The sequence below is a fragment of the Alligator mississippiensis genome, chromosome 3 (genome assembly GCF_030867095.1).
Source record: "Alligator mississippiensis isolate rAllMis1 chromosome 3, rAllMis1, whole genome shotgun sequence".
Classification (NCBI taxonomy): domain Eukaryota; kingdom Metazoa; phylum Chordata; order Crocodylia; family Alligatoridae; genus Alligator; species Alligator mississippiensis.
Genome location: NC_081826.1, coordinates 267187485 through 267319858, shown reverse-complemented (window position 1 = coordinate 267319858; position 132374 = coordinate 267187485). Strand labels below are relative to the sequence as shown.

At 43.0% G+C, this 132374-nt stretch overlaps 2 protein-coding genes across 4 annotated transcripts; one reads left to right on the top strand and one right to left on the bottom strand.

Moving 5' to 3' along the window:
* Window positions 1–26671: 26671 nt before the first annotated feature.
* LOC109285302 (uncharacterized) lies at window positions 26672–42226 on the bottom strand. Of its 3 annotated transcripts, XM_019496031.2 has the most exons (4): window positions 41769–42226; window positions 41489–41661; window positions 39158–39241; window positions 33853–34619 (listed from the first exon to the last, which is right to left on the bottom strand). In XM_019496031.2, exons 1-4 carry the CDS (start codon window positions 42057–42059, stop codon window positions 34544–34546), a joined length of 624 nt encoding a protein of 207 aa, XP_019351576.1. In that variant the 5' UTR covers window positions 42060–42226; the 3' UTR covers window positions 33853–34543. The 3 variants fall into 3 exon arrangements, with proteins under 3 accessions (XP_059581141.1, XP_019351576.1, XP_059581142.1); XM_059725158.1 differs by lacking the exons at window positions 33853–34619; window positions 41489–41661 and adding an exon at window positions 26672–27273; XM_059725159.1 differs by lacking the exon at window positions 41489–41661.
* An 89-nt stretch (window positions 42227–42315) lies between these two features.
* GPBP1 (GC-rich promoter binding protein 1) lies at window positions 42316–98777 on the top strand. The gene is made up of 13 exons (XM_014594067.3): window positions 42316–42406; window positions 42810–43806; window positions 44616–44685; window positions 71004–71123; window positions 82393–82516; window positions 83726–83949; window positions 85021–85087; window positions 85787–85971; window positions 86451–86591; window positions 87175–87339; window positions 90129–90313; window positions 96698–96800; window positions 97766–98777. Exons 4-13 carry the CDS (start codon window positions 71061–71063, stop codon window positions 97919–97921), a joined length of 1413 nt encoding a protein of 470 aa, XP_014449553.1. The 5' UTR covers window positions 42316–42406; window positions 42810–43806; window positions 44616–44685; window positions 71004–71060; the 3' UTR covers window positions 97922–98777.
* Window positions 98778–132374: the final 33597 nt, after the last annotated feature.

The window sequence follows — 132374 nt, the reverse complement described above, 5'->3', positions numbered from 1 at the left end:
GCTTCTTTGCACAGTGGAATTTTCTGCTGCAGAAGAGAACCCCGGTGCAACGGAGAATTTCCCGCCAATTTGAAGCTTTCTTTGCATGGTGCATTTCTTTTGCATCTAAGAAATGCACGGTGCAAGGAGTTCCCGCCATTTGTATGAGAATTCGTGCCATATTATTGGCTGGTTCTAACATATGCACGCGTGGCGGCTAGCGATTGGCTTGCTAGCTGTATAAAGAGCTTGGGTGGTTTCCGCCCAAGTCGGAGTGAGAGAGAGAAAGAAAACCTTTGCCTCGTGTGAAGATCTCTAAGCGCTGCAGATCCTTACGGACCCAACGCATTTCATAAAAGGCAATAGAGGCCTGAACAGCCTCTCCCCATCGCCGATAGATTCCTAGACGTAACCCTTCCTGTACGAGAAACTACCGAACTCACGGAGCTTCAACAACTCTGGGGAAAAGAACGAATTTGTCGTAGTCCTCTAACGAGGGTTTAAGCAGAGCTGTACCTGGAAAACTGTCCAGCCTACACCACGACCATCTTTGGTGTAAGTAAACAATCTTTAAATCAACCACTACGCGTCCGTGACTAATTCTAGCTCGCCCCTGGTCTTCTCCGACCCTGCGTGCCCGGGCTGCTGGCCACGGCCCGCGTGCACAAAAGGGCCCGGATCGCTCCTGGCCCGCACATCATCTACCTATTTCTGGTCTTTCTCCTCCTATTTCACAACTATACAGACTTTTTAGCCCTGTCCTTTCTCTGTACATCAATAACACTGCGGGGAAAATCCCTTTTATTCTACCTTCCCAAAAGCAAGATATGCAAGTAGTATAATGGGAGCGGGTCTTGTCAAATGTTAAGCCCTGCCCCTTCCCCCCCCCAGCTGCCATCTTGGTCACCATCTTGGGACTGGAAGTCTTGCCTCATCACATGGTGTGTGACATCAGCAGTCCCACCCCTGCCTGCTATGTTGGCTGCCATGTTGGCCACCTTGATGGTCCCATAATCCTCTGTCCTCATCACATGCTCTGTGACATCACAAGTCCCACCCTCCTGGCCACCATGTTGGGCACCATAGATTCATAGATTCATAGATGCTAGGGTCGGAAGGGACCTCAATAGATCATCGAGTCCGACCCCCTGCACAAGCAGGAAAGAGTGCTGGGTCTAGATGACCCCAGCTAGATGTCTATCTAACCTCCTCTTGAAGACCCCCAGGGTAGGGGAGAGCACCACCTCCCTTGGGAGCCCGTTCCAGACCTTGGCCACTCAAACTGTGAAGAAGTTCTTCCTAATGTCCAGTCTAAATCTGCTCTCTGCTAGCTTGTGGCCGTTATTTCTTGTAACCCCCGGGGGCGCCTTGGTGAATAAATACTCACCAATTCCCTTCTGTGCCCCCGTGATGAACTTATAGGCAGCCACAAGGTTGCCCCTCAACCTTCTCTTGCGGAGGCTGAAAAGGTCCAGTTTCTCTAGTCTCTCCTCGTAGGGCTTGGTCTGCAGGCCCTTGACCATACGAGTTGCCCTTCTCTGGACCCTCTCCAGGTTATCCGCATCCTTCTTGAAGTGTGGCGCCCAGAATTGCACGCAGTACTCCAACTGCGGTCTGACCAGCGCCCTATAGAGGGGAAGTATCACCTCCTTGGACCTATTTGTCATGCATCTGCTGATGCACGATAAAGTGCCATTGGCTTTTCTGATGGCTTCGTCAAACTGCTGGTTCATGTTCATCTTGGAGTCCACTAGGACTCCAAGATCCCTTTCCGCTTCCATTCCACTAAGCAGTTCATTTCCTAGGCAGTAGGTATGCTGGACATTTTTCCCCCCTAGGTGCAGCACTTTGCATTTCTCCTTGTTGAACTGCATCCTGTTGTTTTCTGCCCACTTGTGCAACCTATCCAGGTCTGCCTGCAGCTGTTCCCTGCCCTCCGGCGTGTCCACTTCTCCCCATAGCTTTGTGTCATCTGCAAACTTGGACAGAGTACATTTGACTCCCTCGTCCAAGTCGCTGATGAAGACATTAAAGAGTATCGGTCCAAGGACCGAGCCCTGCGGGACCTCACTGCCCACACCCTTCCAGGTCAAGACCGACCCATCTACCACGACTCTTTGGGTGCGACCCTCTAGCCAATTCGCCACCCACCGTACTGTGTAGTCATCCACGCCACAGCCTCTTAACTTGTTCACCAGTATGGGGTGGGATACCGTATCGAAGGCCTTCCTGAAGTCTAAGTATACGACATCCACCCCTCCTCCTGTGTCCAGGCATTTCGTAACCTGGTCATAGAAAGAGACTAGGTTGGTCAGGCACGATCTGCCCGCCACAAACCCGTGCTGGTTTCCCCTCAGCATAATTTGCCCTGCCGGGCTCTCACAAATGTGAGCCTTGATAATTTTTTCAAAGACTTTACCAAGGATGGAGGTGAGACTGACTGGCCTATAGTTGCCTGGGTCCTCCTTCCTCCCCTTTTTGAAAATGGGGACCACATTAGCCCTTTTCCAGTCCTCTGGGACTTGGCCCGTGCGCCACGAGCGTTCAAATATTCCCGCCAGTGGCTCTGCAATGATGTCGGCCAGTGCCTTCAGCACCCTCGGATGGAGCCCATCCGGGCCTGCCGATTTAAAGGCATCCAGTTCTTCCAAATGATTCTGCACCACCTCAGGATCTACGTATGGAAGTCTGGCGCCTTGCTGCTGCCTCTCTACAACCCCAGTGAGAGACTTGTCATGCCCCTCACTTAGGAGCACGACAAGTCTCTCACTGGGGTTGCAGAGAGGCCAACTGGGTTCCATGTTGGTCCCAGAAACCCCTGCTGCCTCATTACATGCCCCTGTGACATTAGAAGGCCTGCCCCTTGACTGAGAAATGCCACCCCTCAAGCTGCATGGCTCACCCCAGGACCCCCGAAGTTTAGTCCCCCTTGGCGACAAGGCACAGGTATGGCCCTCTAACAACTTGCTCCGTCACCCTCAACCAATCAGTAGGTAGGGATTCAGGGGCATCAGACCTCCCCCAAGAATGATGCTGAACCAATTGGAGCAAGTATAAGGTTGGGACCTAGGCTGGAAGTCCCTGGCCTATCTCTTCTCCAAATCCTGTTGGGGAAACCCTCGAAACCAGGCCGCATGTTTTCTGGGACCATGCTAATGCAGACAGAAGCAAATATGGATTCTTACACTACTTTAGTAAGGCCCTTTGTTTCTGCTTTACCACCAAGGCTTGCCAGATCCCTGCCAAGAAAACACTACTGTAGTAATGGTTCTGAGGAGAGGGAGATTACGAAGAGTAGCCCAAGTGCTGGTTGAGATGCCTCATGCCCAGAACGGATCCTGAGGATTCTGGAGAGTTGGGGTCAGTGCTGGATTATGACATGCTGAGGCCCTAAACTATGTCCAGTTTAAGTGGCCCCATACAATACATACATTAGATAATTTTTATATTTTTCTCATAGAAGAAAATATTCATATTTAGAGAGTCATTTTCCTATATCTCCTTTATCTCCTTTATTTACCAACTGATGATTATTATAAAAATTGATATTGAGTCAGGTTTTTTTTTTCTGATTTAGAGGCCCCTTAGATTGTGAGACCCTAAACTGTAGTTTAAGTAGCTTAAACCTAGATCTGGCTGGCATTGGGAGGGGTGACTCATGCTGGACACCGAGGGAGAAGATATCTCTGAAGGAGCAGAGGCACTGGTGAGTGACTTGAACTGTGGGTGTAGGGGACCCTTAGGGGAGTTGCTGGTGGGGGAGGGGGATGGGACCCTGGAAGAGCAGCAATTAGCTATAAATTACTTAAACAGAGGCTAACTAGAGGTTTTTTTTCCCTTTGAAATCCCTCTGCAGCTTGATAACACCTTTCTAATGAGACCTGTAACCCTTGTATTGGAAAAGAGAAACTGTTTCTGTGACAAACAGAGTCTTTCAAGAGCAGGTAATGATTCTTTGGCTTTTAGAAGACAATTGGGGCCTGTTCATTCAATCCCTATCTCACGACAGGAACGTACAAGCCTCATGAAATCTCTTATCCGTGTTTGTTGTTATGGGTTACTGAAATATTGCTTGAGAGCCCATGCAATCTTCAAAGTCTCTGTTTCCTAGCTGCGCCAGGACAAGGAAGTCACAAGTGTGTGAACTGGATAGATGAGGATATAAACCGGACAATTCGGGAACTTTGTACTGTGCTGTGTATGGAAAGTGTTCTAAATTCTGTTATTGCATTAAGTTACTCTGTAGATTGCCTGCACCTCACTGAGAAACATTTAGCTCAGGACGTAGCAATTATAAACCATATTCATTTTGCTGAAGACCCAAATTCTACTTCACATGGTGTGATCCATGAAGAGGATGAGCCTCTGATACCATACATTGAACACTTAATTGGAACAAGAACTTATTAATTCCTGCTCCTGAGAAGTTCAGCCAGGATATAGTATAAAACTAGCAAAAACAGTAAATTTTGTACAGATTTTGATGGAAATAGATGTTATTAAAAGGCATTTTCACTGATGTCATCCTTCAATCTTTTGGGTAAGGGGTGTGAGGATGCTTTGAATCAAACCTTGGATAGGTATGGGGGATCTGTTGACTTAAACATAACAGAAGGTTAGTGGGGGACTTGCACTATCACCTCTTCTGTTTAATATATTTATACATTATAAAGGGAGGTCCCTCCAAGGGACATATTGGAATATGTCAGAAGAAAAATCTGTGGAGAAATTGAGAACAATCAGCAGCAAGTAACCAGACCTATTGACTACAACAGGGTGGTCTGTTTACACCTATGGACATAATAAAGAGACCAGGGTGTGGTGACCACCTCTCAACAAGACATCTTGAGACATGACTGAGGAAAAAGCTAGAAAAACAAAAAATTGTGATGGTAACTACCCTCAGTTATCCAGGGCTGATGGCTACAACAGGATGGTTTGTTTATACCTAAGAATATTCCAAAGAACCTGGCAGGGTGTTACCACCCAAATAATTTTCATGGTGGATGGGTCGGTTTTTGTGGTGGATGGGTCAGTTTCGACCTGGAAGGGTGTGGGCAGTGGGGTCCCACAGGGCTCGGTCCTTGGACCAATACTCTTTAATGTCTTCATCAGCGACTTGGACGAGGGAGTGAAGTATACTCTGTCCAAGTTTGCAGATGACACAAAACTGTGGGGAGAAGTGGACATGCGCAGGGAACAGCTGCAAGCAGACCTGGACAGGTTGGACAAGTGGGCAGAAAACAACAGAATGCAGTTCAACAAGGAGAAATGCAAAGTGCTGCACCTAGGGAGGAAAAATGTCCAGCACACCTACAGCCTAGGGAATGACCTGCTGGGTGGCACAGAAGTGGAAAGGGATCTTGGAGTCCTAGTGGACTCCAAGATGAATATGAGTCGGCAGTGTGATGAAGCCATCAGAAAACCTAATGGCACTTTATTGTGCATCAGCAGATGCATGACGAATAGATCCAAAGAGGTGATACTTCTCTATCGAGCACTGGTCAGACCGCAGTTGGAGTACTGCGTGCAGTTCTGGGCACTGCACTTCAAGAAGGATGTGGATAACCTGGAGAGGGTCCAGAGAAGGGCCACTCATATGGTTAAGGGCTTGCAGGCCAAGTCCTACGAGGAGAGACTAGAGAACCTAGACCTTTTCAGCCTCCGCAAGAGAAGGTTGAGAGGCGACCTTGTGGCTGCCTATAAGTTCATCATGGGGGCACAGAAGGGAATTGGTGAGGTTTTACTCACCAAGGCGCCCCTGGGGGTTACAAGAAATAATGGCCATAAGCTAGCAGAGAGCAGATTTAGACTAGACATTAGGAAGAACTTCTTCACAGTTCGAGTGGCCAAAGTCTGGAATGGGCTCCCAAGGGAGGTGGTGCTCTCCCCTACCCTGGGGGTCTTCAAGAGGAGGTTGGATATGCATCTAGCTGGGGTCATCTGTCACAACCCAATGATTTTAGTGCCTCAGCATGGTGGAATTTTCCCGCCACATGAGAGTCTGTGCACAGCAAAAGTTTTCTGTTGCAACAGAAAACTCCAGTGCAAGAGAGTTCCTACCATTCGTATGCAAATTTGTGTCCCACTATTGGCCAGTTCTAAATTATTCCTACGTGGTGGCTAGCGATTGGCTTGTTAGCCGTCTAAAATTCTGTGCGACTTCCCCCCAAGTCGGAGAACTTTGAGCACGCTGCAGAGTGACTTTGAAGATTCCTGACTTGTGGCTGAGCTGATCGATTGCCTGATCAACTATTGATTTGTCTCCCCGTCGCCAAGCACCATCCCTCGACGTACCCTTTCCCTGCCGGCCTGGTTCGTGTACGGATTCGCTGGCCTGAGCCTTGCCAGCTGGAGGAACTCGCGTAGTTGTTTAAGCGACTGGACCACCTGCGTCGCGGCTACTAGCTGCGTAAGTAAAGCTTTTTTGCAGCCAATACGCTTTGTCTGCCTCTCCATTCACCAGCCCGCCCAACAACTGAGTAATTTCTAGATCACCTCAAGTCGGCCCCGGCCGTCTGAGACATCATCTAGACCCAGCACTCTTTCCTGCCTATGCAGGAGGTCGGACTCGATGATCTATTGAGGTCCCTTCCAACCCTAACATCTATGAATCTATGAATATGAAAAAACATTGAATAGATTTGGTTCCATCACAGTTTCTCTACAGGGACAAATCAAAGACCAGTATGCAAAAAACAGTACCATCCTTGATGACGTGCCCCATCACTGTAGCAACTGGAGAGAGACCTCATAAATATTAAAATCAGAATCCATCAGGGTATAAACCCTAAAGTTTGGGTCAGAAATAACCCCTTTTTCTGGATGTTAATCTGCTTAAAGACAGGGTCCTGGTATGTATCCATTATTTTTACTCTATATGCATATAGACACCTTTTCTCTTTGATTAATGATTACACTATCTGTTACTTACTGCTTCTTTTGGTTCTTATTGTAGAGGGAACTGCTTATTAGGAAAATAGCAAATACCTCTAATTTCTCTCATGGGGAGAAAAAATACCTTCCTCCTGGTGGTCAATCTGCTTCACAACAGAGCCAGGTATATGTTAATTATTTCTTCTCTAATGTATATGCATACACTTATTTTGTCTAAGCACACTATCTTAATGTATTTTTGGTCTCTGTTATGGAGGACTTATCAAGTGAGAAAGCAACAGATGCACTGAGGAAACTTACCTCAGAAAGGTAAAAATTAATTGAACATGTTGATTATCTGTGTTTTAATATAAGCAGATTTGGTCATAACACTAACTGTAAGTGTTTGTTCCCAAACAGAAACAGCTACTCCAAAAGGAAAATCAGAACACACATGTACCTCTGTCTTTACCCTGTAGTGAAAGGTACATTTTTTGAAATCGGGCCTTTGAAACATGTGTGTGTTTTGGGGTGGTTGGGCCTCGATTCCCGGATGGTCCTTGGGAAACGGCCGCAGTTGCGTTTCAAGTGGAGCACCGGGTGGTGACACCAACCCAGACACGCTCGGGGATGCCAAGAGCGAGGTGGAGATAAACACCACAGACAATGAGGTGTGAAATAAAGTTTGATATTTACTTACAAGACTGACGAATAGTAGGTTGAAACAACTTGGTGATAACGAACCATATACAACAGTGAGGGAATATATACAAGCGACGGGTAGCGATGGGTGACGGGTGGAGACTGCAGTATACAAGTACAGTGTCTGGTTAGGACAAGGTACTATGCGAGGCAGTAAACTTGTGATGCTCGGAGCGACCGGAGCAGCTTCTGCTAAAGACCTAGGGGTCTGACCAGGCCCCAAGACGGATGATTAGTCTGTCCTGAGATTCGGAGCCTGGGGACCCCGCGCCAGGGCGTGCGGTTCCTTATATAACTTTTTTGGCCAATCAAAAAGCTCCCTTGATGGTACATTCTGGAACCCATGGACATGCTGGCCATCCAGCCATGCCCATTAAGTGGTCTCTGGTTGGCTAGACCACAGGTGATCATGCCCTGATCACGAGCTGCTTGCATGATGGGTCAAGTTACTGATACACTCCACCACCGCATCACTATTTACAACTGGTTGCGTCACTTAACACTCCGATACAATAATCTGGCGGGGTCATTTTGCTTGTTGACATGCCCCCTTGACCTCTGCCAGATTATTGCATGAAATACATACAAGATTATAGAGTACTGTCCATTGAAGCATACTCGGGCTCTTCCTCATCGATATCGGAGGTGGACGGTTGGGTGTAAACCAAAGTAGATAACGTAGCTACTCTCTTTTTGATGGTATCTATAATACAACACCTTATGCAAACGCAACATAGAACTCCCAATAGGGGCATACACAAAATAATTAATGGGGTGAATAAATGCATTAGCCATGCAGAGGGTCTCCATCCCAACGAGCTAAAAATGCTTGCAAGCCATCCCGTTCCCTCATCATTGATCCTGTTAGTTTGCTCGGCCACTTTTTGGAGGTCCCTACTTTGTTGATTTAGGGGTATTGATACGTTTGGGATGGATATGCAACAGTGCTCATGCGATAAGTTGAGATATCCACAGATACCTCCTTCGTTAAGGAGCATAAGATCCAATACTAGACGATTTTGTAATGTCATTCGGGACGTGGCTTGGAGCTGTTGATCTACCAGAGCAAACCCCCTTGCAGTTTTGTTGGCGGCGGTTTCTACTTGATCTGCCAACACAGCAATAAGTGTTCGGGCTTGCGCTATACTGAATCATGGTTCTGCCCACCAATAGGCCCCACCAGTCATCCAGCCCCAGAACTTGTGCTCCTTTTCGTCTTGCGAGAGTGAACTCCACGTTGCACCCCGCTTTTGTCTAATCAATATGGGGCTGGTTGGTTTTGCGCTATTAATGGATAGTGGAGGACATAGCAGTACGTTTGCAATGAAACAACTTACACTCGATAGCATAGCCGGGAGGTTAGTATAGAGGTGGCCATCGGAGCACGCCCACAACATTCCCAGGGGAGCCGGAGTTTTAAGCTCTCCGCAGTTTCTATTTTTCCATCTGCTTTTGGCTAACTCCCCGGGTAGGGCAATGTCGCTTGGCGGTAATTTGTACCCATGGCACCACTGACTGATCATAGCAACTTTACGTATTGGATAGAAATAAGATGCCCATTCGTTTGGGTTAGATACATTAACAGCGTTGTTGATATTCCACGTGGTTAAGACCACACGGTGGTGTAATGTGGTACGAACCACAGGAGTTTGGTTGGTTCATTGAAATCGGCCAGGGGGAAGCTTTATGAACCATGTAGGTTCAGTTTCCTCTGGGTCCCAAGTAAGGGAATCGTCGTCTCTTACCCCATGGATCCCGTGTGGGTGAATGCCCCACGGGATTTCAGAACATCTAATCGGAACTGGCTTACCAGGTACTGGTATTCCCAAGAGACTCTTAACACATTTGGCGCATCTGCTTGCTTTCATGCTAGCTACCGATAAATTGCTTTCCCAGGTATATTGATGTTCTACAATAGATTGATCTCTTACCCTCATGTCGATGCTCACATTACAGGGGTCATCATGGTTTCTGGCTTGGAACCATGCCCCGAGGTCGAAAGCATGTACATATGGGATGATTACTGAGTCATCAACCGACAAAGGTACTCGCAAACATGCAGTGAGTCCGCTCTTATCCGGGTCCCTGATGATGTTGGCCCAGAGTGTTAGTAAACTAAGTATGGAGTTTTCTTGGTACCCGGTCGTGGTGTTGTTGAAACTCTCCTCTGCTTGGGTTGTCACCAGGATGGCAATTACACACGTTACGATGATATGTGAGATCTTCATCTTTGTTGTTTTCTTATTGACACAGCGTCGTGTCTTTGCTGGTGGATGAAGCTGGGGTGATAGCGCGATAGCCTGGCAGCTCCAAAACGCTCGTTTTTCGCCTCAGCAAGCCAAGGGTTGTAAGAGCTGGTTAGCAGGCTTGGGGTGTCTGCAAAAGAAAACTTAACACCTATTAATATAACTTATTTACAACACTATATCTAATTACTAACTAGTCGGTCCTTCAGCTTCTCCTGCTCAGCCAATTATGGTGAGCCAGGATGATGCGTGGCAGTATGGCTGCTTCTAAGGAAACAAAATAGGTGTTGGGATAGTTCCCTGTTTTTACAATTGTACCTGGAACTGGAGCTGGGCGTGTCGACGTGGCTATAGGTACGGTTAACCACACCCTCTCCGGTGCTTTGTAACAAGGCCTCCAGGTTGGTGGTGTTATTGCTGGCCTCTTTTCCCATAAGTCTTTTGTCTTATTCATTGATATTAATACTTCATCATTAAATTGTGTCCAATTTTTGTAAGTTCCATTATTTTTGAGGCGTAGGTGCTCTTTATATAGGCCTACGTGTCTTTCAATTACGCCGTTTGATTGAGGATGGTATTGTATATGATGGTGCCAATTGATATTATGTTTAGTGGCAAACTGCTTGATAATTTTCGAGGTGAAGGGCGGCCCTCCATCTGAATGGATCTCACTAGGCACTTGCCAACGGGCAAATGCATGTAATAAACTTTCTTGAACCTTTATAGCTGTTGTTTTTCTTATCGGAATAACAAGGAGTTGCCTGGTTCCTAGATCCACTATAGCCAACACTTTATTTGGCATTTTGGCTTCCGGGAGTGGGCCTAACAGGTCGACCTGCCAGGTCTTTCCGGGTGCAAAGTGTTCGGCGTTAAAGGCACCGTGCTGGTGTCTGTGATGCTTCGGATTCTCCCTGGCACAAGCAGGACATGCCTGTACTATTTCCTGCCATTGTTTTAGGCTAGGCCCCTCTTTCGCGTCTAACCTCCACCGAGCTCGGGCTTTGTCGGCACTAGGGTGTCCCCAAAACTCGTGGAGCCAGGTTAGAAATACTTGATTACCCGTCGCATCGTGATTATTTGGGGTCTTCGTTTGATTGAATTGTATTAATTCTACGTTGTCCGATAATGTCTTTTGTTCTGGAGCTGATCTATGATTTGATGTACCAGATCAGTGTCCTCGTGATGAGAGGGTGTGTCTTATTAAAGGTAATGTTGTGAGTTGCATTAATGTTCCTCTAATATCCTCCCAAATTTGTTGATGTTCGGTGGCTTTAGCAGCCTCAGTTACAACCCGGTATATGTATTCAGAATCGATGGTGATTATAGGTACCGGTAGGGTGTCATTATGGTAGTCTTTAACATGCATCAGAGCTAAGTGGAACCCTTGTAACTCTGATGCTTGCACTGATTCGTTATCACATGCATCGCGAATTTCAGTACATTCGCACGGCTTACAGTGGAACCCATACGCTCCGTTTCCCCTGGAGGTACCATCAGATGCCAACCAGCCCGGTTTTATGGTTCTGTATAATTTGGGTATATGTGGTTCTTCTCTTTCCTCTGGTGGCAGGTCTCCCTCCAGCGTCCTCCACCCTGACCAGTAGTACTGGAATCTCAGTACTATGGTACACCAGGTTCTCGCGGTTCCCTGATATTCCGGGTGGCTTCTGCCGGGGTTCAATAATGTTAGGAGTGAACCTCCAGGTGCAACTAAGGTTCCGGTATATGGGGCCAGGTGTTCCACTAACTGGGTGGCTAACATAGTTTTGGCTAGGCACCCATATCTGTGCTGGTGTTCTTGTAAGGTGCGGTGGCCCATATATACTGGGTGCTCCGCCTCGATGTTTCTTGCGACAGCCCAAATGTGCTCTTGCGTGAATCCCACATAGATGTGTAGTGGGGTGTTTCCCGATGGCGCAGTTAAGTGAGTATTGCTTACTTCAGACAATACTGACTCTAAGGCCCTTTGGTCCCGGTTTGTTCAGGGCTTACGATTCCTTGGCCTTTTGCGAAGTTGTTGCTGGATACGTTGGACTATTTTTAAATGTGGGGGCGCCACATAGTGACGAAGCCAATTTAATTGTCCTAATAGGGCTTGAAAGTCAGTTTTCGTCTTTGGTTGTTGTATAGATGTAGGTGTGATACCCGACCGGCACTGACCTGTGAATTGAGTTCCGAGGAAAATGAAGCTGTTGGCTGGTTCCTTCATTGATTTGTTGTCGTTTATTCTCCAACCCTCCTTTTGTAGATGGTCTCTCAAACTCATAGCTGCTTGGTGCACAGTCTCCTGATGGTGTCCCATTATCACTATGTCGTCCACGTAGGACCAGATGCTCACTTCCTTGTTTCCTACATAGATACCCTTAAAGCTCTTAATACTGTCATTTATTTCAGTGGTGGCAAGGGCTGGGGAGTTCTGATATCCCTGAGGACACACATTCCATTTATACATTTTGGCATTCACGCACATGGTTAGTATCCCCTTGTCATCTTCTAGTGGCACTGAATAGAACATATCTTTTAAGTCCAGTGTTACCGTCCACCATTCACCTCCTGCCTGGATTTTTGTTATGCTGTGTATAATTTCCATTATTGTGTGGGTCGCCGGCATTTGTAGTAAAGCGCACCGGCGATTGGCCTGTCGGTAATCGACTACCAGCCGGGCTTCCGATGGGTTCCCCGGCTTTGGGATGCCCCACCCCGGTGAAAGATAAATAGAGGATTTTACCTCACTTATACAGCCTCGATGTTGTAGGTTCTGTAGCAGCTTTTTGACTGATTCTTGTAGACCTTCCTTTGTCGTGATCAGTCTATAACGCCACGGCGTTGGGTTCTTTATGGTCGGTCGGTGTTTTCTCACATGTGGGACACATAATGGCAAGGCTGAAACGATATACTGTTGTAAGTGAAGTAATTTGATCCCTGGTACCCCTAGGATGTTTACACTCCCTAGGGTTCCGGATAAAACTTTGTTGTTGATTTTAAATTTAATTACCGGGGTACTCTTGATGGAGTTAAGCCCCTGTACAAATACTATACTTGATGTTTTCTTGTGTGGGACATTAGGTTTTAAAACATTTACTTGTGCCCCTGTGTCTAACAGGAAACACACGGGCATTTCCTGGTCATAATTTGGCGTCTGTACATTTAGTGTTAAATACGGGTGTTTGTCACCATCGGGTCGGCCGTCGGTGTCCGTTGCAGCAGCTGCTATTCGTTTTTTTGTTGCTCTAGCCTTTTATACTTAAATCCCAATCGGGCTGCTAACTCCTTTTGACCTCTATCTCCCACTTCTTGTAATTCTATTGGCGTGAGCCCGCTGTTTTTTAGTAGGAAGCCAAACCATGCCTTCTCTTCTGGCGTCCTCTCTCTCCAATAATTGTTGGGAGACCTTTTAGGGGATAATTTAGGAGATGATTTCTTTTCTCCCTTTTGTTTTGCTACTTGCACTCTTGGAACAGCAGATGCGTTCTCTACCTTAAAAACTTTCCTAATCTCCGGCAACTCATGAAGAATATTTCCGATGGGGGTTCCTATTAGTGTAAATAATGACATTTTGAGAAGTGTCGCTTGATCGCCCCCATAAAGCTCTACACACGCTCGTATTGCTTCTTGAGACACAGGGACCCTACCTGGTTCCCGGCACCAGCGATGAGGCCAATAATCATGCCGTTGCTCTTCAGTTAGTGTCAATGGATAGGCGTCAGCATCCCAGATAAGATAACTCATGCCGGCTATAGCATATAAGAGCTGTTCCGATGTCGGGTTACTGGGTGGATTTTTGTGCCACTTATAGATTTGATTTGTTAGAGTGGGGACCACTGCTGCACTTACTGGGATTGGCCAGACTTGGTTATAGGCAATATGAGTCTGGTCGGTACATGTCCCCCCACTCCATATCGGGTGGCGCATTAATGTAGCACTCTCATCCATATCCAACAACTCGCCCCCATTTAAAAAAATTAGGCGGCCTACCCACATTACCAGGGTTTCTTCAGAATTAATTTTCGTTTCTTTTATCAATTCTTGCATTTCTCCCCTTGTTCGTGTTCGGTATACCGCGACAGTACGAGTCAGCTCACCTTCTACTGTAGTTTTCACTGTGGTTATGGGGTTCGCGTGGAGAGTTGGGGCGCTCGCGGCTTTGGTCTCTTCCATGAGGCTAGGGTATGTTAGTGGTACACTGTACGGCGGTGGTGAGCTAGATGACACTAAAGAGTTAATTTTTTCACTTCCTACCAACGTGGCTGGGGGCGCTAGAGAGTCTCCTGCTGTGCCCTCTGCTGAAGCATTAGGGGGTGCTAGAGGGTTCTTGTTCTCCTCCCCCGCTAAGGTTATATTACTCGCCCCTCCCATCTTGTGGCCCGCGTCTTCTTTACTCACTGTGCCTGCTAGGATTTTTGGCGCCCTTTTCTCAACGGTCGCGCTCTTTCCCTCAGCATCGGCGCCATCTTGGGATCTCAGTGTGGCCAGCACTGCATTCTTTTCAGTGGCTTCCTGGGCCATGGTCTCAATATCGCCAGCTTGATTTACTGCATGCCTTAAAAGCTCAGTTATTGTGCGAAACATGACATTAATTACTTCTCCTTTGCTCCATCTCTTTCCCCCGCATTTCCACCTGGAGGCTTCCCGTCCACCTATCTCCAATCATTCCCTGAAATCTGACAGGATGTGGCTCTCTCTGCTCCCCTCCTGGAGAGCTGGGCAAAGGAATCGATCGGGTGGTGTGTCACGGCCACTGCTCTCTTTTATATACTTAATGCACCAACTATACTCTCTTTGTGAGTCTTTATTTTTACCATCAGTGACTTGCTTTGAGGATATAAAAGGCATCACTTCTTGGGCCTTATCATATGGTCGGTACAGTACCGCAGGGCTTGATAGCAGACAGCCGAATGCGGCCGGAGTGAGGCCTTTGACAGCCCACTCCTTCCCCTCTTGGTTCCTTTCAGCAGTGCAGACGGAGAGGTATCCGCTCAGCTTCCCCACTTCGGCCCGGTGATAGAGGGCATGGGCCCGTAGATCGGCCATATTTTCTACCGGAGGCCACTGACAGTCCCTCCAAGGGCAATTTAAAGTGACATAATCGACTTCGCCCCCCTTATTTCCCTAGGCCCCTGATTTCTGGGTGCTATTCTCCTCTCTCCACTTTGGCGATCCCATCCTCGTCACCATGTGGGCCTCGATTCCCGGATGGTCCTTGGGAAACGGCCGCAGTTGTGTGTCAAGTGGGGCACCGGGTGGTGACACCAACCCAGATACGCTCAGGGATGCCAAGAGCGAGGTGGAGATAAACACCACAGACAATGAGGTGTGAAATAAAGTTTGATATTTACTTACAAGACTGATGAATAGTAGGTTGAAACAACTTGGTGATAACGAACCATATACAACAGCGAGGGAATATATACAAGCGACGGGTAGCGATGGGTGACGGGTGGAGACTGCAGTATACAAGTACAGTGTCTGGTTAGGACAAGGTACTATGCGAGGCAGTAAGCTTGTGATGCTCGGAGCGACCGGAGCAGCTTCTGCTAAAGACCTAGGGGTCTGACCAGGCCCCAAGACGGGTGATCAGTCCGTCCTGAGATTCGGAGCCTGGGGACCCTGCGCCAGGGTGTGCGGTTCCTTATATAACTTTTTTGGCCAATCAAAAAGCTCCCTTGATGGTACATTCTGGAACCCATGGACATGCTGGCCATCCAGCCATGCCCATTAAGTGGTCTCTGGTTGGCTAGACCGCAGGTGATCACGCCCTGATCACGAGCTGCTTGCATGATGGGTCAAGTTACTGATACACTCCGCCACCGCATCACTATTTACAACTGGTTGCGTCACTTAACACTCCGATACAATAATCTGACGGGGTCATTTTGCTTGTTGACACATACACTTATTTTGTCTAAGCACACTATCTTAATGTATTTTTGGTCTCTGTTATGGAGGACTTATCAAGTGAGAAAGCAACAGATGCACTGAGGAAACTTACCTCAGAAAGGTAAAAATTAATTGAACATGTTGATTATCTGTGTTTTAATATAAGCAGATTTGGTCATAGCACTAACTGTATGTGTTTGTTCCCAAACAGAAACAGCTACTCCAAAAGGAAAATCAGAACACACATGTACCTCTATGTCTTTACCCTGTAGTGAAAGGTACGTTTTCTGAAATCGGGCCTTTGAAACATGTGTGTGTTTTGGGGTGGTTGCTTTTAATTTTTGCAGAGGGGTTTTTAAAGGCTGGGGGCTTCTTTTCAGAGTAGTGATATGTATATGATATAAAGTTTTTGCATGTCTGTTAACATCTAGTTTATGCTGGTGGGGTGGCTTTTAATTTTGGTAAGGGCATCTTTCAGACATGTGGTATGTATGCTGTTAAGCACAGGCATTTTATTTTCTGAAAAATAGATTTGTGGGTTTCTTTTGCGGGGGGTTGCTTTTAATTTTGCAGAGGCGTTTCTAAAGGTTGGGAACTCCTTCAGAGTTGTGACTATGTATATAATGTTAGGTTTAGGATTCCATTTGTGGAAAATGAATTCTTGATACCAAGATGTAAATTTTATATTTCCTAAGCAATACCAGCAAAGGAGGTGATGTTCCAGAGAATCGGCTTCCAGAAACACTGAAGAGCCAGGAATCAGACTGAAAGCCTCTTACAACATTAACGCAAAATCATAGAAATGATCAGCCTGAGGATCAGCATAGCAAAAAGACAGAGCAGAAGGACAGTGTTTTTTTGGGTTTTTTTCATTTTTTTAAAAAGACTGCACAGTACCTCAGAGGAAAACACCACCAAACCCTGACAGAACTATGTGTAAAAACACAAGAATTCACATTTCCAAAGCTGGTGCTTTGGGACCTACGAATAAGAAACTCATGACTGATTATACACACATTAGAGAAGTCTCAGAATGAGCTTTGCTATCTGATTTTGAAAGATATTAATGATTGTGCCCATCTTGCTTTGAAAGATCATGGATATTGTTGGAGCAAAAACACAAATTTTGTTAAGAGAGGGGGTGGTAAACTCGGGGTAAGTGGCATGAGGCAAAAAGTCACAGCCTTCTTAAACATGAGTCCAAAAGGCTAAGCAGCTGCTGAGAAAAAATAAGCAACCCTTTAGTGAGGGTGATCCTGGGGATCCCACAAGTGCTCCTTCTCTTCATAAGCCTATGGAGCCAGAGAGTGGGGGTGATGGTGGTGACCCCAGGGACCCCACAAATGCTCCCCCTCCACCCAATCCTGCGGAGCCAGAGAGTTGGAGTGATGGTAGCGATCCTAGGGACACACTACAGGACTCCACAAATGCTCCCCCACTACCTGAGCGTGAGGAAGATGACTGGCATATGGAATGGGTGAGAAGGTAGGAGTGGCCTACAGCAAGGTTTAGAGCAGAGAGATATGTAGAGGAGCTTCATTTTGTGAATTTGGAGTTGGTGCCATTACATGTGGCATATGCAGCCATAAGGAGAAGGTTAGAGCAAATTGTAGCACATCTCAGATAGTTATACTTACCTAGTGACTATGTCTAGTTCCATATGGAGATGAATAACCATTCATATTCTCGAGGTTTTTAATTTAAATGATCTGAACATTGACACCTTTCTAGAGTGGGTCAGTAAACTCTTACAAAGTTGAAGAGAACTGCTATTTTTTTTGACATTCTAGCTGCATGTGCTTCTTGTAAGAGCTGTTCGTGGAGGTGCCCATAGTTCTATCCCTATTCCCAGCTCATCAGTAAAAAGAGGCAGTATTTAATTGACCTAACTACCTTTGATACCAACCTGGGTTTTGTAAGCAGTCTGCTGGCTCTCACAACATTAAGAGGTGGCACAAATGCCAAGCTGTTACATGGCACAAATCAGCTTTGCAGAAAGTTGGGGTGGTCATCCTGTGGAAAAGGTTTTTGTCAGTGAAGTGTTATTGTTCAAAGATCTTGTGCAGGTTAACATCTATATAGTAATGCATAAGGAAAAAATGGGGTGGGGTGTATTTAAGAGGTGATATGCTTAAGTACCCCAATAGCTGTTTCCTTCTGTTACATAGTAAACATTATTATGGTGTTCTGGATGTGAAAAAGGGGTTTGGTGTGAGAAGTTATTGCAAACTTTGTCAGACTTTGTACAGCCATAGTCACACGTGTAGATTCTGGTGCCATCTCTGTCAGAGCTTGGACTGTGCAGACAACGTGGGTGAGGCACAGTGATGCCATAGCTGTAAACTTCGCTGTCAATCTAAGAAGTGTTTAGAGAGGCAAAGAGCTCTGGCCTCCAAAAAGCAGATCAAATGTTGTGTTCTGTCACTGTTATGGACAAAGGGCATGAGTGTAAAGGAAGGGAATGCAAACATGGACAGATCCAAGATGTAAACAAGTATCAGTGCTTTATGTCCAGGATTAAAAACCCTGAAGTAGGAGAGGGTTATATATTTTTTTTATAACTTTGAATGCATGCAAGAGACAGGGATGTACATCTCCAATTACATTTTTCATGATGGAGTTAGCACTAGAAACACTTTGGGAGGCTAAGACCCAAAAGACAGAAAAGACTTGGGAATTTAAGGGTACAGAGTGTCTGTCTAATTTCATTTCCATTTCTTCATTAAGGTGTTTATGGATACAAAGTTCCATGAATACACCTTCATTGCTCACAGTGCCAAAAGCCATGATGGCTACTACATTGTTAGCCAGTTACTGAAGGAAAAAATGGGCATGAATCTCATTATACAGGGCAGTAAGCTTGTGCATAGAAGTGGTTAGCCTAGGTATCTGCTTCATAGTTTTCTTAAACTTCTTGCCAATGAAGCTTAGCAAGTTTCCACAGGTGATTTGATGGGTGCAAAGGCTATTTCCCACACCTTTTTAACAGCAGAAAATCAGAGTTATGTGGGGCCTCTCCCAAATATGGAGTACTATAGCACTGAATGTATGATGGCCGGTGAGAGAGAACAGTTTTTACAATGGTATCAGGATAATCTTGATAAGGTCTTTGACTTGCAAAAGGAACTAGCCTATTATTGCAAATAGGATGTAAAAAATGTGAAGAAGGCCTGTCATCTCTACAGGAATGAAATTATGAAAATGATGTTGTGGGTAGACATAGTGGAGAAGGAGGATAAACTTGTACTGGTACATTGCTGTATAGACCCATTCCAGTACATCACACTAGCCTCTGTCTGTATGGCCATATATAGGCTTACGTTTCTGAAAGACCAGACAATAGCACTTCTCCCACCAGACAACTATCACAGGAAGAAAAAGAGAATTTCATCCAATCTAGTCAGTGGTTAATATATATCGCGGAGAGAGAAAATATTCAAATTTGGCATGCCTTGCAGATGGGGAATTTCAGGTGGGGACCTATTTTTTAAAATGGCTATGCCATCATTGATGGGGAAACCCACTGCCTTTGCATTTACTGGGTGGATTTTTTTTCTTTTCAGGGGTGTGTCACATGCTACAAAGAAAAAGAGTGGAACCCCTTGATGGGGACAACCTATGGATTTTTTAAGTACCAAGCACGGTACATGGCCGATTATCTGAATAGAGCAGGGTTTACTGTCTGGACCATTTGGGAGCATGAGAGGAGGATGCTGTTAGAATAAGAAAGGGAGCTCATAGAGTTCTTAAGCAGAGCCCAGTTGCCTTCTCTGCTGCCTAGGGACGTTCTTTGTGGAAAGGACTAACACCATCTGTCTGTATTACAAAATTAACCCTGGTGAACAAATACACTATTATGATTTTACTAGCCTCTACCCTTTTGGAAACAAAACAAAGGAATACCCTGTTGGACACCCTGAGATCATCCATGACAATTTTGGTCCCCTGTTGAGCTATTTTGGATTGGCAAGGGTAAAATTTCGCCCTCCGAGGGGCCTTTTTTTTTTTTTCCTTGGGCTGCCCATCACAGTGAATGGGAAACTTATGTTTCCACTATGTCACATCTGCACAGAAACGACAGCAAAATTGCACACACACTGATGAGGAGAGGTCCCTCTTGGGCACTTGGTGGTCATTTTGTACTAAATCATCAGAATACAATTTTATAAAGTGTTCAAATGATACCCCCTTGTTACAGTGGTGCAGGAAAAATACACAGTGATATCCACAGGCAACAGTGCTGGGGTATTATAATTGTTTCTATTATAATTGTTTCATCTGAAAAGCATTGCCGGTAGCATTCTGATTTAAAAAGAACATACTACTTTGAGGAAACAGAGCACTGTTTTGCGGGTGACCGGACCACTAGGCTCAGGGGCCTTCAGGACAGCTGAGCTTTAGGGACCCAGTGACAGAGGAACACATCTAAGAAAGTCTCTTTGGTGTAAGGGTCTGTGGATAAAACCCAGGACAGATGTTCTCTGTCCATCTTCACATGTAGTCAAGCAGGACGTTTCTCCATTGGTTTATCTCTATAATGTTGTCAAAGACCCCATACATGATCATGTTGACAGTGGTGGGCAAAACATATTTCTGTTCTCAGGTTCCTGGTTTTAATCAGGGAATAATGGTCTGCATGTTTTCCAGTCAGAAGACAGGTCAAAGGCAAACAAGGTTTACCCTGGGCAAACTCTTCACAGTTGATCAATGGGGAATGGCCTTTCATATGTTTACTGGCCTTCTGCACCAGATGCATATATTCTCTCATGCAGTTACCATTCTCAAAATCTGGTTGTAGTGGTTTTGCTGGGATTTGTTCTCCATCAATGTACAGGGCAACAAAATTAATCTCGTAATGTTTAAAGTTGAAGGGGTTCTTAGCATAGTTCCTGCTAAAGGCATTGTTATCCACAAACCTGATGACGACAAGCTTGGGCAGCTGTCCCAAAAACAGATTCTCCCGATTACTGACCTGGCTGCTAGCTGGGATGCTAAACACTTTCATATCCATGTGGTCTATGGGATATTTAGCATTGGCCATAAGCAAGGCCTTTCATGGCCCACTCATACGTAATTTGTAGTTTACACCATCTAGCTGCAGAGTGATATCCAACTGGCTGAAAATAGAGGTCAGAAGGTAATTCATCAGTTCCCCTGTGGCTCCATCATCAAGATTGGTTCCATCACCTTTTATCATCTTGCAACAGAGGTACAGCAGCATGTTCATAGATTCATAGATGTTAGGGTCGGAAGGGACCTCAATAGATCATCGAGTCCGACCCCCTGCATAAGCAGGAAAGAGTGCTGGGTCTAGATGACTCCAGCTAGATGCTCATCTAACCTCCTCTTGAAGACCCTCAGGGTAGGGGAGAGCACCACCTCCCTTGGGAGCCCGTTCCAGACCTTGGCCACTCGAACTGTGAAGAAGTTCTTCCTAATGTCCAATCTAAATCTGCTCTCTGCTAGCTTGTGGCCATTGTTTCTTGTAACCCCCGGGGGCGCCTTGGTGAATAAATACTCACCAATTCCCTTCTGTGCCCCCGTGATGAACTTATAGGCAGCCACAAGGTCGCCTCTCAACCTTCTCTTGCGGAGGCTGAAAAGGTCCAGTTTCTCTAGTCTCTCCTCGTAGGGCTTGGTCTGCAGGCCCTTGATCATACGAGTTGCCCTTCTCTGGACACTCTCCAGGTTATCCACATCCCTCTTGAAGTGCGGTGCCCAGAACTGCATGCAGTACTCCAACTGCGGTCTGACCAGCGCCCGATAGAGGGGAAGTATCACCTCCTTGGGCCTATTTGTCATGCATCTGCTGATGCACGATAAAGTGCCATTGGCTTTTCTGATGGCTTCGTCACACTGCCGGCTCATGTTCATCTTGGAGTCCACTAGGACTCCAAGATCCCTTTCCACCTCTGTGCCACCCAGCAGGTCATTCCCTAGGCTGTAGGTGTGCTGGACATTTTTCCTCCCTAGGTGCAGCACTTTGCATTTCTCCTTGTTGAACTGCATCCTGTTGTTTTCTGCCCACTTGTGCAACCTATCCAGGTCTGCCTGCAGCTGTTCCCTGCCCTCCAGCGTGTCCACTTCTCCCCATAGCTTTGTGTCATCTGCAAACTTGGACAGAGTACATTTCACTCCCTCGTCCAAGTCACTGATGAAGACATTAAAGAGTATTGGTCCAAGGACTGAGCCCTGAGGGACCCCACTGCCCACACCCTTCCAGGTTGAGACCGACCCATCCACCACGACTCTCTGGGTGCAGCCCTCTAGCCAATTCGCCACCCACTGGACTGTGTAGTCATCCACGCCACAGCCTCTTAACTTGTTCACCAGTATGGGGTGGGATACCGTATCGAAGGCCTTCCTGAAGTCTAAGTATACGACATCCACCCCTCCTCCTGTGTCCAGGCGTTTCGTAACCTGGTCATAGAAAGAGACTAGATTGGCCAGGCATGATCTGCCCGCCACAAACTCGTGCTGGTTTCCCCTCAGCATAATTTGCCCTGCTGGGCTCTCACAAATGTGAGCCTTGATAATTTTTTCAAAGACTTTACCAAGGATGGAGGTGAGACTGACTGGCCTATAGTTGCCCGGGTCCTCCTTCCTCCCCTTTTTGAAAATGGGGACCACGTTAGCCCTTTTCCAGTCCTCTGGGACTTGGCCCGTGCGCCACGCGCGTTCGAATATTCCCGCCAGTGGCTCTGCAATGATGTCGGCCAGTGCCTTCAGCACCCTTGGATGGAGCTCATCTGGGCCTGCCAACTTAAAGGCATCCAGTTCTTCCAAGTGACTCTGCACCATCTCAGGATCTACGTATGGAAGTCTGGTGCCTTGCTGCTGCCTCTATACAACCCCAGTGAGAGACTTGTCGTGCCCCTCACTTAGAAACACTGAGGCAAAGAACTCGTTGAGGAGTTCAGCCTTGTCCCCCCTGTCTGTCACCAATTGTTTCTGCCCATTTAGCAGGGGTCCTATTCCTCCCTGGGCCTTCCTTTTACTCCCTATATATCTAAAAAACAATTTCTTGTTGTCTTTTACTTGGGTTGCCATCCTCAGCTCCATGGTAGCTTTGGCCTGTCTAACTGCCTCCCTACAAGCACGAGCAGAGGAGGTATATTCATCTTTAGTGATCTCACCTTGTTTCCACTTTTTATGTGCCCCCCTTTTGGCCCTTAGGCTGCCCTGGATTTCTCTGGTCAGCCATGGAAGCCTCCTGGCCCCTTTCCCTCTTTTGCCTCGCTCGGGGATCGTCTTGCTTTGTGCCCGAAGGATTGTTTCCTTAAGGCACAGCCACCCTTCTTGGGCTCCCATCCCTTCAAAACTCCTACTCTGCAGTGCTTCTTTGACTAATCGCCTGAGTGCATTGAGATCAGCTTTCCTAAAGTCTAGCACTTTCACCCTACTAGTTACCTTACCCACTCGACGTCTTATGTTGAATTCTATTATTAGGTGATCACTGTCTCCCAAATGGCTACCGATCTGGAGGTCCCCTACCATGTCATCCCCTGTTGCCAATACCAGATCCAGTATGGCATTCCCCCTAGTGGGACCGTGTACCTCCTGTGTCAGGTGGAGGTCCTGTACACAGGTTAGAAACCTGCGTGAGCGGTGGGACTTTGCTGTCTGCGTCTCCCAGCAGATGTCCGGGTAGTTTAGGTCCCCCATGACTACCGCCTCTTTAGCTTTTATGGTCTCCAAGAGTTGCCTCAGGAGCCCCGCATCTATTTCTTCCCCTTGGTGTGGGGGTCTGTAGCAGACCCCTACCACCAAATCCCTTTCTCCTTGCCCCCCATGTAGCCTAACCCACAATCCTTCTACTTCCTCAACCTTGGATTCTGTCTTGATGAGGGTTGATGTATATTGCGCACTGACATAAAGTGCAACCCCCCTCCCACTTTCTTCCCCGACCTGTCCTTTCTGTACAATCTATAGCCCTCAATATGTACTGCCCAGTCGTGGGATGAATCCCACCAGGTTTCTGTTAGCCCCACTAAGTCATAGGTGTTTAGTGCAAGCAGGAGCGCTAGTTCATCCTGCTTGTTCCCCATGCTCCTAGCATTAGTATATAGGCACTTGAGCCCTGCGACTGGTGCCTTTGCTGCCCCCCCGCTCTGAGTCCCAAGGGGCCCATTGTTTCTTATCTTCTTGTTTCTTACCTGTGCTGTAGTGCTGGTCTCCCCATGGCTTTCAGGTTTCCAATGCTCTCTTTCTTCAGGCTGGTCTGTCCTTGTGGGTGCCACATGGTTTGGTGGTCCACAGCTTCCCCTGCCCTCGTACTCCCCTCCCCCCGACGAGCCTAGTTTAAAGTCCGCCGGAGGAGATCCGCCAACCTAGAAGAAAACACACGCTTACCTTTGGGGGACAGGTGAAGCCCATCCCAGCTGAGCATGTCACTCGTCATGATGTGTGGGTCATTGTCCAGGAAGCCGAAGCCTGCCTCGAGACACCACTGCCGAAGCCGCCAGTTGGTTTCTTGGATGCAGTTCTCATGCCGTCTTCCTTGTCCGCTCACTGGTAGGATGGAAGAGAATACCACCTGTGCACCGAACTCCTTCAGCAGGCCGCCCAGAGCACTGTAGTCCGCCATCAGGTGATCGGGGGTTCTCCTGGCCGCATCATTAGTACCCACATGGACTAGGACCATGGGGTAGTAATCGGTCGGCTTGATCCTGGCCTGGATTACCTCCGTCACATCCTGAATCTTTGCTCCAGGGAGGCAGTATACCTCTTGTGCTGAGGGGTCCTGGCGACAGATGGGTCCTTCCGTACCTCTCAGGTTGGAGTCGCCTATGACGAGCACTCGTCGCCTTCTCCTCTGGGTCCTCGTGGATCTCTTGACCTGTTCGGAGTGTGAAGAACGTGGTGTTTCTTCTTGCCCATGTTGTTCAGATCCATATAATCTTCACCATTCCCGCCAATGAAAAAGTCAAGGGGGACAGATTCCATAATAGCTGATAGCGGGGGGATCTCAATGCTGGTCTGTGTAGGGGCCATTTGAAACAAATCCAGTTCAGATTTGGTACACTCTTCAGACCCACAGTGAACAAAAGCCATGTTGGTTAAAATATATTTATTTTTCTTCCAGGAGAGCACCCCTTCTTTCTGCCAAGCAGCTGCTTCTTGGTCTTGCCTGACCTGCTGATTTACTCTCTTTCTTTTAGGGGGTTAGGGCAGGTCTGTATGTCAAGGGTGTGATGGATCTCTCTTTCTTTTAAGGCTCTTTTAATATACATAAGGCCAGACCCCTCCTGCTGTGCTGACTTGCCCACCTTATCCAGAACAATTTGGGAAACATGGCCAATCACATCTTTGGCTATGTTTTGAGCATGTTATTTAACATGGGGCTTAATAATCTCCAGACCTCTTTTCAAAAGCAGGATGGCTTTTCTAAAGAGGTTGTGGAATATGCCCTCTACACCTACCCTGTACATCATGGGCACCCCCTTTTAACCAGGGAGACCATACCCTCCCTGGGCTTTGTAATAATTTCTGTACAAGGTAGGTTCCCCATAATTTTTTACCATCACTATTGTGCTTTTTCTTATTTTAAAACCCCATTTAGGGGGGTGCAGGTGAAGCTTAATGATCATCTTGCCAAAGCAAAATGAGATGTCTATTCTGATCTGTCTTTATTTCAATGCTGATTGTGTCGATGTAGTCCTGACATCAGTGGGGGGACATAATGTGGCTTGTTATATGTGATAGTGACAATCTCATTTTTCTTCCATGGATAGGTACTCAATGTAGGAGGGAACTGAAAAGTCCCTGACAAGCTGATGTACTACAATTTCTGTGTAGAGATGCAATGAATTGAATTCTCCAGTAATATCGGCCATAAAGGGTTTGCTTTTTTATTTTTTTAAACAGTGGACCTGGGTAGCAATCCCAAATTATAGGCTAGCTCACTACTGGTAGAAAAAGCATAGGAGCTATCACTGGCTTTGTCTCAATTTTCTGTTCTCTTGATCATAGATCATAACTAATTCAGGTGGAGTAGGGTGGCTAGGAATAATATTGTTTGTAAGATCCAGCAACTCTGTGATGGATGAATGAATAATACCTTTGATGCAGGACATATCCCCATTTCTTAGTCCCAGAAATTATTTTAAAAGGGGTGTCTTCGTTGATGCTATTCCAGCTGTGAGCGAATTGTATTTCTGCTAACCCTATCTCCCAGTTCCCCAGGAGATCCAGAGGCTTAAGTAGCTGTATGGCAAAGTTTGAGCTGGTGTTCTGCTGGAAAATCCTTACCCAAAGTGGTGTAAAAACTTACCTTGTCTGTCCAGCGGAGGTAAAGATTTTTCTTTTACTTTAAATAATAAAGACTTGGGAAGCTTCTACTGAGCTGTGGCAGGTAAGATTCTCTGGCTAGATGTGATGTGTCTTATTAGACCAACTAAATAGTTGGAAAAAGTCCTTTGCAAGCTTTTGGGCGCAAACACCCTTCCTCAGGCAATAGGAGACTCTGCTGCTGTTCTGAGATCTCCAAGGCAGAAAAGATGCTAGGGCAAACTTTTGCAGTTTGCAGCTAAGGTACACTTAAATAGTTTGCTTAAAGGCTTATTTAAAAAATCTTTCCCCTGGCCAGTCTGTAGTTTTTGAGGCACACGAGCCACTGAGAAAATGCTTTTAAAGGCTTTGAATATTTCCCCTGCTGACTTGTCTTTTAGTTCCAAAGCCCAGGCATGCTTGGATAATATGTCTATTGCTGTTAAGATTCATAGATTCATAGATGTTAGGGTCGGAAGGGACCTCAATAGATCATTGAGTCCAACGCCCTGCATAGGCAGGAAAAAGTGCTGGTTTCAGATGACCCCAGCCAGATGCCTATCTAACCTCCTCTTGAAGACCCACAGATGCACTTAAAGCCTCTGTTGTGTTTGAAAAATGGTTGCATATCCACCAAATATGCCTGCCATTGCACATCCACATCTGAAACAACAGTCCTGTTTCTTTTAAAATGTCTTCTGACCAACTTGTATAGGGTGTAAGCATCCTGATCTGAAAACCAGACAGTCACCTGGCTTTTGGTCAGATTCTAATTCTGATTTTTGGCCACTGCAAAAAGTGAATTAATCCTGCCAAAACTCCCTGCTGCCCCAGGAGTGTAATACATTTCCTTTAACAAAGTCTCCCATGTATACATGACTGATAACCATGGTACCCTCCTTGCTAACACGTGTATGGTGGATTCAAATGCCGGGAAACAAATTTAAACAGTAGTAAAAGAAGGGTTATTAATCAGGTAATGAAATGCAGCATGTACAGAAGTATTCAGCCATGTCCCGAACTCCTTTCTTTTAGACAGAGAGAAAAACCTTCTCTGAATAGGGGTGGTCCATGACCTCTATGGGTCCATATGCCTCTTCAGTGACCTCCGTAAGTTCATGCCCCTGCTCCATAACCTCCGTAAGTTTGTACCACTGCTCCATGGGCTTTGGTGGCTCAGATAAAACTGATACTACCATCTTCAGTCTCGTCTTGAATTACTCTCTTTTAGACACAAACAAAATCAGTTCACGCAAGAGACCTGTATTCTCACAGGTCTACCAATGTGCACGTTTTGAAATCTCTCTATAAAGGCATCATCTACCTGCAAAGAGATTATATAGTTAACACAGACCCACCCTGTTACCATAAAAAGCCACTCCCTCCAAAAAATCTAGATTAGTTACCTCAGCAGAGCCTTTGGGATTTAACTTGTCCATCATTGCCATGCTCTCTGCTGGTGGCTCTGATGTGGACTGTTGGGGGTCTGCCATGGTCCCTGAACCTGTTTTAGGACTTCAGGAATCTATTTCAAACACTGAGATCTCATCCAAAGTGCTTCTGACAGATGTCTGAACAGTGTCTGAGGCTTCCACAGTGTAAAAATCCATATTTGCTTCTGTCTGCATTAGTGTGCATTAGTGTGGTTTCAGAAAACATGCAGCCTGGTTTGGAGGGTTTCCTAACAGGATTTGGAAAAGAGAGGCAGGCCAGGGACTTCTAGCCTAGGTCCCATCCCTATACTTGCTCCAATTGGTTTGGTGCTGTTCCTAAAACACCCCCTACTGATTGGTTGAGGGTGGCAGGGCATGTTTTTAGACGGGTCACAACCCCTTGATACCCGATAGCCCATCAAGGGGCAGACCTGATGTCACAGGGGCATATGACAGGGCAGTAGGGGATTCTGGCACCAACATGGTGGCGAACATGGCAGCCTGGGGGTGGGACTTCTGATGTCACAGACCATGTGATGGGGCAGGACTTTTGGTTCCAGAATGGTGGCCAAGAGGGCAGGGTGTTTGTCAGGGTGTGGGGCTTAATGTTTGACAAGTAGTGTACCCGTTTATACTACTTTTGCATCTTATATAGAATCATAGAATAGCAGGACTGGAAGGGACCTGTAAGATGCTCAGGTCTGGTCCCCTGCCATGGGCAGGAGATAATTGGGCTCAAACAAGTTCAATGAGGTGCTTGTCCAGCCTCCTCTTGAACACTGCCAGGGATGGTGACTGCACCACCTCTGCTGGTAGTGTTTCAAATTTTAGTTACCCGGATGGAAAAGAAAATTTTCCTTGTGTCTAGACTAAACTTTTCCTCGACTAGCTTGTGACCATTGGACCTCATCCTCCCGAGGGGTGCCTTTCTGAAGAGTTGTTCCCCTAGATCCTGGTGTTCAGCTCTGACATACTGGTAGATGGCTATCAAGTCACCCCTCAGTCTTCTTTTATTCAGACTGAACAAACCCAGATCCCGAAGTCTCTTCTCATAGGGCCTATCCCCCAGGCCCTTTATCATGCAGGTGGCTTTTTTCTGCACCCTTTTGAGCTTATCCACATCCTTCTTGAAGTGCAGTATCCAGAACTGAACACAGTACTCCTGCTGTGGTCTTACCAACACTGAGTAGAGGGGGAGGAGCACCTCTCTGGATCTATTGGCAATGCATTGGCTGATGCATGCCAGAGTTCTTTCTATTTTCCCTATTGGTGACTTCATCACACTGACAGCTCATATTCATCCTCTGGTCAATTAGCACCCCCAGGTCTCTTTCGAATGCAGTGCCAGCCAGTGGACCACCACCCATTATATAGATATGGTGAAGGTTCTTCTTATCGAGATGAAGGACCCAGCACTTGTCCCTATTGAACCTCATCTGATTGCATTCAGCCCATAGGACCAGCATGTCAAGGTCATTCTAGATCCTTGCCTTGTCTTCAGATGTCCCCACAGCTTGGTGTCATCTGCAAACTTAATAATTGCACTTTCCACTCCCTCATTCAGGTCACTGATAAAGATATTAAAGAGCATGGGCCCAAGCAATGATCCCTGTGGGACACCACTGGAGACAGCCCTCCAGGATGAGGCCACCCCATCAATAACAACTTGCTGGGATCAGCTGCTGAGCCAGTTGCCAACCCACCTCACTGTAGTCTGGTCTAAGCCAGTAGCCTCCAACTTGGTTGAAAGAATTTAATGGGAAATGTACTATATGAAAAAATATGAGGACTTCATTAAAGTCCTCTCCTCCCCTTTTTAATCTGCAAATATCAGGAAATCTTGATGTATTAACAGCTCATTTGCTTTATCAATACAAGTTATTTTATTTGAAACCATATTGAAAAATGAAAAAAATCAGGTCATGAACGTGTCAACATGTCAATCACATTGTAAAACTGAAACTTCATGATATATAAGGATCTGTGGTGGGGGGGGACAGGGGATGGACATTTTTGGCAGAACCATGTGAAGATGACCTTTGCTACATGAACAGTGGACTGCTCCATTGTGCTTAACATGGAGCTATATCAAACATGCATTCAAAAACGAGCTGGGGCAAAATATAGCATTCTGCTTGTTAAGCAATATATTTATGCTCCATGGTCTGCCTGCATCAGCTTCTTGCTTTCTATGTGGTACATTAGATGCTAAGTGCTAAATTGCCTGTGAGCTCTGAGAAATTCTCTCTCTACATGCACTACTCCTACACTTCTGACTAACCTGAACCTCCCTCAGTTTAAAAGAAAGTGATTGTTTTTTTGATGTCCTTGGTTAACAGGTTGGAAGTCCTGTTTTTCTGTTCAGCGGTGGAAATACATGTCAGTCATTTGTCCTTGCAATTCTGTTGGCTGTTCCTAGATGTTGGGCAGTGCACAGCCAAGGCTCTGAGCCAGCCAGGGAGGGAGGGAGGTGGAGGATCCCAGTTGCCTCACCCTTCATGGCTGATTGGCCAGGAGGTAGCAGCCCTGCCTCTCACTGCTGATTGGCTAAGAGGCCTGATGGTCTTGCCCCTCACCAAGTGGATGCCCTGTATTCTGGGGATGCATTAGTGGCCACCCTATTTAACACAGTTGGTCAGAAATAGCCTTTATCTTGATCTTCAGAGGACACTGCAAAGCCCATCTTTTGTATTGTTTTAAAATACCCAACATGAGTATTTACTGTAAAATAGCCAACGTGAATAAGAACTGAAAGTGCCCTAACAGTAATAGAGGGCCCAATTCCTTGCATTTGCTTACCATTATATCTTGTGAGTAGTAATGATGACCTCAACAGGAGTTAGACCTATAGTATGTAAAGTTAAGCATGTACAGGCATCTTTTGCAAGACTGAAATCTATATTTGCAATCTACAGAGTACTACCCAAAGATTCCAGAGGAAAAATAAAAGCCTACTATTGCATGATCTTTTCCAGAGAAGCTCCTTAAGGCTAGAGATGGATGACAGTTCCTTGAAGTGACTCCACTCATAGCCTGCATGCATCTACCAGTAGGGTGCGTCTACCTGTGCAAATGCTCTAGGGTGAGTTTACCTTAGAGTAATTTAGAGTAAACCCACTCTGGGCAGGCATCTACATGTATGGAGAAGCAGAAGCAGATTTGCTGCTCATGGCAGCAGTTTGTTTCTACCCCCACTGGCCTTCATTAGCCAAGGGGAGCTCTAGGCTCCCCCTGAGTGCTAGCCCAGGGGCTAGCAGGGTGCCAGGAGACAGTTTTCTCCTGGTGGGAGATTGCTCCCAGCAGCTGCCTGCTGCCAGGGCAAGCTCCACCACCAGATCCTGGGTGGAGATAATATCTCCCTGCCCCGCAGCAGGGAGCTCCCAGCCCCTGCTTCGTGATCACCATTGTGGAATGGGGGCTGGGAAATGATTATTTCCAGCCCCAGTTCTGCAATCTCCAAGCGGGGGGCTGGGAGAGTCTTATCTTATAAAAATATCTCCCAGCCCCCACTCTGGAATTGCAGAGCTGGCACTCGGAGATAAGAATTTCCCAGCCTCCGTTTCATGATCACCGTTGTGGAGCGGGGCCTGGGAGCTCCCTGCTCCCAGGGCAAGGGGACATTGTTGCTGCCCAGCTCCAGTTGCAGAGCCTGCCCCAGCAGCAGGCAGCTCCCAGGGACAGGGAGCAATCTCCCACTCCCTGCTGCCCAGCTGACCGTGAAAACATTTGCTCCTAGTTAGCCATCTACATGTGCCATACTGTGCAGTAATTTCTCAAGTAAATTTGCTACTTGTTTTTACACGTAGTGAATTTACTTGCAATTAGAGCAAATTACTGCACAGTAAGCATCTGCACATGTAGATAGTGACACTTGCTGTGTAGTAATTTGCTTCAATTTCGAGTAAAGCGTCATGTGTAGGTGCGCCCGTAATGTAGTAGGGCATGGGATGTTTGATCAGATACAAGCATGATAATATAGAGATCCATGAGCTGAATGTCACAACCCAAAGTTGTGGTTTTTGTTTGTGCGCGCTTCGGCACCACTAAATTACGCTCCCGCCTAAATTGTAGCTTTCTTTGCACGATAGAGTTCTCCGCTGCGGGAGAGAACTGTGGTGCAATGGGGGATTTCCTGCCAAATTACAGCTTCTTTGCATGGTGCATTTCTTTTGCATCTTAGAGATGTATGGTGCAAAGGAGTTCCCGCCATTTGTATTTGGATTTGCGCCACACTATTGGCCAGTTCTAAATGTAGGCAGACGTGGCGGCTAGCTATTGGCTTGCTAGCTATATAAAAGGCTTGAGTGATTTCCGCCCAAGTTGGAGGACTCCACGAACACCAGGAGGAGGAGATTTCACCCAGTGTGAAGATCTCTAAGCGCTGCGGATCCTTACGGACCCAACGCTTTTCTTAAGCAGGCAATAGAGGCTTAACAATCAGACCCACAGAGCTTTAACTACTCCGGAGGGGAAACAAAAGAACGAACTGCCTCTAGCCTCTCCCCATCACCGAGCACAATCCAAGACGTATCCCTTTCCTGTAAACCCAATTTTCGAACCCACGGAGCCTAAATAACTCCGGGGGACCAGGGAACTGAACCGAACCCGCGGAGCCTAAACAACTCTGTGGGAAAGAATTGCTGGACCCGCGGAGCCTAAACAACTCCGTGGAAAAGAATTTGTCGTAGTCCTCTAGCGAGGATTTAAGTGGAGCTGCGCCTGGAAACCTGTCCAGCCTACACCACTACCATCTTTGGGTGTAAGTAAATAATCTTTTCAATCAACCACTACGCGTTTGTGACTAATTCTAGCTCGCCACTGGTTTTCTCCGACCCCGTGTGCCCGGGCTGCTGGCCACAGCCCGCGTGCGCAAAGACGGGCCGCGGATCGCCCCTCCTGACTCGCACTTGGCAGCGGGATCGGGGCCCGGCCTGCACACTGAGAAGAAGAAATAGAAGGCAGCTGAAACAGTGAAAATGCTAATGTCTGCATGCACTATGGACATTATGCATAATGGACTATTGACTTCCAAAAAGCCTTCAATCTGGTATCCCATGATGTTCTCGCAAGGAAATTGGAGGATTGTGGGCTTAACTGCAAGACAGTTAGGTGGGTACGAAGCTGGCTGCGGGGCAGGCCTCAGAGTCCTAATGAATGGATCTGTGTCATCCTGGCAAGAAGGGGCCAGTGGTGTCCCACAGGGGTCAATGCTTTGTCCAGTACTTTTCAACATCTTTATCAATGATTTGGATGTGGGGGTGAAGAGCTTACTGGCCAAGTTCACGGATGACACCAAGTTATGGGGAAGCGTGGTCACACTTGAAGATAGGCTACAGATACAGGTGGATCTAGACAGGCTGGCATGTTGGGCGAGTTGGAACCAGATGAAGTTCAACACTGAGAAATGTAAAGTGCTTCGCCTGGGGACGAACAACCCTCTACGCACCTACAGACTTGGTGTGGCACCAAACTGATCAGCACCACAAATGAAAGGGACCTGGGGTAATAGCAGACCACAGTATGAATATGAACTGGCAATGCGACACTCTTATCAGCAGGGCAAATACTACTCTCTGGCATGCATCAACTGATGCATCTCCAGCAAAACCAAGAAAGTGATTCTTCCGCTCTACTCAGCATTGGTGAGACCCCAACTAGAGTACTGTGTCCAGTTCTAGGTGCCGCACTTTAACAAGGACATGGTAAAACTTTAAAGAGTCCAGAGAAAGGCCACCCGTATGATTAGAGACTTGCATGGCAAGCCATGTGAGGAAAGGCTGATGGACCTGGGACTCTTCAGCCTGAAAAAGAGAAGGCTGAGAGGGGACTCGGCAACAGATTACTGCTACATCAAGGGCTCAGTGAACAACTGTTCAGCAGGGCAACCTTTGGGAAAACCAGGAATAATGGCCACAAACTCCTGGAAGACCATTTTAGGCTCAACATTAGGAAAAACTTTTTCACAGTTCAAATGTCCAGACCATCGGCAACGTGTAGGGGGTATACGGGGGAGGGGCACATACCACCCCTGAGATTGGCCACTGCTGAAGCTGCTGGCAGCTTCTGCAGGCAGTCGCTGCCTGCACACCCCCACCCCCCGCCAACATGACTGGCAGCATCTGCAGGCAGTCCCCGCTCATCACCTCCTTTCCTGCTGCCGAAGCCGTCAGTGGCAGCTGCGGGTAGTCCTTGCTTGCCTGCTTGCCACCCCCCCCCCCCTCCGTCACTGACACTGCTGGCGATGACTGCGGCCGGTCTTTGCTCACCGCTATGGTGCTGCTTCAGTCTCGGGAGGCACTAGTCATTTATGGTCCAGACTGTGGAATAAGCTCCCTCCAGAAGTGGTGCAGTCGTCTACACTGGAAATCTTCGAGAGGAGACTGGACAGTCACCTTACTGGGGCCACCTGACCCCACCTGTCTTTTCTGCCTGGTGCAGGGGGCTGGACCTGATGATCTTCCGAGGTCCCTTCCAGTCTTACAATCTATTAATCTATGAATCTATGATGTGGTACTCTCCAAGGAAAGAGGGGAGAAATGGTGCCAGCCTGACACATTAAACATTATCCTAGGAGGTACCGAAAAAATCTCATCAAGAATGGACAAGGGAAGTTTCATTCTTTTATTGGAAAGGCAAGATAAGTGTACATGAATTTTCTAATTAGGTCTGAACTCAGAGAATATGATGAAATGATAAAACAATGGGGATAAAAGGGATTCAAGAAAGATGGGTTATTTGGGAGCTGATTTGCTGTAGTCAGCCATCATGGGACAGGCAGAATCTCCCTTGCCAGCCCAACTGTTTAGTAATCTGATCAAATGCTAGTAATTGTAATTACAGTGTGGGTATTAACAAGTATTTTAACACTGCTATTTAATGTATAGCTAGTATGTTGTTACCGTATTTTTGTTTAAACTAGCCATACAAATAATATTGGACTTTAGATTTAATAAACACATTTTATCTGAAATGCTGACTGAGTCATTTGAATTCCAACACCACATCAGGCTTTCCAGACTCTACTTCCTCCCTTGACTGCAACTGAGAAGGGCAGTATTTGCCCTATAGCCTGCATATACTGAAATTCTCTGAGCACTTTTATGTTTAAAAAATTAATGAGACTGAAATTTTCACAAAAATCTTCTCCTAGGTCAGTGGCTCTCAACCTTTCAGACTCAAGGCTCCCCTCATTAGATTCAAGATATCTCTCAGCTTTTCACTTTCATTCATTTCTTGCCTATGGAAAAATAATAGAACAATTCTTCTGTTGCAAAGAACTCAGAAAAATCACAACAGGTGAATCCAGATGAGCGTGCAAGTGCGTTTCCCTACAAACAAAAAACAGTGGCACATATCTGTGCTGCTGCTAACTGTCTCCAGGGAATGCACCTGCCTGCGCGCTCTGCTGTGGGGCAGTTGCCCCAGGTGCAGTAGGGGAGGCTGGGGCCAGCGCCTGGGCTGGCCCCAACAGCCTTACCTGGGATCCTGAGGGCCTCCTGGGGCTGCAGCAGCAGCAGCGATCCAAGTACATGAAGCCTGGACGGCAGCCAGAGGATGGCTTTGGTCAACCAGACTCCTGTTTTGTGGGGTACTTACTGCTACCGCGGGTGCCATCCTGGTTTTTTCCACCATGTTTTTTTTATTCATACCAGGATTTCCTGGTATCTCATTTTGGCTCTCTGATGCAACTATGCAGCATGGAGAACCAAATCACATGCATAGGGTGTGTTTTGTGGTACCTCAAAAGCTTTTGAGGCAGCTGTAAAGCGCATGTTCACACTCATGCAGATACGCCCAACAAATCAAGATGTTTTTGACACTATGAATTCCTATTTTGAAATCTCTGGTTTATTTTGTGAATTGCATGTAGATGTTTGCACCCCTAACCATGCTAATATTGCACAGCATCCACAAAAGAATCTCACAGCACCCTGCTGTGTCACCGTGGCTGAGAATCACTGTCCTAAGCCAGGGGTATCCAACCTTTTTTAATGTGGGCCCGGATCATGAACTTTTTATCACCCAGTGGGCCAGCAGGAGCAGGCGCTTGCACGGACTGTCCAGTCTGGCCGCAGTCTGGGGGTGCAGGGGTCAAGGGGTGCCACCTGACCCCACCGTGTCCTCCCTGCCACCTGGGCGGCCTCGAGCATGCTCCCACACCTGCGCACCTGGGCTTGTAGCAGAAAGCCCCTTTTCCTCTTGCCTGCAGTTGCTCTCCCCTCCTTGGATATGGTTTTCCTCTTCTACCTTTTCTTCCTTCCTCTTTTTTTCACTTTAAGATAAGGAATTGTGTTTTGAAATGTGCATGTGTGCATTTTGTATCTCCCCTTGTATTTTGGTATTTTTATCTATTTGCGTGCCATGGCATTACTTTTGTAGATTATATTTTATACTCCTCACCTTTCAACTTTCAACTAAATGTGTTTAGTTTCATAAGTAAGTTATACATTGTAACAATGTTAACAAGGACAGGAATCAAACTGCCCTTCCCTGTATCAGGCTGGCCCCTGAAAGAGGGAGTGAATCAGTGATTGAATGTGTAACACGGTAGCAGGCAGCAATTAACACCTAAGGAAACTGCAGATCAACCAAGGGAAGAACTCAATAGAAGACAATGTAACAACTGGGAAATCTCTAAACATCACTGATCAAGGGCTAGAAGCCCTGGCCTGAGTTAATCAACGCCAGGGACCAACTTTTGGGCTGAATATCTCCAGATCAACCTCTCTCAGAGCCCTATTCAAAATTCATCAACAGACTCCCAAACCTGCACATACATGCGGACGACCCCTGGGGCTGACAGATGCCATCCAGTAGCCACCGAGGGGGGAAATCCCACAAGGGTCAACGACCCCTGGATTGGGCAACCCTGAAAACTGGGGAGTCACCAAAGTCTGCCAAGGACAGATCAAAAGCAGTGAAAAGTGACCCTCAGTGGCGCCCTCTTGAACTCCAACTCAACTAGACCTGTCCAGCCAGAAGGACCAGCCGGTGACCCCCTTCTGGAGGATAACACCACGCTGAAAGAAGCCTCGACTGGCCATCGACGGCAGACTCTAGCACTTGTAGGATAGGTATACCTGACTCTTGTAGCTTGCTACTGTGTGTGTGTATGTGTGTGTGTGTGTGTGTGTGGCAGAGTGGGGGGACCAGCCCCAAGGTTTATGATTTAACTTCATTACAGTGTTTCAATCCACCTAATAAACCAGAATTTTAAGGCTCCTGAGTTGGACATTTGTAGCCAACAGGCTTAGCAGCCAAGGGGACATATGGGGACTCTGCAGGGGGGCACGGGATATTCAGGGATACTCCCCTGCTCCCTCTCCCCCGGGGCAGCCTGAGCCCGAGCCCAAGCAGCAGGGGTCCCTCTCTCCCCGGGGCCAGTGACTCACCACCCCCAGTACGATGTCTGAGGGTGTGGGGGGATGCGGGGAGTTGGGAGCAACACTGGCTTCCCGCCCCAACAGCAACAGCGGCAGCAGCATCTCCCGCAGGCCCGGCCGCAGCATCTCTCCGAGCCAGCATCCATGCCCCCTGCGCCCGCTCACTGCACTGCGACCTGCTCCAGCCCATGCCGCCGATGGGGACCGGCGCAGGGCAGTACCGGCATGCAAATGAGGAAGGGAGGGGTGGGGCTAGGAACAGAAACCCTGCAATGTGGGAGAGGGGAGGAGCTGGCATGCAAATGAGGAAGGGAGGGGTGGGGTGATGAAGGGATGCCATGAAATGAGGGGGGAGGGGAGGAGCTGCACCGCGTTGGCAATGTGAAGCTGACGCAGTGCGTGTGGGAACATTGTCCCTTCCCCAGCCCTTCAGCAGCCGTTAGAAAGCTACTGAGGGGCTGGGGGAGGGACAAGGGGTGGGAACAAAAGTAAACAGTGTTTACTTTCGTTTCCTGTCGCAACACCATGGGCCACAGAAAATGGCTTGGTGGGCCGCATGGCGGCCTGTGGGCCGTTTGTTGGAAAAGCCTGTCCTACACTCTCTTTTTCCTTTTTAATCTGCTGGCAAACTGTGACTATGTCTACATTAGGACAGCTCCTCAGTATAGGAGTATAGTAGTGTAACTAGAATTGAACAAGCAGGGCACCTGTCCCAGGTGCCAAATTAGGAGGGGTGCCAGAATTACCCACCACCCCCATAGGCAGCATTGCAAGGGTGGGAACTCCAAAATACTTCCTGGCTGCTGTTGCTTTAAGAGCAATACAGCCAGGGCAGGCTCAGATGGGTCTGCTTAGAAGTTCCCGGATGGATAAAGCTGCTGCCCCAACCACCTAACCATTTTCCTTGCTCTCTGCTTCAGTCTCTCCAATTTGTCCACATCCTTTCTATAGTAGGGGGCCAAAAACTGGACATAGTACTGCTGTGGCCTCACCAATGCTGAAAAGAGGGGAATAATCACTTCCCTTGCTCTGCTGGCAATGCTTCTACTAATGCAGCCCAGCATGCTGTTAGCTGTCTTCACAAGGACATACTGTTGGCTCATGTTCAGCTACTAGTCCACTGTAAACCTCACATCCTTTTCTGCAGAGCTGCAGTTTAGTCAGTCAGTTCCCAGCCTGTACCAGTGCATGGGATTGTCCTGTCCCAAGTGCAGGACTTTCAACTTGTCCTTATTGAACCTCATGAGATTTATTTTTGTCCAATCCTCCAATTTGTGTAGATCTTTCTGAATGCTAGCCCTACCCTCCAGCATATTTACTACTCCCCCCAGCTTGGTATCATCTGCAAACTTGCTGAAGGTGCACTCCATCCCATCTTCCAGGTTGGTAATGAAAATATTGAACAAAACTGGTCCCAGGACCAACCCTTAGGGCAGTGGTTCCCAACCTTTTTAGACCACAAACCGGCAAACCATGGGCCAGAAGTGTCCACAGATTGGCAGATTGTGCACTGGCAAAGTGCAGTCTGAAAGTGACCGGCTTACTGCGGAGTGGCAGCCAACCCTTTTTTATTCTCAGTACAAAAAGGGGTTGACTGCTGCTCCGCAGTACGCTGATCACTTCTGGACTTCTGGTCTGGCAGCCAACCCTCCTGCAGATCAGTAGCCGGGCCACGGCCTGGGGGTTGGGAACCTCTGCCCTAGGGCACTCCACTTCACACCAGCTGCCAGCTAGACATTGAGGACAGTGCTGTCTAGTGCCTTAGACATATCCTTATTAGAAGGTGCTCTACCTGAGGCAGGGATTCACTGTGGTTAGCATTCTCTGTCCAGGGGGTCATAATTTGAAGTGGAAACAAATCCTGTGTGGGAGGGAGCTGTGTCCAGGGTATGAAAATTGCACAGTATGGTTCTAAACTTGCTTCTACTCTAAGGGCATTTGTTGGCACAATTATGTCAGTTTGGATCACACTGCATTCTGAAAACTGTAGCAGCAGAAGTCCATGCTGTAGGCCTGGCTTAGTTCACACAACTGCATTTCAGGACTCATGAAGCAGAAGGTCCTAGGTCAAGGGTTGATAGCCTATGACCTATGGGTTGAATCTGGCCAACAGAACCTTTTGATCCAGCCCACAGATATGGGGCTTCGGTGGCATTGGGCGGTAATAGGTTTTGACAGCAGTCACTTTCCCTGTGCTGGCACCCACCCTTCTACCTGCCAGCTCACCTTTGCCTGACCCAAACTGGATCAATCCAGCCTGCAGCCTTAAAAGGCTGTTGACTACTGAGCTAGAGGGTAATTATTATTTCTACTGTTGTTGTTTCAATGGTGCTTTTTCTTAACTTCCCTGTATAAGCCTGTGGCAGGGATGACACCACTGGGAAAGACTCACCTGAAGAAGGAGAGGAGCAGAGCTGGTGGGACACCGCAACAAGCCGGAAGCACGGTGGGAGCGGAGCCGTGGCAAGGAAAAATGCTGCAGCAAGAACAAAGAGGAAAAGGAGGAATGGGCTCAGGAGAAATGGGACTGGCTCCAGCCTTGGACACACTTTATGGCAGCATGCTGGACCCTCAGAGAGAGAATAAAAACCCCGCTGGACCAAAGACAGGGAGGACTGGAAGTGAGTCTTTTGGTAGGCCCAGAGTGGAGCATAGCCTCACTAAGGGAAAGTGATGGCAGCCCCAGGAGGGAGCTCTTGAAAATAAACTAAGCCCAGCAGGGCTAAGCTACTTAACAGATACTCCGCCATGGACCCCAGACATCTCTGCACAGGAGTGGACCAACCAGGGGGCTGAGGGAAGAAAGGGAGACGGACGCTTGGACGGCAATGGATACAAACCAGAGAGAGGGAAGAATATACCTGGAAATCAGGTAACTTGGGGTCAGGAGAGATTCTAAGCCAGTTATAATACAGCCTCAAATCTGGATGAGACGACATCCAGACAAAACCTTTTCTAACTTAAAAGATCAAGACAAAAAAACCTATACCATGACCAGCCCAAGAGAATTGGAAAATAACATCCTTGGTTGGTGTTAGGCGGGGTGTAGAGGAGGCGGAGCCCCAAAACGGGAAGACGGACAGGAAGTTGAAGGAAGGTGCCAGGAAAGGCGAGACGTACTATCTTCCTCCCAGTAAACGAATTTATTCCAGAAAAGACGTGGCAGGTAAGAACCTCTGGGGACCTTACAAGACATCTAACCTAGCAACAAGCTGTCCATTCCCCAAGTGACGGCAAAGGCCGAAAAACCCATAAGAATGAGGTGCACTAGTGAACAGCATGGGAGATTACAAAGGCAATTGAAAGTTTTATTCTATTTTTGAGCAAACTCTCAATAAAATGGATGCTATATAAATGCATACTATAGAAGATCTCTTCAGGTTGGCCTTAGCTAACTTTGTTTTTTTGTATGTGCAACTATTTGTACTGAAAAACTAGATTCTTTACATATATTTCCATTCATTGTGAAAAGTAGAATAAATTATTGTATGTATTTTTTTCTACTTTATAATTTTCCCTCTGTTTTTTTTTTTAAGCAGTCTTTTACCTAATAACAAGTAATATAACAAAGAACCCATTTTTGGCAACTTATACCTCCTCTTAATGGATTTTAAAAACTTGCAATTTGGCAGGATAGAAATCAGCAGTTTGAGAGTTTTAAAATCAGCTCTTCATTTAAGATCCTTTAAAAATGTCAAAGTCATAAAAGGAACTGCAAACAATAAAGAGCATAGTATAAAATTTAAACCATAAAAACACTTGTCAGCATCATTTTGGATGACATTTAAACATACTGTTGGTGTTTTATTTTATTGGATCATCATTTTTCTCTCCTTACATAAGATTTTCATGTCCAAGACTTACACTGAAATTTTACATGGAAATGTGTTTTCAAAGTGAAAAGAACTCCAGAAATTCACTATTTATGGCTCTAAAATAGAATACTTTTATGTAGCTCTAAATAAAACAATAACATATAATAATATGATATATATTATAAAATATATAATATAATCTAGAATATTGTATATAGCTATAAATAATTTAAAATACATTTAAAGTTTCCTATACATGTTATTTTGCTATTTTGTGCTACCTAATTCATTAAAATTTTAAAACTTAATGAAAAGACTTTTTTTTTTAGTTTACATTATAAAATTAAAATCCTACTTCCCGACACCAGGTTCAAATCCAGTCGATTCAGGAATCAAATCCCATTGCTTTTAATTGTCTGGTTTCTGCTCTTGCTATCTTTTATAGAGCTAGTATGGCTTAACAGCCACAGAGTTGCTTCCGTGGGATACACATATCAGTTTTCACCTATGGACTGATGTTTAGCTTGAAAACTCTTATCAGCTTCACGTTAATTACCCTGCAGGACTATTTATATGCATACAATTAATCATATGTACAAGCGTTGGCAGGATCAGGGCCCTACTTGCCTTTCGTTCTCTTATATTTAGGAGAAAACTAGGGTGTAGCTGGGCAAACAACATAGATTATTACCCTTGGGAAGTGTTTTAGGGATGAATCACACATAGACAGACCCCTGTTTCAAGATGTGACAAGCTTGTTTGTGTAGCTATATTTCACATCCGTATTTTTGCACTCAGTGAGCAGCTCTGGCACCACTGAGTTAAACAATGGGAACATCCCATTCTGACCACAAAATGGCTAATGCTGTTGGCATGCAGAATCTGCAGTGAATAAAAATGTCACTGACTTTGTATTCGACTGTGGCGGACTTCTGAGAAGGGTGAATAATTTTGTCTTAGGAGCATGGAAGATGTTAGGGTGCATCCTGAGGGAGTCCATACTGCACACAAAAGCTATCCGTACAAGCGTGGAAGGATGCTGTAGAGCTGTGATTTCCGACCTTTTTGAGATTCCAGGCACCTTTCGGAAAAAGCCAGCTCTTAGTTTACTCCTTTTTTGACAACAGAGAAAACAGATCTCTTGACCATAAGTTAAAGGATGCGTCTGTTGTGGCTCATCTGCTTTACCTGTGGCAGGCACGGTAGGTCTGTATTGCCTGTGCGGCACCACGAAGAACCCGAACGCAAGGCTGCTACGGCTGCACCGGGCCTAGGTGAGCGAGCCCGGCCTCGCCCGCTGCCCCACGCACGCAGGTCCCTGCCGCCTGGAGCCCGGCGGTGCTCGGGAAGCTCGGGACGCGGCGCCGCGCTGAGTAGCAGGCGCCGAGGCAGCGCGCACCTGCGGGGCTCCCGGCCTTCCCTGCCGGCATCCCCCGCGCCGCGATCCCCGGCGTCACTGCGCGGCCCCGGGGAGTCCATTAATTACGGTAATGAGCTCTCCCCCCACCCCTACGGGGGACTCCCGGCTCCGACGCGCTGGGGATTCCCCTTGCGCAGCGCTCGGAACGTTCGGGATTGTTCCCAGTGACATCACGGCAGAGGGGCTCCCCGCTGGCTCAGGCTGCGCCAGGCCCCGCCCCTTTATCGTTGTGTCGGGCGGGAGGGGGTCCCGAGGCGCCGGGCTCGGTGGCTCTCGCGAGGTTTGGGTGCAGAGCATTGCGGCTCGGAGCGGCGCCATTTTGGGAGCGAGGCGAGTTGTACGTCGGGGCTCGGCGCGCGGGGAGCGGCGCGTTCCCACCCAGCAGCCTCCGCGCTCCGCCCGCCAGGTACCGCCCGGCCCGGCCCGGCCAGCCTCGGCTCGGCCTGGCCTGGCCGCGGGGCACGGGCGGGACGGACCACTCTGGTGTGGGGCTCCGCTCCGTGCTTGGCGGGGCAGGCCCGGCGGGGGAGGCTGCGCGGGTGTCTCCGCGGTGGGGCGCGCTCTCGGGGCAGCGAGGGCCGCGCACCGGGGCGGGTGGAGCAGGCAGGCCGGGGCTTCCGCGGCCGCGTAACGGCCCCCCTTCCGCTCCCCGCGGTGTGCGCCCGGGGGCTTCCCTTTCCGCGGGGGGCGGCGCGGAGCTGCTCTCGTGCTCCCGGGCCGCTCCCCGCGCACGGCGCTCCCCGCCCCCCTCGCTCAACTTTGAGGAAGGAGACTGAGGGCGGCCTCTTTCTGTTCCGCTTCCCCTGCAGGCCGCTCGGTCCCGAGGAGACTCGGCCCCTTCGCTGCGTTGTGGGGCTGTGGCCGGCCATCTGCGTCTGCTGGTGCTTCGCAGGGATCCGCGGCGGCGTCCGGGGCTCCGGGGCCGGGACTCGTTGCTGAGAAGGCGCCGGAGACCGAAAGAAGGAACCGCGCGGCTCTGAAGTCTTGAGCTTTCTTCCTCCTCCTCCTCCTCCTCCCCCCTGCCTGGCTTTGTTGGCACGGAGTAAACACGGGCTGGAAGTTTCGCGCTCTGCCTCCTTCTGCTGGGAACCTGCGCCGCTCTTTCCTTCCCTTCTGTTGCTTTTAGTTCATCTTTACCCCAGGCAACGGGTTTGATTCCTTTGCGCAGCTGGGGGTTTTGGCTCCAGCCCTGCTGAGGAGTTTTATGGCAGATATTTTTACCTTTATTTTTATTTTTAAGTGTTTTGACATAACCAGTTTTGTTCTGCAATGAAACGTCTCCTATAAATGAAGAGCGTAATAGGACTTTATTTTCCCTTTTTTCTTTTGTATCTTATTTGAATCCTTAAAAAATTTTTTTTGAAAGATGTTGCTGCCTGTAAGCAGTATGGTGGTATCCAGATAGCTGTTGTTTGCAGATGCCTTTAGAACCCGAAGCTGAGAAATGCCCTTCAGTTCAGATGTGAAATTTGGATTTTCAGTTTTACTCTTGGTCTCATAAGAGGTTTATTTATTTCATCCTGAGCTGATGCTTGTTATAGCGAGATGTATGTGGAATAGATGAAAAAAGAGGCTGTAAAAGAGAAAAAACAGCTTCTTAAATCAACAGACTTGGCCAATTTTGGAAATAGCTTTGTAGGGTCTATAAAAAAAGAAGGATGGGTAGCTGATTTCTAAGAGGTCAACTCTATGTCAAATAGCCACGGATGTAGAATCCTCAAGGACTCAGGATAGTATTTCAAGGAAAACAAACTGGAAAATATAAATCAGACAGAGCGAACACCTTGTGCAGTCCTTTTGGATTTGGTAAGTATGCTGCATGAATTGATATGTACTTTATTAAGCATCCTGTTGGTAAAATGGCGCAAATAGCAGCCGGCATACAGCAAATATTATGCTGTTTTTCAAAGTCTCTATATTATCTCACAGAATCTAGTTTTTTCTTGTAATATCTAATAACTAGTAATAGCTGTGAATGTTGGAAGAAGGAACAGGGGTAAATGAAAGAAATGTCATAATTTTGACAATGCCCTTCTAAAATACCTGCTGTTGCTTGTGAATTATGAGGTAGACTTTGTTTACATTGTAATCTGAGCGTCAGGATGGATCCTACCTTTGACCTAGTTTGAACAGTATACAAATGAAAGGGCTGCAGTACTCTGTACAAACGAGAGTTTGTGTTTCTCTTCTCCATCAAGGATGTTTCTTCTTAGGTAGCTTGACATATGAAAATTTTCTATTTTTCATAATTCTCTGACTGAGTAACTACATTTTCTTCCTGTGGTAAAGACTAAGAGGAATTAAGAATGTAAATCTGTGCGCCCAACCTGGGATTTTGGTAAAATATTGGTGTAAGTCTGTTTACTACAAACGTCTTTTAGAATGTAGTATATTATACCTTTAACTCAACTTGTTTGAAAGCTTTACAGTATAGTTTTTAAAAAAAATCTGTATTTAATATTCCTTAGATACCATCAGACTGCTTTAATAATTCACCATTTCCACATTGTCTTACTGTTTACGTTCCTCCTAGTCACAAGGCAGCCTTATTAAATGAACATTTTGTTTAATTTTATATAATATCAATAAATGTATTTACAATAATTTCTCTGCAGGTTTGCTATCAACAGAATCCAGTACTGCCTCAAAGAAAAATTAAGATGGACAAAACAACTTAGTTCAAAAGTCAGTGGTAACTTTATTCAGCTTAATTTTTTTCTTACATTTCGTTCATTAAGGTTGGCTTGACTTTACTTTCAGTAGTGCTTTGATTATTTAAAGCAAAGTTGGCACGGTTAAGGTTGTGGCTCTATTTTTATAGTAATTTTTTCTTAACTGTTATTTAACTAATACTGAATTTGGGTTCGGGAAGGGGAAGGAGAGGGGTTGCCAGGCAGAGGCATAGAAGGGACAGTGTCTGATAGTAGAGCTTTGAATACACAAAAAATGAGATGATTGTTTATGATGGGTTTTTCTGTAGTCTGATATTTTGGTCAGGTGCAAAAGGACTTACTTCAAATAGAACTAACTTCTTAGTGTCTGCTCAGGGTCCATATTATCATACCTCTTCTGTCCCATGAGAGGCGTATGAGATTTCAGCTTCTGTCTTGGATGTGGGAGGCAGTTCTGTTGCTGAACTGACCAGCTGTTTTATTTCATTTGAATTAAATTCTAATTATATCAATCATGAAAGGGATATCACAAACTTTAAATTGATTAGTTTCTAAAAATGAGGTAGTCGAGTGTGTTGTCATCTTCCAAACCTTCCTGTTCGTTTCTTTAAAAAATGGTAAGGTTTATTTAAAGAACTGCTTTGAAGAAAAAATTCTCAGAAAGTGAGGTCCCTACTTTTCTATAGTTCAATGAATTGAGGCCTGATTTTGCTAGAAGCTATGCATGTGATAGATTACCTGTGAGGAGTTGCTTTGAAGATCATAGAGCTCTGTGTTTGGGTCTTTTAAAGCTTCCCTTCTGACCTCAGATCTACTGCTGGTAGAGTAATTCCCACTCGCTCTTGCTTGGGCACATAGATGAATGGCAGTTAACCAGAGTAGATGTCTGGGAAGCAGTCCTAAGTGCCTCTTTATGCTATCCTCAGGCTCTTGTGGGACAGCCCAGCACACATCTACCTATAGGGCATTTACTTAGGCCTGTTCCGAGTAGTCTTCTGTACCTTGTCCCGGGTCATCTAAGAGGGAATGAGCAGAGGTACTTACTTTGTCAGTGCTGGACCTAGAATGAAGGGGGGAGGAGAAGGAGGCTGCCTAGACCTATTCAAAGTAGCTTAGGCCTGCTTCATGAAGTCCCTGAGAGAGAAACTGGAGGCTGATTATTTATTTACATTTGTACTGCTATTCATCAACATGGTGTAGGTGTGTCTTCCACCAAAAGTTCTATCAAGAGTATACAAGTTATATCAAGACTGCTACTCAGACTACTGATTCTTTACTTGTACCAGAAGCTTGTTCTTGATCAGGTTTGTTTGGTGAACTCAAAGCTTTTCTTAGAACATGTCACATTTTATTGAATGATTTCCCTTTCTTTGGATTGTTGAAGAAGACCTTTCACTCCTGGTAAATGAACTTCATTCTTTATACTTTCCTAGTTACTAACAGCCCAAGATACTTTTCCTCCTTCTTCAGTGGTATCCCAAGGATGATAGATGCTTCTGCTTTGTATCCATATGCATTGGGCATAATATGAAGTGCTGCTTCATAGAAGATGTATCTGTTTGTGCAAGCTTTGTACTTTGAGTAAAATTGACATTGCTAGGCATGGCTTGTTTAAAGAGAAAATTGCTGCTGTACTAGTCCATGTTATTATCTGTTTTTATTTGTATAGTTTTGACAGTCTCTTGAATACTTTGTAGAAGGTACGAAGATATGATCCTTCTCTTGAAGAAATTATCTTCAGTAAACCTAGTTATCTTGGTATGTCACAGCCATAGGTCTCTTTACTGGTGGGGCTGGTAGGCACAGTTGTGATGAGAATGCATTTATGACTCGAAAGATGTTCTGTACTGGCATAGTTAAGGTGACCATGCATCCTGGTTTGGCTGGGACAGCCTCAGATTTTGTAGGCTGTTCTGTCCAGTTGATGAAAATGGAAACAAGTCCTGGAATTGGCCGTCTAAGGTGATCCCTTGTTTTTCTACTGACTGTAGTGTACGTGAGTGTGCGGCAGCAGAGCCAGCCTTAGGGAAAATGGCAGCCTGGACAAACTTGTATTTTTGTGCCCCCTCCCTCCTCAAGTCAGCTGTGCTGCTGCAGACAAAGGTAGGCAGACAGGGGTGCAGTCCAGCTGGGAGGCAGAGCAGCATTGTGTGCTGGGAAGGTAGGCACCACTGCCACTGTGTGGGAACAAGGCAGGTGGACTGGAGTAAGCTTTATCAGTAGAAACTTTCATATATAGGCAAGGTTTAGATGGGTTGTAATCTATTGTGTTGTGGTAGAGTTGAGCTGCTTGTGTAGCTTTGCAGTTTGGTTGGGTTTTTATATCTATTTTAGGCTACCTTCTACTGCTGTCCATCCGATAGTAAGTTTCTTCTGTGTGAAGCAGATAATAAAACAGGGTGTCAGCAAAGTCTTAAGACATGAGTCTGCATGTCCTTGATAATCTGGTTTTGCTTGCTTTTTTTAACTTAAAAGAATTACATTTCTTTTGTAGGAAACTAATAGTTCTGTGCTTCTCAAAAAAACCTCTGGGGTTATATAAATAAAACAAAAATTGTCTTCTTCTGTAACTGGCCAAAATGCTACAATTTGTAGTACCACTTTGTCATTAGTGTTATCTCTGATGTCATCACCACAGTAGTTTTGGACTCCTAAGCAGTGAAGTGTTGGGAGTGGATTGGTATAGTATGTTAAAGACTTTCCTTCTTTTAAAATATATTCAGGCACCTCCAGAATAATCTGATTTCTCACTTTGGGAAAGCATAATCTGTCTGATTGCTGCATTCATGACATTTGTATGCACTGTACCTATACGTGCTTTCAGTTGCTCTTTTCAAATGTACATAAGTACCCGTAATGATTCCCATTTGTTTGTCTAGCAGCAGTCTGAATCTCAAACTAGATAATCAGAAGCTAAAGCATTTAGTGCTGTAAATACACACTTTGAACCCCTTGCGGAGGGAAACAGGACTTATTCAGTCTATACCTACAGTTCCCTGCAGGGAGAGAACAAGAAGTGGCCAGCCTCCTCTGTTTCTCTGGTATCTAGTAAAGAAACATTTGATTTTGCTGCAGATGAGGTTTAAAAGACTGAAAGACGAGAAAGAAAAGTGTTAAAATTCCAACGAGGAAAAACACAAAGTTTTGTGGGGTTGTGAAGAATTGCACAGAGTATAGAAAAGGTAGTGAAGTGTGCTGGGAATAGTTTCAGAAGGCTGATTAATGTCTTCCAGCTACCTGACACATTCTAAATCCTTGCATAGAGATGCAGCTCTTCTGTTGAGTTAGCCTGATGCCAGTTACTTAAATTCTAGGTAGAAATGCAGAGGTATTTTTTTGCTAAGTCACTGTGAAGTTAAGATAAACTATATCTAGTCTGTTATAGACACAGACTATAGGCACCACAAAATAGCCCTTCACCCTCCCTCTGTGCCACTCCAGTCCTCTTCCTCTGCCTTTTGCTTTCTGTCCTTCCTTGGTCTGCTGCTTGCCAAGGACAGTGATTAGGGGTCTACTTAATTGGTGGTTTTGCCATTTATGCAGAAAATGGTCTTGTCCATGATCTCCAAGAAATATTGTATTGACTGTGATTTCCCATGAAATCAACCTAAAAAAACCCAAGCATATTATTTGTATAATACACTGTTTTACAATGTCCCAGTACTTACTGCAATACAAAGACAAGTCAACAATTACTGCAGCCATAGATCACATGATTGAGTTACTGTCTGCTAGTAACAGGCTAAATGAAGGTGCCATTCAGCAAAGTGAAAATGCTTCTGTTAAGGTTAGCCTTAATTAGTATTTTTATACTGTTTGTGGAATGCTACATATAATAATAAAGTATGAAAAGTTATAATTTGCATTGTATATAAACTCGTATTTATAATATATTTAAATGAAGATTTAAATGTAATGTTTATATTGATTATAATATGATAAATTATACGACATGATTTACTTTCTGTGGAATTTGCTGTTAAATTATAGTATATTATACAGTATATGCCCCTCCATCAATCGGTGGCAAAGGGTGGGGCTGCGAAATCGTCTCTTCATGCTGTGACCAAGTTCCAGAAATTGCTTTGTCTTGCTGCATGTTAAGTAGACTCTTAGCAATGAGAGCTTTTTAATGTGGAAGAGGGGTGCATCCACAGCTGTGTTTAGGACTCAAAGGACCCAAGGGTTTGGGACCCCAGTTCAAGTCCCTGCTCCAAAGCAGTTTTTAACCTGCATATTGCTAAATGAGGTAGAAGCAGAGCTTTGAATGTGTGGTTTCCCAGCCCATTCCAGGGCAGTCTCAATTCTTCTGATGAAAGTGATACTTCTTTACACAGCTTTTTGGTTTGACCAAAATACACAATTTTGTGAAATGGTGTTTTGTCGGTCTCTAGTAGCACTTTATATTTAAGCTTGTTTTCTAGAATGATTTGAATGTTCTTGTGTGCATTTTCCTGTTGTTTTAGTTTGCTAGAGTGACAGTCTAGGTGAGGGTGGTTCAGTATGCTCCATTTTGAAATACTGATTATGGGGTTACTTTTGGCAGTTGTCATTGTGTTCTGGTATTTGCTTTACAGTTAATGATTAAACTTCTTGTGTTACACTGACACCCAGTGAAGTTAAACAGTCAACTTTACTGGCATTTTACATGGTCATGTAATAGGGTAGACTTTTTACATGATGCTTATGAGCTTCTGTATAATTGCTAATGTAGAAAATCTCCATCAAGCTTTCCAGGTGCACCAAGCCAGAGGCTTGCTTTTTATTCACTTGTCTTCACTGAACATCCAGCCTCCACTGATGGCAGAAAAGGAAGTTTAATAATAAAAAAATCCCCTCCTACCATAATATACCAGACATTCACAAAAGATAGTGACAGATGAGGAAAAGGTATGGGGGAGAATAGACTGAGGGAACAAAGTTAAGGTGTATGAATGGTCTGTGGCATACAGCATTTTTGGTAATGGTAAGATATGAACCCGTAGATGAATGAGGCGTAACTTCTTGCATCACTGTTTTCTGTATGTAGTAAACAAGAATTGCTTCACACTGAAGACTGCTTCTTGTGTTGCCTTCCTATATGGAATTTTATTATGTATACTTACGAACATTTAGTATGCGGGGGGAAGGGACAGCTCTATTTTCATCAGCTGCTCAGCAGCAACTTCTGTTTGTGTGCACACGCTTGGCTTCAGCTTGCTGTGGGGTGTGTGTGTGCATACAAGGAGTTGCTGCTGAACAGCCAGTGCACAGTAAAGCCTGTCCCTTTTGCCCTAATGTGTAACCTGTTTGTGCATCTCCCTACCATTCTTAACCTGTCTACAGGGAAAATACTGCTTCAAATAGAGATTATTGACTCAGCTTTATTTTAAGTTATGAAATTATCTGAAGCAGCCGTATTATTTTTATGGTGGTACAGTTGCATCTTCTATTAATATTCTCTGATATGGGAAGCCTCAGAGATGGTGAAACTTTAAAAGGAAATTAAGTCTCTGTCTGCAAACTAATTTCCTTAGGCTGTGAAGAGGGTATATAAACTTTAAAACATTTTTTTACAGTTTGTAGCCAGCCTGTGATTGGTTTCAGTTTCACTTGCAAGAAAATCATTTTTGTTTCTAGTTGGTTTTCCTTCAAATGGCATTTTGCTTTTCTTTTTGGAATTGAAACTCCTAAAATCTGATATTGGGTATGTGTATGTGGCAGAAACATTTGGTCCCACTGTTACCATTCTCACAGGTCTCTCTCCCTCGTTGTGATGCTGCAAGCTTTCACAAAGCTGCTCGCTCCTGGTGGCATTATTTAAACTACATGCTTTGCTTTTATAAACAATAAGTGTAGTCTTTTTTTTTTTTCTTTAAGGTACATGTACCTGCATGATGGCTTTTTAAATGGTAGTTTTTAGTACCAACACTCGAGTAGTGTTTAATCTGTCCACACCTCTGTGACTTAAGAAAGTATACCTGTTTTTTAGATAAACGGCAGCTTTGCTTACCCAAATTCACAATGGCAGTCTCTGGGAGAGTGGAGATACAGCACAGATTTGAATATCCACCAGGAGTGTTATTCCTGTCTCCAGTTAGGAACTAGTTTAGCAAGCTAAACAGGGCATCTTTAAAATTGGGTGGGGATGGCATATCTGGTCTCATGTCCTTATGATCTTAAATAAGCCTATTATGGTTTCCTACGCAGTTTTCTCTCTTGGACAATGAGCGTTTCCCTCTGTCCTTCACAAAACACTGAATACTTACGTGACAGACAAGCTGCTTAGGGAGCAGTCATGTTCGGAGGAGTTGCATCAGAAAAACAAAACTAACTCCTTTGCTGAATTCTGGGTGACTGGTCTGACAGGTTTAAACTAAATTTAATTAACTGTTTGTTATGCTGCCTGGGTGTTACTCTAGTTTTTGGGTTTTTTTGCGGTTAAGAGATGGAGCGCGGGGTGCTTATAATTAGGATGCAGTTTCTTTGAGGTTTGCCGAGGGGGGGGGCAAGCTGCTTGAGGGTGTGAATAGTACTATCTGCCATTTAAAGTAAAGAACACTGTACTAAGCTGCACACAGAAATGAAACTGTTTTATATTGTTGCAAGAGTGCAAAAAAACAAAGCTACACTTCTGCTCACATTCATTTTCACTAAGGAAAGTTTCATTGTATTTGGCATCCTACTAATAGTTACCATGCCAGTTTAGAATGCTAACTGCTTTTAAGCAATCATTCTGTTCAGGCCTGAAAAAAAATTATTTGCAGAACCAAATTGCCTGAATTCTTGGATGCCGGAACATTTTTCTATTACTAAAACTAATGCATAACTCTTATTATACAGGCTTAGGTATTCTGAAGAAATGTGGCCTATGCCCAGATTCTTAGAATTCGAGCATCTGAGCTGTAGTCTTGAATAAGAAAGAGGCATTTGACTTTCATGACTATTTATTAAACTAGTCTTTCAGGGCAGGATTTTGGTCTTCAAACAGAACAATGCTGCTGTTACTTACATCTCGTTTTTGAGATGGCTACTGAAATATTTTTCAAGTGTTTGTTTCTTTTTTAAACATTTAAAAAAATAAAGGTTGCTTCCATACTAGAGTGGGTTCAGGGAGTAACTGCAACAATAGTTCAGACTTTTGGAAAACCAACGTTCTGTGGGAAATGGCTAAGTGATTGTTCCGTTTAGCTTACAGAAGAGAATGCTATGAAGCAGTTGATCAATCAGTATTTGCCAGTCCTGGGATACAGATCTGGTACTAGATCTGTAAATCTAGATCTGATCTGGTACTAGATCTGCAAACAAAGGCAGCTAGAAGAATTCGGAAAGTGCCAGCTAAAAATACCAGACATAATTCCAGTGGTATGATGCTCATTAACAGTATCATCTAAATAAAGAGTTTACCAAAGTACCAAGTTTTTGGCTGCTTTTTAAAAACGCCAAGTAAATCTGTATTCTAGGTCAGACTCATTATTTGAATTGCTGACTGAAATTTTATGATCTGTTTTATGGTGGAGGTCCAATTAAATTATAATAGGCTCATCTCGTTTTAAATTTTGAATCGGGTTATTTGGTAGTTTATTTTACTATAAGGGTATTTTATTCAGTGGTTTAGGGCTCTTGTGATCAGTGTTATGTACTTATACATGCAGAGGCAGCTAGCATAGAGGAAACTATACTGGGAGAACTGAATTATATTGCCATAACTTATTTTGCTTGGGTAACAAGTTACCTTGTTGGTATAAAGTACAGTTTTTTTTTCTAGGTTTATCTGGATTTATACTAGGAGCATTTTGCTGATATAGAGCATCTGTATTTTTACATTGGCAAAATATTCCTAGTATAGTTGCTACCTAATATTCAGTGGTGTTGTGCGGTTACACTTTGAAGTAAGCATAAAGCTGTCACTGCTAGAAAAACTAGGCTTGAAAAACCTTTCTTGCTTAGAGCAAGTAGTAAGCTTTTTCTCATCAGCTGAGGGCAGGGTGGATTCATTTAAATCAAGGTGATTTAAATTATTGATTAAATGAACAAGAGAAAACCCTGATTTAAATCAGGTTTCCCACTGATACTACTTCATATATTTCTTAAACAATGGTGAAAATCTGATCACTGAAACATGTTAATTTACAACTCAATACAACATTTTACAACATCTGTCCTTAATTTTTTTTTAATGTTCAGATGTTATTAACTCGAACAGACAAGTCATCACAACACTAAATGTACACTGTCCTTAAAACTTGTGCAACAACAGAAATACAAATTTTCCTGCTTTTTTCAACTCCCAGTCGATTTCTTAGCTTTGAGTGAATAATACCAAAGGATGAAAATATTCTGTCTGTGCCTGCAGAGGAAACGACTGCTGTGAAAAGTTGGCGTAGCAACTGAAGAGGAACTCTTTTTCATGGTGCCTGGCTAATGATTTCCACCAATTCAGGGGACTGACTTTGTTCAAAACATCATCAGTAAACATGTTCTGTTTAAATAGTTCCCGTCCAGCCCTGAAATTTATTATGACTGGCATAACTGAGGAGTGAGTTTGAGATGCCCACGCCATTGCAGCAGCAGCATCAGCATCTTCAGAGGTTAGGCATCTACCTTTATTATATGGGTTTGAGAGTGTTCGCAAGAAAATGAGGTGAAGTTCAGTGCTTGATCTATTCGCTTCTTTATTGCCTGCAGTTTAACTTTCTGGTTAGGTATTTCTTTCTTCAATGTCTCTTGAAGTGCCTTCCAAATTCGACAGCATCAGCAATGCAGCAACAATCTCTCTGATGTTTGTTTAAGGCTATGGATATATAAGCTTCAGTATACTGAGCATATCCTCTACGTTCCTCTTTAATCCAATGTTAGATATTTTGGGTGAGATGCTTCCATCTATTTTATCCTGGCTTTCTTCACAAATTGTTGTGAGAATAGGCCTGTTCTTAATCAGTTGTTCAAAAGAATCAACCACAGAATTCCATCTAACATCTTGAGGGAGAATTAGTTTGGATCCTCCTGTTCTCTTCAGTGAATCTGAAACAAAATGGTTGTTATGGAAGTATTTTGTGACTTCAGCAACATTTTCTTTTATTCCTGGAGAAGTACTTAAGTCTTTGGCTAAAAGATGCATTAAATGGGCACTGCAGGCATATGTTATTAAGGAGCATCTTTCCGTTTCTTCTTTTAAGTATCTTCTCATCTTTGCCATGCTTGCAGCATTGTCTATGACAAAACTGCACATGTGATGGTTGAAATTTTGCTCACAGTTTATTACAACTTTCACTGTCACTTTTAAATATTCTGCTGTATGGGCATTTTCCGATGTATCTATTGTTTCTGACAGATCGGCAACCCCATCTTCTGTTGTCACGCAGGCACATATTACTGGATCATTGTGTACATTGCTCCACCCATCAAGGCTTAAACTGGCAAATTTCCCCTCAGTATTTCTTGCACACTGTTCAAGTTCCTTCTCATACACTATCTAGCAACCTTCCACCAATGTCTGCCCTACCAGGTGGCGTGTAGCCTGGTAGTAAGGTCTCAGCCATGTCAATGAAGTGTTTATTGTTAACAATGTGAAAAGGAGAATTTGGGGCATAAATGAACCGAGCAATCTTTTCATCTGTGGTGTCTTGTTGGTATTTGCTGGTCCTTACTACAAACTCATCCATGATGGTGGTGGATGATTGGAATCTTTTGCTTGCTACTGATACTTTTTTGTCTGAAACGCATTTAGTTGCAGCACTGCTGCTAAAAGTACCAGTGGATGACTCTGAAGTTGTTGCAGGTAGACAGTCAAAGTCCCTCATGCTTAAATGGGATCCTGAAACAAAAATGATTTTTGTAGTCATTCTTCTCACTCTGTTATTCAGTTAATCATTTACATTCTTTTCAGCAAGGATGCAGATCTGATTCCAAATTACCAAAAAAAGCTAAGCCTGACTGCACTTAGAGTGCGCTTAATTTTGGACTAAGCCCCATTGAACTTAGTGGCACTTGAGAAAACAAGTATAGGATGGCGTTCCCTTGGGAAAGCTGAGTTATGCTGAAGTAAAATAGGGAATAGACTGATGGCATCACCATTATGGTCTGGGGCCATGATGTTCCAAAATAAGGGGCATGTATTATGTAATATAAAATAAGAAAATGGCAATTGGCAACTCTAGATTTCTCTTACTGCAGTGTTTTGTACCGTAGACTTGGGTGATAGATTCTAAACCTAGTTAACTAACTAAGCTGTAACGATTACCTAAGCTAGACTTTTTTTTCTAGTAACATCCAACATAGCAAATAGCTTGGGAATTTACTTGTTAAATCATTTGTACTAAAAGGCATAGTGAGTCTTGAAAAATAATGCATTGCAAAGTGAATTATTTAATTTACTAACCAGTTGATCCACATCATTCTTCAGACATATCCACGTCTTCATCCACATCATTGTCTCCCAATAAGCAGTTTTCATTATGATGTTTCATTCTTGCGACTAGGCGCTGCATCTCCTTCTTGCACTGCTTACAGTTGACATGTTTTCCTTTTCTCCCAGGAAAGAAGTGTCTTCAAAATATTCCTAGATAGTGTTTCTCTTACGCCCAGAACCCATGGCAGTTTTTCGGGGGGGGTGGCAGTTTTTCGGAGGGTATGTGTGTGTGCGTGCGTGCTACTGAATAATGTCTTCCTTTTTTTCTTTCCAATCCACTCCACTGTTCCTTTCTACTCTGCTTCCGTCCTTTCCTACATTGTGTCTCTGTCTTTTAAGACAGCATCTTAACTAATTCCTCTGCCTTGCTTGGCCCAGCTCTACCACCACCTAAGCACAGAACAGCAACAATCCTATCTGGCCTGTGTCTTTGCACATGTGACGTTAGTCTGCTGAGAAACAAACTGAAAGCCCAGTACTTTCAAGAAGTAAGAGTGGTAGTTAGGCTGGACAGACAGATTAGAGCCACTTTCATGAGATGAAAAACTGAAATGAATGCTGGGGCCCATATTTGATTCGTAGGTAACTCAGAGTGTGTGTGTGTGTGACAGAGCCATTAATTCATTTTTATGAGACTAAGTGTAGGCTTAGCATGTTTGTGATGAGATTTAGTTGTAACTTATTTTTAAATGAGACAGAAATGTAATATTTTATTGATGATTTTTTTAATTAAAAAAAATCTGTTTTTGTTTGTTTGTTTTTAAATCATTGATTATCCTCCCTGCCTGAAGGTTGGTTAAATGTGTAGCCCCTTCTGCTGGAGGGGAAAAAGGGAAGTGTTACATCAACTCAAATGCTGCTGCCGCCATTAGGAGGGAGACAAGGAATTGAACAGTCTTGGAAACAAGGTCTTTTATTAGAGTAGGAAGATGTAGTTGTGCAGGGCCTGCTCTGCTCTGTTTTTCAGTTTGCAAGGGTAAGACAGCAGAGTAATAGGGCTATTTTTCCCTATCTTCCTAGTGTTTGAAAATCTCTCAATTCTGGTTTGTTTAGGGAAGTGTTCATTCAGGCTTGTGTAGGAAGCAGTGAGAAATGGAGTAGCAGCTATGGAGAGACTTGCAAAGGGGGTGGTGACAGAACTGATTTGTAGATTAAGGGATTAGAGCAAGTGAAGATGTGTGTTTAAAAATAATTTTTGGAAAATGGTTGTGCAGGTGTTGCTCACCCTGTTTAGTAGACTTTGTCGTTGGGAAAGGAAATTCTCTCTCAGAATCTTCTGAAATTTGTTTGCAAGCTTTTGTCATAGCTATGTAGACTTACTTTAACTTTTTTCTTGCATCCAGTTGTGCAAAGCATACTTTTTTCCTAGCAATGCTTGCACATTTTGCTTGCACATTTAATTATTTTCAGTAAGATATTAAATTTGTTTACATTAAATTTTTTATTTATACTTCTATTTTAATTGCCTTGGGGTAAATTGCTAAATGACTGAACTCGCTGTCTTAATTCTTAATATCCTGCGGTGTGAAGGCACTTGTAAGGATTCTTAGTGACAGTCTGGTACTTCATGATGAATTTTTTGTCAAAGCATCTGTATATTGTCAACCATGACAGCTCTCCTGACAGTAAGCTTTTCTAGGCAAAAAAGTTACATCAGCAGGTCATAAGTATGAAACATCCTTTGCAAAAGGTGGGGAGGCTTCTAACCAGCTGAGGGAGTCTGAAAATGAAGATAGAGAACAAGTGAAAACCTTTTAGCTGTCATTTGAGCTTTGACAGGATTATATAATCATGTTCACTTTGACTTAGCCAAGTTGCTTATTTTCTGATGAATTGTAAGTGCTATACTAGGACAGGACTAACTTTTCAGCACCCCTGAGCCACACCAATAGGGACTACATTGATGCTAGCCATTGGGCATGCTGCTGCCATTGCTATAGCTGTCTGTGTCCCATCTGTCTCCTTCTGCCCTGGCACTACTGTAGTGAATGCCCGGGGGGGGGGCAGTCATTACTTCTGCACCCTTCTCTTGCACCATTGCTCATTGTTCTCTTGCTCATTGTTCATAGGATAAGTTTTTTGCTATTAAGTGATGCTGATTCTCTGTAGATTGAATAAAATCAGTGGTGCGTAACGTTCTGGCCCTGCAGGTTGGATGATGGCATGGAGCTAATCTGTGGGCCAGATCCCACACACAGGGTTGGTGCTTGGGTCTGGTCCTGTGCTCCAGCTCTGCTGTGGACCAATGAATTAGCACACGGGGCTACCCTACCTGGTCTGTGGTGCTCCCCACGGATCTGGAAATTTAGCATCAGAGGAGTGGTAGTTGATGCTGCCACTATTCCCCCCCACCCCCCAAATTTCTGGACCCAATGATGAGTTCTGTGGGCCAGATGACATGGCTCCACTGGCTGGAATTTGAGCAACGCTGATCTAAGTCACTGCATGGAAATCTTTATTTAAATAGTTGTTCTCAATTTTTGTTTTAATTCATACTTTTCCCAAGGATGAGTGCATTTTCATCAATTGGTTTAATCATGATTAAAATGCGTAAAATTACATTAGACCAGGTACAACTTTTTGCTGCTTAGGAAGATGTACTATATTCCATTATTTAGGCAATGATATGGTTTAATGTTTTCATATTTTGATTTAGTTTTACATTTTCTGACACGTTAGAAAATGGTGAATGATATTTCTTGCTAGATATTAAGTTTTTGTTTGCAGTTTGTATCAAGCAGCTGTATTAGTAGGGTAACAGGAGCTTAATTAGACATACAAATCAGCATATACAGTCTTAAACATTTTTCTAAACTTGAATACCAAATATTTTAATCTTAAAATTAATCCTTCTGTCCAGTACATCCTTCACCTTTTACTCAGTGAATTAAGCTGATTATTTCAAGGTAGCCTGAAACTGTTCAAATGGATCAAAAGTGAAAATGATTGGAACTTAAATGTGCTCTCCTAAGTCCTGAAAACAAAACCTTTTAAATTACTTAAACTGTCATTCAGCTTATTACAACTAGTAGATCTCATCTTCTTCCTTGTTATTCATAGACTGGAAGAGGGGAAAAAAATATGTTTATGTTTAACTTGTAGTTGATTAGTCCAAATGAAAATATTCCTTTGCTGCCTGAAGAAGATGCCCGTGTTGTCAAATCTGCTTTAGCAGCTGCCAGAAATTAATTAAATAGAATTTTCATCAAAGAGCAACAAAGCAGTGCGATGATAGTCTAATCAAATTCTTATGCAAAAACTTTTCTGGACTACTTTCCCAGATCTGAAACTCTTCTACTCACTGTCATTTATAAAGTCTGGTACTTGCTAGTTCAGTAGTGTGACTTTAAAATGAGATCAGCAAACATGCAGCTTGGATGGTTCATCTTCAGTCCTGCAATTAGTTATGGTCAGCATGATTGCTGTCATAGCGGGGTCTTCAGAAGTTGAGCCTCTCCCCTAGTAATTAGGGTTGAGAACAGCACTTACTCCACCTCTTTATTTTCACTGGTGGAGTCATTTGTTGCATTACCATCCCTAGGTGAACTCTGAGGATTTTTCTTAGTGGCTCATGAAGTTCTTTTCAAATTTCTGTTCTACTGCCAGTGCAGTACCAGTCTTCTTGCAATATAATGTATTGAAACATCTCCAAAAAATTCAGTCATTAGTAGTACAGTATTATCTCTTTTGGCTATGATTTATTCTTTCTATTTTCTTTTTGAATCATTTAGATTAGTTCACTACTTACTAGCGCCAGATAGTCCAGCATCAAATTCAGTCGCATGTGTTTTGGTGGAGAATTCGTTTTGATCTTCTTGCTCTCTTCAGTGAAGTAGGAGCAGAGGGCTGGTTGGGAAGAACTGTGCAGTTTCTGCATCTTGTTTTCTTCCTGAAGTTCTTAAGGGTCTGGCTAAAGAATCCAGCATATTAGCACTTCTTTATAGGTTTCCGGTTCCTTTCTGCATGGGTGATATATTTGCAATTTTGTCTGTAACAAAGCCATGTGTTTAACACTTGCATTTGTTGTAGCTGCTACTCCTTCTGCCTTTTAGTATTTTGTTGTGTGGACATCTATCAGTTGTTCTTGTAAGATAGCATGTTTCCCAAATATGTTACTGGATCTTTGTGTTTCTCCTCGCTTCAAGACTTAAGGAGTTTTTGCCACTTTTTTTAGCACCATTCAATTTCTGTTTCATACTGCATATAGCAACCGTCCAGCAGTGTGTGTGGTGGCGGCACATGGTGGGTGACCTCATAATGATTGAGACCTGTTGAAATGTTTGTGAAGAAGGCAAAAGGGCAAACTTCTTGCTTAAATGAGTTAAATAGCATTTTTGTCTGTGTGGTGTCTAGGAGATTCCAGCGAGTCCTGATTTACAAATTTATCCTTTAGTAAAATCATGGCATGGATGAAAGTCGTGTAATGCAGCTAACTTCTGGCTGACACCTCTTTAGTTGTAGTTTTGCCCCTTGGTACCAGCAGATGATTTTGAAGATGTGTTGCAGGTTTGTGGACATTCATAAACAATCGTGCACCATGAAACAAAATTAGTCCCTCCAGCTTGCTATGTATTTTGTGCCTTGCTGTGGGAAAAAAAAAGAAACTAAATTAAAAATTCCTCCTCTGCATTTTTTTTTTTGTAGTTGTATTACTGTTTGAATGATTTAGTCTAAATGAGATTTTTGTGGATTGTTAATAAATAATATTCTATATCTAGTTTTATAGGGGAGAATAATTTAATCATGAGATTTATTTCAATTTGTTTAAAACCTTTCTCCTGATATTTTTTTCAAGTTGTTTGGGATGTTGTTAAACACTAATAAATTCTCAGCTTTTATTTTTTTTAAGTTGAAATCTTCACCTAGGACATTTATTAACCAGTTGATCCAGATTGTTCATGCACATCCATAAAATCTTCAGTCATTACTTTGAGGAGCATTTTTCATTATGTTTTTGGAATTAAGCCAGGGCACATGTCCTTGTTGTGTTGTTGATGTATTCTTTTTTATCCAGAGATTCAGAAATTTCTGTATAATATTTTCCAGGTAGGATCTACTTTTTAATATCTCCATGTCTTTGCAGTCCTGGAATTTTTTTTTCTCCAGTTCCTAGATGATGAAATTGCTGCTAGAGGCTGTCTTCTGCAGAACAGCTCTCCTTCCCACAGTCTTGCCTGGATGCCAATATTGTTATTCTGCATGTAGGTTTACTGGCCACCTTCTCCCTTATTACCTAACCCCCACAACTTTCCTTTCCAGGAAAACAAGAACTACAGCAATCTAAGATTTCTGCTTCTGTAACTTGCATGCCACTTGCACTGCAATATTTTATTAAGCAGTGAAATTAATGAGTTTTTGTTTGCATCTGTGTACATGAGCAAGAAGATGGACAGTTTCTTTGAAGTATACAGAACTTCCCAGAAGTGAGGGTAGTAGTTGCTGGGCAGATCAGTCTTCTTTATTCTTTCATGAGCTGGAGAGAGCAAGCTATTAAAATGTTTTGAGTGTGTGTGATGCATCTAGACCCTACTGCATGAAGTATTCTACTCAGATCTCACCTTACCATTTTAAAAAGGAATGTAAAATAGTAATCCTCATTTACTTTTTAAAATCCTGTTTTTATCAAGTTGGATTTATAGAGAGCTTTTGTAGCCCCTCGCTTAGCCTTTATTTTGCAAGGTTAAATACATTCCGTTATTTTAGTATCTTTTTATAAAAGAGGTTTGTTCTTCTTTCTTTCTTCCCCCCCCACCCAGGCCCACCTGGCATCTGTTACCTGTAACAACTTGCGTGTTGTGTTCTTCCTTGAATGCAGGTTACCAGAACATTACATGGCACACCTGATGAGGTCTTACCAGTGCCCTTATACAGTGGCAGTACAATCAAAGATATCACCTCTACCAAGAGTTCTGACTGCTTTTGCCTGTAGACCAACATGGCTACGTGCATCCCATATACAGTGCCAGTTCTCTTTGTGTAATTGACTTAGTATCATAGTAAAAAGAAACCCCTCTGGTACTGTGTTCCTTTACAGAACTGCTGCTTCAGATTCATGTTTTCTCTAAAACAGGCTGTACAAGCAGAAGGTGAAAAGATTCTGCAACAAAGGAAGAAGTAACTTTATGGCTAATGCTCAGTTTTAGAAGTCAGATCTAGGATCTAATCCTTGCTCTTCCAAAAATCTCTTGACCCAACTGTTCCTCTCTTTCCTCATGTCTCTTTTTTTGATTGTTTGCTTTGTTCTTAAGCATATTTTAAATTAAGTGTAAAGTATTTTTGACAGATGTGGGTGGTGCTTTAGAGTTAGTAATTACTTGCTAATCTTCACTAAAAAGCATTAAGAGGTGAAAAATGTTTTATATTACAAAATTTCTTCAAGTGAAGCTGATCACAATGGGTGCACCTTTTTCAAAGAGCCATTTCTTCATCATAACTGCTGCTGGTACTTTCATGGGGTTTTATTAGTAAATAGGTCTTGATGCAGAAACTCTTTTATACTGTACATTATAAGAAATAACAGCTGTTCATCTGTCTGGGTTTTCCTTGGCATATCACCAAAGATACTAGTGCCTAAAAATGTTAATAATTTGTGTGGTCTTCAATCTCAGAATCAGTTAACATGCTTTACAGAGATGTCATGACTGAACTTCTTTCAGACATACTACAATATATTTCATTTATTAAAATGTATGTCCAAATTCTCTGTTGCTGTAAAATGCTTTGGTATCCAAGAACACTTTGATATAAAGAAAAGTTCAGAAGAATGTATGGGTTATATGTGCACAAGAATTTATAATATTATTGTTCTTAAACTCATTAAAGAGTTCAATATATTAATACTAGTGGTGCAGAGAAGAAGAAAAATCAACCAACAGGCTTTGCCTAGGTCATGACTTATATTTAAGCAGTTTTAAATGCAATTTAACTCTTTGTTCATGACTTTTGCTTTTGTTGATTCTTTTTATTTATTCAAAGACCTGTATGGAGAAATTATTGTGCAGTTATAACATTTGCTGCAGTGCATTGGATTAATTTAAACCTAGCCATATTTTCATTAGGCTTGATGTCAGCAAGCTCAGCTTTGTCATTTATATTTCAGTGACTGATGGACATATCTTATGTAATTATTTGACTCTTGCTAGTGAATGGCTTTTACTCATGAACAATTAAGTTGCCTTGTGAGAGGGGCTTACAACAATAACAAAGTTTTGTATGACATGAAAAAAGAACTAAGTTCTTATAAAAATGTGTATATGTTTGTTAGTTTTGGTAAGCAGTAGTTGACCCATTATGTGATTGATGTGTGCATAAGATGCACAGAAATGTACTTGGCTACCTAACTTTGTTCCTTGTAGGCCTTATGATTCTTTGAAGTACATTCCTGTAAGCTTGAAGTTATGAGGGCATCTTTACCTTCTTTCATTGCTCTTCAGTGTTTGGCTGCCTTGTAAGATTATTACCATGAGTGATGACATTGGAAAATACTATTGCATCTCACTTTGAAAAATAATTTGAGTGAGGACAAGTGCTTTTTATATGACTCTCACACTCAAGAAAATAAAGACAGGATGCCAGATCTAATTCTGCCTATCTGGTGCCTAACTGTGACTTTGTGCCAACCTGCTCAAGTCCATAAAAAAGATCCTTTACATGGCACTTTGGTAATATAGTTTTAGGGCTAAGATGATACTAAGCAGTGGATGAGGATTATCTACCTGTGTCCTCTATTAGTTTTCAGAGATTTGTACTTGGAATATGGTTCTATGTGCCAAGTCAACTTAAGTGCCTAATGTCTATTATAGGTCTAACATTTGATGTCTTCTTTGACTCGGCAAGAACATGAATGTTCTATTAAGGTTATATTTCCATTGGAAGCATCTTGCAGAAAAAATTGTTGGCAAACCCAGACAAGTAGAAACTGTAAGACTGCTGGTATCCAGTAATATCTTGACATGAGAGGAAGTAGTAGTTTGTTTTAGTCTGAAGTTGGGCAGAAGGTAGGGTATGGTGGCACCTCTATAATTCATTCAGAGAGGCATGAGCTTCCATGCTGTGAGTGGAGTTGCAGTGATAAATACGAAGGATAGGAAGAGAGGAGGCACCGCTGAAAGGTGAAGGTAGGTTGAAGAGATCCAAAGGGATAAACAAAGATTCTTATCCCATTACCTGGACTAGTTTTTATAACCTGTATGTCCCTCAGTGAGTTAACTGCTTTGTTTATCCTTCAGCAGTGCCCCCCTCCTTTACTTTCCCTTTCCCTGTCCTTTGTGTCTAAATGAGTTTTATTCCTTTCTATTTAGTACCATCCCTTCCTGCAAGTCTGTTCATAGCATCTGATCCTCAACTTGGTCTACAATAATGGTACTCAACATCTTTGGCCCTTAGGCCAAATGAGCATTGCCCAGCCTGGATCAAACTGGTCCCAATCTGGCATGGGGGGCTGTGGCACGCCCTCATTCAGTTGCATGGAGGGGGGGCAGGGGGCATTCTGGCTCCAACCCAGCCCTGTAGGGGTAGGGGGGCATGGCCCAGCCCTGTGGTGGAGGAAGCATGGCGCAGCCTCATCCAGTTGCAGGCATGGGGACAGGGGGTGTGACGTGGCCCTAACTTGCTGCATGGGTCTTTGGGTTTGAGAATTTGGCAGCAGGAGAGCATGGCCTTATTTATTGCCACCACTCTGCTGCCACCAGATTTCCCAATTTGTGGGGAGTCCTGCAGGCCGGATGCCTACGGCTCCACAGACCACATTTAGCCTGTAGGCTGGAGGTTGAGCACCCTTGGTATATAACCAAGCTTAAAGCCTTGCATTTTTATTTTGTAATAATTTCAACAGATAATATTGATCTTTATTTTTAAGCACTTATTTTGATTTTTTTTCAGTTTAAATTTTCAGGATTGCACAAAATTAAGTGTGGGGAGTAGACAGTTTAATTGTCTGCCACAACAAACAGCTCCTGAGGACTGCTGCAGCTGAGGGACAGAGCTGCCCTCAGTCCCAACTCTGCTCCCTCATAGTGTTCTCATTCAGTTTGTTGCTTTTTCCTTTGTTCCCAGTCCCCTGGGGTTTCTGGGAGTTGCCGTCCAAACTACAGTCAGCAGAGTTCTGTCGGACTGCTTCCCCTGTTGTCACATACTCCATCAGTCCCATTCTATACATTTTGACTGTTCAAGATAGAAATATTTTTTTTTGTCAGTCTGAGTGTGACGTGAAATCATTTATCAACTTGTACTGATAAAAATCAAATCCTGCTAAGCCTACCCTGCTTAAGCATACCATCCTGCCTTGTCTTGTTGACATGGGTGACATATCTAGATAATCCATTCAGACCTTTATAATTGACTTTAAAAAAAATGTAATTCTGGTCTACTGCAGTTTGATTATTGCAAAGGCATTTTGTGCATTTGTGGGTTATCTAAAATAACAGTGTTGATGCCTTAGTTTGTTTGGTACTTCTGACTACAGTGTTGAGGATTTGTAAAGTTCAGACCCCTGGTTTTTGGCTTTGTGGCCTGATTGTCTCCAGTTCAGGAGCAGTGGGAGCTGTGTGCACCTAGTGATTCTCTATCCCTGGCACCTTTCAATTGCTAACTGGAGCCACAAGAAATTGTATAAGCTTGTAATGGAAGTTTCTGACTGAGGCAAGCAGGAGCAACCATCTGTGTAATGTACAGTTCTAGCCTGTGTCTGTGCCCCTTTGCTACTTTGCTTACGAGGAAGGCAATATATTTGTGCCTTGGTGTCAGGCACTTGCAGAGGGTTTTTCATCAGAGAACTGAGACTGTGAGTCTTAAATCACAGTATGTTGTAGGGAAAAAAGAAACATACCTTCTTCCATCTTTGGAAAAGTACAGGAGAGGAAAAAACATCAGTTCACTGAAAGTGATGATTGTTTTTTTGAGACAGGGTGGATATGAAAATGGTCTGTGAACAAGAGTGATGCATGTGGCTTAAATCCAGGATATTTGCATGCAGACTCTAGTGTGAGGCTAGCATCTCTTCTGAAGACCAGAAGGTGGTTACTAGGAACCTTGAGGACACTAATAAAAATTAGACTTCTGGAAAACTAACTTTTTAACAAACTTTGAAAAGTGATTCCAAAGGAGGGCAAGTCAAAGTGGAAAAAGATATTTCAGAGGAGATGGCTGTTTCTTAGAGGCATTTTGAAAGGCACAAAAGTAAACCATTTCAATATGAAGGACAGATAGTAAGTATAACAGGAGACTGGCTTTGTTAAACAGTGAAACCTAATCTAATGTGTGTGTGTTCTGTGTTTTACTTCACAAAAAAGCTCAAGTACAGTTAGCAGTAGGGATTTGGGTAGGTAATCAGTCTCTGTAGGGAAAGAACAAGTTAGAGCTCTAAGTTGGATAAGCTGGGCCTTGATCGGATTCATCCTTGATTACTCTCTGAATTAGCTGAGGTAATTGTTAAGCCATGGGCTTTTTTTTTTCTTTGAGAACATTAGAAGTCAAAAGGTCTAAGAAAACTGGAAAAGGGTGCCCATCTTTTTATTTAAAAAAAAAAAATCAAGGATTTATTCTGATCAGGGTCGGTCTGATTTCAATACTTGGATACTGGAGCATATAATAAAAATATTTCTAGCCAGTCTGCTTTCCTTTTGTGACAAAGTGACCGACTTTGGGTGGCCTGAGCAGTTGCCACGACATCTTGTACTTTTCCACATTTTTGCTTTAGTCTCCCATGACATTCACTTAAGTGAGCTATGGTAATGTGGTCTAAATGAAACTATGACAATGTGGGTACATGACTATTTGGACTACTCTCTTCAAAGAAGCAAGGATTTCTTAGGGTGGTATCTTTTATTGGACCAACTGCATAGTTAGGATAGTCGAGACAGACTGTCAAATGCAAGACATTCTTCAGGTCAGCAAAGTAAAGTTACCAAAGAGTTCAATATCTCAGTAATTCAGTGGTTCAATATCATACTGGATGAAAGTAGCAAGTGGAGTTTTTTGGGATGGGGGGGGTCTCTCCTGGGTCAATTTCTTGTTCAGTATTTCTTTAGTAGCTTGGAGAGTGGAACTTTTAGTAAATTTGTAGAGGACCCCCAAACTGGGTGAGGGTAGCAAACACTCCAGAGCCGATGATTTTGATTCAGAATGACTTGGATAAATTGGAAATACAGTCTGACAAAAATGAAATTAATTTCACTTAGGACAAGCCAAGTGCTACAGATAAGGCAAGGGACTAGCAAGGTTGCAGTACTACTGAACAGGGCTGGAGGTTAGTGTAGACTGCAAGCTTGCACATGAGCCAGCTGTGTTCTGCAGTAGAACCCAGATTCTTTTCTGTAAACTGGATGTGATTGTTGACTGCAACAAATTGCGTACGCTATAGTTAGAGGCTGTGTAGTGTGAATGTCTTGGACAAAATGTATTGCGTTTATAAATATCAAAATCACTCCCTCATCCAGGTCACTGATGAAGACATTGGACTGAGCCTCTTAAATGTCTTCATCAGTGACTTGGACGAGGGAGTGAAGTGTATTCTGTCCAAGTTTTCAGGTGATACAAAACTGTGGGGAGAAGTGGACACACCCGAGGGCAGGGAACAACTACAGACAGACCTGGACAGGTTGGACAAATGGGCAGAAAACAGTAGAATACAATTTAACAAGGAGAAATGCAAAGTGCTGCACCTATGGAGGAAAAGTGTCCAGCACATCTACTGCCTAGGAAATGACCTGCTCGGTAGCACGGAAGCGGAAAGGGATCTTGGAGTCGTAGTGGACTCCAAGATGAACATGAGTCGTCGGTGTGACGAAGTCATCAGAAAAGCTAACTGCACTTTATCATGCATCAGCAGATGCATGACAAACAGAGCCAAGGCGGTGATACTTCCCCTCTATCGGGCACTGGTCAGACTGCAGTTGGAATACTGCTTGCAGTTTTGGGTGCCACACTTCAAGAGGGATGTGGATAACCTGGAGAGGATCCAGAGAAGGGCCACTCATATGGTTAAGGGCTTGCAGGCCAAGCCCTACGAGGAGAGACTAGGGCACCTGGACCTCTTCAGCCTCCTCAAGAGAAGCTTGAGAGGTGACCTTGTGGCTGCCTATAAATTCATCATGGGGGCGCAGAGGGGAATTGGTGAGGCTTTACTCACCAAGGTACCCCTGAGGGTCGCAAGAAATAATGGCCACAAGCTAGCAGAGAGCAGATTTAGACTGGACATTAGGAGGAACTTCTTCACAATTAGTGGCCAAAATCTGGAATGGGCTCCCAAGGGAGGCGGTGCTCTCCCCTACCCTGGGGGTTTTCAAGAGGAGGTTAGATGGGCATCTGGATGGGGTCGTCTGAACCCAGCACTCTTTCCTGCCTATGCAGGGGGTCGGACTCGATCTATTGAGGTCCCTTTTGACCCTAACGTCTATGAATATATAATGTATTGCCTCCCCAACTCCACAGGGAGCCAGGAAGCTACTGAATAGCACTCTCAGCAGTGGTGGCTCTTAATTTCTTTGCAGAAAATTCATTTATGATTTGAGTAAACCTTTACAAAGGGATGTCATTTATGCTAAGCAACCTGGACTGCATTAGGAATTGACTGAACTCGCTATAAAAGTGTTGCTTAAAACTAGGAAGTACATTGAACAACTTTAGTTTCATCCAAACAGTATTGCATAGTTGGCTCATTCTTGATTTCATATATGAAATAATTAGAAAGCCATATATTAAGAAGCCACATACGTGGCATTTGTTCCTTTTTTCTGTGATATTTAATGCACGCTAATTTAACACTTCTCAACTGCTAAGGACGAGCTTGAGGTTTTAGATGGTGAATTTATCAGAGTAGAAATGTATTTTGCATTGGCCTATCTCTGCTGAAGGGCTTTCAGAATTTTTAATGCTCCATCTGCTTGGACTGGGTAAGCTGAAGGTTGGGAATATGATAATCCTCTTAATATGGTCTGTTCACTTAAGCCTCCTACAGCTGTTCAGTTAGAGGCATGATGGGATCTGATCTGTGATCCCAAGTCGCACTTCCTGCCATGCTATATGTTTAAAGACAAATGTGCAATTTTGGGATTCAGGATCATACTACAGTTACACCCAGGTGCTCAAGTTACACACTTGCCACCTATCACCTGATTGTTGGCTGGCTCCAGAGACCCAGTTGGCTGTTCAAGCCCCCGGAGGTGCCAGTCAGTTGATGGGCAGCCAGCAGGGATTGCACTGGGGCCTGTTTGAGTCATGGTGCAGTCCCTTTGGCCACATGTTCATTTTAAGGTGATTTGGAACAAGCCACAAAATTTATTACATGCTCTTTTAGCACCATAATTTGGTGGTTGATTTCACCTTTTGTTGCACCATCATTTGCCTAAACAGGTGACTGGTTATACTAGGATGAGATGAACTGCTATATTTTAATATGAAGGTATTGTGATTTAGCAGGGTGCTTTAATTAATAGATTATTAGAGACGGTTTCTAAATATGGCCAAGTTTTATTGTGGATCTCTATCATGTAATTTAGTAACTTCAATATTTTGTGTAGCCACCTAGTTATTTGGATTATCTCCACTGTGACACTTGTGATGCTTCCCCTTCCCTCCCTTACTTTGACCTGAAGCCAAAAAAAAAAAAAAAAGGAACTTGAGAGGCAGCTACCAGTGTAACTAGGACCTCTCTAAACTGTATATGTTGCTGGACATGAATGCACACAGAGGCTGTGGCCATGCAGTATGTGGCACCGCAGACATGTCTGTGGCGCCACATACCTCACATTCACATGATCTCCATGCTGCAAGGGAGTGCTGCTCATTTGTGTGCTGCTCTGCTTTTCCCCCCCCCCCCCCCCATGGGATTTTTGACTCCTGCATATCCAAGGGTCAGAAAAACCCGCAGGAAAAAAAGCGGAGCAGTGCATGCACAGGCAGCGCACACCACTCAAAAGTGGAGCTGGGCTGCCAGGAACCGAGCTGTGGCTGCTGGCCAGGCTCCGTGCAGCAGAATCGCTGCAGCTGCAGCCCTGGGAGGCCCCTAGGACCCCAGGTAAGGCTGCTGGGGCCAGCACAATGCTGGCTCCAGCCTCCCCTACCCCACTGGGGTAACTTGCTGCGTGCCAATGCATGAGTGGCAAGGTGTGCCGCTGCTACTTGTCCTCAGGGAACCAAATGTCCACGCTCGTGTGGACGCAGCTGAAGGGTGCTGCCATAAATTTTTATGGTGGTACAAATGGTGAGCTAATAGTTGCTACTCTTTGTCGTGCCACATCCAGTGCAACAAAAGGTAGTAATACACTGCTCCTTTATTGTAGCGGACTTCTATTGGATTTGCAGCAGGCGAGTAGAGCAGTGCAGGCTGCTTCTACTCCCCAGTCACCCTGGGCAGGTATTCTAGGGCCTGAGGGCCCTTAAGTCCCCCTGAGTACCCCACTTAGGCACCCCAGAGAATTTGGGGTGCCTCTTCATAAGCAGGCATGTTGGGGTTCCCCACTTAGCTAGACTCTTCCCTTATGATCACAGGAAGAAGTCTGTCTGAGTAGAAAAGCCCTGGTTTCCCTGCTCATCCAGATCTGCTCTCCAGCCATCGTGGGAGACGAATGTGGCTGACCAGGGAAAACGGGGCGATTGCATTGCCCCTTGTTCTGCACCATCGGGGGCAGGGCAAGGGATGATATGCATTTAACCCAGTGAGGCAGATGAGCTGTTCTGTGATGCATCATTGATCTTTTTTCATTTATCTACATCTGTTTTTAGCTTAATTTGGAGTGAATGGGTGGAACTTATTTCCTTAGGATGGTTTTGGGCTGAGTGGGGAGGAAATGTAGATGTGACTTTCATGTTCTCTGCCCCATGCCCACAAGCACTCTCCCTTGCTGGCTGGGCAGCACATAACTTTTTCCTAATGAAGTTTATATCTCTAAAGAATGGTAATCTTACTTAGGCCCAAAGTCTCGTAATATTTTTGAGCAAGTGTTGGAGGGTAGTAATTTAACAATCCTCTTATTAAACCAAATAAATAAAATAGACCTTGTTCATTTTAGGAATTGCTTGGAGGCTTTTATCACTCCAGTATTACATTCAACTACCTCCAGTCCCTAGCATATATATACATGTCCAAACATTTGTTCATTTTAATAGCAAATATTTGCAATACCAGATGTAACAAAAACAGAACTTCTGCACTCGCCTGATGTGGGTTTTAAAGTGTGTGTTCCTCTGTGCTTCAGTTTCTGAGTTAAAATTACAGAGAGTGCATGTATGAGCCATAGATGCCTTTTTTTTTTTTTTTTTTTTTTTTTTTTTGCATCTCATTACCTTTTATTTGAGTTTTGCACTAGCAAAATGAATGCCATTTATCTTCAGAGCTTGCATTTAACTCTTAATGAGGAAATTGGTAGTTTTGAAAAGAAGTACTTCTATTTAAGTACAATTGTACTGTCTACCAATCCAGGGAAAATTTTATTCTAGTACATTAGAGCAGTATTTCACATGTGCTGAGTTCTCTCGATTTCCATTGAATTTAGGGTTCTTATTCACTCTAAATGTTAGGCATCTCTCCAAGTACCTAAGTATGGATTTTGAGACTGAACTGTAGATGCTTGAATCTGGAAAAAATGAATTCTAAGGGGAGAGCAAGAGGGGGAGTCTTTTGTGATTAAGACAATGGATGGGAATTCAGGACTATTGGAGATTTCCTGTCTGGCCTTAGGTGGCTTGCTTGTGGTTTTTTAATCTTAGTTGTCCAGTTGTAATATGAGGGTAACATAGGCATACTTTTTACAGATGTATTGTGAAGACAGTCCTTAATATTGAGGTGCTTTAATTGGGATGGGGCCATACTAGTTTCTAGACTTGCTTTTGAAAATAGTACCAGCAAATTTAGGCATGATTGGAAATAAGTTTAATGTGACATGAGTATAATTTTAACCTAAGATACAAGTCTAAATGTACCAACTTCCTTTTTCAAATGACAGGGACTTGCCATGAGGTGTTGAAGCCTTGTTTCTTTGGTTTGGAGAGACTGGACCTAAATGGCGCAGCATGACTTTGCTCCAGCCTGGCTTAATTTTCCCACTCCACCATCATCAACAAAGGTACATTTTTTGCTGTCCCTTTGAATATGCAACGCATAAGATAAATATTTTCTAGAAAAACTAAAAATAGCCTTTATAAATACTGATTTTAGGCTCCTAAGCCTTGCATTGGTACAGCTGCTCTGTCATTACGAAATAGCCACATCTAAAGAATCGGCCAAACTTTTAGCATTGTTGAACTGTTCTCAATGTTGAGCCTAAGGGCCGTGGCAGATGTGTAAGGCAGGATGTGTGTGTTTTATTTTTTCCTCCAGGGATCTGGGATCAGATCCCACTGTGCATCTGCCAGGATGAAGGGAGCCTGAGATTGGTGACCTGCTCCCTGATCCAGGTTTCCACTTGGTGCTGGACCTTTAAAGACTTGTTTTGGGTAGCTTGAAACTGGGGAACTAGTTCCCTGATGCCAGACTGCGTGGTGTTCTTTTTAACTTGCTGGCCTGCAGGGAGTCCAAGATCACAATCTGAAACAACCTGTGTTTCAGACAACCTGGCATTGGGGAACTGGTCCTACTGATTAGTTGGTTGGTGGGACTGGGCAAGGGGCATTGCCTTGGTCTGGGACACAGCTGCTCCCTGCCCTTTAAAGCATGCAGTTCAGTCTGTGTGCTGGGACTTTAAATTTTCACAGGGCATTTAAAGCTATGTGCCTACTGCACTACCTGCCTTTCAAGGGTCAGTGGGCAGCTGTATCCTGGACCCAGGGGGTGCCCTCCGCCCAATCCTGATGAAGGGCAGCTTTGGGTAGGGGGCAGCCAACCCAACTTTATGGCATGATACGAAGATGTTTTACATTTAATAGAACATCTAGTTTGCCACTTTCTCTCTCCACGTACATGGCTGAATATGACACAGTACAGTTTACTACATGACTAGCGTGTTAATTGTGCCATAAATACAAAGTTAGCCAGGGCTCTATGGGTAATTTCTCTTATGGTGGTGGGATTTACAGGAAGATGTATTTTGCTAATTCCCCTGTTGCAAGTAAAGTGGAAATGTATTGGACCTGCAGAATTGCTTCACAGAAATAAAAGGCTTGAAGAAACTTTTTAAGTTCTCTTATAGCCATTGCATTCAATATCTACAGCATCTACACCATTCCTGACAGTTGCTGAATTTGTCCTGAAAATTTTACTAAAGAAAGATATTCCACAACCTCCCTTGGTAGCCCGTTTCTGTGCTTCACTGCATTTGTGGATATTTCCTTAATATCTAATTTACATTGTCTCTCTTGTAAATAGTGCCCCATTTCCAGTTGATACACAGAACAATTAATCATAGTCTTATTAATGTTTTAAGTATTAGAAGATTATCATATTCCCCTTTAGTATTCTCCTTTCCTAAACAAACCCACTTTCTTCAATCTTGCCTCAAGCTTAATTTTTTCCAAACCTCATAACACATTTGTTGCTCCTCTGGAATCTTTCTTTAGTTTATCTGTTTCTTAAGGTGTAATATCTCAAACTGAACATGTTATAACAGGCTTCATCAGCACCAAGTAGAATGGAATAATGACTTCTTATGTATTACAAACATAGCTCCTGTTAATATGTCCCAGGAGAATACCTGCCCTTTTGTTGCCGCAGGATCCCATTGCTGACTGTGGTCCATTGTAATCCCAAGATCCTTTTCTGCAGCCCTGCTATAGTGGTCATCACTTGCCATTTTGCATTTTTGTGTTTTGTCCTTCCTCAGAGTAATAATTTGCACTTGTATTCTGGATCATTTTTATAATCTATCAGGATCACTTTGAATTCTGATTTTGTCTTCCATGGGGTTGCAGTCCCTCCCAGCTTGAGAGCTTGCATATTATACCATATGCAAATATTAGTTTATCTTCTTCTTTCCTATCTTTCAAGTAGTTAATAGAAATATTAATTATTAATAGAACCAGACTCAGAGCAGATTCATCCAGGAACACCGCTTGAATATCCTTCCAGTTTTGGCAGAATCATTTAAGTAGCTTTTGAGTGTTGTGTCCCGTCCTCCCCCCCCCCCCCAACTTTGCACCTAACTCATGGAACAATTTCAGCTAGACCACATTTATTTAATTTCCTTATGAGAATGTCAGGTGGGACTGTCAGAAGAACCCTTACTAAAGTTAAAATTTATATACACTATTTCCCCTTTTTCATTAGGCTAGTTATTCTATCAGGAGATAAATTAACATGGTTGGACATTTTGATTATGAAAAAGCAGCCAACATGGAGTGATTGATTTGATGCATTTATTTTTTTAACTTCCTTACCATTGTTGAGTGCTTAGACATTGAAAACCTTTGTTTTAGTATCTTTCCAGGTATTCAAATTAGGCTGACTCTGTAATACCCTAGCTTTTCCTCTTCCCCTTAGAGAGCAGTACTCTGATACTCTGCTCTTGGACCTCCCTCCTCCTCTGAGTTCTTAACTTCTGAATCATTAAAGATTATTTTTGCTTTGGCTAGTTCTTAATGAAATTCACTGTAGATTACTTAAGGTTCTGTAGACTTGAATAAATCTTGCTTGTCTAAATATTCTTTTACCTGTTCTTTCACTGGTCTTCCCAGAATATCTGTCTCCTTGCGTAGTTGAAATCTTTGTTAGCATCTAGCCATCTATTTTTTTTTCCTTTCTTGTGAAGACTGAAGCAAGGAAAACACTGAATATTTCAACCTTCTTTGGACTCACTGTTTTCTTTCCTCATTAAATCATGGACATATACTTCTGTTTTCATTCCTTTTCTAATGTTTTTATACAACCTCTTCTTACTGTCTCTTTGTGTCCCTGGGTAACTGCAACCATTTTTTTTTGTTTGTTAGTCTTACTGATGTATCCAATATGCTTTGTGCTTTTTCCCTTTATAAGTAAGGATGAGTGTGTACCTATTTTTACTTATAAAATTCCTTTCTCATTTTCAGGTCTTCAGCCATATTGGTTTTGTGTACTTCCATGTTTCTTCTGCTTTGGAATAAGTGCACAGCCTTAAATGTGTATAATATCTTTCAGTTATTGAGCTTTTCCTATACTACTTTCACCTGGAGATAGTGGCTTTCCCAGAAGACCACTGGGCAAAGCAGACTTGTTGAAATTCTGCTTTGCTGAAATAGTTTTTCATTATTCGGCTGCTTTCTTTCCCTAGAATGGGCTCTTCCATGTCAGGATCATTTTCATGCAGCATAACTGAAAAGCCTTTAATTTTCATCTAGTTTCAACCGATTACTTTCTTTGATTGAGTATCCCATGATGTCCTCATGAGAAAATTGGAGGATTGTGGGCTTAACTCCAAGACAGTCAGGTGGGTGAGAAACTGGCTGCAGGATAGGAGCCGGAGATCCATAGTGAACGGATCTGTGTCATCCTGGTGAGAAGTGGGCAGCAGTGTCCCGCAGGGATCAGTGCTCGATCCAGTACTTTTCAACATCTTTATTAACGATTTGGATGTGGGGGTGAAGTGGTCACTGGCCAAGTTCACAGATGACACCAAGTTATTGGGAAGCGTGGTCATACTTAAAGATAGGCTATAGATACAAGCGGACCTAGGCAGGCCAGCAAGTTGGGTGGATCAGAACCTGATTTAAGTTCAACATTGACAAATGTAAAGTACTCCACCTTGGGATGAGCAACCCCCAATACACCTACAGGTTTGGTGCCACCAAACCGACTAGCACCACAAATGAAAGGGACCTGGGGTAATAACAGACCACAGTATAAATATGAGCTGGCAGTGTGATGCTATAGCCAGTAGGGCAAATACTACTCTGGCATGCATCGATCGATGCATCTCCAGCAAAACCAAGGAGGTGATTCTTCCGCTCTACTCAGCACTGGTGAGACTACAGCTGGAGTACTGTGTCCATTTCTAGGCACCACACTTTAACAAGGATGTGGACAAGCTTGAGAGAGTCCAAAGAACAGCCACCCATATGATATGAGTCTTACATGGCAAGCCATATGAAGAAAGGCTAAGGGATCTGGGACTCTTCAGCCTGAGGAAAAGAAAGCTGAGAGGGGACCTGGTAGCAGCATACCACTACACTAGGGGAGTACATCAGGGGCTCAGTGAACAACTGTTCACCAGGGCACCTGAGCGGAAAACCAGGAGTAATGGCCACAAACTCCTGGAAGATCGATTCAGGCTCAACATTAGGAAAAACTTCACAGTCAGGGTGTCTGGACTGTGGAATAAGCTCCCTCCAGAGGTGGTACAATCACCTACCATGGAAATCTTCAAGAGGAGACTAGACAGTTACCTTGCCAGGGTCACCTGACCCCCAGTTACCTTTCTTGCTTGGTGCAGGGGACCTGGACCCAGTGATCTTCCGAGGTTCCTTCCAGCCTTACATCTATAAAAATCTGGGCAACCTCCACTTTTCCATGCTTTTGCCTTAAGTGTACGTATCAAAGGTCTGGGTGACCTCTCATGTACAACATGATCTGGAAGGATCGATAGTTGCCTACTGCTGTTTTTCAACTTCAGAGCAGGTGTGTACATAATTGATGTTTTATGTAACACAGCCTCCCTCTTTCCTGACCAGTTAAGTTGAACCTTTTATACTAATATTCAAGTCTTTGGTCTGAGTTGTGCTAGACTACTTAGTTGTGCTACATGTTAGAAGGCCTGTGTATTTCTCTTTATTCTGACATTAGTGTGTAAAAGTCTCAGATATTTGGCAAGTTGTCCTGTTTTTTTTCTTGTCTTCCCCTGTAGCCCCAATGCAAATTCCCATTTTCCCCCCCGCAATCTGACCCTTTTTACTAGGTAGTGACTATTTTACTCACCTATGAGGTTTTGTCACTGTTCTCGTCGAACTTCATTTGAAGCGTCTTCAGTAAGCTGTCAATTCAGTTAATGTCTTAAAGTGATTTTACCAGCATTTGTTCTTGTGGAACACCATCTCTGATTTGTAAGCTTTATGGTCTTTACACAGTGTGTAGGTACTGGATCAAGTTTATGAATGTATAATGTAGAACATGGAATGTGCTTGGACAGACATAAACTGTACCCTTTCATTTGAGTCTTGACTTCAGAATTGCTTCATAGATAGGAAAAGGAACTGCTAAGGTTGCTCTTGTCTTCACACCAAAGGTGTACTGGTTATAGCAGGGGCTGGCAATTTATTTCAGGCGGTGGGCCACTTGCTGAGTTTTGGCAAGCCATCGAGAGCCGCGTGACAGGCAGCTAGGGCAGATAACTTAATTTTCTAAATTTTTTTAGGGGCCTCACAGGCCAGATAGAATGGCCTGGTGGGCCGCATCTGGCCCGCAGGCCACGTTTTGCTCACCCCAGTGTCTGTCACTTGTGGGGAGGAGCAGCTCTCTTACCTCATTATTTTTATAAAAGGAACTTTTATGGCAAACCTGGGTTGTTCCTTGGTGCTTTTTGTGGAAGCACAGTGTTGGGGTCCAGTGTATTGCATGGCCTTCAGGCTCCTGGGTTATAATTTTTTTTTTTTTTTTTGTTACTATGGATTTTACATTCTTTAAAAAGTTTTTTGGGATGGAGGACTTTAGGAAACACCTTGGACTTCAGGGAAATGTTGACATGGATTTTTCAGCTTGGGACTGTCTTTGAGATGTTTAATAGGATCCTTTAAACCCTACATACCTTGAAAGTGTGTTTCAGTTTAATTGTTTGAGGAACCCAAACTTCTTACCTCCTCTCCCTCTAGCTATTGCATCCTCTTCAGGCACTTCACCTCCTGTTGCTGCTCAGATTATATTTAGCATTGGAAAGACCTGGGAACCAAAGCCAACATAATAGGAATGTGCCATATTTAAAAAAAGAATGTCTAACTTTCTGTCTCTTGCCTGTTTACAGGCTTTATATCCCTTGTGTTCAAAGATCAGGTCTACATGATCTGCCTAAAAAGGTCTAGTTAGGTTAGCTTGGTGTTAAGGTCCACCATTTTTTCCTGTTAGTGGGGTGCACAGCCATGTAATTAACATTGTGTCCCATCTGCTTTTGACTTCCCAGTCTGTTTTACAGTTAGGTCTTTTAGGGGCAGTTTTTAGCACCAGTCTGGAGTAGGGCTTGAACTCATCCGTGGAGCCACTCATAGTCAGTGCAGTAAAGGCTGAATCCTTATACCTGGGCTCAAATTCATAACTTTTGCTAGATTATTTCATGTTAAGCAAAAAGTCATCTCCCACTCTGGCTGTTGAATGTCAGTGTTGTTTGCTGTTAGGAGAACTAGTTTCTCAACTTCCAGTTATTGCCAAATAGAGTTTTTGGTGATTACAAAACTTACTAGTCTCAAGCACAAGAAGTTTGGTAGAGTGTTAGCTCCATCATGTGGTGAAAATGTAGATCATAAGTTTCATGGTTTCTAGTTTCATAGTTTCTAGGGTCAGAAGGGACCTGAACAGATCATCAAGTCCGACCCACAAAGGTAAGGTTTTTACGTATGTGCACAAATATTTAGCCAATTAGAGTCAATGTGTTCTGTGTGATTTTTTTTTTTTTTTAATTGTATGTGGGATATAAAATGCTTAAAACCTTATTTATATACTAAAAGTCCGTTCCCCCCCCCCCCCCCCCCGGGGACTAGCAACTTTAAAATAAATCTCTAAAATATCCAGTTTGGAGGGAGCCTGTTGTTAAAAGTCACTGAAGAGTTAATTCCACAGCTATGGGAAATTTTGAAATGCTTGAGGGAAGAATGCAGGGGTTTAGGTTGTAGCTGTGTTGGTCTAAGGATATAAGCGGACAAGGTTCCTTGGGTGAATTTGATATCTTTTATTAGACCAACACAAATGGTTGGAGAATAGTTATTAAGCAAGCTTTCGGGTTCAAAAACCCTTCATCAGGCTAAGGATGCTGCAGCAGTTGCTGCGCGCTCTCCCTGGATGGAATGAAAAGGGAGGGAAGAGGGAAGAATGTTCTTAAGGAGACTTTATTTTATTTATTTATTTATTTATTTATTTATAATAAAAATTACCCTATAATTTTTATGATGAACCCATTTTACAGACTCTGTTGTGTGAAAAATACAATGTTTGAGTAGAGGCTAGTGAGTCTTGCATTACCAAATTCTTTACTTCAATGTTAAGGCTGCAAAATGAGGCTGGAAGCACAAAAGAGATTATTATTTTTAAAATCTAGTGTTTGCTTATATGGCTTTGTGTATAATAAACATGACATTGACTTCTAAAGTTTTTTTGTACCAATTGTTCATAATACAGCAAATATGTATAGCTTCCCTTCTGATGGAAAGCTATTTCCCAGCAGAATGTACATAGTTCAGTTTATAATTCTGAAAGATAGTTTATTACAGCACATTTTTTCTTGTGGACTTACAAACTAAAGAAGTGTTATCTCTGTATTTATTATAATCAGCAGTAAATCAGGACTTCGCATTGGCCAGGGATCAAAGTCTGATGAAGTGTCAAACTGTGGAGACATGTATGAAATGTGTCTGCTGGTTTTGGGTTTGGATTTCTCTTGGAGGAAGGGCAGGTTGAACCATACCATACATATAGCTTCTTACTTAAGCTGGAATGCCCAACTTGGGTTTGGCTGCTGCTTGACTAGTAGGAAGAAAAAGTGTACTTACAAGACCACTTGTACTTAAATAAGTGGTCAGTTGTGGTAGCTTCTCATTAGGTCTCTTCTTTCTTCCATAATTTGACCAATGAAATGCTTATCACTATTGTTAAGGTGGCTGTCAGTGGTGATAGTTTGATATCTTTGGGCTCTCTCTCTCTTTTTTTTGTTTTCAGTCTTTCACAAATTGTCTCACACAATTTGCTGTATTTGCTTTACATTTTCATGATGTTTAACTCTGACGGTTGTGCAAGAAGCTTTTTTTAAAAATAAATAATTGTTTTGTTTTCCAAAATCCTCTACATCAGAACCACATTTAGGTGTGGCTACAGGTGTAGTGTTTTTAATTGATCAGCTCTGTCAGATTAGTGTTATAGTTTGCAAGCAAATTTGAAGCAAGCTGAGTAAAAATTCTTGAGGAAAAGCAGGTGTGGGTGGATGAGTGAGCACACTGATAGGGTCCAGAAGAAGCAGAGTTTGAACTTGCATTTTCCTGGAGAAAGCCATCAGACTTCAAAACTATTATATCGTGACTGCCTTAATGTTGTTTGTCTATTAAAACTTGTTGACAATGTAAGCAGTTTAGGATCTGAATTTCAAGAAGCTGTCCATGTAGAAATGTGCAGTTTTCTATCGTATTTGCATATCTGTTTGTAAACTAGTTACTAGCACATCAATATTAACCAATTTTGCATAGGAAATACTTGAATCGCATGTTCAGCACATGACAGGGAGATGATTATATTAAGAATATAATAACATGCTTGCTTGCATTTGGACCTCCACACCTACTTTTGAAGACTTCGAAGAATGTTAAATCACATCTTCAATTTTTTTTTTTAAATGTCAGTAAAATGATGCAGCTAGGAACCATTCTAACCAGAACAATTTCTGTTGTCAGTTGTAAAGCTAGGTGTGGTGTCTCTCACTCTGACCTCCTTATCTGCACATGCTTTTTGAATACTTTTACTCATTTGTAGCTCATACTGCTTCTGATCACTTTTTTCCCCTTGCAAATAATACAGTAATGGTTTCTTTTTCAGGGGACTCTGCTGCCCCATAGGTCCCAAGACATCTGTTGAATTTTTTACTGAATCTTAGGACAGAGTTGCTTGTAGCTTTACTCCCCATTCAGTCCCTTCTAGCTATCTGGTGCACATATGAGACTGCGATAACCTCCTTTTCAGTCTTTTATGTTGGGTTCAGAGGTGTAGGTACTTCTTTTTTCAGGCACTATTATTTCAGTACCCACCTTGAACCACTCTAGTTTGGTCTTCCTCTGTGTGAGGTGTAGGGAAGAATCTTCAGAAGTGCTTAGCTGCAGGCACTTATTGACATTGGCACTAGCTAACCCAACCTGATAGCAGCTAAAAAGGGCCCAGAATCCTCATTTCGTGGCTGTTGTACCAACCTCCATACACATCTGTTCTTGCACAATATTGGGGTTGGTGTTACTGCTTTGGCACGGACTACACTTTTTGACAAGTCAAGAATAGTCCTGCATCATGGTATCCAGTTCAAGATCATTTGAGGTAGTTGGGTCCATTAGATTTACCATCATTTTTACCTCCCTCCTCCCCCAAACATCTTTGCCTAGATAAGGATCCATTCACTGTAACCAAATGTTTTAGTAGGTTTTGAAGCATAAGTATTTAAAAATAAAGACATAAAGCAGTTATGCTCAGATACCCTGTTATGAAAATAGAGCCCCTTAAAGGGTGGTTTGTACATTTCATCCTCTTAGTTTAAAATTTGACTTTAAAATAAATTCTGATACTTTTTCAGTTCCAATCTTAAAACATCTATATCTAGTGTTTCTCTTAACTAAATTAGGTAGTCATAGGATTACAGGGAATGCAGGGAATGTCTACTTGTGGATAGATATTGGATTAAAGATAGAAAGTAAAGGAGTGAATATAAATGGTCAGTTTTCAGGATGGAAGGAAGTAAACAGCAGGGTCTCCCAGGGTTCTGTGTTGGGACTAGTGTTGTTTAATATAAATAATATGGAAAAGGGTGAGTAGCGAGGTGACAATATTTTGTGAATGACAAGGTTATTTCAAAGTGGTAAAGACCGAGGTGGACTATGAGGACCAACAGAAGATTCTGGCATGGTTGAGTAAATGGACAACTAAATGGCAGATGAAAATCAGTGTAGATAAGAGTAAAATGATGCACATTGGCAAAAGTAATCCAAACTATACCCATGCTGTTATGGGCCTCTACATTAGGTGTTACTACACAGAAAAGAGATAAGGGAATCCTTGTGGACTGTTTGCTAAAAGCATCAGCTGGATGCTCAGCAGCCATCAAAAAGGCAAACAAAATGTTAGGGATTATTAAGAAGAGAATTGTAAACAAAACTAAAAGTTTCATCATGGCTTTTTATAAATCCATGATGTGTTTATACCTTGAATACTGTGCCCAGTTTTGGTCCCCACACCTCCAAAAAAAAAAGGATGTAGAAGAACTAGAAAAGGGCCAGGGAAGGGCAACAGGGGTGATTAGTCATATGGAGTAGCTTCTGTATGAGGAGAGACTAAAGAAGCTAGGCCTATTCAGTTTAGAAGAGATGCACTTAAGTGGGGACATAAGAGTTTACAAAATATTAAATGGTGAAGAGAAAGTAAATAGGGATTTATTTTTATGGTCTTTCACAATACAAGATCCAGGGGTCACAATATGAAACTAGTAGGTAGTAAGGTTAAAACTAAAAAAAGGAAGTTCTTTTTCACACTGTGTAATTAAAGTGTAGAACTCATTGTCCTGAGATCTTGTGGAAGCTGACAGTTTAGCCAGGTTCAAAAAGGGATTGGAAAGATTCTTGGAGGAAAGGGACATCAGTAACTATCAAGCATCAACGTTAGGGGTACAGCCTCTGAATCAGAACTTCCTGTACCTTTAAGTGATGGAGGCTGCAAGTGAGAGAGGAACAGTGGCAAAAAATCCTAGTCATACCCAGTTCATTCTCCCTTTCAGCATCTACTCTGCCACTATGTGACACAGGATAGTGGGCAAGATGGACCTGTGGTTTGACCCTGTAAATGGCAGTTCTTATCTTCTCATTTTGTGTTAAGTGGTTTTTGTTTCAAAGGAATGTTTTGCTTTTAACTGAGAACTTTCCTGGGTCTTTTCAGTAATGTATGAAAATGATTTCTCTTTTGATTATTTTTGCAGCATGTTTAAAAGCAAACATTTTTGTTATACTGTTAGGTACAAAAGGTGGTTTAAGTCTTCAGATATTGGAGCATATGAATAACCACTGAGCATATGAAGGAGGGACAGGGGGGAATAAAGAATTTTGGCCTCTTTTCCTTTTTCTTAATAGCTCAACTTCTGAGTTAAAATTTTTTCTTCTATTTTTAGAAGGCTGTTGACAAAATGAATGCTGTCACACACTTTTAGGTAAAAATGGTAGCCATGATGACTGTTCCAATATTTGTGTTCATCCCATTGAGACATGAATATTAATGTAGATATTGTTTTGGTTTGCCTGAATACACTACTCAACTTAAAGCTGCTTAAGAGGTGTTCTCTACTAGCAGACTCTTTAAATCTTTGCTTGTTCCCATTTCTACATACTTTGGGAGCTGCTGTTCTGCATGGCCTGTAAAGCTGGTAAACTGAGAGATGTTGAAGAATATTCCTACCATCTTATTCCTTGGTTTTATTTTCATTACATAACCAAATGTATTGCATTATTGGATTTGTGTTGCTGCTAAACAATGGTGTTGTTTGTGCTCATTTCTAGTCATCGCTGAATTTGGAGAAACATTCTGAAAATTTTTCCTGGACAGAGAATCGTTATGAAGCAAATCGTAGACGACACAACTCTTCGGATGGGTTTGATCCTAGTATTGGACGTCCTAATGGAGGTAAAACTGGTTTGAAACATCTCAGTTACATTTATAGACTTGTTTTGTAATAATCTAGTATCTCTGCCTATGGACCTTCCATGCTTGATATACAAGCACCGATTGCCTTATTTCCTAAAAGAATGGTTGCCCGAAGGGGCACTAGAGCAATGTAAAGATGGAAGTTGTGAAAGTGTGGCCTTTTTCTCATACCCAGGGCCAAGCTACCATAATAGCACGTGGTTGGTAACTGTGGTATGCTGCTGGGTGCTTTGTGTTTCTCTTTAGAAAAGTAGTATGCTAACATCCAGCTAGTGTACTGTACATAGCAACATGCACAGCTGGAAGAGGGATCTGACTAGTTAATTGTCAGACTGCATTCTTTTGGGTTGTCTTTTTTAGGGCTGTGTGAAGCTTTGGTCCCTGATTCGATTGGGCAGAGATTCGGCCTGATTTGGTGGCCGAATCTCTGAATTGAATCGGGAGACCCTCTAATCTCTTTCAGTTGAATCGGAACCCTCTGATTCGGAAAGATTCAGTCATTCAGACATAGACATAGCTTTAAATGTTTTTTCTACGTACTCGATATACTAGTGCGGCTCATGAACTCTGCGATGCTGGGACGGATGGAGTGTCCCACAGGAGTGCAGTGAGGGTCCCAGTGCACTCAGCAGCAGACCCAAAGTGGACCAAAAGCACTTACAGGATCCATGCTGCCCCCCCCCCCCCCCCCCCCCCCCCACCTTCCCCCCAGTGCTCCTGTGGGATGCTCCATCCGCCCCAGCATCACAGCATTTGAGCCGTGTTGGTAACTTGAGGTATGTAAAACCATTAAAGCTGTGTCTATGCCCGAATCGCTGATGCTTTGAATCAGCATTGAATTTTCAGATTTGGATTCAGCCGAATTGAATTAGGGACAGCGATCCGAATCAACGAATCGAATCACTGTCCCCGATTTGGGCCAAATCCGAATTGAATAGGACCTCCTTCGCCACACCCCTATTATCTATTGCTTTCTAGCACTGAAACAAAGTTCCTTTCAGTGCAAGGTAAAGTGGTCTACCCTGTTGCCTTTGGGGGGGGGGGGAAGTCCCACTCTGCCATTGTTTTAAGGAATGTAGAACAATATTTGGCTCATCACAATTTAACCTGTCTAGCAATTCCGCAGCATGGAACTTCTGTCAAACGTGCTAGTTGTGATGATGTTTCTCTAACGTTTAAAAATCTAAGGACACTTTGGAAGAAAAGAGAAAAATGGTTGGCGTTCACAAGGCAGGAACAGTACAGAAAACATAAACCATCGTGGGGGATACCATGCCGGAGGGTCCCGCTCTCGTGCCAGCGCTTTCCACTCTGGAAAAAGTCAAGGACTACATGAAAACAGTGTACCTGACAATGAAACTGGGAAAAAGGAAGACAAGGAAGAACCCAAACAATTTGAGGCTGAGGATTTTGTAAGTTAATTGTAATTATAATAAACAAGGTTTCATTGTTTCGGCAAGTGCCATTTTGTCCATTGCAAGCTACTTCATGAGATTTCACCAGTTACAGCTCATCTTATACAGGGATCACCCTTTCCATAGGTAAGAGGGTGTTAGTTGTTTGTCCACTAACTTTGTTTTTGTAACCCGGTTTATTTTAATTATCAGTATTGTCTGTAGTCTTCACTTCTGTGTTTATAGATTAAACTAGCTTTGGGTTCTAGGTCTATTTTGAATAGTTTCACTTCAAGATTTTACAACAATTTAGCATGGCATGTTCTGCACCAGTAGTTCTCAACCTTTTTAGACTCGAGGCACTTCTCCAAAACTCTTCAGAATTTAGCAGCACCCCATTAAAAACCTAGTATGAATACATTATGAATACTAGAATATAAACACAACTTTAATTATAGTCCATTAATAACAATGATAATTCTATTCACCCCTTCATGCTGCTGGTAGGGATTGCTCTTCTCTTTGTCTTCCTGTAATGTGCCTCCTGAAAACCAAGGAATGCGGAGCCATATTACCGCATAGTAGTGGTGGCAATGCCAGTGTTGCAGCACACCCAACAGGTTCTTATGGCAACCTGGCTGATGGCACCCAGTATTTTACATATTAAATAGTACACAATTCATTCTGCCATGTAGAAATCTTGGTTGTAATGTACCTCTAAGATTTGCAACCTGAGAATTGCAGGAAAAAGGTTTTTGGTCCCTTTTTCTAGAGTACCAGCATTCTGTCTCTTTTATTCTCCTCCTGCCCCCTCCCTCACTCCCCAACCAGGCAATCCATAGAAGTGCATTTATTGCAATCCAGGCGAGGCCTGTCATAAGGGGATGAAATTGGAAAGGGCTTGAGCAGCAGAGTAGATATGTGGGCCAGTTTATTTGCAGTTTTTTCTGTATCAATAAACAGAATAAACAATAAACCTGAGGACAAGAGATCACTTTTTAAATTAATTTTATTACTATTTTCTGTTGCACTTCATTTTTAATCGGTCACTCCTGAAATATGAGTAACATTTTAAATATTTCCTTTCAGCCATCTTTGAATCCAGAATATGAAAGGGAACCAAACCAGAATAAATCTTTAGCTGCAGGTGTGTGGGGTAAGTGGTATTATTTAAATAATTAATTGAACCTAAGTATATTGTTTCCATGTCTCTAATAGTGTTTTACTTAAAGCGCAGAGAAAGGAACGAGAAGTTTTTTTTTTTTTGGATACAATATTTATTCCTTTTGTATATCAGCATAACTTGAAGTTGAGGATTTTTTTTTTTACTGACATTAATTAAAATCTTCTTATGGAAAAGGTAGCCTTTTCCCATAATTTATGCAGTGAGCATGGCCATTAAAACTAGCTCTCCCAGCACATGTATTACCACTGCAAGGCCCCTTTTTTACAAAGGTGGTATCTGGAAATAGTCTTTGGACAGGCCACATGAGCAAATAGAGGTAAGCTGATGAGACGTGTCATAACTAATAGCTGGAGACTTCAGAAAAAAAAGGCTTCTGGCACATTCTTGAAGGAGAAGGTAAGCCCCTGAAGGAAGTCCCCATGGGACCCTGGCATCAGGCTTAGGAAATCGCCAGGATAGCTTCCCAGAGGAAAAAACTTAATACGGTTTCTCAAGAGAAGTGCTAAAAACTGTGTGTCCAGTGCAGCACAAATTACTGATGGAGCTGTAATTTTGAACTGAACAATTTCTGCCTTCTAGCCTTTTCTTTACTTGGACCACATTGCTGGTCAACACTCTGAATACTGCAAAATTGAGGAGAATTAATATTCTTGTTTCATTTCTGTACAGAGTATCCTCTGAATCCTAAATCTAGATCTCCAAGAATGCTGGTCATTAAAAAAGGCAGTACAAAAGACTTGCAAATATCTGGATTCCCTGTAGTAGGAAGTCTTCATTCACAACCTGTGAAGAATGGAACTGGTACAAGTGTTTATAAAGGATTAGTCCCTAAACCTGCTACTCCACCTGCAAAAGTAAGTTTGAATTCTGGAAATGTAAATAAATATACCTCTAATATTAGGATTCATTTGCATTTAATTTCAGGAAATGTTTCCTTTCCCTGCCTTGTTATGGAGCTAAACTTCAGTATTAAATTCACTCTCTCATCACATCAGGAATTGACATCCCTGAGAACTAACAGTACAATGGCATTTTAGGTTGTTGAAAATGCTCTCTTTAATATTGTGGTATGTAACACAAGTTGTGTAACTTGTTCTATTCCATTGTTAAACCAAAGGAGACCACCCTAAATTCAAAAGGGGCAGGCAATATTTTGTAAAACAAGAAGTGAAAATAAGTTGAATGTAATTTCTTTCCAATAAGAAAACAATTTTAGTTTTGTGCTAATATTAATTAGGACTATGGTTACAGGTAGTATTAGTTTTAATAATTTCACTTTTTCTAAAAATTACTAAAAGCACATCTGTTTAATTACTTTTTTGCTTCTGTTTAGCCTATACAATGGAAAAGCCAAACAAAAGAAAATAAACTCGGGACTCCATTCCCTCATGAGTCTGCATATGGAATTGGGAACTTCACTGCTTTCAAATCAACTGCCAAGGCTTTTAGTGCATCACAAAATTCAGTGAAAGAGGTATTTTTCATCCAGTCCTTTAAAAATTTGAAATGTTCTGATTAACTCAGTAGGTACCAAGTGAAAACTGTAGAATTTTTATTAAGTTACAGGATTTATAGGTATTTGTCTTATGGGAACAGACAAGCTACAGATGACTGAAATTTTAATTTCTTAACGTTGTGGGCATGCTTCCAGCATGTGTACCTGACATCCTGTATTGTAGTTATGGTGTGGAGGAAAAATGGTGGATTAGGCATTTTTTTAAACTTCTCAAAGTGTTAAACTGAAATATTGATGTTGATGAGAGAGAATCAAGGAATTGCCAGTTTTGGCTTCGAAATTTGTTGCATCATTGGGTACACACAAAGTATACAGAGTACGAGGGTAGCAGGAACTTGATATCCTCCTTTTATTTATTTTTCTTTATATAGGCATACTAAGTTAATTTTGGAATGTGGATGCAGGTGAAACCTGAAACCACAGTAGGCGTGAATCTTTTTAATTTTTGCTCAATAAAAGGAACCTTTTGTTTCTCATCAGCATAGTTGTTTCTAATCCAAAAGTCTTTCAATATTTTGTTTGTCCTTCCTTCCCCGTTTAGTGTAATCGGTCAAATTCTTCATCGCCTGTTGACAAAGTTAGTCAGCCTCGTTTAACAAAGTTGACAAGAATGCGCACAGATAAGAAGAGCGAATTCTTGAAGGCATTAAAAAGGGATAGAGTGGAAGAGGAGCATGAAGATGAGAATCATGTTGGGCAAGAGAAGGTAGGGGTCTTCAACAGTTAATAATAAAACATCTCAAAACATGTTGTAGTGTATGTTTGTTTTGATTGTAACTAGATTTGCATATACTTACTACCACAAAAGTAAAATTGCCCCAGTAATTTAGAAAGTCATTATGATAAATAAGTGTGGAGTCCTAAGTTTGTTTAATGGTATGAAAAGAATTGATTATTTCTTGTTGAGTTGCTTGGAGCCAGATACTCAAAACTGTCCTTTTTATACCATGACATTTAGTTCCTATTTTTAACAAGAATTGATACATTTCTTCAGTTTTATATTTTTACTGGACTTTTGTTGGCAGCATATGAAATGATGATTTGACTGCCATTCTTTTTTATTTGTGCTTATTATGCATGCTCAGTTGCTCATCCATGTAGCTACTGATGACTTCTTATTTATCTCATTTAATCCTTTCCATTGCATGTTAATTTGATGAAGTAGGTTTCTTTTTTTCCATTAGGATTCTGGGTATCTCCTTAGTGATGCTTGCTTTCGAGTATTTCAAGAGCTGAGTGACAGTTGTGGCATCCTTTTTCAGAAATGCTTAATATTAGAAAGCTCTTCACATTTTAATATCCTAATGTTTTAATATGATCCAATAGCTCAAAATTGCTTCTAGTTTGACTAGCATTAAAGCTTCTAAATTAACTGGGTAACTACTGAAACAGATTACCAAGGATTGTAGAGGATTCTCCATTACTGGAAAATTTTAAAATCAAGATAAGTTTTGTTGAGAGGCAGTCTTTCACATAAAAATTCCTGTCTGACTCGAGCCATACGACCTCCCTGAATATAGACTAAAAGAGCATAATACTTGCTTCTGGTTTTCAATAATTGCTTCATATAAGCCATGAATTTGCTGTTTATGTAAATGTGTTTAATTTGTTCCACTAAGCAGCATAGTAACACTTTTATAACTACCTAAATTAATTGAGGGGGAAATCCAGTTTCTTTAGAAAAATTGAGCATATTTGATCATGAAATCAGTAAGTGGAAAAAAACTTACCCATGAATGGCTTCTTTACAGTTACTTTTCAGCTCATTTCCAGTTAGTACTTTTAAGACTGGCTTACGGTATTTGTCCAGCTTCCCATTCTAGCAAAGGATTTTAGGAATTTGAAATGCAAGTGTTTTCAAATAATATGCTCTCGGCTTCTAAAGCTGTGCCAGTTGACCCAGGACTACTGAAGACCAAGAAAGGAAGGAAGAGGAGAAGAAAAGTGAAGGAATGGAGGAGGATTGTGACAAGACCAACTATTTCTTTTGCAGTTACTTGTTCTCATCAGATTTTAAGAGCTGTCTTTTGGATGGATGGATGTCTGACCGTTTTAAAGAGGCAAAATACTCATCTTCAGATTCATCATAAGACATGTAGAACATTTTTAGTGTGGGCAATGGATTTTTGCCAGCTCAATACAGTGATGTACACAAACACCTATAGTATTGAGGAAGTAAGGACTGTCAACACAGAAGAAAGTATTTAAGCTACTGTACAATAATAAAGTAACTATCAACAGGCTGCAGAAGCAGCAATAGACTCTAAATTTGAACAGAGAAATGCTCAAATGAATAAGTAGCTCCTAAGATACTGTTGCAATGGGAGTTGTAGAAGAAATCTGGTACAGTTAGGAGACTAATAGGAAAGACCACTTGGAAAGAAATGTACTCAAAACCATTATAAAGGTGAGCAGCATACTGTGCTCAGAACAACGCTGAAAATAGCATGTTCATCTCCGCAGTATTACTAACACTTGTCATTCCTGCAGTTGAGTTATCTTTTGGGCAGCCAGCTCAGGAACATAAGTTACTACAAGACAAGCAAGAGTGAGAACTTGTCTTGTTAGTTACTGTGCAGAAATATCCTTGTGCACCCCTTTACTCTTCTTTTAAACAAAGTTGCTTGCTTGAGTTTCATTGAGGGGTAAGCTATCTTGCATTAGTCATGTAGCAGTCAGACTGCTGCTGGTACCTGAACTAGCTAGTTCGGATATGACTGCAGTAGACCTACTTACTGTGACATTTTGAGGCCATCCCTGTTTGTAGTGGTTTAAAATTCCATGAACTTTCATACAACTGCCATTGAAAACTTTGATGTTCTGTCCAGATGTATAATTGAAAACTTACATTATACCTAAGCTATTTACCTTGTTTTAGTTAAATTTCCTTCCCTAAATTACTGTTGGTTTGTTTGCCATTTACCTGGAGTTGCCTTTCCATTCCATCCCAAGAGGACTTGCAGCCCAATCCACTTTAAGTAAACACTGTGTTCATTGGAGAGACATTTTTGCAAAGCTTTGATATGGACTGTATATAAATGTAATGTGCTAGAAACTCATAGAAATGACTAGAAGTCTTTCTAGAGTGTTTTTCCTAAAATTCTTGAGTTTTATAAATCACTTTTGGGAATATTCACTAGTGTTATGATCAACTGTTAAGTTGATTTGTTTCCATTATGATTGTGATTGTAATGTTTTAAATATGGGGATTTAGTTTACACATATATTACAGAAATGTTTAGGAACAGCAAAGCACTTTTCACAGTTCCTTGAACCTATTAAAGAAGTTGGTTGCAATTTAAACAATAACCCCGCCCCCCTACCCCCCGGTATAAATCTCTTAATTTATATTAAAAAAAATTATATTTAACATTTTGAAGGTCACTTATGAATCAGAGCAACTGTAGATAAATTGTAGCATTTACCAAGAGCTTACTTTGTGAATAGACCTTTTTAGAATAGCATGCAACAAATACTTATTGCACTTCTTAACAGGATGATGAATCATTTAACTTGCATAATAGCAACAGTGCTCATCATGAGAGGGACATAAACCGAAATTTTGAAAATGAAATTCCACAAGAAAATGGAAATGCTTCGGTGACCTCTCAGCAAATCATTCGGTCTTCAGCTTTCCCACAGGCAGATGTCCTTTCGAGCTCACTTGAGGCAGAACATAGGTAAGTAATATTTATTTTAGTATTGGTGATGGGACACCCTGTCCTGAATTTAGAATTGTGTTATGTACGTACTTATTCACATACTGAAGTGACTTAAAACTGAAGATCTGTTCAGGAGGCTTTGCACTTAATTTTTAAAATTCTCAAGAATGATTCCTAATTTAACAGTTTTTAGCAATTGGGACAGTGTTATGAAATAGATTTCCTTTGCTTGTGCTAAAACTCTTTCACTGTCAGTTTTAGAAAGGGTGTGCCTGTGTGTCTATTTTAAACTAGATGAGATTTAATCTGTTTTTGCATGGAATGCAATACAAATAGCTTGCTTTCAATAAAAGATGTCTCTAGCATATGAATATTTAGAATAGGCATTTGAAATGCACAGCACAGTTATGTCTCAGATTAATATGTACGTACAAACTTGGTATTCTGTTTTAATCTCTTGAAAATAAAACACAGTTCAGTTAGCGATGTGAATGGTTAAACATTTAACCATTCACATCCCTAACTGGTAATATCTTACCAGTTACCTTTTTAGCATGGGGTGGGGAGCAATCCAGTGGAGAAGGGAGAAGTGGCTCTAGGAAGGCCCCTGCCATATGGTGGGGAGGCTGCAAGCAGCTGCGTTGGGGTGTACAGAGCCTTGGCCTGGCTTGTTGCTGGCAGCAGGTGCACAGGTGCCTTGAGGCAGATAGTAGGGGAGCCGTGGGGCTGGATCCTTCTTGTGGCAGCCCTGGCCTCTTTCCTGCCAGATGCTGGGGAAGGGGCAAGGAATGTGCTGCCACAAGAAGGATTGGGCCCCTCGTGGCTTTCCTGCTATCTGCCATGAGGTGTGTGTGCACCCACCAGCAGCAATGTACCAGATCAGGTCTCTGTGGACCATGGTGCAGCCGCTTATAATCCTAGCACTTGGGTTGCTGGGTGCTAGTAGCAGCAGCAGTCAAGGGGCTTCCCCAGCCCACTGCTGCTGCCTGTGGCTTCATGGGGACTGTGGTGGAGCTCACTGCTGCTGCCTGTGGCTGGCTCTGGTCCCTGGGCAGTTGAGTGCTGGCAGCAACAGCAGGTGTGGGGCTTTGCAAGTCTGCTGGTGCTGCTGGCCAATGCGTGACTGTCTGGGGCCACTGCTGGCAACAGCACTGAGCCCCACTACAGCCCCATAAAGTTCCATAAAGCTGCATGGAGCAGCAGCAGGCCAGGGGCTTTCCCAAGTGCATACAGGTGAGGGCCAGGTAGATGCATGTTTATCGGTTAACTCTTTAACATTAGGGCAGTTTAAACAAAGCACTTAATCATTATTTACATCCCTAACTTCAATTGAAGATGCCTTTTCTGACTCTTCATTTTAAGAAAAGAATTAATGGCAGATAAGGAAATGTGCATATAAAAAGTTTTTATTTTTTTTGCCTTTGTACACTAAGGCACAGGCCATTTTAAAAAAAAAAAAATCATTTTAGAAAGTGCATAACATCCAAAGGAATAAGATACTTAAATTTGTCTGACTTGAAGTTTTTTTAACCTAGTTATTTTTTAAATATGGGTAGTAAGTACTTGGTCATTGGCCCAACTAATAGGGTAAACAGAGAGAAAGTGATTTCTTAAAAGTATTGAACTTTGCTATTCCAGGTTGTCATACAAGTAATCTGAAGTAGTAACTAGTAGTAACTACATAAGCAAGTATGATGCTGGTGGGAGACCACATCTCCTGTGAGCAGTCTTGCAAGCAATGCTGATGTACAAAGCTGTATTTCACTAGCTGTCTGTGACTACTAAAGATATACAGCACTTCGCTTTCACACTTTATTGAATCACTGCAAGCTGCTAGAACCCAACCAGCAGTATTAATTTAATTGTACAGCTGCTGCTTTACAAAAGATAGGTGGCATCCTGCAGCAATTGCATTTTGTGTAGAATGTTTTTTGGCAATTCTGATGAAAGCAGTAGCAAGAGTAGCTTATTGGAAAACTAGCGTAGCATTTTCAGGCATTTTTGAAGTATAGGTTAATTTGATTGATGCTTCAATTTACAACAGAATGGTATTGGATTAGAGAGAGGATAATGGCTTTTACTGCAACTGTTCTGTAACAGTAATGCTCTTTCATTGCTAGAAGAAAATGCCAAAGCAAAATAATGAATAGCCCTTTTGAAAAAGGAAGATGCATTTATTTTGAAGTGCTGCAAGATAGCATGGTAAAATATTTAAAGAAGCACTAAACAAGAAAAGTTGTGGAACCATTTGTCAAAGGGCAGTTCATTTTATAAGAAGAATATATCTTGATGTGAAACTATGTATTAAGCAGAACACTGCATATTTCATATTTTAATATGCACAAAGATTGTTAGACCCATCTGAGCATCTACTTCAAGTACATTTGGGTACTGGGTCAAGTAGTGGTCTTATGTGTACTGTCCCACCTCCCTTTTCCCCTTGCCCATGCCAGGACCCATCTCTAGTGTTTAAATTGTTGGAGGCAGTTTTTCTTTGGAGGAGTTGCCTGCTTTCCTTCCATATAATTATTTTATCATGCCTTAACGTAAGTTTGAGCTACAGCATATTTTCCTTTTAAATGACTGGACTAATTTTCTGCCCTGTCTCCCTAAGTAGTCTGCTAATTTTCCTCTGGACAGGACATGGTGAGCAAGGAAAAGCTAAATTCTTAGGCTTGTAGTTGAACTACAATTACCAGCACTTTTAATTATCAAGTTGATATTGTGGGGGTATGCCTACCTTTTGACTCCGGTTCTGTTTTCTAGCTACTAGCATAATTTTAAACAACTGTTTGCTGCTTACATTTTTTTTTGTGCGACTGGTAATGTAGATGTTGGCCCTATAAGGATTCTAAAATATTATTTGTTTCTGAAAAGCAGGCTTGCCTTAGAGGTGTAATTCAAAATTATTCTTTAAAAGCCCCAGATCTTCTCAAATAGTTAAGTAATAGTTGATGATATCCAAACAATTAAGAACTAGGATATAGTCCTTTTCAGCATTTAAAAGGTCTTCGTCCCTAACAGTTCAAAGTCATGTCAGCTCTTTTTCTATCTGCCTCTTGCAAAAATTTCACTAAAAAGCATTATCCTACCAGTTCTGATCACGTATGACTTCAACCCTCTCCTGTTCCCTCCCTGCTTCCCTCCCATTCAAACCTCAAACCCATTTCTAGTTTGTTTCCAAGTCATTGGAAGCAGTCTGTTCTTTAGCAGACAGGCCTGCCTGCCTTGTAATGCTTTCATTTGAGCTATAGCATATTTTTTAGAAAGAGATTCGTATGGATTTTAATGTCTGCATTACTGTTGCTTTCCATCAATGTGTAATGATCCATGTAACAAGTGTGTTTGAAGGTGTATGTCTTTTTGTTCATCCCTAGTAACAGGAATTAGTTTCACTTTCAGATTCCACATGTTCTGTCATCTTGAGAAGGCAAATAACTTCACTAGTTTAATTACTCGTGGTCATTCTTCGTGACAGTTTTTCTGTTTCTAATTGGTTTCGGGCCCTTATACACCATGATGCTGCCTCTGCTACCTAGTAGTGCAAAATAACCACCAGTAAGTGTGTACTGTTGACTTCTTGTAGTCTTGAAGTTTCTTTATATTGATTGTGGCCTTTTCACACCAGATCAGCTGGCAAAAAATGCACTCGGGTTTGTGGAGTAAGCTTTTCAGTCTGATTTGATTCAGTTTCATCTGGTCTAATCATGAACTGAAAACAGTCCTAAGTTCATACCACATCACTGCTTATAGGTTTAGGACTGTTAATTTTACAGTTGTTTTTTGCTCATCTGCTCCATACAGTACATGTTCATTTATATGGTCACATTATTCTTGATATTTGGAGTTCTCTGCAGACTCCTGTGTAAATGTTCTGAGGCAAGGGCATCTTGGTTAGCCTTGTCTTGATTTTTTTTTTTTTTTTTCTCAGTCAAGCAGGGATACTGGGAAGGTGGCTTTTTCAGAAAAATGTTTCTCTCTGAGCAAGACTGAATCTTACAACAAAACATGGCTGTTGGTGTGATGGGCTTGCTTGCTTTGGTGGTTTTTAGATGGATTCTTCTCTGGGGTGTTTTTTTTGATAACATTGACATGTCAAAAAAGTATTGTGCAGGCCTGCTTGAGTAATGTAAACAGTAGATGCTTTTGCATCAAATGAAGAAAAGGATCCTTTCTCACTTTCTAATTTCAGGAGTATTGAGGGAGAACTTTTGCACACCACATCTAGCACAGGAATCATTGAAGGCATTAAAGTCGAGAGAGGCAGAATTTCTAAGCCATATAGACAGAGCAGCAGGAACTTGATGCATCTAAAAGGATTAACTTTTTTCAGTTCAGGAAATTTTGCTCTTTTAATACTGTTTTTAAAGAGTTACATATTCTGTCTCCTGGTAATAATACTAGAATCTGAACATTGAATCTGAATGTTGGTCTCTGTAAACTAGTAAACTTTGTTTCCAGTTGACTGTCCTGGTTGTAGATCTCTTCTCATCTCCTTGGTCTCTTGTTCCTAGTCTGCCTTTCTTTTCTCCAGAGCTCTGTAGAGGGACTATTTTACAGAAGCAGAGTTTTAGAATTTTCTATTGATTTTATTTTTTTTTCTTTTTAAGATTGTTGTAGCATTTTTTTTAAACTTATGTTCCAAGTGGCAAGGATGCTGTCTCATAAATAAAAAAGGCTTGCTTTTGATCTAGTCACAGGCAGGTTTTTGTAGGCATCTTTTCAGAGTGTTTGCACATTTTATCAGGCCTGTTTGGAGAGTAAAATCTGGTGCGAGGGGCTAAAAGACACCGATGTTAGAAGTGGGGAATACGTATCTGAAAAATGCATAGGGAAACTTTTGATCTTCAGTTATATTTTAATATTGTATTCCAAAGTTGCAAAAATAGGCCTTTAGCAGAGAGCAAGATTTCAGCTGAAAGACTTTCTGATGTTTCAGCTTCCATGTGCCTTCTAGATCAGGGGTGGGCAAAATATGGCCTGCAGGCTGGATCTGGCCTGCCAGGCCATTCTGTCCAGCATATGGGGCCCCTAAAAAATTTAGAGAATTAATTATTATCTGCATGTGGCTGCCTGTCAAAAATTAAGGCACTGGCAGCAGCAGGACACAGGGGGAGCCAGTGGTAGGACCCAGCGGCTGAGCAGCAAGGCCCACCTGGTCCCACCCTGCTCCCAGCCTCCAACTGGAAGCCTCTGTGGCTTCTGGCTTGGTGACCCTTTTGCTGTTCCCCACCCTCCTTCCATCTGAATAGAAATTCAGATAAGATAGGATGCAGTCAGCCCAAGCTGCGGGACCCAGGCTAGGCCTGGTGGTGTCAGCAGGGCCTGGTGAGGAGGAAGGGAGTGGGAGCAGAAGCTGCTGCGATCTTCTTGTGCTGGGCTGGGGTGGTCCCATGGTGCACCATGCAGCTTCAGCCATGAAGCAGGAAGTGGCAGCAGGCAGGGGAAGCGGTGGGCAAGCAGGCAGGAAACAGTGGTGGTGGGGGCTGGAAAACAGCAGTAGCAGTAGTGGATGGGAGGGAAAGTATGGAAATGGCAGGGGAGTGGTGGTGGCAGTTGGGAGCGCAGAGCCCGTGCTGGTGCCCAGGGTCCAGCAGGGGTAGGGTAGGGTGTCAGGAGTGCAGTGTCTGGGCGTGGGGTCTGCCTGGCTGCATTGCATGAGGCATGCATGCAGTCTGCGAGAGCCGCACGGGATGGAGCTGGCAGCCTGGCCCCATCTCGGTCTCATTGCTGCGCCGCGCTGCTCGCCTGTGCCGCCCCCCCCCCATCATATCCACCCCAACATATACCCCCTTAATGCCCACACACACTATATAGGAATAGGACTGTATTTTGAGCTATTATGCAATTGCCTCTAGATACACTATGCAAGCATGTACAAATCAGGACAAAAATATTTTAAAATAAAATTAAAATGATTTATAGTAGATGTTTTACTTTTAAGTATGTGATTTGAGGGGTTTTTTTTCCAGTTTCTAGATAGCAGCACCCTCCCTCCCAAAAAGAGTACTTCCAGGGTGAGGGGAGGGTTTTCTGGTGGCAAAAGTCAGGGGTTAGCTGGGGGACTTCCAGTCCCAAGATGGTGACCAAGGGGTGGGACTACCATTGCGGCCCTTGACAGCTCACCAAAACTCGTTAAGCAGCTCTCCAGCCACAATACTTGTCTGCCCCTGTGCTAGATGGACAAAAGTAAATCACTCCCTTGACAGAACCTAATGAAATATGCTTGCTTGTATGCCTGGTATTGTGCTTATGGATGTTGAAGCATGTACTTCAATAGACTGAAATGAGTGCCTTAAGGGCTATTTTAGCTGATCTGCAACTATTAGGTAAATTATGAAGAAAAATTCAATGTCTGAAATAAATTGCATAAATCTTCTGTTTTTTGGACTTTTTCTCTAGGTTGTTAAAGGAGATGGGTTGGCAGGAAGACAGTGAAAATGATGAAACTTGTGCTCCATTAACAGAGGATGAGATGAGGGAATTCCAGGTCATTAGTGAACAGGTGATACTAAAAGCTACCAACCAGTTATACCAGTGGTTCCCAAACTGGGTCACAACGGAAGTGGAGTCGCAACATCAGCGGATGGAGTCGCGGGGGTGTAGGACTGTGGGTTGGGAGTGAGGTTGCCATGCTAAGGAAATGGGGCCATAAACGGGGTCATGCCAAGGAAAAATTTGGGAAGCACTGAATTTATGCTCTTTAGGCCTAAACTATTTTTTATTTAATGTCAAACTACTACATTAAAGCTTTGAGAATTGGCTGCCAGAGACGGCTGATGTTCTGCAGTGAATGGGAATTAAAAAATGTTTATGGTTGAACAGGATGTAGGCATTTAAAAAAAACAAACCAAAAACACCTCCTCAATCTGGTAGCCTGTTTTAAAATCTTCCCTCATTCTGTAAAGGGTATGGGAGTGGGTACATAACAAATTCACATTGTGACTAATGTCCCACTTTTCAAGAGAAATTTTGTGCTTACAACTAAGTTTTGTCTAGTATGGCACTGGAGCTGTACAGAATTGTCGAGTCTCTAATCTTCCATCTATGAAAAGTGGATGTCCTTGTTTGTAGGCTTCTGTGCCCTTTAAAATTCTCTTAAACCTGGGTTTTCTGTGGCATCTGGAAGTTTAGAAAAACTATATCCATTGATCCTAAGGAAAAGGGGTGAAAAGTAAAGAAGCAAATCAAACACTTTGAAAACGTTTTTCTACTTTTGGTGTATATTCCTGATTGACAGGAATGAAACTTAAGTGTCCCATGGGTTGGTTAATCTCACAGTGTTACACAGTTTTGAAATGTCCTGTGACTAAGCATTATGTAGCACAGTTACTAGTCTTATTACACTGTTTGAATGTAATGCATATAAATACTTCAAGTACAAAAAAAGTTTGTATTACCATAATTCATTACTGCCAGCTTTTAGGCTGTGTCTTTTCATTTATGTATTTATTTATTTTTACATTTCAGCTGCAAAAAAATGGCCTTCGAAAAAATGGCATTCTGAAAAATGGCCTCATCTGTGACAAGTTCAGCCCCTGGAAAAACAGCACTTTCAAACCCACTCTTGAGAATGAGGATACTGAGACAAGCAGTAGTGACACATCAGATGATGATGATGTGTGAAGAATTCTCATCAGCTGAAGAAACTTGTCTGATCTCATGCAAATTTGGGGGTGGATTGTTTAAACACATCTAATTTATCTAGTAAAATACCCCACTTGAGGAAGAATTTTGGGACTTCTTTTTGAAGAAAACGAGGAATGTTGTGTTGGGCTGTGTTGAACATTACTATAATTTCTTTGTAAATGAATGTTGTAGAATGAGGACTTTGGTTGATCCAGCATTGACTCTCCATCACTGCAGCATTTCTGGCTAGCGATGTAACAAATGAGATTTTCTCATTTAATAAAAACAAGAATTGTGTAATGTTTTGCAAAGCTTCTGTTTTAAAATGTTCAAGACTCTTAAGAAAAAGGGCAACTTGACACAGTGCTTTGCTTTCCAAATAATTTCTTTTTTACAGTGGAAAGTCTCAAGTCAATTTTGGATGCAAAAAAAGGAGCAATGTAGCATGTTGGCTAAAATGAGCAAAGTGCACAAAACCTTTTTTCCTCAGTTGAGTTGTATTTTTTTTTTCTTTTTTTTAACATACTTGCTCTTTAGCCATTTGTAGTATGCTCATTGTTATGGTAAGACTACTGCCACAGTTCCAAATTTATAGACCTGACCTTAAATCGAGAGCTTTATTTGAGTGTTGCAAGACCTGAGCTACTCGCAGTGGACACTAGCAAATTCTTGTGGGGAAAATAAGCATTTTGCTAAACTTACTCACATGCAGAAATACTGACTGGAACCAGTCCACTACATGGAAAATAAACTGGATGTACAGAATGTGCATTTCATATGAACCTGTTACTGTTTTTGTTTACATTTTATTAAATACAAATGTCCTTTGGCACTAGTAGCTGCCTTTCAAGCACTGAGAAGGAAATCATTGCCAGTCCTTGTATTGAATGCTGTGGAAACTTCATCTGCTGATTTCAACTGCAATAAGCAGTTCTTCGGTAGCTCTGTTTAAAATTCCTGTAACTTCATAATTGCACCTTTTTAAACAACTGCAATATTTATTATGTTTGTTTCGTTACTGAAGATAACTTGACTGACAATACGAGCACCATATTACAGGTTTATTTGGTTTTGTTTTTAGCTCTTTTACGTAAGTTTCATTGAGGTTGTACAACCTATTGTATTTTTTTGATTCTCAGTGATAGTTTTGTTCTTTCCTAATGAAGGTCTTTCTAGGCATTCTCCCCCTCATCTAGTAGGAATTACTTTTAAGTGCTCTTTTGTCTGATTTGAGACTTGCATTGACAATTGTAAAGTACAGATTTTAACATATATTTAGTTCTTGGGTGGGAAGGGAAAACTGAAGTGAACATTGAGTACAAAGGGTAAAAAGTGGCTAAATGAATAATGCTTATCTACTGCAAATCTGGGGGTGTTTTTGTTTGTTTGTTTGTTGTTTTTTTATGTGGTGTAGTTAATTTGAGTACAGAGGAGCTATAAGAATGTTATGCTTTTTTGTCTAGCTATAGAGGATAAAGAAATATTCTTTTTTTTTTTTAATATGGAATATACCCCCTTCTTTGATAACTAAGGATGCAGATCTGTGACATGTTTACTTCAGGGCATACTGACTTCATTCCCTAGTCAAGTGGAAGGGAGATGTGGCATGCAGTTTTATGGTGGAATAAGCCTCTCTTGGGCAGTAAAATGGAAAAACTGTAATATCTAATCCCTTGGTGATGGCCTATATGGGAAGGGTTCTGCATCCCTTCCTTAGTCAGTTTTATACCTGGTTTGCTTTTGTTTTCAAAGCAAACTGGCACCCTCGCACTTAGGGCCAGGCACCATAATTGAACGTACTACGGATGGCCAGCTTTAGCAAGCTGACTTATATGTTGTAAAATCAAAGGTAGATTACTCCATAGTATCTCATATGTCTACACCCTTAATCTGGTGTATAGTGCCTCTCTCCATGCTCTCTGCCCCCTTTGTGACAGCTCTCCTTCCATCGAGGTTTTCTACAGTTTGTACAACGTAACCCAGGCAAGCAGATATGTACTTCCTGTGTCTTTGCTTCTGCAAACCTAGAATCATAAAAAAGTAGGGCTGAAAAGGGCTTCAGGAGGACATCTTTTCCACCCTCCACTCAAGGCAGGGAAATTCCTTTCTAAACCATCCCTGTCAAGTATCTTCCTAAAACATTCCCTGCTCTTAAAAGCATCTAAGGATGGATGTTGCATAAGCTCTCCGGGTAGCCTGTTCAAGTGCTTGACTACTTGTAGTGAGAAAGATCTACTATCCAACCACCACTTCCCTGGCTGCAGCAAGGAACACTGTTCCATTTCTGTCCCTTCAGCCACAGAGACAGAGAGTAGTCTGTCATCATCATAACCACTTTTCACTTATTTAATCCCTCTTCAGTCTTTTCTCCAGGTTAAAGAATCCCAGTACTTTCAGCCTTTTCTCAAGTCATATTTCACAGGCCTTCTAATAATTTCTGTTGCTTCTTGTTGGATTCTGAGTTGTCCATGTTTTTCTTGAAATGTGGGGCCCAAAACTGGACACACTACTTCAGGTGAGGATGTGCCAGTGCTGAATAGAGCAGAATTACTTTAACTGGGAAATGCTGTTCTTATGACTACAGTCCAGTATGCTGAGTGACCAATCCTTAGTTACACTAAATGGGGTCATTAATTCCAATTAAGGTTCAGTTTGGTAAAAGGGGTGGGGGCCTGCTCTCATCAGATTCTTGCTCTGCAGCCTGGCTCTAACCTGAGAGTAGGTAGTTAATTAATGAATTGATCACAACAACTCCAGATGGAGGGGTAATAACAATGTATTAACAGGTCAACAACAAGGCAAAACAACCGTCAAAATCAACTGCAGTACACTATCAATGCAATATCAAAAGCAACAGTGACAACAGAGGGTGCTAGAGAGCACTGTCCAGATCATCCACTCTCCGTGCTTGCTGCTGCTGCACCTGCACCTCGCACTGACTCACCACAGAGATCAGTCCCCTGGACCCTCACTCTGCACACAGTCACCATGCACATGTGCATGTGCAGCCACCAATGCAGAGGAGACTGGCTACTCTGAGCCCTTGCTCACGCTGCGTCCAATCAATGCTTACGTTCTCAGACTCCCCCCTCGGAGTCCTGCCTGCTCCTCCAGTCAGCGCACACCATCCCAACAGGCAGTCCCTGCAATGCAGGCATTCCTCGTTCAAACCTTTGTGAACCCAATCAATCCATAATCCTATTTGCACACCCAACCTCAGGTGCAGGCTCTTTTATAACTTTCACTCCATAGACACCTGTCAGTCATTCATGCAGGCAATCACATGTCTGTGCTTGTTTGTCTGCACATGACATGCAGCTGTATTGCTTGGGTAAATGTAACGTTTGCCTCAAACTTCCTGCCAAAACAAGTTATGTACCGTGGCCCTAACGGCATGCTCAGCACCTCCCAGCAGGTCAGAAGTTCACCATTTCTGTAGTCTTCTGCCAACACTGACATGGCCATGGTACAAACCTTTTAAGCTATAGGAGTTTCCACCATACTTCTTATTAGTCTGTTTTTTAAAATTAACATTTTGAAAGAGATGAGTAGGTCTACATAAACATGCAAGTAATTCAAACAGGAATTTCTGCTTTTAGATGCTGAACCTCTCCATTTCTTGTTTTGTACAGTTGGAAGTATTTACAGTTCTGAATTTCTTTCTTTTTGAGAGTGACTGCCTTATTTAGCTCCCTTTTTAGATGATTGGTGATGCCTCCATACAACTTAGGACTTGTGCACAAGTCCTTTGACCAGTGTCAGGGTGCCAGAGCAGGCTTGGGCTCTCCCTGCTTGGCTGCTCACCCACTCTGTATCTGGCTCCTTCTTCAAGGAGCAACCCCAGTAATTAACTATTTTGTTTTTTAAATTGGGTGCTGCTCAATTGACAAAAGTTATAGAGGCAATGCCTCAAGTCTGAAAAGGTTGAGAGCCAGCCGCTGTGTTAGACAAACTGGACTGTATCTTGGTAGATACGTAGTTGGGACCTGCTGCTGTGGTTCAGTGGTAGAATCCTTATCCGTCATGCAAGAGGCCCAGGTTTGATTCCTGGACATGCATATAACTACAGCCATTGAGGCTACCTAATGTCCAGACTTGGTCTGACCTTTGGAGACCATCTCAATGGTCTAAAGGTGGGTGGAAGGTCTGGGCAGCCTCCATTCCTCCATACTCCTGCCAGGTGTAGGTGTTGAAGGTCCTGGTGACCTGATGCATATACCATGATCCAGAGGATCAACAGTTGCCTACTACTGGCTAGTTGGGATATAATTATGTTAGTATAGATGCGTATGTGCATAGGTTGGCAAATTGTTCAGAGTAAATGGCTAGAATTATATCCATTCTAGGTTGTGCTGATTTTTAGCTATAACATTTAAACAGCTGTATTTAAATGAGTGCAAAAATAGTGTGTAGCTCAACCCTTAGTGTGCTTGATGAAGGTGAAAGGGCATTAGCTGAACCGGGTGCAGAGAGCAAATGGAAAACCAATTGTACTTTTCCTGCCATATTCAAAAGTGGCAGCAGCTTCTGAATGGCAAACCTAGCTGTAAGATGCACTCATGCAATTGTATTGCTTAACTAGTCTGCTTCCAAAGTGGACTAAGTTAAACCATATCAAGGCACAGTCTCTGAATAAGCATGTTCATACAGCAAGCTATTACAGATCCAACATATTTCCACCTAGTTAAGTCCTTGATTTATATTTAATGCTTAAGCATTTCGAATGAATTACTAGTTTCATTCTTGAACATCAGTAATTTTCTGTGGAAATATATGGATAGTCCAGGTAATCTGGAAACCAAGAGTTCAGTTTTATTTGTGAACTCTTGTTTGCAGCTGCTGAAAACGTATGGTTCTGTTTGTAGCTAGAACTGGTAGCACTGCCTATAGTTAAGAATGGCAAACATATAAACTCAAGAGTGTGTCAGGCAAAGTTTGCCAAGGCTGAAATTTCTCAGAGAGTCTGCCTCAAGTGAATTTTTAATCTCATAGGCAAGGCTTATAGGGAGGAGTTATAGGTTGAGGAAGTCGGGACACAGGGAGACATTTTTTGCAACTATCTATAGTTGGTCTAATAAAAGATATCACCTCTACCACATTGACTGCTAATGTTTTGCAAAGCATTCTCATAGAAATGCCAATGAGGAGAAGAATATTTCTGCTTTTAGTGCAATGCTCAGGTGGTGTGTGTGTTAAAATAAGGTCCAGCAGCCATATACGTTAAATGGGGAGAGGTAGTTAGCCATGTTAGCCTGAGGTCGGGCAGAAGGCAAGATAGCTCTGCACCTTAGATTAACTTGAATCAGAGATGCATAGTAGGGGGTGTGTGAAGCAGGCCCTATTCAATTCGGATTCAGATTCGGCCCAAATTGGGGACAGTGATTCGATTTGTTGTTTCGGATCGCTGTCCCTGATTTGATTCGGCCGAATCCGAATCTGAAGATTTGAAGCTGATTCGGAGAATCAGTGATTCAGACATAGACACAGCTTTAAAAGTCTTTTTCTACGTACCTCAAGGTACCAGCATAGCTTGTGGATGCTGGGGTGGATGGAGCGTCCCACAGGAGTGTGGGAGGATCCTCCACATGCTTGGTGGAGAACCTGGAAGTGGACTGGAAGTACTCGAATCGGGGACCGAAGCTTCACACAGCCCTGAGGCAGTTTTGTGAACAGCCATTCACCTTACCAGATGTTATGAAAGGACATGCAGACAGCAGCAGGCTATCGAGTAGGTGTGCTTTAAATACAGAAGGGGTGGGGAAGCTGGTAGGAAGGAGAGGGCACTGCTGGGAGGCAGAGGGAATTGGAGAAAACAACAATATAATAAATTCATAAGGCAATGATTCTCATCTCAGGTGCCAAGGCCTCTAGGGTGCTGCAAGATCTTTTGGAGGGTTCTGTGAGGTATGTGGAGAAATGGCAAGCTTAGGTTCCTCCCTGCCTGGCTACTGCCTCAGACGGCCTGGCCCCTCTGCAAAGGGGTGAGCACTGTAGTAACTAAATTGAATTTTGAAATAGGGTGCTTAGAAACAGCATGGCCGAGGCCAACGCAGGACTGGGGTCTGACGCAGGTGTTGAACAGGGCCCAATCCCTTTGAGTGGGGCCAGCCTAGCCGAGGCTTAGAAATTTGGTGGCATGGAAGCAGTGACAACATGGGGAGACCTATGGGTTGGATCTGGCTTATGGGAAGGGGTTGATCACCCTGGCAGCTTATGGTGGTCAGACCTGTAGCTGAAAGAGAGGTCACAGCTTTCTCACTAGATGGAGTTGGTAGAAGGAGATCCAGGTATACCACAAGATCCAGGAGCACCCCAAGGCTGTGATCTTGACTGATGGGGACATGCTGACCCCCATCAATGATAGGTGTTCAATCACCTGAGTCATGCAGACTGTCTGCCACTATCATCTATCTCATCTGGATTTAGCTTCAGTTGCTTCACCCTCATCCAATTCCCAACTGTAGCTAGGCACTGGGAAAAGAGGGGGAGTGTAGGGCCCAGATGGGGTGAGAAAGAGACAGAGCTGGGTCTTCTAAGCATACTGATGACACAGCACTCCAAATCTCTATATGATTTTGCCCAGCATCTTCATGTACACATTGAACAGGAGTGGCAGAATGGAGCCCTGAGGGACCCTATAGTTAAAGTTCTTTTAAAGGCATTTATTTGGGCAGGAAGGTCATGTGCATGTCTGCATAAATGTATGCACAATCAAAACACTCACAAATTTTAGATTTTACATACCGTTTTTTGTGTGTTGGAGGAACACTTGAATTCAGTATTGGCAAGTGTTGGGATTCAGTAGACCAAGTCACTAATTTAGCTGAAAAACTTTTTATTAAAAGTGAAAGAGCATCAGTGTATAGATCAGGGCTGTATTCAGTTGTGGTCTCCAGACTCCCACCCAGCTGTTGCTGCCTCCATTGTTCTGGCTATAGAAGTAGCTGGGGTCTCAGGGTTCCCCCGTCTCTGTCCCAGGGAATAATGCAGTGTAATGTGGTACAGCCCACAGTGCTGAGGGAGCCCACGGCACTGGGCATCTGAGGGGTGTGATGCATGGGGGGGAAAAGGGGGAGCAGAGCTTAAGGCTAGAGAACGTAGGGTGAAACGGCACCTAGGCATGTGTGTTGTGGGGGGCACCTGTATATGTGGTACAGCAGAGGGGTAGGAGATGATGTGGCTCCATGCACTGGGTTGCTCCATGGCTGCATTTGGCTGACCCCAGGGGGTCACTGTGGCTGTAGCTGGCATGCCAACCCTATGCTGGAGCCAACTCCATCTGTGGGATCCAGCCCTATAGGATGAATGATATGGTCTGCATGTAGCCCGCAAGTTGTTTACTCATGGCTCATGAGATCCTGCCATCATTACCACCCTGGCTCCCCCCACAGAAGTCTGGGTGCCTCTCTGCCCCCACTGTTACAGTCATCATCTCTCCATACCCTGCTCCTGATGCCTTGCTGTCACTATCTCTTCTCCCCTCTGCCCCACATTGCTAGTCTCCAACCCTGTCTCCCCCCCCCCCCAGTTTCCACTTCCTACCACAGCTTGGGGGCCATGTGGCATAGCCTAGGGCCACTCAAAAATTAAACAGCCCTGCTCTAGTGTTTTACTGTGTAGCTTTACCCATGCAGTGGGAATTGATGAGAACCACTTCCACATAGTGAGCCCTGGTAATGTCTCCGATGGCCAAGAGCTTGCAAATCAAAAATGCTAAAGCGTACAAAAATAAAGATATGGAAACAAATAAAATTCTTAATTGCTGTATCTTCTCGGAGACAAGAGGCCCTTGCCTTATCCAGCTTAATGTTCAAGGCCTGACTTGAGCCAAGTGTGAAATAATCCAGCATGTGACCTAACAGCACTCTGCCCTAGGGATCCTAATCCAGGAAACCTACTCAACTGATGATAAGAACCTCCACAGCCTGGCTTTCACCTTGGTTTCACCTGCACTCCACCATCCACACTATGGCATTGCTACATTGCCAAAACCTGTCACATCCAGACTAAAGCCACTTCTCCCTGCCGCAATCGACTCTTGGATCGCAGTATTCATTGATGGTGTAACTATGGTCAATGTGTATAAACCACCTTAAACACCCTTCACTAACATCCCTATATACCCCCACCCAACGATTTACTCTGGAAATTTCAACTGCCAGCGCTTGGAGTGGGGCTGCCAAACATGACTCTACATGGCAAAGCCCTGGTAGACTGGGCATCTTTGGTGGGACTCACTTTGCTCTATGACTCCAAGCAACATGGTTTCTTTTACTCAACCAGATGAAAAACTGATACCAACCCTGACCTGGCCTTCACAAGTGCAACAACCTCCTCTACTTCTCCTACCGTCAGAGTGGTGATCGGCAACTTCCCCCATTTATAGCACCGATCATCTTTAATTAAGCGTCCAGCACTTATACAACTCACATCAAGCTTACCACATCATGTTGGAACTTCAGTAAAGCTAATGGGCAAATTCAGAACAGATTTTGCCAAACTTATCACCTCCCTACTGGAACCAACCAACTCTAATGCCAATAAGACCTATGAAACCCTGTGCTTTCTAATCATTCAGACTGTCAAAGGCAGCATCCTTCACAGCTTTTGAAAATCCTACATCCCTGGGTGGGACAACAAATGCGATAAATTAGCCAATCAACACCAGTCTGCTACCAGGCCTGAAGAAACCCATGATGCTGCCACAGCAGTCCTTCATCACCTCAATAAACAGAGACAAGATAAATGGATCCAAACCACTCAAAAATAAACTTCACCAACTTAAGCAGGAAAGCCTGGTCCACTATCAACCACTTAAATGGCCTTTCTAGACAATCCCCAAAAGCCCCAGTAAAGGCCATTGACATTGCCAGATGTTTTATCAACAACAGAAAATTCTCAAAACTAGACAGAAACTTCTCCTGCATGGTAAATGCAAAATTGAAAGAGGCCTGGTACTCTCCCTCAGTAGACTCAAATCTCTGCCTCAGCTTTGACCTCAAAGAGATGATGGAGGCTATCGGCACCCTCAAGGCTGGAAAGTCCCCAGGCCCAAACAACCTCCATCCAGAATTTTTCATCCAATTCAGTGACCCCATTTTCTCCTAGCTCCAATGCTTTTTCTCCCATTACCTAAACAGCCTTAAAATCCCCAAAATCTGGTGGCATGCCAAAGTTGTCACCATCCTTAAACCACATAAACTACCAAAAGACACAGGTAGCTATAGACTGCTAATCAGTCTTCTCTCAGTGGGATTTATTAAACTCACGGAGAGACTTCTCTACAATTGCCTGTATCCCATCACTGATCCCCAGCTCCCAGAGGAACAGGCTGGCTTCTGTCAGGGCTGGCCAGGTCTTCCACTTCACTGCAGACATCGAAGCAGCTTTTGAAGAAGGGCAGAAGTGTGGAGCAGTCTTTGTAGACTTATCGGCAGCCTATGACACAGTATGGCAACGAGGCCTCACTCTGAAGCTCCTTTACAAAATCCCCAACAAACATATGGTCCACTTTCTGCAAGAACTCATCTTCAACCGTTACTTCACTCTTCATTTTGGAAAAGACACATCCAACAGGTGCCCTTTGAAAAAGTGTGCGCCTCAGGGATCCGTCCTAACACCCTTGCCCTTCAATATCTGTACCTCAGACTTGCCCCACACAACATCCAAAAAATACATACAAGCAGACAACATCACCTTAATGATCACAGGAAAAAACTTCAAGAATTTGGAGCAAAGTCTGACAAAGGACCTCACTACAATGAGCGCTTACTTTAAGAACTGGAGACTCAAACTAAACATCATGAAGACCATCAGTAGCACCTTCCACCTTGCCAAAACAACATTGAATGTCAAGTATGGAATAGATTTCATCTCTTTCAAAAGCCACCGAAGTACCCTGGACTGCCCCTCACCTACAAGACGCACCTTACCCAACTGGCAGCCAAAGTAGAAGCTTGCAACAACCTGATCTATCGACTATCTGGCCTCAGATGGAGAGTTAACCCCACTGTACTTTGGACACCCACCCTGGCACTGGCATACTCAACAGCTGAATACTGTCCCAGTGTGATGCAGAAGTGCTCACACACAAAGTCAACAGGGCACTTAACAATAGCATGTGGCTCATATCTGGCTGCATCTGCTTTACCCCTACATCGCACATCCCACTTGTCAGCAGTATTGCTCTCCCCGACATCTGCCAAAAGCAGCAATGCCTCCACTTCCTTCGCCATGCTGAACTAGACCATAAGTACTTGGAGGATAAAAAGGTGATTAGGATTAATCAGCATGGATTCACCAGGGGCAAGTCATACCTGACCAATCTGATTGCCTCCTATGGTGACATGACTGGTTCTGTGGATGCGGGGAGATGGGTGGATGTCGTGTACCTTGATTTTAGCAAGGCTTTTGATATGGTCTCCCACAACATTCTTGCAGGCAAGCTAAGGAAGTATGTGCTGGATGAATGGACCGTAAGGTGGATAGAAAACTGGATGGGGCATCAGGCTCAGAGAGTAGTAATCAATGGCTTGATGTCTCGTTGTTAATTGGTATCAAGTGGAGTGCCACAGGGGTTGGTCCTGGGGCCAGCTTTGTTCAATGTCTTCATCGATGACCTGGAAGATGGCATAAAGTGCACCCTCAGCAAGTTTGCAGATGACACCAAGCTGGGGGGAGTAATAGATATGCTGTAGGGTAGGGCTAGGACTCAAAGTGACCTAGACAAATTGGACAATTGGGCCAAAAGGAATCTCATGAGGTTCAACAAGGACACGTGCAAAGTTCTGCACTTAGGGGGGAAAATCCCATGCACCAGTCCAGGCTGGGGGCTGACTGGCTGGACAGCAGCTGTGCAGAAAAGGACCTGGGGGTTACAGTGAACAAAAAGCTGAATATGAGCCAGCACTGTGCCTTTGTTGCAAAGAAGGTTAACAGCAGGCTGGGTTGCATTGGTTGGTGTGTTGTCAGCAGGTCGAAGAAAGTAATTATTCCCCTCTATTCAGCACTGGTGAGACCATACTGTGTACTGTGTTCAGTTTGCCCCCCCCCCCACTACTGAAAGGATGTGGACAAATTGGAGAGAGTCCAGTGGAGGGAAACAAAAATGGTGAGGGGTCTGGGGGACATGACTTATGAGGACAGACTGAGGGAACTGGGCTTATTTAGTCTAGAGAATCGGAGACTGAGGGGACTAACAGCAGCCTTCAACTACCTGAAGCGTGGTTCGAAAGAGGATGGAGCTACACTGTTCTCAGTGGTGACAGATGACAGAACAAGGAGCAATGGTCTCAAGTTGCAGCAGGAGAAGTTTAGGTTAGATATTAGGAAAAACTCTCACTGGGAGGATAGTAAAACACTGAAACAAGTTACTCAGAGAGGTGGTGGAAACTCCATCCTTGGAGGTTTTCAAAACCCAGCTAGACAAAGCTTTGGCTGGGATGATCTATTTGAGATCTAGTCAGATCAAGGAGTTGCAGAATCATGCTGCAGCTTCTTTTGCCCAGGTAAAGAAAAGGTTTTTCTTAGCTGGTTTTGTTCTTTTTCAATAATCTCCTACCTTTCTGGGCTGCCTGCTTTCTTCACTTTATTCAGAACCAGCCTGCAGATACTTATCTTTTATCAGGAGCATTACTTCCTATAAAGCTAGTTCCTGTATTGCATTTGAGGAAAGGGTGTGTGGCATACCACACACACACACGCTTGCACGCAAACCCTTTCCCAAAAAATTAGCCCTCCAAAATTGAGGTTCATGTTTTAGGCAGGGACACTGGTTTCTGCTTGGGAATAGAAGCATAGAAGCACTAACTGCTCTGTCTTTTCCTCCCTCCTTCTCTCCAGTCAGCATTCATGAGGGCTGAAGTCCAGTTAACCCTTTTGCATCTACTGCCAAATTGGCAGGAGGTGTTGCTAGAAGCAGCCAGTGAGCTGCCCTATGTAGTCAGCATTCAGCAAGGATTCTCAGAATCTTATTTTCTTCATTCTGCCTTCCCCAAAAAAGATTCATATCTTATTTGGGTGTATGTAGTATGTGAGAAAATATAGCATTTCTTTCTCTGTTTCCTTCTTTTTCTTTCTAGCTCCAGAGCCATCTGGGCCTTGTTTTAAGAACTGATGAGAGCCAACAGGGATCACTCTAACAGGGTTTCTTATCTCATTAGCACTTTAACCCCTTTTACTTTTTTGACTTGCAGCATTGTCCTGTGGAATTTTAAGTTATGTTTACGAAACAGCGTATAGCTAACATAATACTATCCCTTATGTAAACTGCATTACCTTTGTCACATGCTGAAAGTCACAATGTTCACTTTGTCATAAGATTTGTTTTATACTAAAATGGCGTATGGCATACGCCATTTTAGTCATTTTAACTGGCTTAATTCCTACAGCTAGGCTCTCGACAGTTCCTGCTATTGAGCAGAGGTGTTATGTTCCTGCTGGAATTGTTTCCAGCTGTTTAAAGAGGGAGGGGGCAAGAGTAAGATACAAAAGTGAAGTAGAAAAAGCTAAATCTAGAACTGTCCCTGCCTGAATGTGGAACGTGCTTCAAAACCAGATGCTTTTGAAACTGCTTGTGAAGAGAGCTAAAATGAGTAAGCTCCTGACAAGCTGGGTCAGAACAGCCAAAAAAAGGAGAGCTGTTTATAAATATGAGATGCATTTTACTGCAACTCTGTGTCAGTCATGCTTACTTAGCATTGGCACTATGCATGATTTAAGCTATACTGCACATACTCCTCATTTGTTTTGTTCTGTTACTTTGAACAGCTCTTGTTTCTAGTAAGACCTCTTGATGCTTCTGACTGAGACACAGGTGTGTCAAGCAAGGAGGTGAACCAGTTTTTCATTTCCCAGATGAGCCAATTTTGGAGTGGTGGCTGAAGATTTCCCCACTTTGAATTCTCTGTCAGCTGGACATGGATGACAAGGTCTTCACTTGTCAGGTGTATCGCTTATAGGGCAGCCTGGACACATGGTAAAGGATTAATGATTATAATGAGAGCGTAAGGTGTAAAAAGGTGATAGAGATGGTTGAAGGTGTTGCTGTAATAGTCAAATAAGAGAACATAATTTTTTAGAGGGCCATAATAATACAGGCAGGGAAGAGTTCGGAGACTTTAAAGAAACAGCAGCTCATATTGCTGAGCCAGAGTGCTCAGTTTTACAAAAACTTAGTAAAGGGACCAGGAAGAAAACAGGCACTAGGAAATGAATGGGGACTTCACAGTTGTGAGGAATGGCTCAAGCAGGCACAGCTGCTGCCACTAATCAGTCTACTTGTGTAAAATGGAGGGGTGAGAAGAGAGAGCAAGAGGAGTCTGGAGAGGGAACTGTTGGCTTGGTAAAAAGGAAAGTAATAATTACAGTGGCCATAATGACTGGATGAGCAACATGCTATCTGGTTAAAGAGATAGCTAGGGACCAGGCTAGCTCCCCATTGGGGAAAAATTGCTAGAGGAAAGAGCCGTGAGAGATCTCTTGGGGGTGGCAGCAGCAAGATAGAGTGAGTGCTTGTCTGAGCTGGAAATCACAAAGCTGTCCAGCTAGTATCTAGTAGGCTGGTTAAGTGCAAGTTAAAACCTCACTTCTACTTCCTATACAGTGTTGAGTTTCATAGTTGGTAGGGTCGGAAGGGACCTGAGCAGATCATCAAGTCCGCCCCCCTGCTGTGGCAGGAAAGAGAACTGGGGTCAAACGACCCCAGCAAGGTGTTCATCCAGCCTCCTTTTAAAGACCCCCAGGGTAGGAGCCAGCGCCACTTCGCTTGGAAGTTGGTTCTAGATCCTAGCTGCCCTGACTATGAAGTAGTGCCTCCTGATGTCTAGCCTGAATCTACCCTCTGCCAGCTTGTGACTGTTATTTCTTGTCACTCCTGGTAGTGCTCGGGGGAACAGGGACTCCCCCAATGCCTGCTGGTCCCCTCTGACTAGTTTGTAAACGGCCACTAGATCCCCACTCAGCCTTCTCTTGTGGAGGCTGAACAGGTTCAGGTCCCTTAGCCTCTCGTTGTAGGGCCTGCCCTGCTGCCCCTGATCATGTGGGTGGCCCTCCTCTGGACCCGTTCCATGTTGTCCACATCCCTCCTGAAGTGCGGCACCCAGAACCGGACGCAGTACTCCAACTGCAGCCTGGCCAGTGTCGCATAGAGGGGGAGGATCACCTCCTTGGACCTGCTTGAGATGCATTTGTGGATGCATGACAAGGTGCGGCTGGCCTTCCTGACCTCGTCCCCACACTGTCAGCTCATGTTCATTTTGGCATCAACAATGACTCCAAGATCCTTTTCTGCCTCTGCACTGATGAGAAGGGAGTTCCCCAGCGTGTAGGTATGCTGCTAGTTCTTCCTCCCCAGGTGCAGTACCTTGCACTTGTCAGTGTTGAAACCCATCCTGTTCTCATCTGCCCACCCCTGTAACCTGTCTAGGTCTGATTATAGCCCATTCCTCCCTTCTAGTGTGCCCACTTCCCCCCACATCTGCAAATTTGAACAAGGTGCTTTTTACCCCCTTGTCCAAGATGTTGAGCAGTACAGGCCCGAGGACTAAGCCCTGGGGGACCCCACTGCCCACATTCCTCCAGGTTGAATAAGACCCATCCACCACCACTCTCTGGGTGTGCCTCTCCAGCCAGTTAGTGACCCAATTGACTGTGTAGGTGTCAACGCCACAGTCCCCTAGTTTTTTAATGAGGATGGGGTGAGAGACAGTGTCGATGGCCTTCCTAAAGTCCAGAAATATTACGTCCACTGCTAAACCTGCATCTAAGGATTTTGTGACCTGGTCATAGAAAGCCACCAGGTTGGTCTGAGTTGTATAAGTATTTCCTCAACATGGAAGTGATAGCAGCATCTGGGATGCTTAGCTTAATCCTAGTCAAAGGGGTGGAGGGGTGGGTTGAAAGGAATTAGATGGGTTGCCTTGTATATGTTCCTTGGTACATTTCAAATGTTGCATTTCAAACTTTGGCACATTTTGAATGTTGTATTTTTGCAGGCACAAACATGGGCCTATAAATTGAGGGTTTTTTTTAATCAAGTGGGCTACTAATGAGCCTGCTTTGCAGGTGCTTGCATGGCAGCAATATGTTTTGGCTGTGGAGGACACTCATCCACTCTTGCACGCACACTCCAAGCCCTGAAATCCCTGAAGATCCTGCTCTGGGTGTAGCTGTCTGTGGCAGCTCCTGAGGCTTTGGTCTCAGTCATGCTTCAGAACAACCACTTCTTTCATATGGCTGACATGGAAAAACAATTATAAGTCCAATTTAAGGTTAGATAACCAGTCTAATGCTCTTGGCAGGGAATGCATCTCTGCATTGTCACCATCAAATTTGTATAGAGGGAAGAGTGTTGTTTTTTGGCGCACAGTTTTATCAGGATTGCCACAGTCACATTGGCAGAACTCCTAACATACCATTTGTGCATCAAGTGACTGCAGTGGCCATGCTCGATCCAGATCCAATTTGGAGCCTTCCGTGTTTTTTGCAGAAGGTCAAAACCAGGAGGCTTTATTGTTGGGTCAGAAATTAGATATTTATTCCAAATGGTGGTTTCATTCCATATTTTTCCAAGCTGCTGCATGGTAATGTCCTACAAAGGCTTGTACAAGGTTTCTAGGAGACGGTGCAGTGAACTGGGAAGTTCTTTAAATCCCTATGGATGGGGAGGTCTGGGTTGTCATTCATGAGGATGACCTCTCTGTATGCAACTTCACAGCAATGAATGTCTGGAGGAACAATATTGGCCAGCACTGGTAATCACTGAATTGGTGTAGACTTCAGGGTTCTGGTGATAGCATGCTTTGCAGAATTTACCTGGACATCCTTGCATTTGGATGAGTGCTAGCAGCCCTGACGGGTGCACAGTACTCGGCCATTGTGAAGACCAGTGCCATAGCAGAGGTGCGGAGTATGCCCGTAGTGGCACCCCAGCTCATTCTGGTTAGGTCACAGCCACTAGGGACTGCTCTGAGAAAGCTTGTTCATGTCTTTTCAGACATGCAGTGTGCATGTAGCAGCAGATAGGTAGGGCATGGAGAATCTGGCATGGTGCTGTAGATTTGCTTTTACCTTGTAGCAGTGCACATCTGGTTTCTGGTTTTGGTTTTTACATTTTTAAAATAACTCTCTGACTCATTTGACTCTCAAGTATGTTGGATTCTTGTAGGAACAAAACCTTTAATTGTCTGTGCAGTGAGAAAAAAGGCAACTAGCAAATGGGTGGAAACAAGGAATTGGGGAGAGGGAGAAGTGGAACAGAAAAGGGTCCTTGCTCACGCTTAAATGCATCTGTGTATGCTGGAGTGCATGTTTGAGAGGTCAAAGCTGCTCCACTGCCCACCTTGCCTAGGGAATAACAAAAACAAAATAACTGGTGCTACTGCATGTTTGGTCCCAGGAAGAGGTTCTCCTGCTGACCACATGTGGGATGGCTGTGTGAGGTGTGTTGAGGGGTAGACTTCAGGGTAAGTGGTCAGGAGGCCAAGCTGTTTGTTTACTGAACACTTCCATTGGTAACTACTGCATCTCTCATTTCCACTTCTGCCATTTCCTCAGCTGCTGTGAAGGCTTCCTTGTTGAAATGAAACTTTTTTAAGCCAGCTGCTTCTCCCTCTTACCAGCCTCTCTGTGAATATCAAGCACCTTACGGTACTTCCTTCACCCATCTGTTGACCTCCCAAACTGCATTGAATCCCTGAACTACTATACTTTCTTTGAGCTCTTTGCTAGATATTGTGCTCTAATTTGGAAGCTGCCAGTGCCAACCTTGGAAGGCAAGAAAAATAATGTGTATTATGTTTGCCTTGTATATTATATTTGACTTCCATGATGTCAGTTTTTGAGTTGCCATCTTCAGAGCCTGTGCCCTGGTCTTGGGAGACCCTGAAAATGCAAAGGCCTTATGCAGCTCTCCTATTCTCTTTCCAGATGTATTAAGCCTCACAAGCCAGCCAGAGATCCGCTCTGGGGCCTATATTTTGCATTATTGCTGTATTTTTATGAATTTTTTTTGAGCGTGTGTGCTGTTGCAAGAGGGTGTTCCATGGAGCAGTGTTCTTGGGTGGCCAGTTATTGTGATATACGCTGGCTTGAATGCTAATTTAATGATCTCATTTGCATTAGTTTAACACTAATTGAGAGTACTATTTGGCAAGGGGACTGAAGATGGTGTGAGACTGGACATTTGCACTTCTGTAGGCATTCCCTTATGTGATGGAACAGCAAAGAAAATATTTATTTGAGAAAGCAAAGGGGAGCCCTGGTAGATAAATCTTGTAGTTTTTCACCAGTATTATGTCCCCAGTGATGTTGTTTTGCCTCGGAGCAAGTGACTTATTCAGGAATCAAGGATAAGGGATCCCTACCCTACAGTGTCTAGAGCTCTTTCATTCTCCCCATTGGACGTATTCAAAGTTTGTCATGCAAAGATATATGCCTGTTCCACACAAGGCAGTGGTGTGCACTTGGACTGGAAGTGAGCATTATATACTTGTGTTAGTATGGTTTAGTGTGCAAGCAGTTAAACTCAGCAATGCTGTGACATGGCAATACTGATATTGGTTCCAGAGTTCACACACGAAGTCTCAGCTTGGTGCTGTCTTGTACTATATAAGCAAACCTAAAAAAGACCCTCCTGCAATGACTGCCATTGTTTGCATTTATGTGGATATTAGCATTTGTAGCTTCTATGTTGGAATATGTTCTAATTGCTCTTAATCCCTTTATGGTAACTGGAATTACTTTGATAAGAAAATATTTGCAAAAGATTGCAAAATGCTTTTCTGGGGTGACAGGATCCAGTGATACTGCACTAATTTCCTGTTACAAAAACCTTGAAGATTCATTACTCAATAAGTAGAAATCCACAGTAAAGAAAATTCTCTAAGGGCATGTCTACATGTTGCCCTACCACAAAGTAGCAACACACTATGTCGCCATATGGCATGCTATGGTGACTTAGTGATCATATGAGTCTACTCATGATCGGCAGCTACACTGCTGTAGTGGTGCACTCCCCGATGTAGCATGCCACTATGGTGATGTTGTGGTAAAATATAAACAAGCACCACGGGCATGGCACAGTAACTGCCTGTACTGCGCCATAATTTAGTACTCCCAAAAGGAAGTGCTAAAGCACAGCACCATAGCAACGTCCCCATATGGCAATGTGTAGATGTGCTCTTAGACTTCTATTTCAATTTGCTGCAGCAGGAACCTGGGTATACGGGTGGGAAGAAGGACAAACAGTGCACTCCACAGGAAAGGGCTTGGTTTGACTGGATGTATTGAGAGGAAAGTGTAACAGGGGAGGGAGAGGGAGAGCAGCATTTTTAAGTGATTGTGGTGAGCAGCTGCAATCTTGGGCTTTGTGATGGAAGGCTGCACCACAGAATAGGAGGAAATAGAACTGGGAAAGAGAACTTGCTTGTATTTGCTGTTGCCAACCCTGGCCACTTTTGGTGGTCTAGATGAGGCTGCTGGAATGTGTCTAAGCAGTAGGGCTGAAACCATCTTGGCAACAATATGAATTTTGTAACTGTTACTTGTGGCATCTGAGAAAAAAGTTTCAAGCAAGCAGCATGCCAAGCAAAAACAATTCCTAATCTCTGTAATTTAGGTGAAGCAAGAGGGGCAAAACAGGAAACAACTTGACAGAAGTCCTAAGCATGAGGTTTAACTATAAATAGTCTCCTGGTAAATAACCAAAATTGTATATGAAAGAGAGGCAAATGCTACACCCTTAATTACACTGATGATGATTAGTAAACCATGTCATCTCAGTAGCACAGCCGGGCAGCATGGAGAGCAGCTCCCTGCAGGTAAGTGTATGGGGAGGGAAGAGGCTGGGACTGTGGGTGCTGCCCAGCCACAGCACAGGACCCAGGGTTGGTGCGGGGATTGGGGCAGAGTTGCTGCCTTCACCCCTGAGGGGAGGTATGGGGGGGCATGTGCTCCCCAAACTTATGTATGGGGCAGATGCAGGCTGCTTGCTCAGACTCGGAGCTCTCTGCTCTGCTGCCTTTGCTCTGGGGGCCCCGCACCCACTGTGCATCCCCTGCCTGCCTAGCAGCAGGCAGTGAGTTGTGCCCTCCACAGCTGGGAGGGCAGGGGGTGTGCAGCCAGTGCAAGACTTGCCTCACTCAGCTTGGCTTGGCTCCGGCTGTAGCAAGGGGGAGGGGAGGTGGGCATAGATTCATAGATTGTAGAGTTGGAAGGGACTACAAAGGATCATCATGTCCAACCCCCTGCCCCTGGCAGGAAAGAGGACTGAGGTCAGATGACCCCAGCCAGGTGTCTGTCAAGCCTCTTCTTGAAGACCTCCAAGTTAGGTGATAGTACCACCTCTCTTGGAAGCCCATTCCAGACTCTGGCCACCCTTACTGTAAAAAAAATTCTTCCTAATGTTTAACCTGAATCTAGGCTCCACTAGTTTGCATCCATTATTCATAATTACTCCTAGGGGTGCTCTAGTAAATACTGCATCTCCAGTTCCCTGTTGTCCTCCCTTGCCACCCCACTCCCAGTATGGTCAGGTCCACCCAGCTTCCCCTGTGGGGAATAGAGGCCCATCCCACCCTTGGCAGTGGCAGCACCAGGAAGGGAAGGGACACCTCCCCACTCTAGAGCCCAGGGCCCCAATAAATCTTAATCTGCCACTGTCTCCAGTTCTGTATCGTACAGGGGCATAGATTGTCCAGAACCCGACTGGCAGTTACTGTCTGACTGTGTCTTCCAAACTGTCCCTTTTGATTTGGCTTCATGGAGTCGGGCAGAATAACTGCAAGCAGCTTGCTTGAAGACATTTGATCTTCATAAAAAGAATTAGTGGAGGCAGCTTCCTCTGTTTCCCACAACCTCTCTAGGTCCTTGCAGCCAAGTTATGTTTGAATCTTGTGTAACATTTCTAAGAAGCAGCCTCTTCTATCCAGCTGTGTAGGTAATAACTTGCCAAGGCTCTTACCATCTCATGGCTTAGTTACTGCAATGTCCCTTTCTCTGGTCTTGACCAATGCAATCTTGTCCTGCTCACCTTTGCTACAAAAATTATTCTCCTAGACAATCTGGTTCTGCATAAACATCCAGATCCACTGAATCCCTCCTCTTGTTCCTGCATCTCTATTGGTTCAAAAAGAAGAATCTCTTCACAAAATATTCCTATCCGATACGCCCATCTCTCATTCTCTGTCAAGATACTGTCTTCAGGCTTTAACTAGGCAATGATGCCAGTCTCCATTACCCACTAATTACATTTTCAAACAAGTGCCTTCACACTTTCTTCCAAGCTGCCCTCAACCTCCCCAGAAACATCTGCAAAACTAATGGGTGATCCTCTTTGAGCTCTTTGCTATCATGTCTACCATGTTTGTATTAAAGCAGACAAAAACTCCCCAACTTAGTGAGGCAGTGGAATAGACTGCCTAAGGAAATTGTGGACTCTCTATCATTGAAGGTGTTTAAGGAGTTGGACAGGCATTAATCAGGCATAATCTAGGTGTAGCTATGACTCTGTTCGACTATATTTCCTATGCTTCTGGACATAGGGTCATGTGGAATTTTCTCCCACCCCTCTCCTGCTGCTAAATGTCAGGGTTTGTTTGTTTTAAAGCCTTTCTCAGGGCATTGAGTGTTGACTGCAGCTAAGGCTGGGGATTTTGACTGGGGTGTGCTCCTACTGTGTCTTTAAACCTGGAGGTTCCTGGCTAGAGTTTTGCCTCTCTGCTCAGGATCTCATATTTGGGATCAGGATATGTTTTATCCCATGGTCAGATGGCTATGGACTATGTGGGTTTTGCCTTCCTCTGTAGCCGGGGGCATGGCTGTCTTCCTTGGATCTCTTGAGCATGGCTTACCAAACTTTGCAGCAGCAAGACATTGGCTGTTATGGTTCCTCTGATTTACCTGTGACAGATCAGGGTGTTGTGTTATGTTTGGGCGGATGTGTATTTTTGCTAGGAGGTTAGACAACAAATTTGTATAGGATGGTTTGATAGAGTTGCTTGTGATCCTGCCTCAGGCAACAGATTGGACTAGATGATCTCTAGATTTCCCTTCCAACTGTACTTGTCTATGATTCTGTTATCCCTCTGTTGTTTCTATTCTTATGTTTTGTAAGTTCTCTTGTTTTGTTTCAGCAGTGACACATGCTGTGGGGACCTGGTCCATGTCTAGGACTTCTAGGTAATATGAATAATAATAATAAGAAGAAGAAGAATGCTGTGCAGTCTTAAGTCTCCTGGTCCTGTCACCTCCACACAACCAGACTAAATGGAATGTGTTTGAATTGTATTGTTTTGGGGTTTTCTGATAGCTGAGTTGCTCATAATTGAATCATAATTAGCAAGCTATAATCAGAAGGACTGTTAATTTTTAATCATCAGTAAGCCATCCTGCAGCACATTTGATCAGTAATGTACCCCACAAAACAGCAGATGGTGCTGGAGATCTTTCTACAGAAAATAGTTCAGGAGGCTTTGTTCCTGCTTCTGATCTTATTTATCCCTGTCCTATCCATGGATTTTTGTACTGAGATAAATATTGGTTTGGGGCATGGTAATTTTTTCCCCCTTTTAAACCAATATAACTAATTATACTTGTAGAACCCTGATTATATTGATATAAAGGTGCCTTACCCAAATAGAGTTTTTTTGCTTTCCCATTCAAGGATATCTGTATCTATATAATTGTCTGATGTGAGTATGTGGGGAAAGTCTCAGACCTAAAGCAGCATAACCTTTTTGTACAAATAAGACCTTCCTCTGATTTTTCTGCTAGTGTAAGGCCACTGTGTATTCTCCCAGCTAGTATGGTCATTATTTTGAAGGGTAAACTGCACTTAGCTTTGGTGAATAGTTTGTATAACTGATGTATGTTTTATTAAAGGAACAATGAATTAACAAGGCCAATTGTACGCTCCACTTGGTTTAACAAAACAGTTTAGTATAAAGTTACTATACTGAAGCTCCTAATTCCATTGAAATGTTGTGGTGATATTGCTTTTCTTAGCCTAATGATTCGGCTTTGAAATGGTACTGCAGAACTCCAGTCATTTTTATCTGTGTACTTTGCAACCTGCTTAATTTGACGATCTATTCAGCTATGTGCAGACACTCGTTCTTTCAAGGGCTACAGGACCTAACTCAGCAAAGCATCTAGGTTCTAGTGTATTCTACATTTCCATAAGGCACTCAGTTGGAAATGGGTATCGTGGCAAGGGAAGAACTGCTTTTATTCCAAAAAGTTTAAATTTCAGATTTCATCTGGCCATGCTGTTTGACTAAAATCCTGACACTAGGGGACAGCAAAGGGTCATGCAGAATGCATATTTTTCTTTATATATTTTTGCAGGTGAGAATTCATCTCCTTGTCTAGGTCTGCAAAGAATTTGTCTGTCAATAAATATATGCAAATCACATTTTAAAGTGATCATTATTTTCCACTAGATTTTTATAAGGAATTTTTCATTCTCTTCACCTGATTTGCCTTGCAGATGGTCTGTTTTCTGCTTCACTGTCCCAGATTTTAAGATGGGTTTTACCCTGCTGTTTTACTGCTTAAAGTGTACTTTCTGAGAGCAAGCAAGCAGCACTTCTATCAAGGAATTCTTGGGGCCTGTGACCCACATTTTCCAAATTGGTTGGTCACAGAGGCCTGACCCCAATATGTCACAGAGGCCTGACTCTACCCAGTTTTGAAATCTGAAGTTTGAAGTTTTCTCTTTGTTCAAACGTGCTGAACAATCCCAGCTCCCAGTCAAGAGAAGACACAGATGCTCATTACTTTCAGAAATCCAAGCCCTCCTATTTATATGCCTAAATATGCATTTGAGAGCCTTATTTTAGCTACCCATATTTGAAAATATTGGCCTAAATCCTTTAATGAATCTTCATTTTCTGCCTCTGGGGTATCTCTAGGATTTGTCCTCCAGCTAAGAGACCTGGAATCATCTATTTCTGCAAAGGATACTTATGCAGTTGCACTAGTTGGGAAGGAGAGGCTGAAGCTCTCTCTAAAGAGAGAATTATTTTCTGCAGCCTAGAAGCTTCAGTCTGGGATGTATCATGAACAAAACTGGCTAGAAATTCAGAGGCCCCAGTTCATTTGTAAGCTTTGGTCAATGCTGCAGCAGTGGAAAATGTCATTGTGCCAGAAGGCCACTTAGCTGCTGTTGCTTCTGATTTTTTAAAAAAATAATTAACATTTTATTAAGTTTTATATAAAAAAATCAAATAAAGGCTCCATGAATAACGGTTCTTATGTACTTGCCTAATGTAGAAATACCTGCCCTTTACAGACCTCAGTCAGAAGACGCTGATATAGGAGAGACCAATTTTTACTTTGGAGGCCAACTGATGAAACAGGACTGCCTACTGCTGCCGGCTGAGCATGTTCATCTGGCCCTCTGGAAGGCAGCATGACTTGCCTATTGCAGGTAGAAGACCTGGAGCTGGCTCTTTCTCTTCTTACTGTTTCCATTTTGGAGGAAGTGGAGGATCAGCCACTTTGTTCCCATACTTTCCCCACAAACATGGTAGGGAGCAAGAATATACAATACAAATTTTCCATCGCACCTCTCTGGGCACTCTGAGTTTATGATGTTCATTTCAACAAAATAAATAATATTTAAGTGATACAGCATTTAAACCATGTGGACTTCAAATTGTAAAACTATGTGCATTTTGAAAAGCAATTCCAGCCCCTCTCTATCCTGCTCTTTGCACCTGCAACCAGTTTCTCCCCTTGAATATCTTGGCAAGAAAGCTTTGTACCATGGATGGGGTGGACAAAGAAGTCTAATTCAAATCCAAAGACACCCCCCACCCCCGTTTATCAAATGAGAGGTTAGTTCAGGATCCAGTATGGTTGTAATTGCTGCAGTGTAACATGGGGAGAAGAGGCTGGCTTCCAAACATTTTGATGGGAAACTGCTCAGCACTTAGTATCTTAAACATGACAAGGAAGTTGCTGGTAGCCAGCATAAATGATGGAGCAAATTTATATGATCTCTGTAAGAAACTTCATAGAGGACCTCCTTGTTTTGTGACAGAGGAAGCTTGTGTGGGTAGCTTGAAGAATGGTCCCAATAGTTGCACTGAAATGATCAAAATGTATCAAGGTGATGAAGCCATGGGTATCTGTTGCAGGGTCAGTACCTGAAAGAAAAGGGTCAAGCCTTTTGCACAATATAAATTTAGCTGCTAATGTGAAGAATGCTTTTACTTGGGTAATTAACATAGGAGGATCTTCCAGTGGTATATAACAAACTCCAACAGTTCAGGTGTACTGGGAGCCAGGGCAGTGTTGTCAGGGGTTTTCAATGTCTTCCTGATTTCCAGTAGCCACCCTGACCTGTTTGGGCCGTTAGCGACCAGCATAATTTAAAACAGCAGACAGTTCTAAGTTGTGCTCAGGGAACAGTACCTCTCATCTGACCTCCATGTGTAACCCTCCTTTGTGGCTTAGTATATGGTCCGTTAAGTGAATTTATTCAGGAAGAAAGAATGAGTGAATAGAATAGAAATTTCTCAAATCTGACCTGGGTTGAACCCTTAAATCATAAAACCATCACCAGTTGTAATAGTGAATTAAAATGTATGTTTTTAGGAGATACAGGATCCCTGAGATGGGAGTAAAAGATGTGTTACACATTAAACCTGGAAAGTCTAAAATCAGCCCTTCTAGTCCAGGAGACTGTAAAGTTGTATTGTGTAGACAAGCCAGGTGAAGACAGGTTATTTATCTATATCCTGTGGTATGAGGAGGGAAAGAGCACAGTTTTACCACTTTACTAAGACTCATGATGGGTTTGCTGAATTTCAGAGGTTCCATTGGTCAAATGCTATTGCTTGTGATTAATTAGACTACAAATTAACCCAATATCCTATACTGTGCCAAGGAAGAACATGTTGTCAACTTACTTTCTTTATATATAAACAGGGAGGACTGCACAAAGTGGACTAAAATACAAAAAGTCAGGTGCCAAGACCATAAATAAGTGTGGTTGACTGGACACTCTTTCATTCAATGTATGTACCATGATAACTAGGGATGGGACAGACCCTAGATTATTTTATAAGAATTAGTGCTGTCATTGTCAAAGAACTTCCCCTAGCAACTGATGTGATTTAGGAAGTTTGAGGCAGCTATTACAACTTTCATACACCATTCTTCTCTATTTAGAGCAATTGGACAGTATGGCAAGATGAAATACAGCAGCAACATACTACCAAGTCATAAATGTCACTGTACATTGTAATATAGGATACAGTATGCTGTGAAGATTTAAAACTTAAACAGTGAGGCTTTTAAAGTAAGTGATGGGGTGTCATTTTTTTCTTTCTATTAAAAAAAAAATCAAGGCTTTACTTTGTACAAGAGCAATCCTATTGCAACCAAACTTTCATTAAAATATATTGTAGAATTCCTTATTGTGACTAGGTGGGACTGTTTTTGCAGATAACTAGCAAGGACAATCTGTAATCTTTTTGTAGGCAAAACTCCCTTTGAAGTTGAGCAGATTTTTTTTTTAATCGTATACGAATTCCAAGAATTGGTCCTACATTTACGAATATAACTTCCTTTGGAATACTGACATAGCTATCTCCTCCTCAGTAGGGCACTCGACTCTTCTGGTATAATCCACTAAGAAATATGCTGCTTATGTTTGTACTTATTAACAAAGGCACTAAAACCCAAATAAATCTTCAGGGCTGAGTATAGATAGTCAAACATTTGAAGCTGAATTGATTCAATCTTCGCAGGTTTGTTTAAGCTGCATAGATTGAACCAACAAGCAAGTGAACAGACTTCCACTTTTGATTCCAGAAATGCAGCCACGTGCCTGCAGTGGCCCAGGTCAGAAGTCAGGAAGCACTAGAGCACACCTCCCTGTTATGCTGGAGCAGACAGCTTGAATCTGGAGGGGATCTGGGACAGAAGTTCAATAAACTGATTTAGATTAAACCAGTTAAGTCTGATACTACATCCATCCAGGTTTCTTAAACCAGTTTCAGCCATTTTGAAAGCAGTTTATCTGCACTGAACTTCTGTTGTGTTACAGATTTGAATTGGTTTCCGATCACTTGCATTGTATTTTGTGTAATTTCTGGCCCTAAGTGAAGGAGCCCAGGTGTTCTTATTTTGCCATGGCAGTGCTGCAGTGCCACCTGGCTCCTCTTCTCTTCTAGGGCTGCACACTGTAGCTCCAAGCCCTGGCAGCAGCTGCTGCTGCTGCCCTATGCAAAGCAACTAGGTGCATAGTTTGTTTGCCTATGGCCCACTAAAGGGTTAATCCAGCCCTGTGTGGGACCAGGTCAGCATGCTGGTTCACACCCATGGGCTGGCTTGGAGCACCAACCCCACATTGGATTCGGCTTGCAGACCAACCTGTGTCACTCATCTGGCGCACAGGGCTGGAAGGTTGATCACTGTTCTACTACACTGAAGTTTTGTCAGCGTAGCTATGTCAGGTAAGGATGCAAAAAGATCTTGGTCCCTAGCTGACACTTCTATGTTGATAAAATCTGTCGTGCAGATGCAGCTCTGCTGACGGGAGAGTGCTTTCATCAACTTACTTTATGTTTCTCTGGGAGCTTGTATATGTAGTGGCAGAAGACAAGCACACGCTGTGTTTGCTGACATAACTTTCCCTTTATAACTAGAGCCAAGATAATGTTGACATGCCCTGTGTATCCTACCTTGGTTCCTTGGGTTTCAAAATATAAACACTTGAGGTCTAAACACAAAGAGCCATCTTCAAGGTGTATGTGTGTGTGTGTTGTGGTGTGCGTGCAATTTCACTTCAGAACTTAACAGAAAGGTGTGCTTGTTCCCATGACACTTTTTCCATCTCCCCAACAAAAGTCTGACCAGAGTTTCCTATGTTAGTTTTTTTTGAGTACCCACTATAAAGAATATCATTTGTGTTTCTGTTTTAACCTTCAATGTCCTTGACATTTTGGACTCAGCAATGAATCAGCTTACTGTGAAGAGAAAATAAGTGACGCTGCTTTCATTAAAGTTTGTACAGCAAATACTAAAACCATGATGATGATCGTCCAATAAAGACCTCCTGTCACATAATGACTCTTGTCCATGAAACTCTAGGGCTAAGGTTAGCTCTAAGTTAAATGCACTCATGTTCATTTACTAGTGCTACAGATGTGATGATGTGCTTTGCTTCCTTTTGCGTAACAAAAGCAGCAATCAAACAGCTTCTGGCTCTCATGTGGCTGACTCTTCAGAAACAGAATGCCAGTTGACTTTTATAACACATGTTCAATGAACTTGCATTATTTATCACGTTGTCCCAAGGTACAAAAGTATGGTCCTGAACAGTTCTGTGATTTCTAAATGCAGATAAAGACACAAAAGAGGATGAATTGGTGACAAGGAAGTTATTTAAGAGGACAGTGACAGAACTTCATCTGAAAGTCCTTCCTTAATATCCCCATAATTTACTAAATCTACACTAATTAGCTTTCACTAATTATGTTCATCATTTACTGGCAAGTGAAAATAGATTAACTGGTTCTCTCTTATTTATTTCCTTTTAGCAGTTTTATTTTCTGTTCTGGTTTAATCTGTTTAGTATTTCTCTCATCCATAATTATAAAAAAGCTCTGTTATCCGACATCCTCCGGGAACGGAGGATGCTGGTTAATCAAACATGCACCGTCCGGTAAACTCCCTGGTGTCAGTGTGCTGGGGGACAGGGAGGGCTGCCCCCGCATAGGCTGCTTTGCCTTGGGCTGTGGTCCACAATGAAGAAGTGAAGAAGAAGAAGAACTCTGCTTGCGGCAGCGAAACCAGAAGTAGGACTTCTGGTTTCGCTTTTGCCACGTCCCTTGGCAATATGACAGATGCCGGTTACCGGAGCTTTCCGGTTGGTAAAATGCTGGATAACATGGCTTTTACTATATAGTTCTCAGGCACTGGCATAATATTGCTCAGTTGCAGAGAGAGTTTTGATTTCAAAATTGTTTTTCTTTTCTAAGTCTCAAGAAAACATTTCTCTTCCTACTGGGTTGTAGAAATATGTTATTGTCATTGAATCCATGTTATAAACAAAATATATGGCATCATACTAGCTGACAGTATTTAAAAGGCTGCTGCAGGTGGTGGAAAACATGAAACAGCCCATATGCTATATTTTATTTTTGCTTTGTGTAATCCTGCTATTTTGCTCAGATTCTATGCCCATCACTATTGTGTCTGGTTCAAATGAGTCACTTTACTGATATATTTTTAAATGCAATATCATGAATATAAATTATAACTCCTTGCTTTTATCACAAATCACCAAGGGCCAGGCCCAGACATGTATTCTTTGGATTAGGGATCAGCACAGTGGCAGAAAAGATCTTGGAAGCAGCCATTACTCATTCACTAGTGACCATTAGAGCAGCTTGTCTCATCTACAGCAGCAGTTCTCAGACTCTAACAGATTGTGCACCACCAGTTTAAAATAATACAACCACAAGTCCCACCAGCCAATTTTTCAGGTCAACCTTAAGTACTACCAGCAAATTTTTGTCATATAAAGTAATTATAATAAATCTGTTAATGTTTACCACTGACAGGTTGTCTGTGTACCACTGGTGGTGCCTGTACCACAGATTGGGAACCGCTGATCTGCAGTCATCAATGGCTACTAGGCTTAGTAGATTGCAAGGTGCTCTACCCATGCTCCTCCTTCCCGAATATAGCACCAGTGCTGCGCAGATGATGGGAGAGAATTAACTTATAGCCAGATATGTCAAGTCTATACTGGGCAGTTTCCCCCTATTGAAGGGGAAACTGTGGGTCACAATGTTTGTACTGTGGGAATAGCACAAGGCAATGGGGTAGGAGCCAAGGACCGGGCCCTGAGCTTATGCTAATTTAGAAACAAAACTGCTGCAGTATTGTAAAACTCCATTGGAGTCAAAGGGATTGGTTCCATTAACATTGTCATTGAAATTATAGTCCTGGCAGAATTACAGTGGTGCTGGGGGTTGTCTTCAGGTTTAATAACTCATTATAAAATTGTCTCATGAGGCAATACCATTGCTCTTATCCTGAAATGCTGGCCCGCACTAGTTGATAAATAACTGTTGACACCAAAGAACCATACTTACTCACTGCTGTCTATCACTGGTGTTTTAATTTAATTAGCAGTATGAAGGAGTATAAAACAAGCAAAATAAGTGAAATAAGTAAAAAAATGAATTGGCTAAGAAAGAAGTACAAATAGTATGTTTTTCTTTTTTTAAAAACAGCTTGTGGGGAAAAATTTAAAAATTGGTATAAAATTCCTGGCTCGTCTTACTTGATGGTGGTCTTCTTACAGATAATATGTCTGTTTGTAGTATAAGAGGCTAGCAATGTTCCACTGCTAAGAGTGAGAATTCGTCTAAGAGGGGAAAAATAATTTTGGGAAGCCTTTTAATGTTGGTATTAGCTGAAAAGGCCGCTACAAGTTAATGGCAAGAAAGAGGAAAACCCATCACATTTCTTCTGATTCCTGAAAGGCTAATTTGAGAACACAAAGATCTTTGCCGAGATAAATAATGAGCAAGTGCATGTTTAAAAAAGCTACTGCAGGTTGTGGAAAAGTTTATGACTAACTGAAGTTAGCAGCACACAGAAAGCTTGTCCTGCTGATCTAATCTTTTTTTTTATTTGAATGACAGTAGTGCTGGTGGGCCTTGTTGTGTCAATAGCTCTTCAAATGTGTTAAAAACAAATCTCTGCTCCAAAAAGCCTTCAAGCTAAGGGCCCAATCCTGAAAACGTTTACTCACATAAGCAAGTTGATCTGAACTAAAGTCACTATGAGGGTTCATGTGTGCATGTAGTTTTTGTAGGTTTGGGATCTAAATTAAAACAAAATTCAATGGACAGGTGTAATAGCCCTTTGGTTGGAGGGACTATAAGGTGCTGTCTATCCAGCCAATTTACCATTCCCACTGGTGGCAGTTCCATCAGGTATGCTGCACTGTTTTGGGCAGGCTTATTTTAGAACCAGAAGCCATATAGTTACCTCCATTCAACATTTGGGGCAGGCTAACTAGAACTACTGAATGATAGTACCAAGTCTACACCAAATTAATTGGTGTGCCCACAGGGTTTAAGCAGCAGGCTACCAGGCACTTGAGGGCACTATGGTTAGGGACAGTAAGTTTACTGTGTAGATGTGGTATAAGGGTAACTGTGATGATAATATATTAATTTTATCTTTCCCTCATGGCTTGCAGTAAAGATTGTAAACTATACTATGTGGCTGGCCAATTTTCCCCATAGACTACTTAAACTCCATTTAAAATAACTTATCACTAGGGATCCTAGTTTTCTCTGACTAAAAAAAAATGAATCCCCAATTTTCAGATTAAAAGAGTAACCCAAAATCCACATTTTTCTGTGATTAAAATAAAACACCATGAATATCATGCTCTCTCTCTCAATCTATATATAGTGGTGTTTCATTTTAATTGTGGAAAAATTTGGGGATTTGGGGTTAATTTTTTTAATTTGAAAATTAGGGATTTTTTTTTTAATAGAGAAAACTAGGATCCCTGCTCATCACCTATGAAAAGCAGACCCTTGGTGTTTCAAACAGAACTGAATGGCCAAAATTATCAGATACATTTGATAACATGGGCGGCAGTGTCTAAACCACACTTATGCAAGAAATGTCAGACATAAGGTTCTGTCTCCTTATCTCATGGCTTTTAGAATTTGGCTTTAAGTGAGAATCCATCATGTGTAAAGGTTTGTGGTCAGATTAAATGATAATTTGGGAAAATTACTAGATATATTAGTCTGCTTTTCTTTGTCCTATGGTTCTCTTCTGTTTAAGTGAGGCTTCAGTTTTGTCTAGGGTTCATTGGTTTTGGATGGAACATTTGCCATTTTTTCTGTAATATCTTCATTACAGAGCTCAGGTTTGTAATGTTGAAAAATGGCTGCAGAAATGCTATTTACCATCCTAATGCTGTATTGGACTATTGCAGTCTTACAGTGTAAATTTAAAGTTTGATCAGCTCCTCCTGTTTGTTAAGCTGTACACTTGAAATGTTGAATCGCCTTCATAATTTGAAAAAAAGAGTGATTCCTAATACGCTAGTAACATTATGAGCCATGTTACCATTTATATTGGAGTAAAAGAGTGGTGTTGCATTTTGGAGTGGAATAAAACAAATAAATTGCAGCAAATAATTTTTTGAACTAGTTTCACCTCTTTTTGGCCCTGTAATGTTTGCAGGCAAGTCAGGTGTTCTTTATCTTTTTTACTCTAATTTACTGTTTACCCTGCCCCCAAACACAAAATGAATTCAATAGTATTGAATCTACCCTTATTTAAGAAGCTAACGCTAAGAGATCTTTGCACTTCCAAAACTTTATACTAAAAATAAAAGTTAGAACAGCCAGGTCTGTATTTGATTTCATACAGCTCTACTACAGAGCAAAGGCCATAATGGCGTTAAAATTTTCACAATGGCCATAAATAATACAAAAGAGCCAACAAGTGATTAAGTAAATCCTAGGCTAAATGCTGATGATAGTAATAATCTTCCATCAAATATTTCTTTATACTTATTGGGTAGTACATTATTTAATAGATTGTTCTATATAAGAATTGTGAAAGTCATTGAGTGGTTTTTTTTATTGTATTTATTTATTTATTTATTTATTTTTAAAGCTTGGCTGTATTTGTATTCCTGACTCAGACTGGTTAGTGACACATCTAACTCTTCCCATAAACAGCTCCCATATTTTTTCAAATGGCTTTAGTAGCGCTTCAACTTTACTTTTTGCCTGATTAAAGAAGTAGAAATTCCATTATGCAGCCATCATACTTTGTCATACAGCATGCACCTTCCCTCCCCTATGACATTAGCTCCCTAAAATTGGGCTGTGCACATAAAGCAGAAAGCTGATTTTTCTGCTTAGGGTAAAAACATTGTGCTTTGATTTCTGCTCCACAGTGCAGCAACTCCTGCCTTACTGTGCAGGCAGCTGATGAACGAGTCAATTGCCTTAGTACTTCCTTGTTCTTCACTCCAGAGGTGTTAATGATCACCTCTCATTTGTAATGGTCTTGATGTTCCACTAATCAAACTAACCTTTTCTGGGGGGCAATTTTGCTGTCATCAAGCTGTTCCTATTCCCTCTCTCCAAATTTCCCAGCCTTGGAAGGTCTTTAACACTTTTCAAAATCAGATCCAGCCATGGAGATCAGTCTTCAGGAGCAGCTTGAAAAGGGTGGGTGAGTCAGCTGAAGATTAGGCTTTGTCCTTGTTCTATGCAGCCAGAACTCTAAGGGAAAATATATTTGCCTTTTATTCCACCTTTCAAAAACAAGGTGCGTTTATATTCCAGGACATGTTGTTTGTATGTGAGTAAAATATGGTATTTAAGGATAAGAAAGACTTTGTCAGGGGTGGTTCCAGGGGTGGGTGTGGGGGTGGGGGGGTGCGTTGTGTAAGTCTCAAAGAAGGTAAGCATTTGTTCCTCCCTTCCTCTCTGTGCTCAAAGGCACATTACCTCCTCTCTCCTTTTCCTCCCCTCCCATTCTTCCCTTCCCTGCCTGCTGCTGGGACACCATGGTGGAGGAGGAAGAGGAGCTCCTGCCTGCTCCAGCTGGGTGGCACAGGGGCTGTGCTCAGCTCCAGACTGCAGCTGCAGCAGCAGCAGTCCCTCTCCCTTACCTGCTCTCCCCAGGAGTTCCCTGTTTGTCTGAGAGCAGGCGTGGAGTGAGGGAATTAATCTGGCATGCAAATTTCCTAACTATTTTCTGCACTAAAAACCAGTGCAAAGAATTAATTCAGTTTCTAGGCCAGGGGTGGGCAAAATGGTAGATCCAGCCACTGGCTGGATCCCATTTCCCAGCAGCCCCTGCCTGCATTGCTGTGGCCACTTTCCATGGAGACCTCAGCAGCTGCAGCACCCTGAAAGTGCAGGGCCAGGGTTTCCATGGAGACTGGCCCTGGCAGCGCTGGCAGGGCATGCGGCCTAGTGGGGCGCTGCGCCGGGGCCAGACTTGGGATCTTGTGGCAGTGACAGATGGTCCGGAGCTGGGGCAGAGCTGTGATCTGCTGTCTGCGTGCCACGGTGCTGGGAAATGGGATCCGGCCGGCGGATCTGTCATCTGCCACTACTGAGAATAGCATAGCTCCTTCCTCTTGGGGATCACCCTTCAGGTAGCTGAAGGCTGCTATTAAACACCCTCTCAGTCTTCTCTTCTCCTGACTAAATAAGCCCAGTTCCCTCAGCTTCTCCTCAGAAGTCCTGTGCCTCAGCCCCTGAACCATTTTTGTTGCCCTCCACTGGACTTTCTCCAATTTGTCCACATCCTTTTTTAGTGGGGGGCTCAAAAAGTGGACATAGTACTTGGTGCTGAATAGAAGGGAATAATCACTTCCTTTGATCTGCTGACAACATTTCTTCTAATGCAGCCCAGTATGCCGTTAGCCTTCTTTGCAACAAGGGCACACTGCTGGCTCAGGTTCAGTTTCTTGTCCACTGTAACTCCCAGGGCTTTTTCTGCAGAGCTGCTGCTTAGGCAGTCAGTCCCTAGGCTGTTCTAGTCCTAAGTGCAGGACTTTCCACTTGTCCTTATTAAACTGTGTGAGATTTCTCCAGTCCTTCAATCTGTCTAGGTCACTCTGAATCCTAGCCCTACCTTCCAGTCTATCTACTACTCCACCCAGCTTTGTCATGCACAAACTTGCTGAAGGTGCACTTCATCACTCTGTACTCTGGCACGTTTTAAAAAAAATATTTTGCGATCTACTAAGTAACTATATTTGATAAATGGCCTGTTCTTTTAGCGTAGGTGGAGATTATTCTTTTTGGTAATAATTTCCAGTCATTAACCAATTCCATCTCTTAAATCTTCCATTTCCAAAATTCATTCTATACCTTTAATACTAAATGTATTTAACTCACATTTTTACTCTACACACCTTGACATAGTTACTGTTAGTACACAGATGAGAATGCATACGTTTCAGTGCTATGCATTGCTTTTTCCTCATTACCACATCAAGCAAAATATGACTGTATGTATATTTACAAAGCTAATATTAAATAGATGTTCTACTCACACATATTATTGTGATAAGGTCTATAGGTCTCACTTAAGGTTAACAAGGAAATGGGAAACTGAGGAACTGGTCACCACTCAGTGAGGACACAAGCCCAGGTAGGGCTACACATAAGAGTACCAGAGAAGTAATCATGGACAATTTACATGTTGGAGGGTGAACAGGGCAAGGATGACCCACATTGGGGCTGGGAAAGCTATACAGTCCTGGGAGGAAGCTCACAGGGGGAAAGTTGCTAAAATTACAGGACTTTCTTAGAAAAATCTTGAACCTGAAGGATTGCTAGAGGACTACACTTGGTAAGAAGCAAGGATTTTTGTGGGTGATATCTTTTATTGGACCAACTGCATGGTTGGGAGAAGTTTA

Coding starts and splice junctions, on each gene's coding strand:
- LOC109285302 (XM_019496031.2), bottom strand. CDS start 42,059: ATGGACTCCCCGGGGCCGCGCAGTGACGCCGGGGATCGCGGCGCGGGG. Junction 41,662..41,768: donor ACCTACCGTGCCTGCCACAG/GTAAAGCAGATG, acceptor TTTTTCCGAAAG/GTGCCTGGAATCTCAAAAAG. Junction 39,242..41,488: donor CCGCCACAGTCGAATACAAA/GTCAGTGACATT, acceptor TTCTTGCTGCAG/CATTTTTCCTTGCCACGGCT.
- GPBP1 (XM_014594067.3), top strand. CDS start 71,061: ATGGCGCAGCATGACTTTGCTCCAGCCTGGCTTAATTTTCCCACTCCA. Junction 83,950..85,020: donor AATTTGAGGCTGAGGATTTT/GTAAGTTAATTG, acceptor ATTTCCTTTCAG/CCATCTTTGAATCCAGAATA. Junction 86,592..87,174: donor CACAAAATTCAGTGAAAGAG/GTATTTTTCATC, acceptor TTCCCCGTTTAG/TGTAATCGGTCAAATTCTTC.